Source organism: Podarcis gaigeae (assembly GCF_964106915.1).
Source record: "Podarcis gaigeae genome assembly, chromosome: 8".
Taxonomy (NCBI): domain Eukaryota; kingdom Metazoa; phylum Chordata; class Lepidosauria; order Squamata; family Lacertidae; genus Podarcis; species Podarcis gaigeae.
In genome coordinates, this window is record NC_139684.1 from 56,638,297 (window position 1) to 56,782,475 (window position 144,179).

The window sequence follows — 144,179 nt, forward strand, 5'->3', positions numbered from 1 at the left end:
CTTTTTCTTCTTTCCATCTCTGGGCTAGTAGCAATCGCACAGCCATGGTCGCGTACATAAATAGACTTTTCTGCACCCTTGCATGCCATTTTGAACCCGGATGGGTGGACTGAACCTTTCAAAACTGCACTGATTTGGGTGGGGGGTTTTTGGTGGGGTTTTCTAAGAACACCAGGTACAAGGCTGCCAGTGCAAAACTACTCATGCACAAGCACCCACAAGTGCATCTGGTTGGTCGGTGTGAGAACAGTTGCTGGACAAGATCCAGCAGGCTCTTCCGGCTTTCTTATGTCATGATCTTACGTGATTCTCTCCAGGGTGGCACTAAGAAGTGGGTGGAGAAGGAGCAAGGGGAAATAATGGGGTTAAGGCTTTCTGTTGGCACACGTGTGATTCAATAAACTGGCATGAATAATGCACCAGCTTCCTCTGGGAGTGCACGGGGTAAGCAGAAATTCTCTGCCTCCGAGACAGAGCAGAAAATGTGTTACACTGCCCATAATGGAGGCTAAAGACCTTGCACACTGATGATGTTGCTGCCGCTGTTGCCGCTATTTAGAGCTATGCGTTTTCTCAGCCGGCTCAATACTTTACACATGAGGCTTGCTATTCCCCTAACACTAATAGAGCTTTTAGGCGGAGGGAGGGAGGGAGGGGAGAGATGAATGAAGTAATTTGCATGCAGGAAGGAGCAAGTGCCATAGGGCTGTGGGGCGGCTCAGAGCCAACAACTTGAGTTTTTGCTGTGTTTTAGAGGCCTCTGGAGGCTCTTTGTTGGAGAAAGAGGAAAGATGATGCTGTCGTCAATTACCGGCTTGGGATCTCAAAGGCAGGGGTTCAATGCCTCTTTCTTTTACTGGGCAATTCTTTAGCTGGCTTGAAATAAGTCTGGTTTGCTCCCCCTTCCAAGACCATCTGGGATTTCCTGTACCACAAGCCTGTTCACCCCCCAACACACACACACGTTGGTGGTGGAGTAGAAAATTTAGTGCAGCATATTTTGTGAGGAACACAATTCCATCTCTTGGCAGGACGCCCAAGCTCTCAACCCAATTTCATAGAATCATAGAATTGAATAGTTCTAAGGGAACTCCAAGGGTCATCTACTCCAACCCGCTGCAATGCAGAAATAGCAGCTAAATCAGATGGCCATCTGACCTCTGTTTTAAAAAATCTCCAACAAACAAGAATCCACCATTTTCCGAGGAAGTCTCTTCCACTGTCGAACGGCTCTTACCATCAGAAGGTTCTTCCTAATGTTTAGTAGCAACCTCCTTTCTGGTAGTTTGAATCCATCAGTTCAGGCTTTAACCTTTGGAGCAGCAGAAAGCAAGCTTGCTCCAACTTCCATGGGACAATGCCATGCTCAAAGCCCACAAAGTGCTTCCACCATCACATTTAGCTTTTCCTAAGAGCCATGCCAGCTTCGGCTGGTGGCCCAGCTATGCTCCTATCTGGACAGGGATAGCCTAACTACTGTTGCCTATGCTCTGGTAACCTCATGTTTACTGTAGATTACTGCAATGTGTTATAAGTAGGGCTGCCTCTGAAGATGGTTCAGAAACTTTAGCTGGTGCAGAATTCAGTGACCAGGTTGCTCACCGGAGCAAGATGGTTTGAGCATATTACACTGATCTTCGTCCAACTGCACTGGCTACCAATTAGTTTCCAGGCCCAATTCAACGTGCTGGTTTTGACCTATAAAGCCTTTAATGGCTCAGGACTGCAATACCTCAAGGACCTCCTCTTTCCATATGAACCTCCCCAGACCCTGAGATCATCTTCTGAGGCCCTCCTTCGTGTGCCCCCTCCTTGAAAGGTTCACGAGAACGGGCCTCCTCTGCAGTGGCTCCCATCTGTAGAATGCTCTCCCCAAAGAAATTCACCTGGCACCTTCATTATACACCTTTAGGTGCCAGGCAAAAACGTACCTTTTTAACCAGGCCTTTGGTTGAACTGATTGACATTCTATGCTCATTTAAAATGTGTTTTTTTGTGGGGGAGGGGGTATTGGGGTTGCTGTTTTTATTTTTATTAGGTGTTTTGTGGTTTTATATCTTGATTTTATTCTATGAACCACCCTGAGGCCCCCGGGTATACGGCGGTATATAAATTCAATAAATAATAATAATAATGCATCAGACTGCCTGCTTTCAGGATGCTTTGTTTAGTTGAGCAGCTTGGAGGCAAAGTCAATGGTGCAAGAAGAATGATTGCTGTTCCTCTCAAATATAAGGTGAGAAAGTTTTCATTCCTTTCAGAATTAGGTATGTATGTGTTACATGTTTTATATTTATATCCCACCTTTCCTTCAAGGAGCCCAAGGTGGTGTTCATAATTCCCCTCCTCCCTGTTTAGGCTGAGAGATAGTGACTGGCTCAGGGTCACATCCAGTGAGCTTCATTTCTTGGTGGAGATTTGAACCCAGGCCTCCCAAGTCCTTAGTCTGGAACTCTAACCACTACACAAGACTGGCTATGTGAAAATATTACAACAACCAGGATATAAGCATAGACAAACATGATGTGGGGGTTCAACAATCAGGTATACAGACCACACAAGTAGAGAAAACATGAATTAATACACATCAATCTCAGTTTGAATTACAAAAATATTAAATTTCATTGCAACAAAGCTGGAGTTTGCTAATACATTCGGGAATTGCAAACCTACTCGATTCAATTTATGAACCAAGTAATTTTGCGTGTTGGCAGCAGCATTGCTTCACACAGGGAAACATTTCTGACAAAAAAAATGTGCTTTTGGAGACCTTTACTCTCACAAACCCCCATTTACTTATTTCACCCTGCTTGAAAGCTGTTCTTTTCCTACTTGGTAGTACTTTCACTACATTTTTTGAGGGGGGAAATCAGGGTCTCTTAATCCATAACAGTTATAGATATTGTAATATGGATAACATGATGTTTCCACAATGCCACAACGGAATCATCTTATCATGAACCTGGGGTTGGATTCCCCATCTTCAAGATATGAGGCCGGGAACTGAGAACAGGAGTTAACCTTGGAGCCAGCCCTAGATGTTTCTAGCAACCCAGGTACACTACCATGAGGGAACCCTGTTTGTCCAGCACCTCTCCAGTTGCATTGGACCTTGCAATTCCCTCCCCCAAGGACCCCAGCTCAGAAGCCCCCAAGGGAGCAGAGCCTCCCCTATTCAGTTGGTGATTGACATTTAAAGGAGGCTGTTCCCTGAAGTGAGGAGGGTCCTCCTGTCACTGAAGGCAGAGCCAGCTACTCACCTCTTATGTGTTGGTATCCTTGAGTCTGGATTACTGCAATGCGCTCTATGTGGGGCTGACCTTGGGCCTGGTTTAGAAGCTCCAGCTGGTGCAGAATAGGGCAGCCAGATTGCTGGTGAGGATATCTGGTCAATAACATAGGGCACTATCGGAGGAATAGTGGGAGGGGGAGCTACCAGGGCGATTGCCCCAGGCACAAATATTTTTAGGGGCGCGTCTCTGCTGCTGCTACTTTGATTGAAGGTGCACCTCATTCCACCCACCGACCTCACCTTAACAGCACACCAAGCAGGAGCTGGGAGAGGCTGGGTCCTTGCAACCATTGTGGCATCCCCTGCCAGCGAGGGAGGCGGGCAGAAAATGAGATTTGCAGTGGTGGCAGCACCCCAGTGGAGGCGCACATGCATGTCCCGTCGCTGCTCCCAAGCTCCACCCAGCAGCAGCACATGGTGCCAATTAGGAGGCACAATACTTTCCTTCCCCCGGGTGCTGGCAACTGTCGCTATGCCACTGGAGACCACTGTTAAAACAGCTGCATTAGAATGAATTATAAGAGCTGCTTGACAGCATAACAGACTACCTTAGAATGTGGTTGACTCTCCTTCACAGAGGTCTAATGGCCATCTGTCAGGGATCCTTTAGCTATGATTCCTGCCTGGACTCGGTGACCCTTGTGGTGGAGGGGAGAGTCCCTTCAAACCCTACAATTCTAGGATTCTATGAGGTAAGGACTTATTGTCCTCATTCTGAATGTTTTTACCCTTCTTCACTGTGCTCCCACAAAAAGACAAATTGCCCCAAAGCAGATGCTTTTTTGCAACTTGTGAAAAGCTTTTGAAGAAATCACACCTGAGCCATACATGTTACATAACAACTGTACTTGCTGCAGAAACATTGGTATTTGCTGTGATAATGACATACAGACACACAGAGTCCTCTGGTGTTTGAACGGTTCAGGGATAAGGAGGAGAAGGACCCACACTGGGCATCCACAATTGGCCACAGGTTCCTGGCACATCTGTCTTACACAATAATGATGTAGATAGAAGTTTATGAAATTGTGTGAGGCTTGGAGAAAGTGGACAGAGAAAAGTTTTTTTTCTTCTCCCAAAACACTAGGACTTGTGAACATCCAATGTGGGAAGACACAGGACAGAGGAAATAAAGCCCTCCTGCATGCAGCACATCGGTAAACTAGGAAACTCACTCCCACAGGAGGCAGTGAAGACTTTAAATGAAGATATTCACGGAGGAGAGGGCTAGCAATGGCTGCTAGCCATGATGGCTATACTCTGCCTCCACAGTTGGAGGCAGCAATGCTTTTGAATACCAGTTGCTGGAAACTACAGGAGGGGAGAGGACTCTTGGGCTAAAATCCTGCTTGTGGGTTTCCCATAAGCAGCACCTGCAATGCCTTTTCCCAAGAAAAATAGGTGCAGGAACTCACCATGAAGTCGTTAACAGTAAGTTGTTGGTCGACTCGGGACAGCCCTGAACAGATGCTGGTTTGACAGCCCTGAGTGCTCACTGGAAGGACAGATCCTGAAGCTGAGACTCCAATACTTTGGCCACCTCATGAGAAGAGAAGACTCCCTGGAAAAGACCCTGATGTTGGGAAAGATGGAGGGCACAAGGAGAAGGGGACGACAGAGGACGAGATGGTTGGACAGTGTTCTTGAAGCTACAAACATGAATCTGACCAAACTGTGGGAGGCAGTGGAAGACAGGAGTGCCTGGCGTGCTCTGGTCCATGGGGTCACGAAGAGTCGGATACGACTAAACAACAACAACTGTTCATCCCCCCGCAGAGATGTTAAAAACTATGGCAAGTTGTCTCCCTACCAGGTTTAGGGGTCACCCCTGGTTCTGGAGCAGTTCAAGTTAATGTGCCCCACCTCCCTCATTCTCATAGATTGAGGCGGATGGCTAGGGCTGCTCAGAAGGACCCTCGCATGTACATGTGTGCGCGCGTGCAACTGTAGAGACCTGGCTGGAAAGCTTAAAGCCCACGGCTGTTACACGGGACAGATTGAAGAAAAGGAAATATGGATTGTTCCCACCTCATAGCTTGACCAAATGCGTCTAGGAGCAGCTAGGAGATAGGTGGAGTCATAGATCTAAAAAAAAAAGGTGTAGACTCGCACTCGCTGGCCAGCTTCTGTTTTGACTTGAAATGTTCATTCTGGGCATGAGGGATTTCTGTGGCAATGAGTCAGAAACCCCTTTCCTCAGGAGTTCAGGAGGTGCCTTACACTACCTGCAAGGCCTTGCCAAAGATAATCCTGGCTGATGGGTGTGGGGATGAGGCAGCATTAAGAAAGGAAAGTCCCCATGTCATTAGCGCCACGCTTTCAACTCAACAAGCTGGTGGCTTTTCCTCAGCCACTCCGTCTGCATCTAAATAATTCTTTCAAGTCACAACACTTTTTTTCCCAAGACATCCCATTAATATTTAACAAGACAGCCCACAGCAAGTTAGATAGTGTAGCAATTAATTTTTAAATGGTGACATTTATTACAGCATGTAACTGCTACCTAGCTTGCTGTGGGCTATCGGGATAAAATGTCAGTTAAATATCTCATAATTCCCCTCAATTTAATGCAAACATAAAAACTGTAATCATCCCATTATTTGCAAAATATAATTGAGGTTTTTCATTTGGGGCGGGGGGCGCCGCTCATTTCTCCCTTGCCAATGTGGCCTCTGAGGCAAAGTGTAAGACGGGGAGGAGGATGTTTGAGGGTAATTAATGTATACATTAATTTAATTTAATTTCATCGAAACTTAAGATCTGGGCTTGCAATGCTCAAGATAACAGCAGAGAAAGCATTGATTAACAGCGAGGCAGCTTGCAGTTGCTGCCTCCAGCCACTGCAACAAACCTCTCCTAGGCGGCGAGAATTATATGTATGCAGAAATGCAACCAGGACTCAAGGTCACACAGATCCTGCGACCCTCAACCAGTTGAGATGCTTTGCGTTGCCCCCATGCCCTCTCTCATTAAATACAACACCCTTGCCCTTTCAAGTACAGGCAAACTGACCATTAGGTGGCCCCTGAGAGGTGGCAGGTGTGACTGCTGAGGCAGAGAGAGGGATAGCCAGGTCTCACCCATGGGGCACAATCCTACCAACCTAGATGGTTTTAAAAGATTAGACATGTTCATGGAGGAAAGGGCAGTCGGTGGCTAATAGCCACGATGGCTACGCTGTGCATCCACAGTTGGAGAATGCAATGCTTCTGAATACCAGAAACCACGGGAGAGGAGAGGGCTTTTGCCCTCAGATCCTGCTTGCTGGTTTCCCAGAGCCACTGTGAGAACAGGATACTGGACTTGATGCCCCATTGGCAAGCTCTTCTTAGGTTCTTATCCATCCCCACTGAAAGCCCTGCTGACATGATTTGGAGCTGCCCAGGGGTGTGTAGCCCCTTGAGAAATATACCCAACCTTGGGGAAACTCTTTTGGCTTCCCTCCACCCTCTCCCATGTTTGGGATAAATTGGAGGAAGGGGCTTGTTGGGGAGAAGGAAGCAACTCTCCTTTTGGGGGAGGGAACTCTAGATACTGTTGCTCCCTCCCCCCATTCTGCTGTGACTCAGAAGAATGTCCATCCTCAGAGATGGTTCAGGGCAGAGGGCAGGATGTTTGTTTGTTTTCCCCTTAAAATTTATACACTATTTAATCGTAAAAATGAAACGAAAGACAAGCCAACACTCGATGCAGTTTACCGAAAAGGTTACATAATACTATTATCCATATGAAAAATTATCAATACTTTCAAAAAGCTAAAATAGCAATAGACTTAAAAACAGATTAAAACTCACATCGGCTTTCTAAACATTTGAGGAGGCTTCTTTAAACAAACATGTTTTTAGCAGGCACTGAAAAAGAGTACAGTGAGGGTGCCTGCCTGGTATCGATAGGCAGGGAGTTCCAAAGTGTAGGCTGGCACACTAAAAGATCTAGTCCTTACAAATGCAAAACAGGTGTTATGTGGCATCTGTAGCAGTGTGTGTTCTGCTGATCGGAACATATATTGGATAAGACAATGTGGTGCAGGATCTTGCTCACTGGGGTCCCTCCACCCGCCATTTTCATTGCTTACATATTCCTCCAATGAGGAAATGCAGTGACTAATGGCTGTGATATGACTTGTGACCGAAAGGGCTTTCAATTACAGGAAGAATAAACATTGCGAACTCTTCCTCAAAATAAAAGAAAGAAAAAAGAAATTAACATAAGCCAGTGGCAGGTTGGGAAGTTTACGGATAATGCATCCATCTGATTTAGTTGTTTTTCAAACCCCACATTAAGCAAGTCTCTGTGGTTTTTTTACATTTTCCAACACCCTGCATTTTGCATCCTGAATGAGACCGCATTATGGCCAGAATACATTACCAGGTTGCTTCGTCCTCTGAGATAATGTACTTTTCCCTTTGCAATATTCAGGTTCAGAAATATATTAATGGAACAGAATGGCTTAACGTTGTTGAAAGAGGTAATTTTCTATGTCTTTCTTTTTCCGCTGCAATTTTCAAAATTATATCTATCTTTATGCCGACACACAAAACAAGAGTGAGTGTTGAGGCTCCCGGACGATGCTCCGAGTAAACCTTGATTCACGTGAGCTGGGTTGAAATCCCATCAGCAGAGAAAATTTAGAGCAAAATAAAAAAGAGGTTTTGTCAAAATGTTGCTCGATATGATTTCTGTTGTGGCAATTTCCACCTGACAGTTTTGCAACTGTTTTGGAACATTCTGAAAAGGGAGAAAGCTGCCAGCCTCAAATTTCCTGAAGAAGGGGACATGACATTTGTCAAGTTTTAGTTGCAAGGAGAAGTCTCGTAGAATTCAGGAGTGGTGATGAACTGGACTCCTCTTAAACAGGCTCAGTAAAATCATTCTTATTCTTCTCACTTTGAGAACTGCAGTTATGTGAAGGAAGAAGGCGAGCGTTGGGATCTTTAGTGAAGAATATTTGGCAGCCTCCTCAAAATTAAAACTCCCAGGAGCCATCATAGTTAAGCAGGCATAGAATCAATATAAAAGTTGTGGATATTTACAGAATGTCTTAAAAGGCTTACAAAGGTTAAGAAGAAAATAACAATGGAATCATCATCAACAACTCAGGAACCCAAGTCATTGATTCCATCGAGCCTAGTATTGTTGGCACTGAGTGGCACCAGCTCTCCAGGATTTTAAGCATAAATCCTTCACAACCCTACCAAGAAATGCTGGAAAATGAACCTGGGCCCTTCTGCTTTCAAAGTTAATGCTCTACCACTGAGCAACACTTCACAATAAAATGCAATAGTATGGAGCTAGATAGAGAGATCCTAGGTTCACACTACATTGAAGTTATGCTGCCACCACATCACCAGAAGGTATGTTGCATGCTATGCCTTCTCAGCCCAGAAAAGGAGATATACACATACACAGAGAGAGGCGGTAATTGACAGACACCCACCTACCTGGTGCAACTGACTAGATGCAACTGACCTCCCCTTACCTGGTGCACCAGAGCGAGCAGTCGGGAACAGAGATGGCAATGATACCGACATGTCACCTGGAAATGGAGGCAGCCAGTGATGTTAGACTCATAGAACTGCAGAGTTGGAAGGGAATCCAAAGGTCATCAAGTATGGCCCCCTGCAACACAGGAATCAAAGCTAAAAACTCCCTGACAGGTGGACCTCCAACCTCAGCTGAGAAACCTTCAAGGAAGAAGAGTCCACCACGTTCTGAAGTAGTCCATTCCACGACTCTTACCTCCTGAAAGTTCTTCCTACTGTTTGGTTGGAATCTCCTTTCTTGTCATTTGAATCCTTTGGTTCACATCCTCCCCTCTGTTGTGATGATCCGGGACCAGTCTCATATTTCAGTGGGGTTCCATGCAACACCAAAATCTGCCCCCACCTGGCCTCTCACCTTCTGTCGGATGTCAGTTGAGGTGCCTACTGTGACACCCCAGAAGCTTTGCATCTGGTGCGACTGAACCGGTTGTGCTCCCCTACATTTGCCTTTGCCAGGACATCACTCCACCACAACCTCCTCACTCCAACAGTCACAGTGGTGCCTTCCACAGGGCATGGTGCTAGGAAGCTGAATGTCACGGTGCGGTCTATGGGCGATCGAAGTCCCAGCTGAGGATGTCGGGACCGGGGACAAGATGGCAGGGTGGGAGCAGGAACGAGAGTCCAGAAGCCAGGGGTCCGAGAGTCAAGAAGCAGGGAGTCACGAAGTCAAGGGTCCGAGAGTCAAGAAGCAAGGAGTCAAGAAGCCGAGGTTTGAGGATCAGAAAGCAAGAAGCCAAACGCAGCAAGGCAAGAAGCGTGTTGCTGTGGCAAAGAACGAAAGGGAAATGCTGACCTTATATCCCTTCCCGGCTCTTGCCGCCAGGTGCAGTGAATTACCAAGTGGCCTCACCTGCGCCTTGCCTCTCCAGAACAAACTTAGGAAGGCCCCAGTCCTGTGAAGCCCTACTGGCCACAGGGCCTGCACACACTCCTGACACTGAAGACAGCAGTTGGAGCCACCCCTGCAGGAGGGGAAAACACCTCCAGTCCCCTTTTGCATGCTCAGACCAAAAAAGGAATGTCATGGGGGGGGGAGGGATGAGGAGTTTCTGAGATGCAAATCTGCACTGCAAATATTTCAGAATAGCCCCTGAACTCTCAGTGAGAACTGCATGCATCAGTCTGTGGGAATATGGTCATTTGGTTCTCGTCATCAGTCATACACGCCATGGGACATCCCATCCCAGGATTACAGGGGCTCTGGTGTGGTACAACAGCTCATATTTTTACCAGCTGAGGGTCCATGGTATGAATGGAGGGCAAAACGCCACACTATGATAGGAAGGAGTCCCTGCCAAACACACCTGAGCCAATCAGGAGAAGAACCGCATAGACCAATAGCATGCCCCCCTTTGTCATTAAATAATGCTATTTCATAATTACAACAAAGAGAGGAAAGCAGTAGTCCCCTGCCTCAGTGCCCCAGGAACAAGAATGGTTTAATTAAGGGCCAATTAAGAGTCTATGCATCCGTAATGGCTATGCTGAACAGGAAGCAATGGCAGGGGCAAAAACTGCAAGAAGGGAGCATCTAATTAAGGCTTCAGGACACCTCTGCTGACATAGACTTACCTCCAAGTAAGCTTTATAGACCTAGCAGTTCGAAAGCACGTCAAAGTGCAAGTAGCTAAATAGGTACCGCTCCGGCAGGAAGGTAAACGGTGTTTCCGTGTGCTGCTCTGGTTTACCAGAAGCGGCTTAGTCATGCTGGCCACATGACCCAGAAGCTGTACTGTACACCGGCTCCCTCGGCCAGTAAAGTGAGATGAGCGCCGCAACCCCAGAGTCATCCGCGACTGGACCTAACAGTCAGGGGTCCCTTTACCTTTAAGCTTTCTAGAAGAATCTTATCCATGGAGAAGGGAATTGCCATTAAACATAACTCTATAGGAAATGCTATTTTTATTCTTCTCCCAGCTGACTGAGGGAAAACATTGCTTCAAAAGCACTCAGTGATCTGAGGGCAGAAGGGGCACCAGCTTAGAAGAAGGGGGTTATGGGATACGTGGAAAGTATTCAAGTGGGTGAGCTGCACCACCACCCTGGAAAAGTGCCAGCGCTGGCCTTTACAAGAAGTCATCACATGGCTTGAGACTTTGATTTGGCGGCATGGATTTCATCACCTGCTTCTGCTCAGCTGAGTGCTAGGGCTTCAAAGGATTCTGTGGTTACTATAATGGATGCACGATTGAGCTTAAGGATGATGCACCAATATATTTGCATCTCTGAAAAGCAACAGGTAAATTTGACATTTTCTTATCCAGGTTTGAAGTGCCTCCCCTTCTCTGGCATCAGTTATAAAACAGGCTAATGGTATTTCTAAAATGCACGGCTTCAACTGCTGTTTCAGAGCATGGAGGTTTTTTAAAAATGGTTGCTGTTGCTGTTTTAAATGCACTGCATAATACGCCCAGTTGTAGAAGACGAAACTCTATTTTAGCAGATAAAAATCCCAGCTTTAAGATCTCCCCTCGCTACTGGTCTCGAGAGAGAAAATGTTCTTGGCGTTTTCAGATGATCCAGAGAAAGCTGTTCACTTCTCCATAGGCAACTGATAAATTACCGTACTGTGACACCTCCCCCGCTGTCCGAGCTAATGATCTCTCTCCAAACAGCCGATGTATTCTGGAGGGTTGGAGTCGAGCACTTCACGGCTGGTGCAGAGAAATAATCACAGTGAACTTCATCTCCAGAAAAGGGCCATGGGTCTATTTCATTTTTATTAGCGGCAAGATTAATAGGGCCTGGGGTGCTTTTGTTTTGCTTGGTTTTAGTGCTGAGAAATCTCCCAGCCCATCGTTTGTTTTCAAACCGTTCCTATAATCTGACATTAATAAACCTAATTTGGAAAGCTCCAAAAAGCAGTGCACTGGATTCCCCCCCACACACAAACAGGTTAAGAGCTTGTTAATAGCTTGCAAGATATTGCACTGGGAAGTCTGCTGCAGAATATCTGATGGGAAGACTGTGGTGGGCCCAGATGTTTGGGAATTGGAGAGGACTCATGAGAAGCACAGACAGATGAACTAGTCTCCTCTGCAGCTGAATTCTGGCTGCCCCCTTCCCCGATGCTTTTGTGGAACTGTGTAGTATATAATGGGGGCAGGAAACTGCCTGGTGTGGCATGTTCTTAAAGAATGCTTCCTCTGGTTCTACAAATCTCCCTGGCTTCTCTTATTCCCAAAGACCTGGCCTCTCTTTGCCTTTCACAATAAAAACCAGACAGTGTGTCATCATCGTCCTCCACACACCCCTGCCTTCTTTGCCCTCCTTGTTGCTCTGTTGTTAAAATGCTCCTTCATTCATTACTGTTAATAAAATCAGTGCTATTTTTTTAAGGAGAGGCACACTTGTGTTTTGAAAACCAGGCAGTATGTATCTCATGCATTTCCTTGCCATTTTATATTCCCTGGGTATTTTATTACGGAGGGATATTTGCATGAAAATAGCATTTTTCTTTCACAAGGATTCATCTGCTCCTGTTTTCTGCAGTCCCTCAGGATTTTACAGTGGATGAGCATTGTGTATTCCTGATGCTGTCACATACACACACAAAAACACCCAATTATTTAAATTATTGTAACTTGTGTGGGTTTATTTTTTCCTTCATGAATTTGCTGTTCCGTCAGAGCTGCACTGAGCTGAAATAGACAGTCCCAGGCAAGGCAGTCGGATTAAATTGACAGCAAAAAAAAAAAGATCCAAAAGATCTGGACGGGACATTTCTCTCTTGCAGGGCACCATATGGAAGAAAATGGGGTCAGGGAGTCAAGTCATGCACATTTCCACTCAAGAGAGCTGGTTCGTTTTGGTGGATCCATTCTAGGCTTAAGGCTGACAGCACAGAGTGACCTCAGACCTGCCATACTGGGCCACACCAAGGATCCTCTCTCCAGCCGATCTCTCCAGGTTGGCCACCAACCTAGATGACTTTAAAAGAGGATTAGACAAATTCATAGATGAGAGGGCTATTGATGGCTCTTAGTCATGATGGCTTGACTCTGCCTCCACAGTTGGATGCAGCAATGCTTTTGAATACCAGTTGCTGGAAATCACAGGAGGGGAGAGGGCTCTTGTTCTCAAATCCTGCTTGCAGGTTTCCTACAGGCATCAGGCTGGCCACTGTGTGAACACAATGTTGAACTAGATGGGTCACTGGCCTGATCCAACAGGCTCTTCTTATGTTGAGTCGAGGCAGAATCAAGATTGGAGTGTGCATGATTTTTTAAGAGAAGGTGCACAGAATTTTCTGTATGATTCTGCCTGAGGCTTTCATACATCCATACTCATATTTCCCAATCACCTCATGAACATAGCCCCCTCCTTTGCTTACTTGGCCCCCTCCTTGCTATTCCCCTTAGCGGTGTTGGTCTTGTTAAACTGCTCTGCTCTGTTCCTGTTTGTGTTATAGTGTATCAGTTTCTTGTCACAAGTGGTCTGTATCAATATCCATATAGAAAATGTGCTTAAAGTACATTATTGACCATGGACTTCCACCCTCCCTTGCTAACTTAATTGCAACAAGTGTACCCACTTAACACTACGTATTGTACACTTAAAAAAAGAGACTCCCGCCATTTATGCAAGTTTTTAAATCATTTGCAAAACAAGTTCCTTTCCTCATTCTGCTTTGCTCACTCCAAAAGCAATTTAGTTCTTGAACCATCTAGCTTTTGCCATGCCTGTTCATTAGCTATATTCACTTAGCTGCTTGAGCAGCTGTGCTGTTTAATGGAGTTGGGTATAAAAATAAAATACAATAAAATGAGATTAATGGAACTGGAAATGAAATATAATGAAATGAGATCTGCATGCAAACAGTTTTGGCACAGTATATTGTCCCCCTAGCAGAGACTGGTGCATGTCCATTGCTGTAGAAAAACATGGTGGACCCTGAGGCCTTGTCTTCTGAAGTTAGCAATCCCACACATGTGCTCTGCTACCCTCTAGTGGTGTGAGTTTCTCCATCTCTATGTGTTTCCGATTGAAACACATGAAGTTGTCAATCTAGGCTTGCATTATCTGCTTGGATAGGTGTTGGCTTTCTAAGGTGGAGCACTTGCCATTTGAGAGCTTTGAACTGGAGAAGTCAAGCAACAAACCTGGGCTCCTTCTGCAAGCTTCGCTTAGGCTCTGCCACTGAGCAGTGACAGCTCTCACACCTCTTCTGTTTCCTTGCTAGATGCAAATAGTTTCCTAGTGTCTTGTACAAATCAAATTGATAAGAATGAGCTCAGGGAAAGTGTTTTAAAAATTGCATTTATACCCCACCCTCTACCTCCAGGGAGTTCAGGGTGGTATGCATTTTATCCTCACAATAACCTTTGAGCAGGGCCAGATTTAGGTCTGATGGGGCCCTAAGCTTCTGAAGGTAATGGGGCCCTTTATATGCCCAGCTGTCCTTTGTCAACAACAAATTGCCACTGTTTTTTGTGTTGAATATATGCTATATGGTAATTTATGGACCTAAAAGGTATCTAAAGCCATCTGCACATAACAAAAGCCTAGCAGACAGGGCCCATTATTTGCATCATAGGAGCCTACACAACACAAAACACTGTTGCTGTATGTAGGTTTTATTTTATTTGTTTTTTATCTTATATTTTGGAAATGTACATCCAGGGTTCTTTCCATTAAATTGGGAGGGGGGCTCCAAGAGAGTGGGGCCCTAAGCTATAGCTTGTTTAGCTTATACGTAAATTTGGCACTGTGAGGTAAGTTAGTAGTAGAGGCTGTGACTGGTGCAGGGTCACTCGAGTGAGTTTCAGTGGGGATTTAAACCCTGGTCTCTCAGATCCCAGTATGACACTCTTAACAGTGCTTTTTTCCCCAGGGGGTACTCAGGGGTATGCAGTACAGGCATTTTTTGTGGTTAAAAAGTGTGGCAATTATTGTAACAACTTCATGGTGAGTACTGGCACCTATTTCTCTAGGGGGGAAAGCACTGCTCACCACTATTCCACACCTGTTTCTAAGCAAAGCTGTTCACAACCCTTTCTCAGAAGGAGAGAGGGGGGAAAGGGGAAGAAATAACCTCCTGAAGCATGCAGATTCCTCTCTTGCCTATGTCTTTCTCTGATGCCATTTGAGTAAGAGCAGAGCATGAGCTCTCTGACTTCCACACTAGCCTGCCTTCTCTCCATTTTCTCTGGGGGCTCTGTAGTAAAATCAGGAGGAGGCATGACCTTTGCGAAAGGGCAGTTCCTGCGTCAGCAGCGTCTTCCACTGTTTCATGTCATGAATCCCAGAAGGCAAGGGGTGTGGATTCCCAGGCCCTCGACCTTTTCTCAAACCTGCTGGCGCTGCTCAGCCTGCAAATTGCTGTGCTCACCTTGCAAACAGGAGGGGATTTCTAGGCAGATCTCCTTCAAAGAGGATTGCATGAGCTGGTGCCCCATAATTAGACCCGCTTGGATTGGAGGACTGCTGTTGGAATCTTTCTGTCCAAGAAGGCAGCTGTCACCCAGCCTTTGCTTTGGCAGGAACTCGGTCCTGCTGGTTTTGCATCCTTGTTTCCCCCTTGGCATCTCAAAAAATACCTAAAGACCCTGTTCCCTCCACCATAAGACACAAACCTGGTACTTTGACAGGTCTTAGTGCTGCAGTGAGGGGTGGAGGAGGAATTCAGTTTTGTTTGCCTTTTAATGAGATATGACCCAAGTCACACTTTTCCACCCAATACAGAAACCAAAATATGATTCTTCTAAGAAATGTGCAATTCTCTGAATTTTGCAATTCAGTACTTCAACCAACCAATGTATTTTTAAAATTGCATATATTTGGGGAAAGTGTGCATTGGAATGTATCCATTGGTCAAAATAACATACAAAAACGCATTCTGTTTGGGGAAAGTGCACACAAAAATGTGTATATTAGTCAAAACTGCATACAGTAGGTATATCAGGGGAAATTTGCATCAAAATGCTAATGAATTTTCATGAGGTTTTTTTTGAAAAAAATAGATAATTGATGTGGAAATGTGAAGAACTGGATTTAAGATGGTAAAAATGAGAAACTGAGAGAAACTCAGACTGGCACATTCATCCATCTCCCACTGTAACTCTACCTTTCAATTCCATTTCCCTCTGCATTGCAGAATCATAGGATTGTAGGGAAGGGACCCAAAGGGTCATTTATTCCAGTTCCCTGTAATGCAGCAGAGAACAAGCTTCATCTTCGATGGGACAGCCCTTCAGATACTTGAAGATGACTAACCATACCCAGCTCCCTCAACTGCTCCTCATAAGGCTTGTTTTCCAGACCCTTATCATCTTAGTCAATCTTTACTGCACACATTCCAGCCTGCCAATATTCTTATTAAACTGTGGTGCCCAGAACTGGACATGGGATTCCAGGTGGAGTCTGACCAAGGCAGAATAGAGTGACACTATTACTTCCCTTGATCTGGACACTATACTTCTGAGGATGTAACCTAGAATTGCATGAGCTCATGTGGTTGGGGTGTGGGGAGAAGTAGTGGCTGGTGGGGCAGTGCAGGGAGTGTGGTGTTGCTCACCTGGCCTCCCAACACTGCACGGTGGGGAGATCCGTATGGCATGGGCACAGTGATAGGAGCATCAGAGATTTCCACTGCCTACTGCCTCCCCCTCTCGGTAATGGGCAGAAATTCATGGTATTGGGAAGTCAGCTAAGCAACAACACCATTCCCATGCCATCCCACCAGCCACTTACTTGAAAGGAAGTCCCAGTGAGATTGACAGCTCTGGGTTGCTCCAGGTGGGCTGAACTGACCCAGGGCAATCCAGGGCTACTCCAGGGCTAATCTAATTCGGCCCAGGTCCTGAATTGGCCCAATTTGGTCTGGGAATGGCCCAAATCTGGGACACAGCCCTAGCATCAATAATGTGATGGCCTGGGATTCCGATTCAGAGGCTGAACCAGAGGAATCCCAGCCTGCACAGGAGTCCCCGCCTCCAGGGCCGGCTGAACTGGGGCAAGGCCTAGATTCTGAGGAGCCTGCACCTGTGTCAGATCCTCAGGAGCAGGAACCAGGTGAAACCATTCTGGCCCCAGAGGTGCTTGAGGACTCAGTGTCTACAGGTGAGCCTCTCCTGGGGCCCAGTAACCCTTTGGCCTCTCCTGAACTGCAGAGGCTTAGGGCAGAGAGGCGAAGGGAACTGGTTGCTCCCAGGAGGAGTGCTCGCCTTAAGGCCAGGAGAGGCGGGGCTCCTGGGGGCCGGGACCGCCCCTGGCCTTAGAGAAGATAAAGGTCAGTCAGCCCGGTCCCAGGTTGCGGGAGCAATGTCGTTGTGGAGTACCTGCTCTTACCCGGACCTAGACCTGAACTTCCAGTGTTCCTGTTCCTTGCCCGGCTTCCTGCTTCTGACCTTCCAGCGTTCCTGTTCCCACCCGGCTTCCTGCTTCGGACCTTCCAGCGTTCCTGTTCCCCGCCCGGCTTTCTGCTCCTGATCTTTGAGTGTTCCTGACCCCGCCCGGCTCCCTGTTTCGGACCTCGCCTCTCATCTTGTGAACTTCTACCAGGCTAGTGCCTCAGGACTGAACTTTGGCTACGGTAACAGTACCTTCCCCCCCGGGACCAGCACAAATAATAATAATAATAATAATTTATTATTTATACCCCGCCCATCTGGCTGGGTTTCCCCAGCCACTCTGGGCGGCTTCCAACAAAATATTAAAATACAATAGTCTGTTAAACATTAAAAGCTTCCCTAAACAGGGCTGCCTTCAGATGTCTTCTAAAAGTCTGGTAGTTGTTTTTCTCTTTGAGATCTGGTGGGAGGGTATTCCACAGGGCAGGTGCCACTACCAAGAGGGCCCTCTGCCTGGTTCCCTGTAACTTGACTTCTCACAGTGAGGGAACCACCAGAAGGCCCTCGGCACTGGACCTCAGTGTCCGGGCAGAACGATGGGGGTGGAGACGCTCCTTCATACCCTGGAAAAAACAAAACTCACATAAACACATAGGTTGTGTGGCTGCGTTTTTTTTATTTCCATGGTGTAAAGTAAGTGGAGTCTCTCTAAAGAGAGAGAAAGTTGAATCTGGCATTACAAAGTCCACATCAACGCATTGCTGGAACCAATTCTCTTTCCTTGGAGGCTGTGAATGGCCATCAATCACTCGGTCCCCCTTTCTGAAGGAAGAAGGAAATGGGTTCTGGGAACCTTCTTGAGGAGTGACAGAAAGACAGAGCGAGGCAGAGCCTTTGGGTGGATGCTCTGTTGCCTGCCCCATTGCTTGACAGAAACGGCTTCAGAGCCAAACAGCTGCAGTCCCAGGGAACCTGTCAGCATCAAGCCAGGTGCCAGCGGTAGGTTTATTAAAAAGCCATGAGAGAATAATTAGATTAAAATGCAACAAGTCAAAGATGACGAATGGAGCATGTGCAAAAGCTTCCCAGGGTGTTAACTGTTTTTGTGTGTGTGTGTTCTTGATGATGCTAGAAGCAAACACCACCTGCTTTGGACTCTGAGTAGACTTGCCTGGGAATTACTTGATTGACAAATACACTTAAAACATGGTCAGAATGTTGACTGCGAAATGCCCCTTGGCATCTGAATAAAAAGACAAAGTGTAAGACGTAGGAAAAATGTTGGGATGCACAACATCAGCCCAGGGTTTAATACAGCTTGTGACTGTATTTTGAAGCCTTTCTGCTTCCTGGGTGTTGCCTTCAAGCAACATTAGAAGGGTCTCCCTGAATGAAGAGTTACATCCAGCAGAATACATAAGTAAGCAAATCCTCAGAGACCTTGATAACATTAAAGCACCTTTAGGAGAGGGACCTGGGTGAGCTCAATGGTTATATTTGTTGGATTCAGATTTGGGATAAGCATCCTTTCTGATCATCCTTGGTGAAAGATGAAATGCACTCATATTAAGACATAGATGGTATTTATATCCCTCTCTGCTTAGGTAAAGTTATCAAAAGTGTCTTGTCACAATGATGGAGAAATTGTGGCAACTTGGGGTCTTTTGTTCATATGTGGCGGTCCTGCCCATGAGTACACCCCTTTAAGGTTAATGCTTGAACTGACCATGGCTCAGACAATTGATATAAACCATGAGATTGGTCTTTTTCCATCTACTCTATAAATATCCAATATATTTTGGCTCCTGGGCAAACCACATGTCTCCCTCCTCACCATGGAAGAAGGGGTAAGTGAAGATCTACATCAGAAACAAGGGGGCATGATAAAGATCTACATTGGGATCTGCTACCCCTGTGGATTCTGCCACCTGAGGCAGTCACCTACCCTTGCCTCATGGGTGGGCTGACCCTGCCAGGACCTCACCAATCTTCAGATATCTAAAGGACTGTCACATGAAAGAAGGAGCAAGCATATTTCTCTGCTGCTCCAGAAGATACGACCTGAACCAATGGATTCAACTGACAAGAAAAGAAATTCTGACTAAACATTTGGAAAAACTTACTGGTGGTAAGAGCTGCTCAGCTATAGAACTGAGTACCTTAGAAGGTGATGGACCAGGAGATCTCTTCACTGGAGAATTTTAAGCAGAGGTTGGATAGCCACCTGTCAGGGATTCTTTAGCTGTGATTCCTGCATTTCAGGGGGTTAAACTAAATTACCTTTTGGGGACCCTACCTAATGCTACAATTCCATGATTTTTTGAAGGACTTCATAACTTACCTGATGATGGCAGCAAGGCTTACAGTTGTTCAACACTGGAGAGGGTGCCCACTACATCCAGATTGCAATTCATAATTTTAATTCCTGTGCCTCATTACTGATCAAAGTAGCAGAGTTCATTCCATTGCTGTTTTTAACCATTGTGGTCTCTGTAATAACAATTTGTTTCTTGTTCATTTTCATCAGTTGGTTGGTTTCTCTGGCCTCTTTTGCACAATGCCTCCTGCTCCAATAATTCTGAACCTGCCTACCAAGCTAACCATGATTCTAGTTTAGAAATTGTTTCATAAGAGCTCTAAGTCTCCCACCAAGTGGCAGAGCAAATGCTTTGCACAGGGAAGGTTCTGGGTCTAGTCCAGTGTATCTCCAGGAAGCAGAACGAGAACAGAGAGCTTGAACTAGGTCACTTTTGGGGTCCCTTTCAACTCTACAATTCTATTATTCTATTTTAAAAAAGCTCTTCCTGCTTCCTGAAAGGCTGAAGAACCATGGCAAGCCACAGCTGGTCACTTCCTCTCCAATCACAGAAGCTTTTCCTTTGTGGCCTCATTCAAAAGATCATCACAGCCTCCTGAAAGACGTCTCCATGATTTTCCCCACACTTAGGTGGGAAGAAGCACATGGCAAAAAAAATAATGATTACATGGTTATAAGAAGAATATGCTTGATGTTTGGGTGTCAAATGAAATGTAATTTTGAATGATGTTTTTGCCCTTTGAATGATACATCATCCTTCAGAAATGCCACGATCTGCCCCGTTATTAATGCAGTTTAGAATGAGTGGAATTGAAATGATAATGAGTTTCTAAATTAATATTGCAACTTCCCATTTCAGTATTTGATGAGCTGTATCAAAACTTCATTAAATCACTCTCTGTTTTGCCAGCTCTGGTTTATAATCAGGGCTGAGAGCATTGAGTCTTGCTCCGGGAAACCAGTTTGGTCTGCAAGCTGAGTTCTGGTGGGCTTGTATGCATGATGGGCTGTGGTAATGGCACAAATAAGGGAGTTAATGATGTGTTTTTCAAAATGTGACAATAACACTTTTGATTGTTAAGTAAATATTGCATGCAAAATTACAAGGCTAACAAGATGCGACTTTTGCTTTCTGGCTTAGCATCGCATCACAGAAATTCTCCTTCTGAACACCTCAGCAGTTGGGAAAGGTATTGGGTTTTACACTAACCTTTGCCGCTGCTTTCACAGAGGCTGAATGGCATCTCAGATACAGATACAAAGCCTACTCTTCATTATTTTGCTTAGGGTTCCCAGCACTCCCGGGCTAACTGGTAGCAAGGGGCTTTCTTTGAACCACTTTCCCGACCCTCTTTCCAGGCCATTAGAGCTGCTTAGCCACACTTCTTGGACAACTTCTGCTGCTACCTTCTTATTGTGCCTCTTCCACTTCAGGCTGATAAGCCATCCTGGGACACAGGGGTGCAGAAAGGACAACACAGGCAAGTGAAAATGATGGAGTCTGAAGTAGATAAGCTTCCTCATCTTCTGGTCCTGCTGTCAGATGTCTCCAGGGATACCAAAGCTCTGGAAGTGCTCCAGATGGAACTTACAGCTGTGAGGATTGTGGCAGGGTGGATTTTGTCGAGGCACATATATCTGTAACAGACGACTGGAGAAATGCAAATGCAACAATCCTCTGTGAATGGTAGGCTGACATTAGGACCTTACCAGAACTAACCTATTTATTCCAAACCCTTCCAATATGGATCCCCCTGACCCAGTGCCAGAAGTGGCAGAAAAAACTACACTCATTTATTTTCTCACACAAAAAGCCAAAAATAAGCCCCAAATACCTGCACCTCCCCTCCTCAGAAGAAGAATGGGGAATCCCCAACATAGAATCATATCACATCACCAACCAGGTATGCCACATAGTCCTGTATATTCTGGAAGAAGAGATGAAACACTGGGTCTACTTGGAGAGACACCATTGAAAACATCCCCACAACAGCATACCCATTTCGCCAAAACAAACAAAAGAAAATTCCCACAACCCTGAACAGGTTCACACAGTCCATGCTTAAAGCATGAAAGGGGAAAGTAGGCAAACTATCCCCACCCCCACTAAGCCCCCAGCATGTCACCCACTATTCCTTTTTTTAAAAAGATATTTATTAAGGTTTTCAATATTAATACAGTAAAAATCAAAAAGAAAAAAGAAAAAATAACAAAAATACAAAAATAAAAATAATTAAAAACACACAAAGTTTTCATAACTTATTTTCCATTAACTTATTTCCCAGACCTCCTCATACCTCCCTTTTTTGTATTCCAATTCAGATTGTTAGTTCAGCAAATCCTTATCAATAAATTTTAACCTGCTTCTAAACCTTTTTTTTCCATATTCTCTTGAAACATTACAGCTGGAAACCGCTTAATTTCTATCCGACATCGTTCTAGCATTCATTAATTTACAATATTTCTGTAAATAGTCTTTGAATTTCTTCCAGTCTTCTTCCGCCAACTCTTCTCCCTGGTCTCGGATTCTGACGGTCATTTCTGCCAGTCCCATATAGTCCATCACCTTCATCTGCCATTCTTCCAGAGTGGGTAGATCCTGTGTCTTCCAGTACTTTGCAATGAGTATTCTTGCTGCTGTTGTTGCATACATAAAGAAAGTTCTATCCTTCTTTGACACCAATTGGCCGACCATGCCCAGGAGAAAGGCCTCTGCTTTCTTCAGGAAGGTATATTTAAATACCTTTTTCATTTCATTATATATCATTTCCCAGAAAGCCTTAATCCTTGGGCACGTCCACCAAAGGTGAAAGAATGTGCCTTCCTTTTCTTTACATTTCCAACATTTATTATTGGGCAAATGATAAATTTTTGCAAGCTTGACTGGGGTCATGTACCACCTGTAAATCATTTTCATAATATTCTCTCTTAAGGCATTACATGCCGTAAACTTCATACCTGTGGTCCATTACTGTTCCCAGTCAGCAAACATAATGTTATGTCCAACATCTTGTGCCCATTTAATCATAGCAGATTTCACCATTTCATCCTGAGTGTTCCACTTCAACAGCAAGTTATACATCTTTGACAAAATCTTAGTTTTAGGTTCTAACAGCTCTGTTTCTAATTTTGATTTTACCTGTCACTCACTATTCCAACACGCAGCACAAAACCTCCAGATAAAAATCTGGCAAGCCAAAGGCCTACACTCTCTAAAAGACTTCTACAACAACAACAAACCCATTCCAACACAAGGAATACATGTCAAACTAGGGGACACCCAAATACCTTCGCTAACACACCATCAACCACATGCCTTCTTAAACAATCCAGCAGTAAAATCAGCAGCCGCTAGGCCCTTGAACACCTTCAAAAACCTTCTCCTGACAGCAGAGGGACATGGCAAACAGATGGTATCCACAATATACAAAATACTGCTCCAAAATCCCACAAACCTCCTTGACACAATCAAAGAACAATGGGAGCATGACATAGACTATGAAATTAACCCCACCCAATGGACTAGAAAGTGGTCTAAACCTCACATTAAGTCCATATCAGCCCAAAGAAGGGAACTCACTCCAAAACTCACCTACAGGTGGTACTTGACACCACGGAAATTGGCACTGATACGCCCAGGAACCTCACCAAGATGTTGGAGATGCTGCACCTCCACAGGCACATACCTCCACATGTGGTGGGAATGCCCTAAAATCCAATCCTACTAGAAATATGCAAAATAACTAATCCAATATTAGAACTCACCCCAAAACTGGCCCTACTGAACAGCTTTCAAGATCATAATGAGCATTCACATTATACAGAGCTTATAACCCACCTACTCTCAGCAGCCAGAAGCCTTGTAGCCAAACACTGGAGAGACCTGTCAGGAGTAAACATGGACTAATGGTATCAAATAGTATGGGACAAATAGAAGAGACTGCCTTCACCCCAGTATGGCTCCTCTTTATCACATACACAGCCCAACAAGACAATAAAAATCTACCAACAGCATACAAATCAATCTGGCTTACCTAACCCAACAGCCCTCCTTGCCTCACAAATGCAAACAAACCCCAATGCAGCCAGCCAAGACAACCAACACCCTGCCCCCAATACCTCTCACTACCAAGAAAATGTAATAAATGAATAGAAAGAGAACCTACCCAGCTGACGGATACATAAAACCCCACACATACACTATACAAGAGAATATAAACCCCACTATCGCACCCCTCTTCTTCCCCAGCCTTATACTGTACTCAACACTAATGTCTCTCAACAAATGTAACTGATTTGTAAGAAAGCCTGTACAACCTGAAAATAAGAGACAACACATGTACTTTTGTAAACCAAGAAAATATTTAATAAAAATAATTTGGGGAAACAAACAGTTGGGATAATCCACACATTAAAATTGGAGGCATACATGCTCCCCCACACCCCTCCCAAGCTTGGCATCAATTTAGTAACATAGATGAAAAGTTATAAAAGAGATCTTAAATGCCATTTACATCTCCTGACACAGAAGCCAGGATTAATTATACTAAAAGATAGATTTACATCCAGGCTGGGGACGCCTGCACATCCCTTGTGGGAATCAGTTCTCCAACCCAATTAAGCATATGGCTTCCTACTGACATTTAAATTTACCTTTTTGAAGTACAGGCCAGTTCCCTCTTGTCCTTTTCCACATGCAGAAAAGCCAATCTGCATACCCTTTCTAATAATATTTCACACATTTGAACACTTTTGCCAGGGCGTTTTTATGGGAGCTTTGTTTTGCTAGGCCAGAATGTATCTTGTTCATTTCTGCTTCTTCAGATAACTTGATGTTGAGATGAGGGAACCATGGTGTACATCGCCATTTTAAGTTTGGGAAATACTAAACTTCCAGCAAATGAATTATTGTCCTCCCATTTTACAAGTGGCAAAATGAGGCTGGGAGAAAGGCTTGTCCAAGGACATCCAGTTGAGCCCATGGCCAATCCTGATAAATATCATAATTATGCATGCTGCATATCCTTTGTTCAAAGGAGCCATTTGCTCAGAGATTTGGGCAGCCCTTTCCTATCAGCTGATATTCACACTCCTTCAAGGCCTCCTCTCTCCTTTTACATTCATGGCTTGTTTGGAAGAAAAACATCCAGGACCCCAAATTTGGATGTCAGGACACACTAGGCGCAGCATCATTGTTGTTGCTGCTGCTGCTGTTGCTGCTGCTGTTATACCCTGCTTTCATAGACGCACAGAACTGCAGAGTTGGAAGAAATCCCCAAGTTTTCATAGAAGCACAGAACTGCACAGCTGGAAGAGATCCCCATGGGTCATCTAGTGCAACTTCCTGCAATGCAGAAATCACAGCTAAAGAAGCCCTGGCAGATGGGTATCCAAGACCTCCAGTGGAGGAGAGTCCACCATCTTCTGAGGCAGTTTGTTCTATAATTGAACAGCTCTTACCATCAGGACGTTCTTCCCAGTGTTTAGCTGGAATCTCATTTCTTGTCATTGAATCCATTAGATCAGGTCCTCCCCTCTGGAGCAGCAGAAAACAAGCTTACTCCATTTCCCACATAACAGTCCTTTAGATACTGAAGATGGTTATCACTAAAGTTACCAGATTTTTTTTTCAATGAATCTGGGAACACTTTTCAACTTTCTACTAAATAGATGGATTTTGTCAAGGGACTGATTTGTAAATCCGGGGGCTGTCCTCGGGAAACGGGGACGTCTGGTAACCTTAGTTGTCACATCACATCTTCTCTTCTCTATGCTAAACATACCCATCTCCCTCAACCATTCCTCATATGGCTTGGTTTCCAGGCCCTTGATCATCTTGGTTGCCCTACTCTGCACACCTTCTAGCTTGTCTATATCCTTCTTAAACTGTGGTGCCCAGAACTGGATACTGGACTCCGGTTGGGGTCTGATCAAGGCAGAATAGAGTGATACTTTTACTTCCCTTTCTGAACACTATACTTCCATTAATGCAGCATAGAATTGCATTAGCTTTATTTGCTCTTGTTTCTGAGCAGGACAGCAAGTGTCACTGAGTAGCATTAAAGAAACTTTTAAGCATGCTGCTTGTTCAAATGAAATCATAGTCTTGTTTTTAGCTGTGGTTTGGTATGGTGTTCAAACTTGGCCAAAGAGAGCTTTAAAACAATGTTTGTGTGCTTCTGTTTCTAAATGTATTTACTGCCTTTGAAGAAAAAGGCTAAATATTCAAATAATAATAATAATAAAGTTTACTCACCTTTCTAAAGTCATTGGCACCATTTCTTCTGTGCAAATGCTTTTGCTCCCCCTTATGGCTGAGAAGGCCAAAAGTTTTCCATCTGGCTCAGAGCTTGTTCATATCCAGCCGATGCGGCAGGAACTTGTCAACAGCGATAAATCCTAACGTAACCTTAATGGCTAAGCAGTTTAAACTTGAAATTGCATAATTCGATGAAAAGGATCAAGCCAACTAACCTCATTTCCTCAGACCTACAATCGGGTCGAACACAGAAAATTAATTAGGAAGCAATTCCAATACTTGTAAAATAATTAACGGAGCCACCAAGTCGAGCAGGCCAGAACCCACATGCCTGGCGCAGCCTTTTTTGTTTGTTGTCAAGCCTGCCTATAATTAAGTTGTACAATGCCAAACTGGGATTATACCTAGCTCCTCTCCCCCTCCCTCAAATTAAGCAGCTCTTTCAAAGCCCAGAGATAGATACAGCTAATTCATTTAAATTCTCATTTCAAGAGAGACATTTCATTTCAAGTTTGGTGCCTAATTACTTGGCCTAAACCCAACTCCTCTGCCATTTTCAAATAAAGAGATGCTTTCAAACCTCTACAACCCTTTAATTTTCTTTTTCTTTAAATGCTAATAAAGACACAAACCATCAAGAAAGTCCCAGGTTGACTTTAAAACAAAAAACCAGTACCACTTTTGACAGCCTATCTCTATAGTTCAGTGGAGATTTATTTGCATACCCGTATAACGAAGGATCTGGATTTGTTCTGCAACCCTTCGTAATTCCCAACATCATCTTTTGTTGGAACATCATTGAGAAAAGTAATGACTTGGGTATAAGATGAATACTTTCCCTGATTTTTGGCAGTCCTGGGCTTTATCCTCCATGAATGGAACCCAGAGGGCATACACATAACCAAGGAAGCCACCTGAAGCAGAAAACCAATTTCAGCTTCTATTTCATTTTTTCCCCCCAAAAGATTTTTATTAAGGTTTCAACAGATTTTATCATAACAAACAAAACAAGACAACACAATAACAAACAATAAACAATATAAAACACAAAAATCAAACACAAATATATAAGTTCAACTCTTAATTTCATGTAACTTACTTTCCCAACTTCCTCACACCTCCCTTTTCTGTATTCCAATTTCCAATTTAGTTTCAGCAAATTCTTCCTCTATTTTGACTGATTTTAATATTGCTTAATTTCTTTTAAATTAACCATTACCGCTGCTATCCACTTATCTTCTAATCCCCCATCATTGATTAATTTTGCTGTATTTCTTTACTTGTTACTTATAAAACATCTTTGCACATTCCTTTCAACTTTGTCACTAATGCCGCATTATCTCTATATCCTGCATCACTTTAGCATTCTAATAATTTACAGTGTTTTTGCAGATAATCTTTAAATTTCTTCCAATCTTCTTCTGTTTGTTCTTCTCCCATGTCTCGGATTCTGCCAGTCATTTTTGCCAGTTCCATGTAGTCTATCAGTTCAGCTTCTATTTCAGCACAGTTTAGCGATGGAGAGGTATCAATTGTGTTCAGTCCAGCTGCCCAGGTAGCCCACCATGATGCCTTTGTAATGAGCAGGAATACTAATGCCAATGATGTTCTCCTTGGCACCTTCTTGGCGACTAACGCTCAATACCCAGCACCACTAGTGTCCCTAAGCCACCCCAGTAGATCTGCAGCGTTTCCTTGATCAATCACAGTATTACTTTTAAAAACATTCGGATTAACTAAATCAGATTGCACATGGTGAATATTGTATTTAGTTGTAATGCAACCAATTGCAAGTTCAAGAGCAGGATATGCAACATTTATGTGTCATCCAGAAATGAAAAATTACCCTAGAGGTTTCATCGCTTGATTAATTGATTGATGTACTAAAACTGATGTGATTGACTAAGACGGCTTTCATCATGTGACAGCCATAAGAACAGCAGAAGAGCCTGCTGGTGGGTCAAGCCAGTGGGCCAACGAGTTCAGCATCCTGTTCTCTCAGTGCCCAACCAGGTTCCTGTGTGAAACCTGCAAGCAGGATTTGAGCACCAGAGCTTTGAAAATCTGGCATTATCAATGAAATAATAGTTGGTGGATTGTTCTGGAGTGCCATTTTAAAGGAACAAGGACAACATACGTTTAGAGAAGATTGGGAAATGTTTATTGAATATATGGGGGGAATTGTGTACACTTGAAAATGTTGCCAGCATTAAGATAAATTTAACAGTGTAAATAAGTTTTGATGGATGTAATAATGGAATACTGAATGGTTTAGTTAATGTAAAATATGCAAGGATTTATGATATGGAAAATGAACCATGGAAAGTAAAGAAGGGAAGTCATTGATATTTTAAGGATGTTTAAATGAGTATTCTAAACTGTAAAACAGAAAATTTAATAAAAATTATAAATAAAAATAAATAAAGGAATTTGTTTACAATTAGTAGAAATGATTGCTTTGTTGAAATCCATAGGGCACTTCATAATTTCAGTAGCTGTGGGGGTTGAGCTTATCTTGTAAGGGGGCTGGAGGCCTTTAAAGTGTGCTGCTTTCTTCCTATTGAACTTTTCTTCAGTCTCTTGCACTCTCCTCAGCTGCCTGGGCTTCCTGAGCTGAACAAGCCCTAGCAGAGGACTCAATTTGGAACTCCCTGCATAATGATACGAGGCAGGCACCTCCACTGGTTGTTGTTGTTGTTGTTGTTGTTGTGCCTCCTGAAGACATTCTTGTGGGAATGTTCAGGGTGGCAGGAGAGGATATATTGTTTATTAATATCTTTTCTAACTTGCGCTAGCAAGTTCCTTTACTTTAGTTCCTTTACTTAGCAGAGTGCATTCCCCTTTACACAGCAGAAAACTAGTTGCAAACTCGCGTGAGTTTCTTAAGACAATACGTAATTCAGTCTGGCTTGTCCAGATTGAAATGTGTTCTAATATTTTCCTGGTAAGACCCCTTGAATCCCTCCTAAAAGAATAAAGACACCATAGTCTTATTCATAAGCAATAAAAAGAAAGTTTACTCATGACCAGGCAGGGCACAGTGTAACCCCTGAAGGCAGGCTTTAGGCTTAAAGTTACAAACATGTACAGACAGGTTTACCCCATAAGGGAGATGACCTGGGGGACTGCTCAGCTGGCAGCCAGCCGTTCAGTCCAGGAAGTTCACAGGACAAAAGGAAGATGGAAAAGAGGGAGAGTGGCAGCTTGCCTTGGCCTTTTACCAGGTCAGGAAAGGTCACACCCACCCACTAGTCACATGCAAGGAAGGATGCTCCAGGCCAGGAGGAACAGGAAGTTTTGACTGGCTGGACCAAACATTCCCTTGCATGTCCACTCTAGCAAAACAAGGAATGTTGTATTTGACTTCTCCCAGTGGATTACATACCACAATTCTTGTTTAGATAAGCCTACTCCAATGTTTAGAAAGTTTGTAGGCGTTTTCATTTGTTTTAGTCTGTTTTATTGCAGTTTAAATCTCCTGCATGTTTAAATTACAGCTGTAATATATATATATATATATATGCAATAATGTTATTGTTTTATCTTGTAAACTGCTCCGAGGTGTGTGGTTTTTTTCCTGCAACCAAGCAGTATATTACTTTTATTAACCAAATAAATAAATCTCATTACATCTGCCCCTGATTGATGCTTTTTATGCTTTGAACTGCCCAGAGGTCTATGGATGAAGGGTGGTATAAAATTTAAAAAAAAAAAGTCAGGAAGGCTTAATAGTGAGCACCCAAGACCAGCCTGTTTGCTAAATTTGTTCCTTTTACCCCTATGTAAAACAATCATCATCACCACCACCACCACCATCATCATAACTTTAAAAACCACTAACAATAGACAGTTGCCATGTGGATGGTAGACAGCCTCTCCAGTTTCACATGAATATTGTGGGGTTTTTAGGAAACATTGGGGCACAATGGAAAGCTGCAGAGCATAGACTGCGTTACAGATAGGTAGCCGTGTTGGTCTGCCATAGTCAAAACAAACAAAAAAAATTTCCTTCCAGTAGCACCTTAAAGACCAACTAAGTTAGTTCTTGGTATGAGCTTTCGTGTGCATGCACACTTCTTCAGATACACTGAAACAGAAGTTTCCAGGCCCTTCTATATAGTGAGAAGGTGGGGAGGGGCATTACTCAGAAGGGTGGTGGGAATGGGTGATTGGCAGATAGCTGTGGTGAGCCTGTTGACGACTCTTAACGACTGCAATAGGTCTTACAGGAAAAAGCAAGGGGTGAGAAGGTGAAAGACAGACCCAAAAAAGAAAATAACAGAACACCTCTAGTCATCACATACAGCTCCCAAGTTAAAACAGTACAACGCATCATCAGAGATCTACAACCTCTCCTGGACAATGACAGTTCTCTTTCTCAAGCTCTGGGAGGAAGACCTTTCATTGCCTACAGACAGCCACCCAATCTTAAACAACTCCTAACCCACAATAATACTACAACCAGACCTAACACGGACACTGGCACCAGAGCCTGCAATAAACCCAGATGCCAACTTTGCTGCCACATACACCCGGACAACACCATTACTGGCCCCAACAACATCACACATACCATCTCGGGACTATTTAATTGCTCATCGTCTAACATTGTGTATGCCATCAAATGCCAACAGTGTCCTTCAGCTCTCTATATTGGACAAACAGGCCAGACCTTACGCCAAAGAATAAACGGACATAAATCGGACATCAGGAATCACAAGACAGAGAAACCAGTAGGAGAACACTTCAATCTCCCAGGACATTCTATACAAGATCTCAAAGTAGCTGTTTTACTACAAAGGAATTTCAGAAATAGACTGGAAAGAGAAGCTGCTGAATTGCAACTTATCACCAAACTTAAAACCATGGAGAAACCTGGTCTGAACAAAGACCTTGGATTCTTATCTCATTATACATGACAAAGCCATTTTTCACCTTTTCACCCCTTGCTTTTTCCTGTAAGACCTATTGCAGTCGTTAAGAGTCGTCAACAGGCTCATCACAGCTATCTGCCAATCACCCATTCCCACCACCCTTCTGAGTAATACCCCTCCCCACCTTCTCACTATATAGAAGGGTCTGGAAACTTCTGTTTCAGTGTATCTGAAGAAGTGTGCATGCACACGAAAGCTCATACCAAGAACTGACTTAGTTGGTCTTTAAGGTGCTACTGGAAGGAATTTTTGTTTGTTTGTTTTGAGCATAGACTGCTTAAGAGATGATTTGCAGAATTTCAGGAACACCCCTCGGCCACTTCAAAAGTAAAGTGAGCCCAGCAACAACAGCTGCACCACAGAGAAACCCCCCCAAAATGACTGAATTTTTCCAGTGACTTTTCTTTTCTCACTAATGGATAGAGGATGGTAAAATAAATAAAAATAATAATATGAAGGAGATATTTTTGGCATGGAACTAGCAGCCATTGATTTCTTTAAGGACCTCTTTGAATCTCAAGACCTCTTTGAATCTCAAATGTGACCCAGAATCTCATGCAGGGGAGGAGTTGTTTAAAGCCTTTGGTCCTACACAAGAAAACAAGAAATCAATTTATGGCAAAGATTACATTAAAAATATATAATTAAGCCATGTTGTAATGTTGGTTGTTGCAAAGTGCTGAGCTGCAGAGAGGAGAATAGATTGTTATTAATTTCCATTCATGAAGCTTAGCAGAATTTGCCAAAAGCCAATTAACAGTATTATATATGCACTCATCAGTAAGACCACAGGATGTATATCAGATTGATGCCAATATAAACTTTACCTTCCAACAAAGTGGCTTAAAGACAGTAAACATAATCTGATATTTAAAAATTACACTTTTTAAAAAACATGGGAATGGTGAAGAAAAAAACCACAGTGTAAAAAAAAGGGGGGGGGGGAGACAACTTATAGCCCTAATAGTTCAAGGATAGTTACAGATAGGTAGCCGTGTTGGTCTGCCATAGTCAAAACAAAATAAAAAAAATTCCTTCCAGTAGCACCTTAGAGACCAACTAAGTTTTTTATTGGTATGAGCTTTTGTGTGTATGCACACTTCTTCAGATACACTGAAACAGAAGTCACCAGACCCTTATATATAGTGAGAGGGTGGGGAGGGGTATTACTCAGAAGGGTGGTGGGAATGGGTGATTGGCAGATAGGTGTGGTAAACCTGTTGACAACTGTTAACGACTGCAATTGGTCTTACAGGAAAAAGCAAGGGGTGAGATGGCTAAAAATAGCTTTATTATGTATAATGAGATAAGAATCCAATGTCTCTATTCAGACCAGGTTCAAGGATAGTATTTATTTAGGTGAATTGCAGATGGCCCAATAAGTATGGAGCCAAGAAGGAGGTGAACTTTTACAGACATCTTCACTTAATGTATGATGGTATAGTTATTTTGTTTTATGATGTAATTTGTTGGCATCCATCACTGGTCTTACTCAGAGTAGACCCATTAAGGCTAAAAAACATGGCTAACTTAGGTTCATTAATTTCAGCCAGTCTACTCTCAATTAAGACTAGCATTGACTACAACCCATCGTCATCTATCTCGTTTATTGTCTAATTGAAATTATAATTGTTATTTTACTGTTTTATTTATTAATTTCAGTTATTAATTGCTTCCTCTAAGAGCATCATGAAATGATAATAGAACTATTATACCCTGCTCTGAGACCCACACGTGCAGAACAGGTAAGAAAGAGATGCACCTAATGAATAAACAAACAGAAAATCCAATGCTGCAATTTCTTAGCTATTGGAACACTGTTTTGCATGCACATATTTAACCCTGAAGGGTTGGTTTGCAAGAAACAGAACATGGGGCAGCTGTGTATTTCAGGCAGGCATCTTTGCCCCAGACTCCAGTAAATCCCCACCAGGGATATCAGCCCCACCAGAGGTCTTGATCTGTGTCAAATGCCTCCTGCTTCTCCGAGGTCCTGATTCTGCTCCTTTCCCTCACCTAGTCGGTCATGCTTCTTATGTCAGGCTTCCAAACTGATCTGGCTGCCTTCTGGAGTACACCTAGGTGGCTGCGAAACCATCTGGTGCTGTTTAAGAAACGGTCTGAATGGTTGGGCTTGAAATTCATCACAGTTAGGTTGGAGCAGGTAAAGGGCAGCCAGAGACAGCAGAAGCCGCAAGGAAGAACATGGCAAGGGCAGGCAGCTCTCCAGAAGGGTCAACTGTCAGGTGGGGAGGAGATGAGAAGCTGGTCCATGCAAGGCAGCACATGATGCATTGGACACTGGGCAGGGGGCAGTGTTCAGGGGCTCTCGGCAAAGCAGCATAGGAAGCTGCTTTATACATTGGTCCATCTAGCTCAGTATTGTCTACACTGACAGTGGCTCTCCAGCATTTCAGGCAAGGGTGTCTTCTAGTCCTCTCTGGAGATGCCAAGGATTTTATGTGGGACCTTCTGCATCCAAGGCAGATGCTCCACCACTGGGTTACATTCCTTCCCCTCTGGTCAGAGGAAATACTCCTGGGGGGTGAAGAGTTAGGAAGGTGGGTGTATAATTCATAGAATGGTAGAGTTGGAAGGGATAACCAAGGGTAATCTAGTCCAAACCCCTGCAATGCAGGAAACACAGCTAAGGAAACCCCAAACTCAGCTACACAGCTGCAAATAAAACGTTTTAAATGTGTTGTTAAGTGCAATATACAAATGTGACACTAGATGGCGAGAGTGAGCTATGCCAAATTAAATGTATTTTTTAAAAACGTTTTTTTAAAAAGCATTTTCACAGCGTTTTTTTTATATGTGTGTGGATTCCACTCCTGACAGGTGTTTTTAACCTCTGTTTAAAAACCTCCAATGAAGGAAAGCCCACCACCTTCTGATGTAATCCATTCCACTACCGAACAACCCTCATCGCCAGAAAATTCTTCTTAATGTATAGTCCAAATCCCTTTGTTGTAATTTGAATCCATTGGCTTGGGTCCCCATGGCATGTGCGAGTGACATCAGCATGTCACGGTGCGTGCCAACATGACACGTACGCGCACACACTGCTGTGATGTCTGCATGCCTTGGGCACCTACTGTCATGAGGGCAAGGTGGTACACCTGGCTTCTCGTCTCTCTCTTTCTTTTTGCTTCTGACATTTTGGTTGCCTTCACCCAGAATAAAGACATGAGCCACAGGTGTTGGCTTAAACTAGGGTTGCTTCTATACAGCCCTTCTTCTCAAGGCATAAAGCACCTGCTTCACATGTCAAAGCTCCCAGGTTCATCTCCGGGAGGGCTGTTGCCAGTCAGTGTGTAGACATTATTTAAGACTGACTCAGCAGAAGACAACTTCCTTTGTCCTTGCACCTTTTAACAGGAAGTCAATCCACATGGCAGCATTGTTAAGGTGCAGCACTCCAGTGTTTTCAATGCCACCCTTCCACAATTTTCTGGTGTTATCATGATTATCATACCTGCAATGAAACTCAGTTGTAGCAACAGCTTGTTCACGGTGTATCATTAGGGCTTTCAAGAGGAAATGCTTCCTTTTAAGTAGAAAGCTTACTGCACAAAGCTTCAGGCACTTTCACTCTTGGTCATTTGGGCTGTGGGATTAGTGCAGAATTGCCCCTCACTTATTCTGTTTTTGTCCCCTGCAGGGAAGAGGTACAAAATTACTCACTTATTTTGTTTTTTCCTCTCCTTCCTACCCATTCTATTATAGAGAAATAGCAATATTTTTGGCCCTGGGGAGGACAAAGGCTGACTAAATAAAGGGCAGTTAATGGGGAAATTAGTTCTGACTCCCACAGCCTCACCAAAAGCTAAGTTTCAATATATATTTATTGTTCTAGCCAAAGCCATGACAAAACTACAACTACAGTACAGTGGTACTTTGGTTCTCAAATGCCTTGGTTCCCAAACCCTGAAAACCCAGAAGTAAGTGTTCCGGTTTTCAAACATTTTCGGAAGCCGAACGTCTGATGCAGCTGTTAGCTATTGTTTCTGGGGTGCCTGCACCAATCAGAAGATGCTCCTTGGTTTTCTAGCATTTCGGAAGTCAAATGGACTTCCAGAACAGATTAACTTCAAGAACCAAGGTACCACTGTACTTGGCGCTTTTGGTTTTGCTATTTATTTTGCGTTTTTGTTTTAGAGGCTTTTTTGGTTAATTTGTTTTTGTGACTGTGTGGAACCCAGTTCAGCTGACTGACTGATTGTGTGACTGCAGAAATGGATAAAAGTACCCCCTCCAAAAATGACTATCATCAGAGCAAGTAATAATTTATTTATTTTTTATTTTCATCATCTACAATACTGTATTTATTTTATAGTACAGTACATTGATTATTGCTTTCATTTTATGGCTCAATGGTCTTGTTAGAGAGTAAAATTAATGTTAAATTGTTTTAGGAAAAGTAAACTGAGAAACTGGATACAGATGCAGGCTTGATTTGTGCTGGAATCTAAGGCTGTGATGAAGGGAGAAGCAAATTCTGCTGTGGTGCTAATGCTGAGAGCCCCTCCATCTTAGGTTCAGGCTTTATATATGTGTAAATAAACCACATATCCTAAAGTCACCACAGTCTCTGCTGACCTTCATTCCAAGGAAACCGATTCTGGGACCGCTAGAATCTCTCACATTTTGGAGATTGGGTGGTGTGTAAAATCTAACCACCCATTCACCCTCCTAGTTTATCCCTTTATTCCACCTTCCTTTCTGTTGTTCCTTTTGGTTTGTATTCTCCAGCTGCAATGTTATGCTTGTAAGTCCTATTGACCCCAATGGGTCTTGCTTCTGTATACACGGCAATAGGATTCCACCTCCCTTTTCTCTCCTCTTGTTCCTTCTCATTTCAAAGCAGGCAATTCTCTCCCCTTTATGTAAAATGCAACTTCCCCAGATGCAAGGCTCTGAGTAATTACCACCCCATCACTTTCCTTTTCGAAGCTCCTTGATTGCATATTGCTTATTCCAGTCTATTAATTTTCTTGTCTTGCTCCTTTTCATCCTGGCTTCTGTTCTTTCCATTCTCCTGACTGTGCCTGTCCCCACTAATGATCTCCTGGCTAAATCACATACAGCCTCTTGCCCATTCTTCTTCTTTTCAATCCATCTTCTACCTTTGATATGATTGATTTCTCTTCCTGATTTGCCTTTCAGTGCCTGAAGAGTCCAGCAAGTTTAGTCAGCCAGCCAGAAACCAGTTAAAGCACCTTCTCCAACCAGATCTACTCAAATGATTTCCCCTTCTCTAGCCAAATTCAAGATTGCACAACAACAACAACAAACCAACACACCTGCCCTGACACACCTGCAAGGGCACATTAGGTCTAAAGGACCTTGTGTTGGGACAATAGTGGAGGGAAAGGCAGACAAATGGAGGGAGGTGGTGACATTTTCCTGAAGGTTTTTTTTCCTGGTGGTGGCCTATCTAAGTGTCTGAGGACAGGATTAGATGAGGTGGCTGAGGGGCAGGGAGACAATTTTAACATTTTTAGTTTTAATGAAGCATTGTGGCAAGATCAATCCATGGCCATAAATGAGAACCATTTATTGCTGCCCATTGAGATCCAAACTAAACCAAAAGTTCAAGAGGAGAAGACCGCTTGGAACACCGAGGAAGAATATTTGCAGCATTATGTATCCAAATTGAATTATTCATTTATATTCTATATAGCAAGCCAGTGTGGCACAGCGGTGAGGGTGTCAGACTAGGACCCGGGAGACCAGGGTTGAAATCTCCATTCCACCATATGATGCTTACTGGGTGTGACCTTGGGCCAGTCACTGCCTCTCAGCCTAACCTGCCTTGCAGGATTGTTGTGGGGATTATAAATGAGGAGGGGGGAGAAGAACCATATGAGCCAGTGTCATGAATGAGACAGCTCCCAGTGAAGGTTTGCAGCCAACCGAAGAAAGCAGCCAGGAACAGAGAGAGTTAACTGTCATGCAGGATGAACATTGGCTATTGCCAACTCCCCCGCCCCTTGGGATGCTGATTGATAAAGGAATGGCTGAGAGTGGGAGGGAACCCAGCCCAAGCTCTCAGGAAGTTCCAACAGGCGGGGACAGAGAAGGAAGTAGTCTGTCCAAACGGGAAGAGTTTGGAGCGGATCCAATCCCTCCTAAGAGTCGGCTAAAGGGACAGCTGTTAGACAGGAAGCAAAACAAGAAATGTAAGCTACGCAAGTTCAATATATTCCGCAAAACCTGGAAGGGATCTTCAGCAGGGTCATCTTGAGTAATGATGGCGGTGGCTTTGTCAGAGCCGTCCAGAGCTATCTGTTTGTTTTTGCAATAAAATCTCCTTTTTTAATTAGCTACGCTTACTGTGTTATCAAGCTGGGAACCTGGACTCCTGACAGCCAGCTTGAGCTTCTTGGAGAAAAGGGTGGGTTATAAATACAATCAGTCAATCAATCAATCAATCAATCAATCAATAGCCAGCCCTTTACCCTAAGGTCCCAGGGTAAGTTACAACATTAAAGCACAATATTAAAAGCAGTTTAAAACAAATGACAATCACAACATGTATGTAATATGTCCTAAAAATATGCCATGTTAGCAGCAACAAATTGGAAAACAATTTTTTCATCATCATTTTTAATTTGTATACCGTCTTTCTATCTTACAATACTCAAGTTTACAAGCTGAAGAAACAAAAAATGTACATCTTATAACAATCTAATGCAATACAAAAATGTGATAATAAAACATAACTTTAAAATAGGCAACCTACATCAAAAAAGTAACATTCAACATTCATTAGAATAGTATTAAATAATAATAATAATAATAATAACATATAAAAGTTAAGCAGAAATCCACTCAACAGTTACAATAAATAATTTCTAAACTATAATCAATAAAACAATGGCAAGCCAAAGTACATAAAAGAATACAATACAAATTGAGAAGCAGAGACAAGACGGTGGGACAAGGCAGGCGGAAGAAGGCCTTGCCTGATGGAGTCTCTCCCCTCACAGTTCTTCCTCCAGGCACAGCTTCCTTATAAGGAGTCCCAGGGCCAGAGGGTGGGGCAAAACCAATTGCAATTTTAAACTTTTTGAACTAAAGAGAAAAGAAATTTGAACCCAGCCATGGCCGATGTGTGTGTGTGTGTGTGTGTGTGTGTGTGTGTGTGTGTTAAATGCAGCCTCAGCAGTCTTTATTCTGATTGCTACTTCTGTCACTGACGTACAGTAGCGGAAGCTGAAATTCAATTTGGGGGTTGTCAGGTTGGTAAATGGTATTCTTTAGGGGTGATCTCCTAGTAAATACACTTAAACTCTAAATTAGAGAGCAAGATTGCTCAGCCAGGGAGCTGTTTGTGGGAGCTCAAGGGGGGCTTCTCGACAGAAGAGGTGTCACATTAAGAACGCTAATGCCAAGGATGAAAAATGGCCGTTTTCCATCAAACGGCTTAGCGACGTCGCTTCTTATTGCGTGGCTTTGCAGACAGATGTTCTGAACCGCAAAGATGCCTTAGAGTCAGCAGTTGCAAGCATAATCGAGCATGGGGTGATTTCAACGAGCAAAATAACCTCGGTGGTGTCGAGGTTGGGTTTTAAAATGCCTTTGCTGCCTAGAGGCTACTTATAGGTTATTGTAGGGATCTGTCTGGAACAAAGGAGTGGTCTCAAAAGTATGCAAATCCCAGAGCTGCTCAGGGGCAGTATAGGTTGCAGTGGAAATGTACAACAAAAATGAACCAGAGCACTTGCCCATCCACCCCGAAATTGCATATGTCAGCCTTTCCTAATCTGGTGCCCTCCCAATGAAACCACAAGAGGGGGTGGAACTCTTGTGCTCAGGTCCTGCTTGTGGGTTTCCCACTGGGGCATCTGGCTGGCCAATGTGAGAACAGGATACTGAACTAGATGGACCATTGTTCTGAACCAGCAGACTTTTCTTATTTTCTTACCTTGGATTCTGCCTGAGTTAAGCTTCCGGGGGGGGGGGGCGTTACATCAAATGGGTTTGTGTGTTGCTTTATGTTGGGAGAAGTACATTGCCTTGCTTGTTTCTGTATTTGGCTGCCAGGAAATTAAGAGCCAGATTTGTGGCTCAACTCTTTTTTTCTTTCCTATGGCTTATAGCTTTTGTTGTTTGTTGGATTCCAACTCCCATCAGCCCCAGCCAGCATGGCCATCGAGGATGGTGAGAGATGTCATCCACCAAAGTTTGGAGGGCAGTAGGCTGGGGAAGTCTGGCATACTCTGATTAGAGGTGGCTCTCCGAAAGTCTTCTCCCATCTCTCACTCTAGCCCAGACAATGGTGGAGCAGGAGGCAAAGGAGGAACCGTAGACATGCTTGCTCACTGGTTCTCTGCTTAGCAAACAAGCAAATGGTGGTGGAGGAGGAGGAGGAGGAGGAGGAGCAAGAGCAGCTGTTGATAGTGACGAAGACGTGGTGGACTCACCAGGGGACTGTATCTTGCCTAAGAACATAACAGTTCAGTGGGTGCTTGAGGCTCACGAGAGCAAGAGCATTCAGGACCTTGGACAGCTCCAACAAGCCCATCTAAACTAGCCATAGAAGCGGTAATCTCTGGAGGTAGCTACTGTATAGCCAACTAAAGTCTTATGTAGTAGGCAGGACAGTCATGGAGTAGGGTGAGATCCACTTCTATGGAAGATATGGCTAACTAGATAAAGGGGCTTTGCCTTATTACATAGAATCATAGAACTGTAGAGTTGGAAGGGACCCAAAACTTCATCTAGTCCAACCCCTGCAAGGCAGTTTTTTACTTCTGCAAGGTTGGGGAGATAGGGACACTGCACCAGGGCCAGCTCTAAAGTGAACCAGGGTGAAGCAGGTGTCTCAATGGAAAAATTAGCAGGATGGCAGATTTGAATCAGGGTTCTGACTCACTGTGTGTGAAAACTCCTCTTGCCAACATAAAGCCTTTCATCTTCAAGATGCTACAGAATGGTAGAAAAGTTATCACAGAGTGACAACGTAATTCCTGCATTTAATGTTGGTTTCACCTACATGGAGGACACATGGGGGAGGTGGAACAGAGGGGGGGAGGGGGGAGGCTAAGAGGGCCTTTGAAGGCCCTGGAAGGAGGATTATGGAAATAGAGTGGTTTTAAGATGGGATTTGACATGACAAGGAGTGTCGGAAAAACTTTGGGGAGAGGAGAGCATGCCGGGACCAGAGGAGATGGGCCAGAATACTTAGAAGCATCAGCTGACAAACAAATTGCAGGGAAGAGTGACTGCCCCCCTCTCTTTCACACATGCGGGCACTCAGGAGGGGATTCTAAATGCAAGCCTCAGAACTTTGACATGCCGTCAGAAACCCCAGAAAGGCTTTGCTCTGTCTGTCTCAAGCTTTAAATAATTTGTTTCAAGTCACTTACTGCGCTCTGCCCTGGACCAAGGCAACCCTCACAAATCTCGCCTCTAATGGCGGGGCTTGCAACATTCATCAGCTGCTCTTCAGAGGGTTGACTCTGTGGCAGTTTTTCCAATTCCTGTCATCCTACATATGGCTGGACTTTTGGCTCCATTCCTCCCTCTAAGCCAGACATGTCAATTGTCCCTGATAAAAGGTGGCCCAAATTTTGCTTTTTCTGTGTGTGCATGCTTCTAAAGGGTCCTAGGATCCCCTCCACCTCACCCCCTCTAACCACTCCCTCTTCAAGAAATGAAGTTTGCAGAATGTGTCTGAGTAGCAGTTCTTCTGTAACTAATGCAACCATATCCATTGTGATGCTAAATCATTTTACATTTCAAAACATGAAATCCCCAAGAGGGCTAGAAAGCGAGCTATAGACTTAAAAGAAATGAAGGTGGTGAAGAAGATGGATTACCAGCCAGTATAGCATCCTGGCCTGTGGTAAGTGAAATTAACACTTTCTCCCCTGCATTACACTGATCACACTCGTCTCACCCAGCACTCATTAAACCTGGCCAGCTGTAGGTGGAATCAAACTCCCTGACATGTGAGGATCCAAGTTTGCAGCCATCAGTTGAGCTGATCCTGTGGGAATACTACAGTCCAAGGAACTGGTGTTGGGTCTGAGGTCATTTCCTTAGACGTGAACTTCACGTGGTAGGAAGTGGATAGAGAAAAGTTTATTCTCCCTCTCTCGTAACACTAGAACTCATGGACATCCAGTGAAGCCAAATGTTGAAAGATTCAGGGCAGACAAAAGGAAGTGCTTCTTCAGACAGCACTTATTCTGGAAGTCAGTCCCACAAGAGGCAGTGATGGCCACCAACCTAGATGGCTTAAAAAAGAGGATTAGACAAATTCAAGGAGGAGAAGGCTATCAGTGACTATCATCCGTGATGGAGGCTATGCTCGGCTGCTGCTTCTGGAGACAGCAGTGTTTCTTCATACCGGTTGTTAGAAAATGCAGGGCTCTTATGCTCAGGTCCTGCTTGTAGGCTTCCCAGAGACATCTGCTTGGCCAATGTGAGAAGAGGATCCTGGACTAGATGAGCCATGAGGAGTTGGCTCCTCATATTATATGATTGATGGCTGGAAGAGGTTGAGGTTGCCTTGATCTGTCCTGCTCACACAAACAGCCAAAGAAGACAAACAGCTGATAATTAATTCTTTTTTGCTCAAAGCACACGCTTACAGCAGCTCCGAAGGTGCGCCAGATACACATGCACACATGCTTCTGGCATCTGCTTTCCTGGCATTAACTTTTCCACATTTGTGCCCAGCAGAGCAGCTGAACCAACAGTGGGGTCACACATACCCCCTAGGACTATGCACCTTCATTTGATGGAGTGTGCACATGTAACCTGAGATTTCTCCTGCTCTGAAGATGTCACTGTGCTTCCTTCTTCAAGCCCCTCCTCATTCTAGGAGGTGGTGGGGCAGGGAATGATGGGGATCCAACTGGCCTGCCCTTCACCTGAACAATCTCTTCCTCTGCTTCTGATATGTCTTGCTCTCCCTCTTCCATCTTTGACTTCTCAGACCATTCCCTTTCCTCCCACCCTGGCTCCTCCCTCATGGGTGGCACCAAACTCCAAAAATCACTGGTCCCCTCTCCTGGGTGAGCCTACAGCTCCCCTGTATCCATCACACACTCATCAGTGCCCTGCCACTCCCTGACATCTCATCAAGGTGCTTAGCTAGTTAGTCACAACCATTGCCTGGACAATGGAGCTGGTTTGGCAAGTTTGTTTTCATACTTTCTACAGAAATTCATATCTTTCCAGAAATTGGAAGGGACTCAGGGCTTCATGCAGACTGAGCCCCCCCCCACCCCACAACAATATAACAAACAGCACAAAATCACTGTAGCTTATTCTCTTAAGTAACTCAACTTCTTGTTGTCTATTGCAACCTATTCATATAGCTTTAAGTCACTGCAAAACTCCTAAATCTATCAGTATCCAAATTATATCTTTCATGCATTTGATGAAAAAACAACAACCTGTTTTTGTTCTAAATGAGCCTGTGTGCTCCTTTTTCTCTCTCAGTTGAACATATTCTGTTACTTCTGGCAAATTGCTTTCAAATGTTAAGATGTAAGAACATAAAGGAAATGGATCAGCAATTCCAAGGGAATTTGTAAAATGCTGCCAGAATCTAGCAATTGTTCCGGGCCTCTGTTGATGGTTGCTTATGTTGTGTTAATACCCATGTTTTCTCTGTTATTCTGGGATGTAACATAAATAATAACAGAAAGAAAGAAAACATGTTATCCTTTCAGTGCTCCTGCAGAAGTTTTCCACCAAATGCTTCAGGCAGGAGACATTATTGTTAAACTTCCTCCTATATCTTAGTGTCATTGTGAATCTATCCTCTTTTTCTCCAGCACTGCTTTTTAAAATGTTTTTCTTCCCTTAGGAGAGACAAAACAGTGGCTTTCCCCTTGACCTACAAACCTTGACCATGTTTCTGGCCTTTCCCTCAAGCTCCATGCTGGTGACACGCCAGGGACTGTAATCCCAGAGAATTATTTTGCAGGGTTGTGGAAATGATGGTCTGATCAGCATCATTTCATTTGGCTGACAAGCTCTGACATGTCTGAAATTCCTAGATTTCTGAAAAGGACAGATTTATTATTAGGAGGAAGGGGAAGAGTTGTCCATGACATTGGTCACGTGCCTCCAGGTGCTGAACCCAGATTATTTTGGGGTCTTTTAGTGTAATAGGATGACTAAGTAAAGCCACAAAGGATGTCTAACAGGAGGAGCAAAATTTATAAAGTCTACATGATATTTTCAACTCCTTCTGCTTTGAGAAGAAGATTTTGCTAAAGAAGGATCCCCTACAAGGACTTTCTCCAGCTACAGGAGTGGTCACTTTAGTGTAGAGACAAAGGTTCTCCAGAGAAAACGTTTGGCAAAAATATGGGGTAGTTTCAGAGGCAAAAGGGTAGGCAAAGTGACTGCACCTTTCCCCCACACCATTGCAAAATTTGTGAGGGCTACCATTTTCCTGTGCTTCTCCGAAGGCTGTCACAAGGTGTACCAAGGGGGTTCCAAGATGCAAACGTGGTGACTGCCGGTCAGGTTCTGCGAGGAGCAATGCCAGTGAGTCTCTCTCTCTCTCTCTCTCTCTCTCTCTCTCTCTCACACACACACACACACACACACACACACACCTTTCTGTTCCACACTCTCTAAAACACCCATTGACCAACACCGCAAAATTGCCACCTGCAAATAGAGCATGTGTGAAAGTAGCGGGGGAGTGTCTATTCATTCCTAGATAATTATTCTGTTTCTCCAAACAGACAGTGGTTGGTTTGATGGCTGGCAAAGGCCACCAAAGTTTCCTTCTAAAGACACCTCAAGAACACATGAGTGATCAGGGGCCCTGAGTGGTCTTCAGGCTGAACTGAACTTTTGTTTACCACAGAATCCCTTGGGAGGGGTCACTCCAATGCATATTTGTCACAACCCCTCTATTGCTGGATCTAGTTGAATGATCTTTTAAAGAGATTTGAGGGCCTGGAAAGGATGGTCTTCAGTTTAGGAAGAGAAGGGGGAGTTTGGGGGTTGGGACAGCAGGATGTGGGGGGAGAACTTCGGATAATCAAGTGTCTGCATTTTGAATTTAGCCTATAGTGAAGTGAGACTAGAACCTCCATGCATTGCCTTTGATCATGACGAAGAGGAGCTTCTGATTCATTTTGGGTGAGCTTCTTTCAGACTTTTCCGTCCTGTTCCTCTTTATGTTTTTTGCTGCTTCAGAGGGTGGGACCTGAACCAATGGATCCAAATAACAAGAAAGGAGATTCATCTAAACAATAGGAAGAACTTTCTGGCAGTAAGAGTGGAACAGACTCCCTTGGAAGGTGGTAGAGTCTTCTTCACTTAAGGCAGGGGTCGGCAAGGGTTATCTCGTCTGGGCTGGTTCACTCCAGTGGAGATCCCACCATGAGCCGGATCACACGCATGCCTACGATTTCCAGCGCCTGCGCATCCGCAGCTGAGATTTCTGGCACCACGGAAGCAAGTCCCCGCGCTGCACTGTGCCAGTTTAGCGCAGTGCATGGGGACTCGCTGAGCTGGTGGCTTGGTTCGGGGGCAGCTCGTGGGCCGGTTAAACGATGCCCCGTGGGTTGCTTGTGGCCCATGGGCCTTAGGTTGCCTACCGCTGACTGAAGATTTTAAAGCAGAGGTTGGATGGCTATCTGTCAGGGATTCTTGAGCTGTGATTCCTTCATTGCAGGAGGTTGGAATAGATTGCCCTTGTGGTCTCTTCTCACCTTACAATTCTATGATTCTATGCTCTTGTACCTGAGTCAGAGCCAGCTGCAGGTTTCTGTGTGTCCTTGGGCACCATGTATCAGTGAGCCCATGGATTCTGCTTTTCTTCTTCAAGCCATCCCCTTCCTCTTAACCCCACCAATTAAAATACATTTTGATCTATATGGTAATGCCTTATTGTCAAAGAAAAACACAAACTTTACTATTTCACTAGTTGCCCTTTTATTTTCGGTCATCTGTAAAGGTAACATCTATACACTTATCTGGGAGAAACTCATTGGACCTTACTTCTAAATAGATGTGCATATATAATTGCACTATCAGATGTAGAACTTGAATCCCATAGAGGTGAACAGATAATGCACACTTCAAAAGTTAACCATCATAATATATTTTACCCCTTCACCTGAGATTAGAAATTTCTATGTTGCAACAAAGAAAACAAATTACGTATAGAACCAGATTGGATTAACATATAACTCCCTTACCCCATTCTTCCTTTCTATGTGTCCAGATTATATGTATGTCTCTTAAATTCTGAGTCTCACAGCCCACAAGCACACACTCAACAACCTCAGGCTTACTCCTGGAAGCCGTCTATGTTCTGCTGATCCAGATTGTGGATATCACAATATTGATTTTTTTCCCCTAACGCAATGATGCTTTTGTTATCTAATAACAAGAAGGAACACATGCATACCTGCCTGCAAGCAACATAACTAGGGTGGCATGAGCAGACTCCCAATACTATGGGCAAGATGAAGTGGAGCTTAAAATCATTATAACAGCATGAATTGCTGGTCTTGGGGGCCAAGGAGACCTGTCAGCCATTTTCCATCAGAGCTGCGCTGAGCTGCCCACATTTACCTCTTCCATTGGACAGAATTGCGCCAACAAGCACACCAGCATTATCATTCCTCTCCCACTTTCAGAAGGCTTTGTTTTGCTTTTAACAGATAGTTACTTAGCAACAAGTTACAAGCGCTGAATAGCCGAACAGTTAAACCTACAAGATAAGTTTAAAAGCAGCCGTGTTATCAGCACCTTGTTATATTGGGTAGATAAAGGCCCTATAAAGGCTTATAGCAGGCTCATGCAAAAGAGATTGTGCCGTATTTATTCCCTTTGTTGAATTCTTTGCAATAATTGATGGCCCCAAAATAGGAGAGACTGGATTCCACAGTAGGACCAGTGTTGCCCCAGCCCTGCACTAGAAGACAAAAGGCAGTGCTGGAGACCATGTGCATTATATATCTCAGAATTTTTCCACCACAAGTGGACCAGTTTCTTTATGCATAACATACTACTGGAATTTGGTGCACAACAATAAATAGGTGCAATTTTCATGACGTTCCAAGATACAGGGCTCCTGCTTCTCCTGTGGTTTCCAGCAACTGGTATTCAGAAGCACGGATGCCTCCAACCGTGGCTAGTAGCCATCAATAGTCCTTTCCTCCCTGAATTTGTCTAATCCACTTTAAAAGCCATTTAGGTTGGCGGCCCCCTAGCAGCCTCTTATACCATTATGGGCTGGGTCCAACCTGTAGGCCAGGCACACCCACCCACACCACACACACAAATGATGGGAACGACGTTAAATTTACCACAGGGCATAACTGTGCTCTTGGCACATTTCTGTTTGATCATTTCTGCTTTTAGTAACTGTAAATAATGTTCATAGATATGATGGTTTCTAATTTCCTGAAATTGTAAGATGTTGCTTTTGCGTTCCAGTAAAGCAGACGCATTTATTAGTAACTATGAACACTGATTCTCTAGGCAGGCAGGCATTTTTTCTTTTGCCTGTTTAGTGAACCATTATTCATGGCCCCTAACACAGCTTGTCGTCATTAAATACTACATACTAAACTTTGTAATGCATTTGCTGCCTCTGTAGTCTGTATTCTCAGCTATGTGACCTGCCGAGAGCATTTGGAGGCTATGAAGATTAGAGTTTGCCCCCTGGAACCATGTTCCCTCCCAATGTCGTATAGTGGATAGAGTGCTGGACTAGGACCTGGGAGGGTAGGGTTTAATTCTCCACTTGGCCACAAATCTCACTGGCTGACCTTGAGGGCCAATCATTGCCTCGCAGCCTAACCAACCTCACAGGATTTTTGTGGCGATTGAATCATGAGCGGGAGAACCACCTCAAGCTCCATGGAGAGGAAAGAGTGGGGTATAAATGCAATGAATGAATAAATTGATGAACTTGATCCAGGGATATTAGCTTTTCAAAGTCTGATAGTCATTTACACCTCCATTGCCCTCCTGCTGCCCCGTTGCCTCTTAACACACACACCATAATTCCACTGCCCCCCCAGGGGGGGTTTGAACCACCCAATTTGGGAACTACTGCTCTGCAAGTAAAGGATCAGGCATCAAGTGATGGAAAAGAGCTCCAGAACCCAAAGAGCCACCACCACCCATAGCAGTCAGCATTCTGACTTGGTATATTCCTACATCCTGCCTTTCAAACAATTCTTGGAAAATCAGTGACGGGGAGGGGACTGCAGAGGAAAAGCAAGGCCCACACCAGATGTTCAAGAAGTTGCTTGATAGCAACAATGAAGAAATGGTTTCAACAACATGTTGAAAAATCCTTTCTCCCCAGCAAGCAATTATCCCCACACACTTCAGTTAAAAGGCTACTTTAGGTTTGCATTCATTGAGGCTTTTGTTATTCAGAAGGGGAGATGTTGCTGAGTGTATCACTGTCCTTTACACTTAGGAGTTTGCATAGAAAAGTGGAGTGCCATTGTGCCTGCCCACACAGGCGGTTGTTGCCGCCTTCTTTTATGCTTATCCTCTTGGACATTTTCTAAAATAGGCCTCATCCTGAAATGCTGAGCTCACTCCCAAGCTGTGGTCCATGGACCACCAGCGGTTTGCGAATGTCATCCATTTCTGCATGAAATATTCCTATTGATTTTTAGTTGCTTCTTATTGCTTATTCTGTTTCTTATATCATCTTTTATTGTATTAAAATTAGAATTTTATGGATTACACATTGAAATAAAATACAATATAAGAAACGAAAGTAAGCAATAAAAACAACATTGAAAATTGTACAGCATCTAGTACTTACAGTTGTTACAATAGGCTGAAAAATCATTAAATGGTCCGCCAAGACCATCAGCATAGGATCATAGAATTGTAATTTATTAGAAGGGATCCCGGAAGCCATCTGGTCCAATCCCCATCATTGTAGGACTCATAGCTAAAGAATCCCTGGTAAATGGCTATCCAACTTCTGCTTAAAAACCAACAGTGAAGGAGAGTCCACCACCTTCCGAGGGAGTCCATTCTGCTTTCAAACAGCTCTTAGAAACAGGAAGTTCTTCCTGATGTTTAGTTAGAATCTCCTTCCTTATTATTTGAATCCATTGGTTTGGATCCTGTCCTCTGGAGCAGCAGAAAACAAGCTTGCTCCATCCTTCATGAGACAGCCCTTCAGATATTGCAAGGTAGCTATCATATCAGGCTAAATTTTCAATTTTCAAGCAGTCTGTGGTATTTGGGGGCGGGGCAGGTTTGGGAGCCACTGACCACATTTGCATCTTAACATTTTAAGAAGATGATTAGATAACAACAGTGGCATCAACCCCGTGACTAAATTGGCTTAATGTGTGATGCTTGCACTCTGCATTTAAACTGGATTTAGTTGGATTGATGAGTCCTGCTACCAGATCTGGGATCCTCTGACAGATCGGGCCATTCCAGAGGATTGCAGAGCAATTGGTTCATCCCACCTGCACACATTCGTCACATATTACATCCAATATGACCATTCCACCTTCTTTCAAATTACATCTCACTGCCTCTGTCAATGAGAGCCTGTTCATCGTTCTCATTCCCGGTGGTGAATGAGGCCGGCCATTCCATGCAATTGCACTGAAAAGGTAACACTGCTCCCCTTCATCTCCTCAATGGGGGAAGGGGAGAAGAGCTATTAAGTGCAAATTATCCTGACATACAGCCACTCAAAAGCTGGGAAATTGCTCATTGTGTGGCATAATGGGGGAGAAATAGTCAAATAGCATAATCCACCATGAAATTTTGCCTCCTCTCTCACTTCCAGCAGCTCAGACACACAGGTCAATGTCCCTCCACTACCTAATTATTATAATCAATAGCTTTCTGAATTCCTGCAGCCTTTCAGTGTCTAAGGTAGATCTGTCTTGTATCCCGAGAAGCCCTGTGAAGAGCAGCTCATGGAACAAGCTGCCAGTGTGGGTTACAAGGACTCTAAAGGGCTGTCACATGGAAGGTGAAGCTAGCTTGTTTTCTGATGCTCCAAATGGTAGGACCTAAACCAATGCATTCAAATTACAAGGAAGGAGACTCTGACTAAAGAATAGGAAGAACTTCATGATTGTAAGAGCTGTTTGACAGTGGAGCGGACTGCTTCAGAAGGCGGTGGACTCTCCTTCATTGGAGATTTTTCAACAGAGGTCTGATGACCATCTGTCAGGGATTCTTTCATTGGGATTGCTGCATTCTGAAGGGCTGGAATAGATGCCCCTTTTGGGATCCCTCCCAACTCTACAATTCTGTGATTCATTGGAGGTTTTTAAACAGAACTTGGATGGCCATCTGTCAGGGATTCCTTAGCTGTGGTTCTCGCATTGCAGTGGCTTGGACTAGATGACCCTTGGGTACCTTCCAGCTCTGGAATTCTGTGATTCTATCTCTTAGAGTAGGAGAGAGAATTTCTTTCTGCACAGGGCTTCCAAAGGGAGAGAGATTTATCCATGTGGCGTCAGCATCAGATCTGCCATGAAGGTGCAGACGTGCTTGGAGGAAAATTTGACCTGTGACAAGTGGTTAGCTCTGCTATTACTGCTGTTGTTTATTTATTTTAGTACTAGAACAGGGAGAAAAGCTATTTGGATTTTATCACACAGATGTTGGATCAGCTTTGCTCGTCATGATAAACTTTAGGTTCTTCACAGAAAACTTATGGATAAGATAAAAGAGCCTCTCTTCTGGTCTTTCCACTTCCAGTGTGAGTTGCATCTGAAGAAGTGTGCATGCACACGAAAGCTCATACCAAGAACTAACTTAGTTGGTCTTTAAGGTGCTACTGGAAGGAATTTTTTTTTGTTCTGAGATTCACTTCATCTATATTTCTCACCAGATTCCTTAATCCCAAATTGCCTTTGTTTGTGAAGTGGAAATAATGCTTTAGGAATCTGTCATGGTTCCATTTTCATATTTTTTAAGGTTAAGGCTGGTCAGAGCTGTATTTATGGGGGGGGGGGCTAGCTGGGTTCTTTTGCCCTGGGTAAAACCTTCATATAGTCAAATCACCCCCTTAGAACTGCCCCTACATGAGTAATTTCACATGTTGCAACTGTCACACTGAGCAGGGTTTTAACCCCCCCCCCAAAAAAAATCCCAAGCTTACCAGCCTTTGGAAGGCTCTCACAAGATGTCACAAGATCTCACAGGGCCATCCAAGGTCCTGTGAGAGCTTGCCAGAGCTTCCCAGAGCCCAGTAAGCAAGCCTGACAGCTGAAAAGTTATTTCCATAGCAGGAAAACCTTGCCCAAGAAGAGCTTTTAAGCTCCCCATCTTCCATGCATTTAGTTTGTGTGATTTCAGCCAGTCAGCCATCAACCACAAAGTTGAAATCATGCAAGTTAAGCACACATCAGTTGCAAATCCACTGTATTTCACTTTCTTGCGTTTGTTGCACAACTTGCGTGAACATTTATCCCTGCTGTAGAAGAGGCTAAATTTGCACACCCGGATTTAATCACAGTCATTCTCATGCGCTCTCATATTTATTATGGCACTGAAATTAGTATCCCTATGACTGAAGCACAAAAGCATGTGCCTTTACCATAATGCTGGCCAACCAGGCCAGGGCTGCCAGCTTGACAAGTGAAGATGGGCTGCTCCTACCGTTTTCCTTTGAGTGAACAATTGAGTAAAGAAGCAGCTCTGAAGCCCAGCGCCCAAGGCAGGTGCTTGGCTTTCCTGCCTGCTCTTCAATCATCCCTGCTAGCTGAGGCACCAACTTGTGCAGAAGATTGGGGGGCTGATGACATACACATGGCGTCAGGACATTGCATGCATGACGTCAGGATGCAACATCAGGATGTTGGGAGGAGCCAGGGTGGAGCCAAACATGGCAGCAGCATGGCTTCAATGGTTGGCAACTCCTCTTCTCTCTCGCTTGGCCTCCTCCTCCTGCCACCATGACCAGCCGAGGACTGCTTCCCCCGTCTTTCCCTTAAGTATCAGGAGAAGGAGGAGCCGCTGGCCACTTAAGCCACCCTGCACTGTCCTTGGCTCCATGATCAGTCTCCTCTTCCTTCTCCTGCCACCACTACCACAATACAATACGATACGATACAATAATCTTTATTGTCATTGTCCCATACAGAACAACGAAATTGAAAAATCTACATGAGACATTCAAAAACCAACAAGCCTGCTATCCCAGCTATCCCAACCTGGTTAGCCCCCTAAAAACTCTGATACCCCATTTTTAAATACAATATACTCCCATAGAGACTCCTTACACTGCGTTTAAAATCAAAATCGCATTTGAATAGAAACTGTTTCTCAGGCGGCTAGTCCTAGTCTTTATAACCCTGTACCTTCTTCCAGAAGGCAGAAGCTGAAAGAGATCTGTCCTGCATACTATCCTGCGCTATCTCTGCAGCTTTCTTGTGGCACCTGGAAGCATAGATTTGATCCAAGGTGGGAAGAGTGCACCCAGTTATTCTCTCCACAGTCTTTACAACCCTGGACAGCATTGTTTTTCCCCTGACTATGCAGCTCCCAAACCACACAGACAGACCATAAGTTAAAACACTCTCAACAGTACAATGGTAAAATGCCATCAACAGGTCCTTTGAGAGATTGTTTTTCCAGAGGATTCTCAGCCAAGGACTGCTCCTCCCCCCCCATCCTGCCCCATGGCAGGAGGAGGAGGAGCCAGCCGCTGAAGTTGTGCTGCTCTCAGCTCCATGCTCAGCCTTCTCTGCCCCCTGATTGTTTTGAACATTGGGTGACTGCTCCCTCAAAAATATTGGGGGGAGGCAAAAGAGCTGGGCCTGCAGGAGTTGGCACCTATCCCTGCCAGCCCCTGGGTCATTATTGGGCCAAATGACCTTCTTCAGATTGCATTTTCCATTCCTCTTCCAGCTGCCTTCCTTTAGTGCCTGGTAACAGCCACAAAAATAAAACCTCACTCAAGCCACCGCCTGCAGCGTTTGGTCTAAAACGACAGTACTTCACCCACCCCCCTCCACCCGACCCATTTTGCCAATAATGCAATGTACTTTTTTTTTTTTTTTTACAAGATCATTTTCAAAGGTAACTGCTTATAATAATACAATTTATTCTTTATGGCTTCGGGGCAAGGCGAGCTCTAAATGAGGCATGTCTTCCATTAGAACCCTACAGAAACAAACTAATAGGCTGCAGAGAAAGTCATTTGTAAATGTTCCTATAATTCACATGATTCATTAAACAGAGATGGAAAATGATAGCATTTTCCTCTGGAAAAAAAATCCTTATGGAATTACACGCTGCGAACACTTAGCTCAACTCTTTTATTGAGTAAGCATCTTGTCCTGCTGATGTGGAGATTATAAAGGCCTGGAGACATTTATAGTTTCATTTGCTAAATTTAGAAGTTTTCTTCTATCCACTTCATGGCCCCTCCTCAGAAGGCAGGCAGACCTTTGCTTATTCACAAGGCCTCAGGAAACGGCAGGAAATCTCATATTCAGGCTGAACAGCCACTGCCTGCCCTGCTGGGCCAATCAGTTTCTTTAAGGCACTGGTAGCATCATGCATGAGGGCCAGAAGGAGGAGTGATGGCCATGCCTACTGAGTCTGGAGGGAGTTGTAACATCTGGAGAGCACCAGGTTGGGGAAGGCTGTTGTAGGTGAACAGCAAAGACCTGCAGAAGGAATGTTGGATGAGACGTCCATTAAACAAATCATGTCTATGTATTGATGGAACATTCCACTTAAGCACACCTCATTTCGCAAGTCAACAGAGAAGACAAAAAAAAAAAAAAGAACCCAGCTCTATTTATTCATCAAACATACTGAAGTTTTGTCATCTCCACTGAGAGAGATGCTTGTAATCCATCTGTTAAGTGATCTATCATATTTGTCTAAATTGCTTGGAACAAAACAAGCTATCATTTGCAACCCATGCCTTCTCCCAAGTTTCCTACTCCGTACGTTGCTTAAGAATAATCGACAGTCCTGCAAGATACGCACAGAAACAGATTATGTGAAGATACTTTGCCATTGCTGGAAGAATAGCAGGAAGTCACAATAGTTGTTTTAAAGCGGGCCACCCACAACATGGAGGCAGTTCATTCACCTCTCACAAACGCTGGTACATTTTGGGCCACAAGGTGCTCAAAGACCCCCCAAAACATACCCTCTATTTGCTTGAAGCTTAAAGACAATAATGGGTATAATATCTATCTCTCTATATTGCACCATTATCCAGCCTAGTGATACTTCCAGGAGAATTATTATTATTATTATTATTATTATTATTATTATTATTATTATTTCTACCCCACTCATCTGGTTGGGTTTTCCTCAGCCACTCTGGGCGGCTTCCAACAGAATATTAAAAATGCAATAAAAGACAAAACATTAAAAACTTCCCTAAATAGGGTTGCCTTGAGATATCTTCTAAAAGTCAGATACAGTGGTACCTTGGGTTACATATGCTTCAGGTTACATACACTTCAGGTTACAGACTCCGCTAGCCCAGGAATATTACCTCGGGTTAAGAACTTTGCTTCAGGATGAGAACAGAAATTGTGCAGCGGTGGTGCAGCAGCAGCAGGAGGCCCCATTAGCTAAAGTGGTGCTTCAGGTTAAAAACAGTTTCAGGTTAAGAACAGATCTCCGGAATGAATTAAGTTCTTAACCCGAGGTACCACTGTAGTTGTTTATTTCCTTGACATCTGATGGGAGAGCATTCCACTGTGAGGGCAACACCAAGACGACCCTCTGCCTGGTTCCCTGTAACCTCACTTCTCACAGCAAGGGAACTGCCAGAAGGCCCAGGGTGCTGGACCTCAGTGTCTGGGCTGAATGATGGGGGTGGAGACGCTCCTTCGGGTATACAGGACCAAGGCTGTTTAGGCTTTAAAGGTCAGCACCAATGAATTTATAAATTAATTATGTTTCCATTCTTTGTAATATCATCAGATATTATAGATCCTTTCTAACAATAGGGTGGTCCTCTGCTCCATCACCAACCTAGTAGCCCTGTGGGATCTGTCCTAGTCTTGTTCCTTCCTGCCATCCCTTGTCTGCATGTCAGCTAGAGCAAGGGGTATGGGATTACCTGTCAGGAGTCCAGGTTCCCAGCAACACAGTAAGCATAGCTAATTCAAAAGGATGGTATATTGTCAAAACAAACAGCTCCGGACAGCTTTAACACAGCCTCTGACATCATCAATCAAGATGACCCTTCTGAAGACGCCTTCCGGTTTCTACAGAAGATAGAGAACTTTTGCGTCTTACATCTCTTGCTTTGTTTCTGGTCTAACAGCCCTCTCCTTAGTCTACTCTGAGGAAGGATTGGATCAGGTTGCCCCTCCTCCCTTTCTGACAAACTACTTATTTCTCCATTCACTCCTGTTTGAACTTCCCAAGAGCTTTGGCTGGGTTCCAGCCTGCTCTCAGCTGTTCCCTTATCCTCCAGCATTCCAAGCGGTGGGGGAGTTGGCACTACCTGTGTGGGAATGTTCAGGGAGGCAGGAGAGGATATATTGTTTAATTATATCCTTTCCAACTTGCATTAACAAGTTCTATAATTTAGCAGAGTAACATTCCCCTTTTAAATTTACACAGCAGATAGATTTGCCAGGCTTGCTTATGCCTCTAAAATAAGTTTCCTGGTAATTCCCCTTTATTCCCTCCTAAAAGGAATAGACACGACACAATCTTGTATAAAAGGTATGGAATAGTTTACTCACACGTTCTGCTCACAGATGGATCCCAGAAGGTAGACTTCAGTTACAAAATAAATACACTTGGAATCTATCCCATAAGGAGATAGTTCCTTTGTGCTCTCTTGGTTGGAAGCCAAGAGAGCATCTCAGGCTGATGCTTCTATGACGAAAGCAAAATGAAGAAGAGAGATATGTGGTGGCCAGCCCTGTGCTTTAGTTACCTGCACAGGTGAGGTCATGCCCACCTCTGGTCACATGCAGAGGAAGTTTGTCCCAGCCCAGGAGGAAACAGGAAGTTTATCTACTGGCTGGACAAACATCAATCTTCATGTGTAAACATGTCCAATCTAGGAATGTTGTATCTGACTGCTCTGTGTTTCACACCCCACAAGCTGCTGTTCATTCTGCATGAAAGTTAACTCTCTCTGTTCCTGGCTGCTCTCTTCTGTTGGCTGGAAACCTTCACTGGGAGCTGGCTCATGCCTGACATTACCAGTACCTTGTAGTGGCCTCTTTAAGAGCATAGGAAGAGCCAGTTGAATCCCAAGCTGCCGCCTCTCCCAGGTGCTTTAAAATAATGCATGTACTATCAATACCATGACTTTTAGACCTCCATCCAACTGCCCTGCAAATAAATCCAGCATAGCAATAGAGATCTTGGAGCAGGGAGGCCCAAGATGAAAGTCCTCAGAGCTATGAAGCTTGCTGGGTGAGGGATGCTCACTCAACCTCATGGAGATGTTATGTGAATGAAATAACCACAACTTAGGTAACATCTAGGTTGGACCACTGCAATGAGTTATATGTCGTGCTGCCTTTGAAGATGGTTTAGAAACTACAGATGATGCAGAATCTGGTGGCCAGATTTTATCATGGCAAGAGGGTCTGAACATATAACACCAATTCTGGCATGACTGCACTCCATACCAATTTGTTTCTAGGCTCAATCCAGAGGGCTTGTTTTGACCTATAAAGCCTTATGCAGCTCAGGACCCCAATACCTCAGAGACCGCCTCTCCTCACATGAACCAACCCAGATCCTGCAATCATCACCTGAGACCCTTCCTCATGTGTCCCCAGCTTGTGAGGTTCAGAGGGTGGCAACATGAGATCAGGTCTATTTCAGTGATGGCTCCCAATGTGTGGAATGCTCTCTCCAGGGAGGCATGCCTTTATCCATTTTTCAACAAAGCAAAGACTTTTCTCTTTACCCAGACTTTTGGCCCTTAATTTGAAGAGTTGCATGTGGCTTCTTTTGGTGAGATGGGGTCAGTAAATCCTGGTCTGTTTTAGCTCTTTTAACTGTGCTTTTAGATTTTTTTTAATTGGATGTTCTAGTTGGCTTTCATGTAAATTGCTTTGGGTCACTCTGTGAGAACTAAATAAAATAAATGAATAAGGGGGTTATTATTTAAAATACTCCAAACCAAGAGGTGCTTTTCCAAAATTAAAACTAGAACAGACAAGTTCCCAATCTAATTAAAGAAGTGAAGATGTGAATCAGAATACATGCAGGCGACACAGAACATGTAACATTTACATTTACATGTGCCCAGTGTTATTTTTCTAGAAAAAGAGGTGCCAGAGCTCACCATGAACTTCTCCCTTCTTCTCTTAGAATGGCAACGGTGCCCACCTAAGAGGTGCCGGAGCTGAACTCCGGTGAGCTCCAGCTGAATAAAAGCCTGCATGTACCTTTTATTTATGTATTTCAATTTGAGCCCTGCCCCGCACCTCCAAGGGGCTACAGCAGTTTACCACCCCACCTGCTTTCTCTACACAACAGTCCTGCAAAGTAAGCTGACAGATAATGACTGGCCCAAGGTCACCCAGTGAGCTTCGTGGCTCCATCGGGATTTGAACCTGGTTCTCTCTTATTCTCATGCAATGCATTCTAACCCCACACATATAGCTGGTAGGTCAAACAACATTTCACGACAGGAGAGGGCCACTTGACCTTCCTGGCATGATCCTACTCTGTGGTGGTCAGTCAGAAGTATTTTGCAGTGGCAGGGTAGGAAAATATGTTTCACAATTCTTGGGAGGTTGCCATGGGCAATGAGTGGACACAGTGGAAAACACATGGAAGCACTAAAAATTAATTCACTTGCCAACTTTACAGCTGGCTGAGTGCTGGCATGATGCCAACGGCAACCTGTCTCTCTGTTTTGTGAAGAGAAAAATAAAGCTACACAAGACTTTAAAAAACATGTATCGATAGAGGTAGATACATTTTCCTAGAAGAGGCCCTTTGATATGCTTCAATGAAGCCTCATAAAATCATAGTCAGGCAGTATAAAATGCTGTTTTTTAAAATAAATAAAAACCTTTTCTCCCTTTGTGTGTACGGTTTGGCTCTCAACAGCAACTGGAAATTACCATGCCAAATGTGTAGTCTGTATGAAAAGATTTTGAATTAGCCTGGTACGGCAACTGGAAAGACAAGAATTCACAGCGTGTGATTTAGCAGAGTGACTGGCAGGCTGGACCCTCCCCTCCCCCCCCCACTGCCATCACCAAGCTTTGCAAAACAAACACCCAAAAAGATAGCCAATCAGAGCTGGACGCAAGCAGAGTCAGGGCTGTGGTCCACCATTGCTGCTGCATTAAGCAAAGGAACTTATCTGACCAGGAGAACTGGGAATGAGAACAAACATTCAAACTGCAGAAAGAAAGAGAGCTTATTTGCTATTTCTGGTCAGTCAGAGGCTGCTATGAAGTAGTCAAGGCAGGGACCAACGATAAAGTTAAGAAAATGATAGCATAGTGCGAAATCAATATAAAATAGTGAAAAACAAATACAAAATAACATTCATGTAAAAATATATCCTCCTATATACATGAAAATGTAAGGGTATCATCACACAGCCCAACTGGAGCATTTGTAGTGCCACATAAAAATCCTTGACTTGCCTGAAGTCAGGGTGGGGGGCAAAGGCCACTTAGGAAAGGAGGGACACAGAGGGAGAGGGAAATGGTGGCTTAAGGAACAGCAGGGAAGGAGGGATGGAAGAAAACTGTGGCTAGTGAAAAGTTTTTCTCCCTCTTTCATAACAGTAGAACTTGTGGACACCCAATGAAGCTGAATTTTGGAAGATTCAACAGAGGTAAAAGAAAAGACTTCTTCACACACTCATAGCTAAACTATGGAAGTCGCTCCCACAGAAGGCAGTGATGATCCACCAGATGGATTTAAAAGAGGGTTGGTCAAATTCATGGAGGAGAGGGCTACTAATTGCTCCTAGCCGTCATGGCTGTGCTCTCTGCATGTGCTTGAATCCTATTTGTGGGTTTGTAATACCAGGCGTTTGATTGGCCACTGTGAGAAGAGGATGCTGTACTAGATGGGTCATAGGCCTGATCCAGCCTGCTTTTCTTATGTTCAATCAAGTTCTGCTGGAAAGCAAACTTCAAAACAATATCTCAGGGGTTTTTTTGTTAGCAGATGTGGAACTTTCTGTGCTGAGATGTCTTTGTGAGCAGGCAAAATTGTGGGTGAAGGGGGGGGGAGACACTCAGGATTTCAACAATCCACCCACTTCAACAAGATAAAAAGAGCTCAGTCGAGCGTTACAAAAATGAAAAAGAGTTTAGCAAAATCTCGGCCCCACCAATGCCGCTTTTCTATTACGCTCCCGTGTGTGAAAACAAGAACTCCTGCTCCTAAGCAGGTTGGCAGAAAGTAACAAGATTACAGGTCACTGCACACAAAATCTTCCCAGGGCTCTTACACTGAAGAAGAGGGGGGGAACCACTTGCATTAAATACCTGAGCAGCACTGATGCTTCCCTTCTAGTCCACAAACGCGGAATTGATTCCTCAGGGAGGGGCAGCCTCCTGGCAGCAGCTGGGATGGAGGTGCGGGCCCAGGGTGTGGCTTCTACACTTTGCTCACAGCCGTAACTAATGCTGGGTGTTTTTTTCCCAGTGACAGAACTTGACCTGAAGAAGTTGGATGCTAAATCCAGCATTCGGAGAGGGGCAGGAGGAAAGAGACAGCGTGGGTGGTTTTGCAGGGAGGAAGGATGCACAACTATGTCAGTCCACTTTGAGAGAACTGGGCCATTGCTGAGGATATTTGTAGGTAGCTTGCATTTTAGGAGTGCCCAGCTGCTGTTCGGGTGACTACTTCTCAGGCCGCTCCAGTTAGTGTCTGAACAGTGTTTGTTTTTCACACTTTCTAGCCAAAGACCTACACCTTCCAGAAGATTCTGCAAAGTTTCCTCAGGTATACACACCATGTTGGGCCTTACAGTTGGTTTATTAATGAAACCAACCTGAGCTGTGTGTAGAGCAGAAATTCCAATGGAAAAGCTTCATCTTCCCAAATTCTCTACCTTCATTTTTTTTTCCCTGCCACGTTACAAAATCTACAGGGTGGTCACTTATCCACACAACAAACTTAAACCAAAAGCACAGCCAAGAGATATTAGCTTCATCAGGGGGAAGGGTGTTCCTGTGCATTGGAAAAGGTGTTCACTGCTTTCTGTGGGTCCACCAGGCAGGGTCTGCGATCAAGGCCAGAAATTCCCATTTAGCCCCAGGCTGTGAGAAAAATGCCCTGGAATTCTTCTGGCAAACAGAGCCAGTCAGGCAAGGGTTACTGGAACACATCCCCTGCTCCTGTCCCCATGGCTAAATGAAGCAGAGAAAGCAGGCCTATCATTAAACAGCTCAGCTAGTCAGGAGGAAAAGAAGAGGCTGTTTCTAATCAACAATGCTAACCCAATAATGGAAGGAAGCCTGAGTTTAATGGCTTGAAACTCTCCGGCAAAGCTGGCTCTCGGCTGATGTCTCCAGATAAGAGCATCGTTAGATGCATCAGCACCAGCATCTTGCCACTTAATTCACAGCTTCAGGACATTTAATGCCGGGTTTGCCAAGCATGTGAAGAGGAGCTGGGACAGATCCCAGGAGGGGAGGGAGGGGAGAGGAAATGGGTTCTGGTTACCTGCTCTGGGAAGGCACTGTGGCCCATTTCAATCACAGTGTTCCCCAGGAGAAAGGGGGTGTGTGTGTGTGTGTGTGTGTGTGTGTGTGTGTGTGTGCGTGCGCAGGGACACTCTGATAGAACAGCTTCTCTCTGTCCTCTAAAAAGAAACTTTCCCTAGCAACAAAACAGAACTGGTGGAGAAATAAATGCTTACTGGGGCTGAGCCAAATCAACTCCAAATCGACTTCATGAACATTTTTAGTACTGTTGGTGATTTTTTTGCAGTGCCACTTGCCGAAATACTCATCAGTTTATTTATATTGGCCTTTCTGGAATTCATTCTCAACTGATTTTGTTTTCCTCAGTGACATTCATGTACATTATGTATTCATTTACATAGCAGAGCCAAATCTATGTAGCAATGTGGCATCACCCTGTTTGCTTTTTGATCCCTGATTGGCTAGGATCTGTTATGGGAGTACTTCCAAAAGGCAAAAAGAGCACAAGCCAGACAGGAATATGACATCAACAAGGGGATATTTGCACAGTTTCTTTTAAGAATAGCCCACCACAATCCTGAAGTATATGCAGCGTGGCCCTAGTGACATAAGTCAGACAAAAAGAGATTGTGATGAGCTCCAGAAGGACGTCTCCAAACTGAATGAATGGGTGGTAAAATAGCAATTGCAATTCATGGTAAAGAACTGTAAAGTGATGCTTGTCAGGGCAAAAACAAACCTTAATTGCACATATGTACATGTGGGATCTAAACTAAGCTCATGGGCTTTTCCTTGGCAGTGTGTAAGCCTGCCCCCTCCCTGCAATGATCCCTTGCCTGTTTTGAAAAGGTGAAGACTGGATTGGTGTTTTATTCCCCTTTGTTTCTCCTTTGGTGTTTCTAGCTGTCTGATTTGGAATTATAACCAGATAGGGCACAAATCCCATTTTGGTGCTGTTCCTTGTCCCTGGGATCTCATCATGTCAGTTCTCTTATGCATGCTGGGAACCAGAGGTCTGACTCGTTTCCTCCCAGATGTTCTGGAACCCATCAATGCTATAAGCAGCAGTTGCTCCACTCTGCTTGGCATCTCAATGGCCCTGATGATTATGACTCATCTTGTCCGTCCCTCCTGCTGCCAGTCAATTGCCAAACCCTGTTGCTTCTTCCTGTCTGCCTGTGCATAGGAAGTGCCAGCAGGGACCAAGGAGTTATTCTCTCCCACTCTCTCTATTCTAGAAGGTGGCCTGGGCCAGCAATATCCCATTTGAAATGTTGCTCATTCCAGCCTAATGCTGCTTCTAACTGGCTCCAGAAAATCTCTTTTCTGTGACCTGGTTTGCAAATCATGCTAGATGCACAAGTGGACAGGCTCTGAGAAAAGAAATGGTGGCTGCTCTGCCTCTTCCCAGCCATTCTGCTACCATGCTGAGTTAAGCCATTGCCAAACCTTGGCTTTAGTCCTCCTTAATGAACCATGAGCCTAAAACTTTGGTTCAAGCTCATGGGTAGTCAGGAGAGAGCCAAACCACAAGTCCAGGTTTCAGATGATGTGCTCAGTCAACTTGGTGCATGATCCAACAAGCTCTCCTTAGGTTCTTATGTTCATGCTAAGCCATGGCTTGGCTTAGTGTGACATGCAGACCAGGCCATGGATACAGAAAATAATGTTGCATAGTCAGCCTCAAGCATGGTCTTCAACAGAGAATTGGTACCTGTGGCAGTTCTTCAGATGTAGTGATACTCCAGCTCCCATCAGCCCATGCACCTAGCATGGCCAATGGTCAGGAATGATGAAAGCTGTAGTCCAAAAACACAGGTCTCCCCATCCCTGATCTGCAAGTTACCATAATCTCCCCCTGTCTTGAGAGTAGGCTTGCCGTTTGCCCCAAGGGACAGTTCCTGAGCCCTGTTCCTGGGTGCCATGCCCAGTTCATTCAGTCTTTGGGCACTGGCTTGGATTAATTCTCCTATCTGTATCTTTGTCTGCATGTGACTAACTGAATGAGCCCAAAGGCTGAATAAAGGGGAAAAACAAGGGTGTCCTGGCACTTTATCTCCAGGGCAGATGGGCCTAATCAATGCACCTTGGCCAACTGATTTTAAAAATTAAAGGACATGGGCAAAGCAGAAGCAAAGGGTTCTGCCTAAACTTTGAAAGAACTATTTATCAAAGGGCTGAAATAAACTGATGGATGCTCCAGGCTGGGCTTGTGTGAGTTCCACCAGATAAGGTTCTGTTATATAGCCAAGGGAGATGTGTATTGCTGGACTGCAGTGTCCTCCTTGCTTGGATACTAAGCTCGCAGTTCTGCCCATTGTTGGTTCCGTTTTAGAGATGACAAGTCATGCAGCTTTTTAAAATAATGGGTTTATAGAGTTGATTTTTTCCCCTTTGTTTCTAGAGATGTCTGTGAAAGCAATACTTATTGAGTTAAAATTATGCACTAATCCCAAACAGGGATCTCTCTGGAGGAAATTGTTTTCCATACCTTCACTTGGTGCAAAGTCTATCTGAATTTTCCAGGAAAGTAACAGGCCCAGAAACCAGCTGTGCTTTGCAATTGGAGAATAGGGTTTGCAGGAGAAGAGTAGTAAAATGCACAGGCCAAGATAGAGCTATCTGGAAGCAGAAGCAGAAATCCCTAACCCTTTCTCATACTGGTGTTGGGAGTAAAGCAGCAATGCTTGTAATACCTTACCTGAACTGTGGGGGCGATAGACAGAAAGGCAACCGATACTCCCTTGCCTATTCCTTCTTAAGCAACTGTTGGCATACGGGTTGTTTCTAAGGCTTTACCTCCTTCCTCTTTTTTTCTCCAGTGAGCTGGTGTTAGTGTTAACCTCATACCTCCATAATGGCCACAGGAAAGCCTGTACTCAGAATGACTTTGCTCCCCAGCAGTAGTATACCTTAAGTTTTCAACCAGCAGATTTCCCTGGTATTTCTCCACTCTGCTGCTAACTATATGTGGGATGTAATCCACTGGTCTCCTGCCAATCTAGCAGTTTGAAAGCACATCAAAGTGCAAGTAGATAAATAGGTACCGCTCCAGCGGGAAGGTAAATGGCGCATCCGTGCACTGCTCTGGTTCACCAGAAGTGGCTTAGTCATGCTGGCCACATGACCCGGAAGCTATACGCCGGCTCCCTCAGCCAATAAAGCGAGATGAGCACTGCAACCCCAGAGTTGTCCACGACTGGACCTAATGGCCAGGGGTCCCTTTACCTTTAATCCACTGGTAGAGTCAGTGCTGGATTTATGTATCGGCTAAGTAGGCTAAAGCCTAGGGCCTCTAAATCTAGGGGGCCTCACCAGCCCTCCCGCTCCCCAGGGGGCAGTCTCCCCTCTCCCGAAATTGGAGAAAGCTCATAAATTGTATCCCTTCTGGCATCCTGGCCAACTCATCCTGGTGTAAACCCTGGTGTACCAGAAGCACAGAATAGCAGCAAATAAAATCCGCTCATACGTCAGCAACTGATAAGACTTGTCAACTAGTTCTTCCAAAGTCTTCCTAAATTATAAAGCTCCAAAATACAGGCCAAAAGAGAACAGGTCTGGGAAGAGCGAGGCATACAATGGGCACCACCAGTGAAAAGCCCCTGCTCCGTGTAACTCCTGCCCTGTCATTTGATAGCGTGCCCACCTGCCCTCCTTCTTGACATGGAATACTCTCTATTGGAGTCTCCAGGTCCAGTACAAAGACCATAAGAAGGGAGAGCAGGGAAGTTCCCAACAGCTGTTAATCAAGCAAACACGCACACAGGTCACCTTTGTCACAGTCAGGACGCCTATGTCCTGGCCAGGCCTGCACTCAATCTTGTTTTTGTACCATCTTGTTTGTCCTCAGTAACCAAAATTATATTATCAACATATTCAAGCAGAAAAGTTGTTTTCCTTCATTTGCAAGGAATCGTACAAAACAAATTGGCACTATTGATGCTAATTCTTTCCCCCCAGAGTTAAATGATAACTAATCAGAGGCAGCTACAGGAGAGCGATGAGATTCAGGTGAGGGTCAGATGTCTTGTCAATTCCAGCAGGTATATAAGAGGACGACCCGGCCCGTCACCATGGTATTTAACAATAATACCTGTGTCCTTTAGAGGAGAAATTGTGAATTGTAGAGTTTTAAATACCCTTCATCATACTTGGCTTTGCTCAATTTTGTTTATAACACTCTTCCATTTTCTTCTAGTTGTGAGGATGAGGGATGAGGAGGGGCCTCGCAAGTGGAGTAGCCTAGGGCCTCTCTTCATCTAAATGCGGCACTGGGTACAGTCAAATGCAGCATTCCTTATTTCCCTAGAGTGAGCACAGGCGGGGGACATCCAGTCAGTGCAACCTACGGCCTGGGCAGGCCACATCGTCCTCTTACATACCTGCTGGGATTGACAAGGCATCTGACCCTCACCTGAATCCCATTAATCAGCCCTAGCAAACCCACATGGACTGGGGCTGATGGGAGTTGTAGTCCAAAAGCATTTGGAGGGCAGAAAGTTGGTGAAGGATGCTACACACGCACACATACACACCGATAACACAACTGCATGTAAGAAACAGAAACATTATTGGGGTGGAGGCTGAGAATTTTTAAACCCTTGGGATTCTGAGGAGGAAGGTGAAATGCAAGGGGATGTGTGTAAAATACAGATAAGAAAGCTGAACTCCAGCTGTTCCTCTTATCAACCCTCCCTATTTTCCACTGCAAGAACATGTAATTTTTGTGCCTTAATCATATAAGTTGGAGTGACAGCTGCCATGTGTCAGTGATTTGGTTCCTGGAATTCTCCTCCCGCCCCCCGCCTCCCGCTGCCGCCATGCATGCATCTAAAATGGAATCTTGCTTCCTAGCTCCTTTTTCTAATCTTCTTCTTAATGCATCCCATATCTTGATGATGCATAACGGAAGTTATTAGCAGTGATGCATTAAAATATTAGATGGCTTTGAGAGGTGCCTCTTGTTTGCCTCAGGCATTTTTTAAAAAAAAATTTAAAAAAATTCTTATTACATCCTGGGTCAGTTTCTGGGCTTAAGTAAATAACAGGCTACTTTGGTTTCTTTCTTCAAAAGCACAAGATCTGGACATGTTTGGTGTGTATAACAGTACACGTGCCTACTCAGGAATAAGTTCCAGTAAGTTCATTGGGACCTACTCCTAGGTAAGTGGATGTACTGTCGCAGCCCACAGGTCTGTAAATGCACCTTAGTTGTTTGCAAGAGCACAGCACCCATAAAGGACACACTTGGCAACCCTCTGTCAGTTGCAGTGGTGGGAGAAAACTCCCTTTGTGGGTTCAGTATGGATGCACAAACCAGATTCCTAACTGGTCAGACTTTTATTCAGTAATGCATTACTGGACAGAGTCCAAAAGAGTCTGTGAGAGCATATCCATTATGATATATGTAATATAGGCTGGTTTTTTAAAAAAAATGTTTTTATTGAAGATTTTTCTTGGGTAACAAAAGTACATACAGTGTCTCTGCTTTCAGTTCATAGAGACCTTTCTACTGATCTCCCCAACCACATTCTGCCACTCCTTTGACCCATCAGTGCTCATCCAATCACAGTCCTTGAAAATACTTACTCAACCCATTTTTATTTTGCTGGATGTGCAGCCAAGTTGCTTTTCCCTGGTTTCTTTCCTGTGAGGACCAATTTCCTGTGTATGTGCCACAGCATGTTTACCGTTGACTTAAGCAGGGCTTACTTCCAAGTAAAGGGTGCACTGGGCCATAACCTCCAGGTTAGTGCCTTTCTATTGGCACCTTGTTGGAAGTAACGAAAAGGCAAGTGTGATATTGCCAGACGTGATATTGCCTCTGGCTTGCCAGATTTAGGCTGCAGCACTGTGTACCCACTTTCTTAGGAGTAATCTCAGGCTTGTGGGTTCAAACTCCCATGTTGGGCAAAAAGATTCCTGCATTGCAGGGAGTTGGACTAGATGACTCTCAGGGTCTCTTCCAACTCCAAAATTCTATTATTCTATTATTGTGTTGTTAAACGCCCAGTTTAATAGTTGTTTGTGATGACGCAATTATATTGTTTTTTTTCTGGAGATGGGATGGCAGACACATCTCCTCGAGAAGAGCACAAGGGACAAGGGGAGGCACCAATACAGCTCCTTACCAATGGCACAGCGCTGATGATACAGCCTCTCTTGAGAGCCAGTGTGGTGTAGTGGTTAAGAGTGATAGACTCGTAATCTGGTGAACCAGGTTCGCGTCTCCGCTCCTCCACATGCAGCTGCTGGGTGACCTTGGGCTAGTCACACTTCTTTGAAGTCTCTCAGCCTCACTCACCTCACAGAGTGTTTGTTGTGGGGGAGGAAGGGAAAGGAGAATGTTATCTGCTTTGAGACTCCTTTGGGTAGTGATAAAGCGGCATATCAAATCCAAACTACTTCTCCTCCTCCTCCTCTTCTTCTTCTTCTTCTTCTTCTTCTTCTTCTTACCTGCTTGGAAGTGAGACTCACCACTCAAGGAGAAAAGCTGCCAGTGAAAAGGGGGAAGCAGTCTGCATGTACTCAGAAGCGCTCTTGTTCCTACACGCTCTGGAAGCCTTCACAATGCAAACAGAGTTCTGGAGGCTGAAACAGGTGGTGAAAGTGAACCTTGGCAACAATATATTAGGTTTGTTGAGAACTGGGAGAAGCAAATTGTGAAGAATGTATCCTGTCTACTCAGGTGAAGGGTGACATATCACTGACTGCTCAGCCTGCCACTATGTCTGAAGGTTGGGCATCTCAGGGAGAGAGAGAAAATGTTTTTAGAAAAACACATGCCAGTGCCTTCAGTTTCTGTGATTAGAGGAAGAAGAAACTCTCCGCTCTATATGTACATAAATAGATTGGCTTTTTCCACTGAAAAGGAAGCGGGTAATCAAACAGGAGCCACACTGTGGTGTCACTGTGTTTCTAAAGAAGCCTTTTAGAGAGGAGTCCTTCCTGCTAAGCCACTAGGAATAGTTCTGCCTCCCATCCCAGCCAACAGAGGCTATCAAAGCACTGCCTTCCAAGATGCAACACTTTTGACAGATAACAGGAAATTGAACTGCCCTGAGCACACCATAGAACATCTGATAAATATTATTTGGAAACTTGATTGAGGTTGAACTTGGGCATTTCTACCACTTTCTGAACCCAAACAGGAAGGATTTCTTCTGTGATTCATCTGAGTCAGTTTTTTCTGTGGCAAACAAGGAGGACAGTTAAAATAAAGATTGGCCTAAATGTTGCAGCCCCCAGCAATTTAAGTGTATGCAATTTTGCCCAATGTACACATTTTGCAATCAAATTTCCCCTATTTTTTATAGATTATCTTCCATAATATATTCATCTTTAGGCAAATTTTCCTAGTATATGCATTTTTGACACATTGCAAGGTGTCCAAATCCTCACTCTGCCATGAAGCTCACTGGGTGTGACCTTGGGGGCCAGTCCCTGAGCCATTGCAGCAGCCCTGGAGGGGTGGCTGCCCAGTCAGCCAGCAGTGCTTTTAGAGGAGAGGGAGTGCCCAGTAGGGCTTGGAGGGAAGAAAGATGGAGAGAGCAGGTGAGAGTTGCAAGAGGAGGAAAAAGGAAAGGAGGGAGGAGGTGGAAGGGGAAAGCAGTGAGCAGAGGGAAGGAGGAAGGCAGGCAGACAGACAACAGATGAAGAAGGAGAAGGAGAAGGAGAAGGAGAAGGAGAAGGAGAAGGAGAAGGAGAAGGAGAAGGAGAAGGAGAAGGAGAAGAACAGGCCCAATCCAACCCTGATGGCTGATGGAAGTCACTGATGGAGCACAAAAGGTGACAAAAAGCAAACATTTTGCGTTTCTGGTCCATGATCTTTCCCAGCTTTGGAGGTACCAATACATCCCCTTGCCAACAGTGTAAGGGGGCATAGATATGCCTCTGGTAGCAGATGAAATGGAAGCAACACCCAGATCTCCCATTCATATCTTGCTGTCCTGGTCATAAAGATGGAACTGCAGACAGAAAGTATTCCATGACTAAATGGAGGAATCCTGACTAACTAGAGAAAAGCCAGCTTTGCATTTTAATTTGAACCTTTATACGACATCGGAGGTTCTGAGCACTTGAGAAGCACTGCAGCTTCCCCTTAGGGAAATGGTGGAAGTCTTTCCCTTTCTGTCAAAGCCAACTGGCCAGGAGTTTCAGTATCTCTTCTCAGTGAGATCCACATTTTTCTGTGTTCTACCTACCTTTGCCACTTGATACGTCGGGAGGCTTGTTCCTCGCTATTACACAGTATCGCTAACAAGACAGCCCTGTTGCAACACCCCAGTGTGATGCTAAGGGGAAAATGTGTGTGTTTTAAAAAGACCCATGCAGCATGAGGCCAGATAATACCGCCAGCCTGAATGCTAACATCTCAGCCCCTCTTGCTTGGAAGTATCCATTAACAATGCTCCTCTTCAACAAAGAGCCTGTGGAAACTAGATAGCGGGAGCCGAGTTTTCAAGCCAATTCCACCCCACACAGCAATTGCTGAATTCATATGCAGGCTTTCCGTGCCTCATAAATTTTCATCCTGGCATCGCTTCTTGTTCTCTTTTACCGCATTTTCAAAATGTAGGTTACCCCTTTTGCATTTTAAACAGGCGCAATTGTATCTAATGCCTGGGTTTTTATGGCCACTAAAGCACTCCTCAGTTTGATGAACTGATCTCAAGCGAGGTAAATTATGTCACTCATCGGCTTTGTCAGTAAATCAAGGGGTGACACTTCCCTGATTTGTAAAGGCTGAAGGGAAGGATTCACATGGAAAACCTATAAGGCAAGGTTAGATTAATAAGCAGTTTAAAGAAAATGTTCCTGCTTTAATGGATATGGTACATCCAAAATCAATTCTGGTTCACTGACATTTCGGAGACTTCTTTCTGAGGATCACTAGAAAGACTGTATTAAACACTTTATGGAAAATTCAATCCTGGATTTCTTTGCTTTACAGTAATTGACAACATTTCCATATATTGCCATGTGGTTTTAGTGCTGTAAAGTTTCCGTGGCGCCTTTCCGTTCCTGCCCCCTCCCTTCTAATTATTTTGCTTCACTCTGCCTGCCACCAGGGAAAGAAAAGTTGCATTTCAAACTTGCCCTTTATGTCTTGCATTTTCATTTGCAAAATGTTGTCCTCCCGCACCTAACACCAACACAAATGGCTGGCGCCACAGATCCCAGGATCAATCAGTTGCTGAAGCAGCCCAACTCTAAGTGCCTAAGGCCAGCCATTCCTGCCTATGCAGATGCCTTGGCAAGAGCAAGTGTGTGCAAGGGATGCTGGGGGATTCCCTCTTGCCTCAGCACTTACTTGGAGAGGTGAGCAGATTCCCCTCAGCTTGCATTACATGGGCTTTGTCATTACTATTGCTTAGTAAATTTAAATACCTATGTGGCTTGAAAGATCAGCAGAGCTACATATTCTAAATCATTTTATCCTCACAACAAAATAGATTAGGCTGGGAGACTGTGACTGGCCCAAGGTCACCCAGTGAGCTTCATGACAGAGCAGGGAAGCAGGAGGCCAGCGGACATTTTGTATTTTTCTGTTGTGAACCATCCAGGGAACTTTGGATGAAAGGCAGAATACAAATTTAATAAATAACAACAGCAACAACAGCCTTACAGCTCCTTCTCCTGCCACCTCCTGGTGATTTTGCTGAGGTGAAAAATTGGCTTTAATGCCTCCACTACTAGTCCCTCATAGGAACATCCATCCCCCCCCGCCCCGACCCTCTTTGAGGCAGGATTAATGAACAGAACTATGTTTCTTAGGGGTTCTTACATTCAGAGAGACTCTGAATCGCTGCTCCCCAGCATCCTCCTCAAAATGCAAAATCGAAAATCATACAAGTAGTATGCATTGCATTTTATTGAATATAATTCAGTTTGTGAGAGGGTTGGAACTAGAAAGAGGAAAATCCCCTAAAACAGGATTACAACTCACATTTCCAAATTCCCCATAGAGTGTTCTGAACCACTGCACTGCTGCATTAATATCAGTTGAGAGCTTGTTCTCCATTCTCCTACAGGTGAGCTCGGCAATGACCAGAAGATAGATGGCCACAGCACACTTCCCCGTCAGCCCCTTGATGTGGGCCCAGGAAATCATGACCATCTAGATCAGGAATCAATATCAGCAGTTTCATGTTAAGGAGCAAAGCTTTGGAGCAGTTAATCCTATGAGAGATACATCTGGAGACGGGCCAATATTTACAAGCAATTTACAAGTAAATAAAACAATGAAACTGTAAGAGAGGGAAAGTTAAAACAGACTATTTAAAACATTCAGAAATCATTAAAATAAAGGATAAGATAAGGATAGGACATTTTTTATGTATGCAACTACAGCGGCAAGAATTCTTTTGGCAAAGTATTGGAAGACGCAAGAACTACCCACTCTGGAAGAATGGCAGATGAAGGTGACTGAATTTATGGGACTGGCAGAGATGACCGGCAGAATCCGTGACCAGAGGAAAGAGACAGTGGAGGAGGATTGGAAAAAATTTAAATTATATCTTAAAAATTGTTGTAAGATTGTGGACTGTTAAGATGTCAGGGGGTAAGAAACAGAGAATTACAGCTGTAAATAATAATGTTAAGAAATCTGAGAGAGATACAAATAGAAAAAAGGACTAAAGGGTTGCTGAAAAATTGCAAAACAAGGATGCAGTGTAAGGGAGGTATGGGGAAATCACGCTTTTTGTGTTTTGTATATGTCTAATTTTTTTTTCTCTTTTTGTGTGCGCTGTTGTTTTCTTTTTTCTGTTTTTTGTTGGTTGTGAAAATTAATAAAAATTATTTAAAAAATAAAAATAAAGGATAAGATAAAAACCAAATTAAAACACATTTTTATGGCCCCCTTTTTTCTTTTCTTTTTTTTAGAGAGAGGCCATCTTCTTCTCTCCAACGAACTCCACAAGTCCACAACCATGTCCCTGTGGGATGTAAACACAGGAGCAGTCAATGACAACATTCCTAGAGTGTACATGTTAGAACATGGGGAGGGATGTCTGTCTAGCAAACAGGTAAACTTCCTGGGGACGGACTTCCTCCGCATGTGACCAGAGGTGGGTGTGGCCTCACCTGTGCAGGTAAATGATAAGAGCACAGGGCAGGCAGCCATCTCTCTCTCTTGCCTCTTGCCTCTCTCTCTGCCATCTTCCTTCGATGAGGAAACATCTAAGGATGCCCTCTTGGCTCTCAGCCAAGAGAGGACAGTACTATCTTCCTATAAGATAGTTTCTAAGTGTATGTAACCTTTTTAAGCCTGCCTACCTTCTGGGATCACATTGTGAACAGAACGTGAGTAAACTCTTTTATACTTTTATAAAGACTGTGTCGTGTCTTGTATTTTAAGAGGGAACAAAAGGGGAAATTACCAGAGTAATTATTATAGAGGTTCTAGCGAACCTGTGCAGACGTTACCGTTGCGTACTTAAAGGGGAATGTCATAAACTCTGCTGATATTTTGGGAACTTGTTAGCACAAGTTGGATAAGGATATAATTAGCCAATATATCCTCTCCTGCACCCCAGAACATTCCCACAGTCCCAAGGGGGCAGGGAGGCATCAAGAGGGTCCAGTCCAAGAAACCCTGCAGCCAGTTGTGCCTAGATCAGTTCCTTCCTGTGATCTCGAGAGTAAATTGCAGTGGAGGTTCCCCCTTTCCCTTCCTATGCTTTCCCCAAAAGCAAATTATTGGCTTCCCCTTGGCTTCTTTAACTCCCTGACATTGTGCCTTTATCCTTTTGTCCCTCCCCTCTGTGTACCTCAGTCTCCTTACTTGCCAATAAATTCCATGAGGTCTACCCCATTTCAGGGAAGGAACAGAATGAAATCTTCATGTTCATGTGAGGCTTTTGGTGACTTGCCTCTTCCCCCTATGCTGCCTTCCATAGGAAGTAAGCATCTCCTAAGCAAAGAGGTGTCCAGGCTGCCCAAGCTTTGTCAGGACCATGGACAGCAGTGTGGGTTCAACCCAGAGCTCTGGCAAGACCAGCCAGAAGTCAGAACCAAACAGTAACCAAGAATGGAGGAACAAGTCAGAGCTTATTGCTCAAGCAAGACTCAACTGCCACAAGAAGCCTTTAATGCTCCTTCCTGCCCAGAAAAGAGCTGAGTCAGCCAAATGTTGGAAGGTGCCTTTGGGGCTCATGGGAGTTGTAATCCAAAAAATCTGGAGGGTGAAGGGTGCTATATGGCTGAAGTGCTGCTGCTGCTGCTGCTGCCCTCAGGGAAGAGAGCCAGCGTGGAGCAGCAGTTAGAGTGTCAGGCCAGGAACAAGGCGACCAGAGTTCGAATCCTCACCACTCGGGCAAGACCTTCACTGGGTCTCAGCCTAACCTTCCTCACAGGGCTGTTGTGTGGATTAAATGAGATGGGGGAGAACTATGTATGCCACCTTGAGCTCTTAGAGAAAAAGGTGGAATAGGAAGGAAGGAAGGAAGGAAGGAAGGAAGGAAGGAAGGAAGGAAGGAAGGAAGACTCCTGGAGCTGCCTCTTCACCCTCTGCTTACCATCTTTCTGAAAAAGGAGAAAATAACCCCCAGGCGATTAACAGAGGGTAATCATGATACTACCAAGTGGCCCATGTCATCCACTGACCCATGGCACCTAATTGTGATTTAGGGGAAATGTGTGGAACAGATTACAGCAACTTTTTAAAGAGGACAGTAAGGAAGCATTAGAGCCCATAAAGGGCTAAATCCCTTTTAAGCAAATGGAAGCCATTCATTGTTGAATGTGCCTGTCCTATATTTTCCACATTGTTAACTTTGCTGTAAAGCTGCTTTTGCGATGGCACTGGGAGGAGAGCAAAGAGCATACCAGAATTGCCTGTGTTAGTTTCAATTTTCCTCCCGAGGCTCAAAAAGTTAGAAAGCAGGCAAAAGGGAAACGAAGGCCATCCAGCCCATCCCTTGATGTGGGGGAATGGGCAGGATTTCCAGGTCTCCCCACATATGTCCATCTAACCAATCCAGGCTTTTCCTGAGATCAATATTAAATCATTATATTGGATGTAGTAATTTTTAATGCATTGGCTTATTAAGGCATGCTTACCCTGCCTTTCTGCTCTCAATAATGCCCAAGGCAGTGAAAAACAACATCAAAATGTCAAGACTAAAAACAATAAAAACCCACCTGAGAATTACACTTACCCTTTTGAGCAACAATGGCAAAGTTTCTAGACGGCAAGAGAAGGAGAGTGAAAATGGGGTGTTAAAAAGAATAACTCAGGATTTTTTCAAGGGCCGCCTCAAGGTCACTTCTAAGGGCAACAGTTTCTAAATAGCTGTTGCTCCACCATTTGGACCTCAAATAAGTCATTATACTGCCACTTACAGTTTACTGAGGCTCTTCCTGTAAATCGTTCTCTCATTGTAACATTTGTACCCATAACTGAAGTTATCAGGCCATGAGCTTGCAGGGAAGATTAGGAGGTGCTTGTGGAAGCAAGTTCTTTGCAACGCTGAGATTTGAACCAAGGATTCTCAGGATCTTAGAGTATTATACAAGAGCATTTTCTTAACATTTTGTGCACTCCACATACAACATCAACCATGCAATTCATCAGTCCTATAGTTTCTTCAGAAATGCCACTGTTGTGTTTCATTTCTCAAAGCGGCTTCAATCCAACTAGAAAATTTAAGCTGCATTCACTCGATATTTAAGTCAGGTGTGTTTATTTGAGACATGCACAGATTCAGGAATAAAAGTTATAGAGTGGAGAAAGTTACAGGAAGAAGAAGAGGAGGAGGAGGAGGAAGAGGAGGAGGAGGGGAAGGAGGAGGAGGAGTTGGAGTTTGGATTGATATCCTGCCTTTCACTCCCCTTAAGGAGTCTCAAAGCGGCTAACATTCTCCTTTCCCTTCCTCCCCCACAACAAACACTCTGTGAGGTGAGTGAGGCTGAGAGACTTCAGAGAAGTGTGATTAGCCCAAGATCACCCAGCAGTTGCATGTGGAGGAGCAGGGAAGCGAACCTGGTTCACCGGATTACGAGTCCACCGCTCTTAACCACTACACCATGCTGGCTCAATCAGGTCAGACTCTCTACGTTACACCACCTTTCCTAGTTCTCTTCTTATCCCTTATCTTATACACAGAAAAGTACGGTAATTTGTCACATTTCTACTGCATCTTCCCTTTCAGAATCACTCTGAACAAAGTTACATTCTAGAGGAGATCAGAAGTTGCTGAGCTCTGGGAATCGACCACCAGCTTGCACCAGCCCATGAAATGTTCTTTTCCATTCATTGGATTTTTAAATGCACCTATTTGCAAAATGTTCAAATAATGCCGAGCTGTACGCTAGACTGATGTGACTTAAACCTTCCTGGGGCACAGATAATGTCATGGATTCAAGTGCCACATTTGGCAAAGGACAATGCCATCTGGATCCTGGCTCTTCCAGTGTTGGGAGGCTCATGGAGCTGGAGTTTGCAGGTGATTGTAGAGCACCCTCATGAGTCCAACTAAGCCTTAGCCAACTAGGTGCCCTTCAGCTGTTTTGGACTACAACTCCTATCAGGTGACTGAGGCTGATGTAAATTGTCCTCCAAAACAGCTGAACGGCACCGGGTTGGTAAGGCTAGTCTAACTTATAATTTCTCAGGAAGTGGAAGAAAGTTCACTTTAGAACTCTCTGTCTTTCAGGGGGGGGTAGAACAGAAACCATGCAATTCAGTTTATTTTGCACTAGCAGAAATGCACGCAGAACTTAATTTACTTTTTTATTCAGTTTGCAGTCCACCATCACCTGATTATCAGAACCGTAGAAGATAAGAAGAGCCTGCTGGATCAGGCTAATGGTCATCTAGTCCAGCATCTTCTTTTCAGAGAGGGCAACCAGATGCCCCAAAGGAACACCCACAAACAGGACCTGAGCACAAGATTCCTCTCCCCCCCCCCCCCCGTGGCTTCTAGCAGCTGGTATTCAGAAGCATTACTGCCTCCAACCATGGAGGCAGAGTCTTGTGGCTAGCGGCCATTGATAGCCCTCCCCTCCATGAATTTGCCCAATCCTTCCTTAAAGCCACCTAGGTTGGTTGTCATCACTGCCTCCTATAGAAGTGATTTCCAGAGTTTAACTATGCACCTCATGAAGGAGGACCTCATTTTCTCTGTCCTGACTCTTCCAACATGTAGCTTCATTGGATGCCCATGTTGACATGCAGAGGGCTGGGAGGCCAGCTGGCAAGCCCCAGCTGTGCTGTCTCCGTCCATCGGCCCGTGCTCCGACGTAAATCAGCGACCCGGACTTCAAGAGCCAGGGCACACTATTAGCAGAGTGTACTGCGCACACAGAATAGGTGTGAGGCTTGTGAAGTCATCCTATAACTACAGATTTATTAAACATAAACCAGGACAAAGAAACAGGACAAAGTCTAGCCTCTGCCTCTTCCCTCCGCCCTCCAGCCGCTGCCCACCTCCTCCATCCCCACAAAGCTGGGTGTGTTGCTGGCAGCACTGTCCTGTCTCAACAGGCTTCCACCACCACTACGACAACTCTGGGAAACGGGGGGAGGGAGGCACTGGAGGGATCTTTGCACCACAGCGCCGGATATTCTTAAGACGGCCCTGCCTATGGGCAATGGTGACACCTCCTTCCTGGCCCTCTGGGCTGGTGCTGCATCAAGGTCTTAGTGATGTTCTCCAGATCTGTCCCTTCACCCCCAGTTTCAAGATTGTGTTCATCCTGGATCATTTGCCCCTGTTTTGACTTTGTCACAGTGCAGAGACCATTTTCCTTGCTCCTCACTGAAAGGAAGGAGCAGCAGTCACAGCAGGAAGAGTCCATGACTGGCCCTTTGGACTGGCTTGGAGACCCATTGGCTGAGTGCTTAATTAGCTCCCCATAAATAAACATCATTTACAAGACCCAAACATTTAAAACACCCTGTTAAGCATCTGAAACATAAATGATTTAATTATAGACCAGCTCCGGTTTATACCGACACTGAGATGAAACGCGATAGAGCAGCTGTCTATGAATATTTTACAATGAAATTGCTCTCCATCTTCTGTGTCCACAGAGGGTTGCGTTGCAGGTTGGGAAGGCAGCAATCTGCCTGTGGTAAGAGCAGCCTTCATTTGTGCAGCGTGCAGATAACCCTCTTCGGGGGCGGCTTGCAGTGAGAATGGCACAGAATTGCAACACACACACCCAAACTTTATCTTGAGCTGTGAAGCTTCTTTTTTGCATGGACCGTTGCCCCTTTGCTCAACCGGGTTTCCTACAAAACCAGAGCTCTTTAACACGGCTGAGGCATTGCTTCCCCACAATTACTTGGAATTGTGACATTATAATGGAAGTTCCAAACAGTGCTTAATATTGCAAAGCATTATGTGGCCATCCCTACTCTCAGAGCCTAGAAACTTCAATAATGTATACCCACAACAAGCTCCATTTAGCAAAGGTATTTTCAGTTTCATATCTAAATATGGCCATTAAATATTAAAAGAAAAGAAAATTCAGAAGAGGAAACGAGTAATTAATGCCTCTCACCCCTGCTTCTCAGGAATAGAAACTAGCATTGGGGCTGTTGATTGCTTATATCCCAGGCTGCTAAAAACCTACTCTTTCTTAAATTAAAACAAATGAAGGCTTTGAATCTGGGGGTTGTGGTTCATCCTGGGGACACCAAAGAAGGTGCTACAGGTTCTGGGTTGATGACAATTCCTGATTTATTCAGTTATACTCTACAATGACACTATTATTCTATACCTTTCCTGGGAATAATATACCCCCATAATAGTGGTGGTTGTTTGTTGTTATATTTATTTATATCCCACCTTTTCCCTAGACTGGGACTCAAGGCGGCTTACACAAATTAAAAACAAAAGAGACAAAATACAAAAAGCTAAAAACCTTTTGGGCAGGATGTTTTTAATCTATTTTTCTTTTTTTAAAAAAAAAAAAATTATTAGGGATTTTTTGTTACAATAGAAAGAAAGAAAAAGAAGATAAAAAAAGAAAAAAATAACATAACAGAGTACAAACAGTATTCCTTCTGTTCATTATTGGACTCCCTCGCGTCTCACACTCCTACTTTCCAAATTTATAAAACCTTAACCAGCAAATTATCACCTTGTTTCCATTCTTATTATACACTTTTCCAATATTTTGTCCCTAACTTTGAATAGTTTTATCTAAATCTTAAATCTCTAATCTTACCACAATATTTATTCAAAATCTATTTTTCTCATAAAATTCACTCATTCTCACAATCTTTTCACCAAATTTTATGGTGCCCAGTTGTTTTCAAATCTCTCATCCTTCTCAACTCTCGTACAGTTTACAGTGCTTTTGTAAATAGTCCTTGAATTTCTTCCAGTCCTCTTCCACTGCTTCCTCTCCCAGGTCTCGAATTCTGCCAGTCATTTCTGCTAACTCCAGTTTTTAATCTATTTTTCTTTCCCCTTGGTTTTAATGTGAGGTTTATTGTCTGTTTATTTGGTTGTAAGTTGCTTTGGGTTGCCCTGGGAAGAGAAAGTGACTGACAAATTCAAAAAATAATTATAGTATATTATGACATATTTATTATATTATATTATATTATATTATATTATATTATATTATATTATATTATATTATATTATATTATATTATTTATAATAATTGTTAAAAAGTAATTAAACACTAATAGAATTAAAAACAATATAAAAACAAATAATATTATTAATCTATTATATTTTTTGTTCACACATCAGTCCCATTCAGCAAAGGTTCCAGTAGCATTGCTCAAAGCTTTCCTCTCCGTAGTCCTATTTTCTGATGAGCATTGGTGAATGGTTACTGATTTTTAAAAGCCTCTCTTAATTGCCCTGATGTCAGCATCTGCTTCAGCTGAGTGAAGCTTTAATTACAGGTTACATGCCTATTTTTCCTCTTCATTTTTTATGGTGAAAAATAAAAAAATAAGAAATGGAAATCAATTATTAAAGCCTTCCCCTCCCACAGCAGCAGAAACTGACATAGGTCACACATTGCTTATTCCTCAAATCATCAGGAAGCAATAAACTGGACTGCACCTGCAAATCTCACATCTAGAGAAATTTAGCAAGCCTCCTCTCTCTATACATTCACATATGCTTTGAAAATGCTTTTATTAGTAAACACTTTTATCATTTGGATTGGCTGGTATGATATGTTTTATGTTATTTTACAATATTGTGAGCTTATGGTGTGTTGTTGATTATGTGATGTGTCCTTGTTTTAAAAAATTTGCAAGCCACTTTATAAGGGGTTATCCAAGGTGGAGCACAGATGTATCAAAACAAGCAAACAGGAAGTATTTAATTAAAGGCACAGGAGTTCATAGAAATCTCAAAAATCTTTAACACGTATCAGGGTATTTAAAAACACAGAAAACACTGGGGTGCATCAATTCTTTTGACAGCAGCAGCTGGAGTTTGAAGAATGAACGAACAAAAATTAGAAATTCCAGGGGTGAGAGGGTTAGCATGGAAACAGCCTTTGCTATACTAGCCATTAAAGTTTCATGCTTAAATCAAACTCTCAAACATAAGCAAGAAATGATAGAAATGGAGGGGGGGCAGGCCTTCCCTTGGGTGGCAGAAGAAAAAGAGGATAGGGCTCCTGTACCTTTAATAGTCAGCAGATTCCAGCAGATTGCATGTCAAACTACACCTTCATCTGACGATGCCTCCCTTATATAGGCTACACACACACACCATATATTTAAAGCATATTCCTTTCCGCCCCGCCCCCCAAAAAACGGGAAGCTTATGCCTCAGAGAGTTACAATTCACATCACCCTTAGCAAATTACAGTTCCCAGGGTTCTCTGATAGATGGGAAATGTGCTTTAGGAATATGGTGTATCTGCAGCCTAAACTAGCAACACAGCCTGAACTCTGCAACCATCCAAGCCCTGAAGTTCTCTTCTTTCTTGGACCTTGCCCAGATGCAGGTTGCCAGAATTCTCTAGCTTCCTTTCTGGGGGTCTGATTCTGCCTTCTTTGGTGCATCAGTTGTGTCTTAATCTGGCAACCTGTGTTCTTTCTATCCTTTTTTCAGGTTCGTGGTTTTAATTGGGGGCAAGGCTGGCACAACCATTGGGCAGAGGGAGGCAACTGCCTCAGGTGGCAGTTGCTGATGGGTGGCAGCAAAACTACCTCCTTGACTGTTCCCCTCTGTCGAGGGCAGAAGCAGGTGTTTTGGTGGCCTTCCCTGCACACCCCTCAAACTACCCAGCAGCCCCCAAGTGTGCTGGGAATTGCTGCTATCCTGTTGCCAGCATTGAAGTTTGTTTGTTTTTTAAATAATATCTATTGAAATTTCAAAAAATTACAAAGATAAAGAAAAAGAAAACAGAAAATAGAAAATACAGAAAAATAAAAACAATTAAAAACAAGTCAATCTTTCCATATCTTATCTTTCATTTGCTTGTTTCCTTGACCTCCTCACACCTCCCTTTTTTGTGTTCTAGTTCAATTAGTTATTTCAGCAAATCCTTTCCATCTTTGTTTTTATCTTAATAATTTATCTTAATATATTGTAACTTTACATTCTCACCTATTAACAATCCATTTTTACTTAATCCTTTGTAACATTACTGCTAAAACCACATAACTTCATTCCAGCATCCTTCTAACATTCCTTAATTTTACAATGTTTCTGTAGATAGTCTTTAAATTTCTTCCAACCTTCTTCTACCGACTCTTCTCCCTGGTCTCGGATTCTGCCAGTCATTTCCACCAGTTCCATGTATTCCATCACCTTCATCTGCTATTCTTCCCGGGTGGGTAGATCTTGTGTCTCCCAATACTTTGCAATAAGTATTCTTGCTGCTGTTGTAGCATACATAAAAAAAATTCTATCCTTCTTTAACACCGATTGGCTGACCATGCCCAGGAGAAAGGCCTCTGGTTTCTTCAAAAAGGTATATTTAAATACCTTTTTCATTTCATTATAGATCATCTCCCAGAAAGCCTTAATCCTTGGGCACGTCCACCAAAGGTGAAAGAATGTACCTTCAGTCTCTTTACATTTCCAGCATTTGTTATCAGGCAAATGATATATTTTTGCAAGCTTGACTAGTGTCATGTACCACCTGTATATCATTTTCATAATATTCTCTCTTAAGGCATTACATGCCGTAAACTTCATACCTGTGGTCCATAACTGTTCCCAGTCAGCCAACATAATGTTGTGTCCTACATCTTGTGCCCATTTAATCATAGCAGATTTCACCGCCAGCATTGAAGTTTGAGTCAGCTCTCAGTCTAGTCACCTTCTGGACATGGAAGCAGGGAACCATATTGTTCTTTGCCTCAGGCAGCAAAATGTATTGAGGTGGCTCTGATTGCAGGGGAGGGATTGGACCAGATCCTGGTAGCTCTGCTTTGTGCAGACATTGTGCTTGCAATCTCAGTATGACAATTCATTAGCCCCTCTCAGGCTCTGTTTTCCAAAGCCAGACAGTCATCCTTTAATTCACTGATGGGATTTGGCTCACCTAGAATTCCCTTTTTTCTGCTCCTTTGTGCTTAAATGCCTGGGTTATCCAACCAGCTTAGAGCTCCCATATTCCAAAGGGCATGCAATTACAGTGCTTTTTAAATGGTAATGGGCCAGGATTGCCTCTGCTGTCCCCCCCCACATACCCCCAATGCTCAGTGTGTACATTTTCCTCAACACTTGCAGATTTATTAATTAAAAGCATCTTAACGCAAGCCCGCCTCGCTTTCCTTCCGGGAGACTTCAAGGCTTAGTTGTTTTATTAACAACCTCAGATCAAAGTGGTTAATTTATATGCATGTAAATAACAAAATGCATGAAGTCTCTCAATGAGAGACCAAAGAGTCCGTTGATGCTTTTGTATAATGCATCATCTGTGGCTGGTGGGGAGCGCTTTCGAAGCGCACAGCCATGTTCAGGATCAATTAGTTAAATACATTGCCTTATCCAGGAAAAACACTTAGAGGAACATGAAGGCAATTTCGAAAGAATCAAATTTACATTTTTATTCTCTTCCTGCGCTGACATCGGCTGGTCCCCGTAGCTCGGATTTCTAGGGAAAGGCAGGTTCGTCAGCTGCTGGCGGGCAAACTCTGGTAGTTCAAAGGTTCATTTCAAACGGAGGCAGGTTCAGATGTTTGTCTGAAATTTACCCAAAGCTTCCAGGTACTGCTTTCCCCTGGAGACACCTGGCTTTGGGCAGAGAGAACAGAATGCATGAGGAACCTTTTAATTAGAGCTGTGGTGTCACCACTTTCCCTTTTTTGCAGGGATCCAATGCAAATGTGAGATTGGCTTTGATCTCCAGCCCCAACAGCTGCAGCTTCCGGTTCGGGTGGGGGCTGCCTGTGTCTGTGTGCAGACTCTGTCACAAAGCAGCACTTCAGACAGGCTGCCTCCACTTGGTGGGAACACCAGGGCACAATATCCTCTCTTCCCCTGGTAGCCTTTTGTTCTGAACTGGCTTCAGCCAGTGTTTCTGCTTCACCTTCGCAAGAAGAAGCTTCCCCTGTATTTTAGGGATGGGCTGAGCAACTGATTCATTCCGGTTTCAGTCTTGTTGGCATTCAATCAGACGTCCAGTTCGGCTGAATTGAATGTTTTTTTGCGCTCACCTATTGCATCAAATGCTTTTTTATGTAAAATATGAAATTTCCAATGAACTCACCATTAAAATAATATCCCTTTTATGTTGAGGTAGTCACACTTGTCTTTCTCCTCTGGCCTCACAAGAAGTGGCTTCAGCCCATCTTTCTGAGAAGTCCTCAACAGAAATAGCTTTTGTCTTTTTTCTCTCCTTCCCACTCACTTGAAGTAGCATCACCTCTATTTCTACTTCACTCTTAACTGAAGAAAAAGGGGACTAAACTTCCTGAGTGGGAAAGGAGACCTATGAGCTGAACTTAGTAATGGGAAAATGGTTGGCCTTAGCAAAGGAGGTTCAAGCAGAACAAGAGCAGAACTTGCTTTGGGAGGAAGCAAAGGAACTGAGGCAAGAGTGGTGGCAAGAGACAAAGTTCCAGGCCTTACTGACAAATAAAAAACTGGCAAATCAACAAGCCCATTTTTTATAGCATTCAAATGTGAAACTGCTGTATCAGCCATTATGCTGCACCCAAGGACTGGAAAGTGGCCAATGCATCACCATTTAAAAAAACAATCAGAAGGGATCTAGGAGGGATCCTGGAAATTACAGGCTGGTTATCTTAAGGTCTGTCCCAAGAAATCTGGTGGAAAGTATTGTTAAAGATAAAATAACAAAGCATATAGAAAAACAAGCCTTGCTAAAAAAAGAACCAGCATGGCTTCTACAAATGTAAGTCCTATGTCACAAACCTATTGGAGTTATTGGAGAGTGGCAACACATATATAAACTGGGGTGATCTGGTTGACATAGTGTACTTGGGCTTTCAAAATGCTTTCCACAGGGTCCCTCTGTTGGGATTCACAGGATGCTGTGTAAGTAAGTCTGCAGGCTTCAGTTTGCAACAGGCTGATGCAATACTCTCTGTGGAATGACTCAGCAGTAATGTGATTGGCTGTCACCGGTTTAAAGGTAGAGCCTGTTCTACAGTAATGGTGGTGGTGTGGTGGAGTGGTGTAGATGAGTGTGGAGTCTTCTTTTGCCTCAAGGTGCAGGTACTCTGTCTGAATTGCTTCTGTAAATATTTGTATATATATTTAGCTCACATTAAACAATACTGCACTAAAGAACCTGGGACTCTGAGCGTTCTGCTAAAAGCGCCGCGAGGAATTCGTGACACCCTCTCCAAAGACTCCTGAGTAAGCTTAACAGTCACAGAATAAGTTGGTTAGGATCAGGAATTGGTTAAGTAGCAGGAAACAGAGAGTAGGAATAAATGGACAGTTTTCCAAATGGAGAAATGGAGAAAGTTGAGTCCCCCAAAGGAGGGAACTCCGCTGCCATGCACCACTCTCCAAAACCAAATCTGCTGCCACCTTTTTCTCCAAGCGTGGGGCTCTTCTCGCATGTGCAAATAGGAAGGAGCCACAGAGCTTGTGCAGAGCGCATGCTGATAAAAGGAAAGCATAATCAAAGCACTTTTCCTTTCTGAAGGATTACTCTGTGCTCACCATAAACTGTGATGTCAGTGGTTGATCCTAGATACCCCCAAACCCTGAAGAGCAGAGTAGGGACCAACGCTTGCATGGTGGGCTCCCCAGACTTTATCCTGTCTGTGACGCAGGATTGCTTCTCTCCACAGGTTAGGGGGCACAATACTTGCCTTACCCTGAGCACTGGCAACTCACACTTTGCCACTGTCCTATATAAACAAAATACAATAGAGGTTAGCCACTGTGAGAACAGGATGCTGGACTAGATGGGCCATTGGCCTGGTCCAACAGGACTCTTCTTATCTTCTTTTTTTATAGAATATTTATTAAGGTTTTTAATAATAATACAATAAAGGTAAAAAGAAAATAAAAAATAAAAAATAGTAAAAAAAATACAAAAGTAAAAATAATTAAAAAAAAACATGCAGATTTTCCATTTCTCATTTTCCTTTAACATATTTCCCGGACCTCCTCATACCTCCCTTTTTTGTATTCCGATTCAAATTATTAGTTCAGCAAATCCTTGCCATTAAGTTTTAACCTGTTTCTAAGCCTGTTTCTCATATTCCCTTAAAGCATTACAGCTGGAAACCAATTTCTATCCAACATCATTCTAACATTCATTAATTTTACAATATTTCTGTAGGTAGTCTTTAAATTTCTTCTATTCTTCTTCCGCCGACTCTTCTCCCTGGTCTCGGATTCTGCCGGTCATTTCTGCCAATCCCATATAAGGACTCTTCTTATCTTCTTAACAAGACTGGACATTTATTAGTGAGGAAGGAGAAGGAAAGGGCTTGACGTCATGTTGGGAAAGGGCTGATCTCGCTTAGTGAGGAAGGCTGTACAAGTGTCCACCCCCTGCACGCAAGTTGCTTTTTCCAGCTTTCTCTTTTCTCTTTTTTTCTTGGCTGTATGTGATCTCTTCTCCTGCAGAGTGTTTATCTTTCTGATAAGGTATCTCATGAAGTGCCAAGTGCTCCTTCAACAAATACTGTCCAAATACACCTGACTCAACATGCTCTGCTCAACGATCAGGAAAGAAAATCTCCTTTTGATCCCATCCATATAGGAAGCACAACCTCTTCGCATCTCGCCAAGCCTCCTCTTTTAAAATAATGTTGCTGTCTGAACATCCTGCAGGGTTTGCGCAACTGTTGTTTAATCTGACATTTAAATGGATTTATGCATTCAGTGGGGTGGCATTAAAAATAAAATAGATTAAAATGGATTCTCCATAAAAGAAAAGAATTATGCCTATAAAACCGACAGAATGCTGGTGCCTGGTTGGGGGGGGCAGGGCTTGAGGGGGGACACACAGCAGGCCATTGAGTGAGATCTTCCAGCTAAAGGTATATTTTAAGCATAAATCCTACTATGAAATAATATCCAATTAATATTCCCATTGACCTTTTTTGCTCCTGCCTGCGGTTAGATTTTCTCTTCCACGAAGGGGGCTTGTATGTTTCAAGTGAGATTTGTGCCAGCAAGATGGGCTGCAGCTCCAAGTCTGCTACGCTCTTCTCGCCCACCACAGCTTTAGCTCATTGGGTGCTGCTCTCATGTGACAGCCAGTCTAAAAGCAGTCTCCTCCAGGAGCATTGGGCGAGTGCCTTTCACTCCCCTGAAGACTACATTATAGGATGCCACAGGGGACTAGCTTATCTCCAATGCTATCTACATCTACATGAAGTCATTGGGAGTGGTCATTAGGAGTATCGGGACAAGGTGCCATCAATATGCTGATGACACTCAGCTCTGTTTTTCCTTAGCATCTGAATCAGAAGAGGACACACAGTCCTGGGCCATTGCCTGGATGCAGTGGTGAAAAGGATGGGGGGGGGGGGAGCTGAGCTTGAATACTGGCAAGATGAAGGCACTGGGGGATGAATAGTTCCCACGTCTGAGAAATTGGTCAGTTGTTTACCATGGATAGGGTTGCACCAAAGGAGCAGGTTCACAATGTGCAGATGCTTCTGGATTCAGCTCCGTCACTGGAGACTCCATGGCTAGAATTGCCTTTTACCAACTGGGACTGATTCGACAGCTATGCCCATTCCTGGAACAGGAGAGCCTTGCAACAGTAATTCATGTGTTACTTACTTCAAGACTGGATTACAGTGGTACCTCGGGTTAAGAACTTAATTCGTTATGGGGGTCCGTTCTTAACCTGAAACTGTTCTTAACCTGAGGTACCACTTTACCTAATGGGGCCTCCCGCTGCCGCCATACTGCCAGAGCACGATTTCTGTGCTCATCTTAAAGCAAAGTTCTTAACCCCAGGTACTATTTCTGGGTTAGCGGAGTCTGTAACCTGAAGCGTATGTAACCTGAAGTGTCTGTAACCCGAGGTACCATTGTACTGCAATGCGCTCTAACTGGGCGTCTCTCGTACTTGATCCAAAAGCTGTAGTTAAAGCACAATGCCACAGCATGATTACTGCTGAGAAGAAGGACTTGTCAGCATATAACACCTCGGCTCAGAGATCTGCACTGGTTGCTGTTCTGCTACCAAGACAGGATCAGGTTAGCCAGATTTTGGATCAGGTTAGCCAGATTGATTTGAATACTGTTGGCGGGTTCTTGTTGTTGTCTTGTTGGTCTGTGTATGTGATAAAGGGTAACCATATTGGGGTCAAGGCATCTTCTTCTATTTGTCCCTGTGTCGGTTTCAGTTTGTTGGTTAGTTTTTCTAATAAGGCTGTTTCCCATACTATTTGATACCATTGGTCTGTGCTTAACTCCCGACAGGTCTCTCCAGTGTCTGGCTATGATGCTTCTGCACTCTTTTATCTTTTGTAAACCACTTTTTACAATCAAGTGCCATATAAATTCTATGAAATAAATAAATATCCTATGTAAAGATTTTTAGCCGGTCCGCCCTTGCTGGGGGCCCTGATCCAGCACTCAGTGGCCTTGATCTCAGTATCAATTATCACCAGGACTTCTTGATGCAGATGCAGCTATGCTTGTGGCTCTTGGAGCTCAGCAGAAGAACATATGTGGCTCACTCAGGTGAAATGAAGGGCAAGAGATCAGGGCTTTTCTCCACAAAGTACATGTTACTTTGTACACACTCTGGGATATACAATCATACCTTGGTTTCCGAACAGCTTAGTTCCAGAACGTTTTGGCTCCCGAAAGCCGCAAACCCAGAAGTGACTGTTACAGTTTGAGAACTATTTTTGAAATGTTTCCGAACGTTTTGGAAGTCGAACGGATTCTGTTCGGCATCCAAGGTACGACTATACTGTCTTCCTTATTATTTTTAGCTAATCGTTAGTGCTGGAAATAGGTACCAGGGAAAGCCCTGAGTCAAATTAAGCCATGGCTTCCTTGCTTGTTTCAGCTGCCAGATGACCAGATACCCAATTTCTATGCAGAAATGTGTTTGCTAATATCCCCCATCCCAAGACCCCGAAGCTACAATAAGAAAATTAGTTCTCATTTTAGTTCATCATCTTTTTTTCTCTCTTTTCTTGTTTGCAGACCCAGGGGACTTCCAACCTTAATGCAAATTCCCCTTTGTCAATTGTAGCGCTGGTCTATTTTCTCTGCCCTTTCATTTTAAATCAGCTCTTGCAAAGTGTGCTGAAAGAATTTAAATTAGACAGGACCATGAGCGGAATAATGTGGGCCTCTGTTGTCGTACATTGTAAATCATTTTATTATTTAAATTTTTAAGTTTAACAGGAAAATTAAATACAGAAGACAAAAGAGAAATTCAATTGTTCGAAAGACGTTTTTGTTTGAGGAAAAACCCATAAATCATACGTAAACGGACACATACAGTCACACATATACCAGGGCTTCATTATCTTCAGGCAAATAGATTTAATTCTGGTGCCATTTTAATTTCAAAACTGGTACAAAATTGTGAAGGGTTGAGAGATCACGAGGGACAAAACAGAGAGCAGGAGGTAACTTTCAGCAATTAATACATTAGATTTCTGGAAATAAGTCTAATGTCAAGTCAAGGTGAGGGGTTTATTTTGAGCTGGGGATCTTCAAGACCTTTTTTTAAATGGCAGGCCTTGTCTGTTGCATATTTGAAATAACTTTGAAACATTTATGTTATTATATTATTGGTGCAAACATCACACGAGGGCTCATTCCATGTTCCAGCCAGCTTGGAATAGGGGTCCTGTAAGACTGTTTGGAGCTTGCAGAGGACACTCATCCTGAAGCCTCAAACCTCTATATTATTTAGTGCTAAAGGGCATAGCTATCAGCCCTAAATCAGAGTTTTTTACTGTAGCAATAGGAACATAAGAAGCTGCCTTATACTGAGTCAGACCATTGTTCAGCACTGTCTACTCTGACTAGCAATAGCTATTTAGGATTTCAGAGAGGGGGTCTCCCCGAGCCCTGCCTGGAGATTGAGCCTGGGTCCTTCTGCACACAGTGCCGATGTTGTACTACTGAGAGATCCTGCCTTTCCTCAATAGGAGGGGAATATAGCAGGAAATACTATAAATACCCAGGGGTTTCAGCTAGCCGCATTCATCCATTATTTGTATGCCACTTTTCCACACACACAAAAATCATTCTCAAAGTAGCTTACAACAAAGGAAACAGGAAAGTATTTCAAAGTCAACACTACAAAACAATTTCATAATAACATGGTAAAGCAATAACTCCGTTCCCTCTGCATTTCCATTTCCCGTTTAATCTCAGTGGATATTCTGTGTTTCAGCTGTAGGCTTACCTCACAAAATCTGTCCAGCTTGCATTTTTTCTCTCCCCCAGAATAGAAGTGATGCCTGCCCATAGAAAACAAGGGGGAAAGCCAGGGTTTACACAAGGCTGTTACTAGGGAGCAGCATGTTCCACTGCCCCCACCCAAAGCTGGGTTTTTCGTTTTTAAATTAAGTTTTACAAATCAATAAGAAAACAAACCACAAACAGCAAAAAAAAAACCCACACGCAGTATGGATGGCAACACAAAGACAGAGCAATCTTATGAATCTAAAAAGAAGAGTAGACAAATTCATGGAAGATACAGAAACTCAGTGGTTACTAACCCTGATGGATACTTTGCACCCAAGACCTTTCCCTGGTCTTTCCCTGAGATAAACGTGTTTCTGCTCCACCATCAGAGCTCGGCCATTGGGAAAATCAGGGCTGCTGTGGGGACAGGGAGGGGAAATCTGATATCAACTATCATTCTCTGAGATTAGGGCCCTGGGATTCTCTTCCAGAGCCCATGTGAAGATGTGGGCAACCAAGAGGATTAAGGATCCAGAAGCAAAGCCTTATGATGAATGCTTGGTGGAGCTGGATATGTTCAGCCTGGAAAAGAGAAGAGTGAGAGATTATATGAGAGTCATATTCAACTATCTAAAGGGTTGTCACATGGAAGAGGGAGCAGGCTTGTTTTCTTCTGCTCCAGAGGCTGAAACCTGAACCAATGGATTCAAGTTACAAGAAAGGAGATTCCAACTGAACATCAGGAAGAACTTTCAGATGGCAGGAGCTTTTTGAAGTGGAACACACAGCATTGGAAAGTGGTGGACTCTCCTTCACTGGAAGTTTTCTAACAGAGGTTGTGTGGCCACCTGTCCAGGACTCTTTAGGTGTGATTCCTGCATTGCAGGAGGTTGCACTAGATGACCCTTCTAACACTACAATTCTGTGATTCTGTTTCATATTCAAGTCCTTCAAACGATGGATCACCATTTTTACATGTTGTCCTTCTACAGCTGCTGGGCTTAGGACAAGGTTGGCAGCTCTTTGGGGGAAATAGTTCAGTAAAGCACTCTTGTACCATCTGGGTTGGGGTGGAGTCCTCTTTTCCAGGGCTGGAGCCAGGAGTGGTTCCCAGAAGGAGTTTTGTGGATTTGAGTGGGTGAAGTCTAGCCCAAAAGCTGTCTATTCACCAGAGGTGCACAGATTTGTTTATTTTGCAATTGAACAGCCTCACCACTCACACTGCTGGCAAGGGCATGCAAAGCAGGCTGGGATATAGATGGATAGATGTGGATATTTCTGGTTGGTTGGTCGGCAACCATAGCATCATATGGGTTAAAATCCACATTTAAAAATACAACTCTGGAATACATTCATCAAGTCTCTGTGGCTACCTGCCCAGTTTCTCTGGATAGGTAAGTCAATGCAACCCATCAACCATCTGTTCTAATTGGACATTCTGCCTACAGAGGCATTATAAATATGCAAAGAATGTGGAGGGGGAAGCAGCCCCCTGATGGATTATCTGGATAACAATAGTTTTAATTTTTCATTTGTTTGTGTGATTTGTAGCAGTGAATAAAGTATTGGGGTGACATCTGGAAGAACTGAATTGAGACAGATGAAACTCTTCAAACAAAACCAGCCCGTCTGAGGCATCACATTGGCTTTGTATGCATCTTCTCTGTGGCTCTGACTGAAGCATTTCCATTATTTCCTGCTGCCTTTGGCAGGATTCAGGGTGGGCAGAAAGAGATGCTAGGATCTTCGTCTTCCTCAGGTTGCACAACACTGGCGGCAATCTACATTTCCAGCTACTGCATTCGATAGATGACCACTGAAGGACACAGTATCCTGATAGATTCCCTTACACAAGCGCTATTGAAATAAGCAAGAGGTGGGCAGGGTTACTGCAAATTGCCACTCGTTTTACTGGGGGGGGGGGGGGGAGAGAATCCAAATAAGGATGTGCTTTTAAGTTTTAGCAGAGGAAACAGAAGGAGAAGTAATTCCTAATATGCCTATAATCACACTTCAAAAAAAGAATCCCAGGTGGACAGCCCTGTTCTAGTCTGCTGCAGTGAAATCAATGAAGCATTTTGCAGGGTGCCTGAAAAACTAACAGATTTTATTATGGCATAAACTTCATCAAACAGAAGCAAAAGTGAAGTTACATGATGCCACCCCAATCTTTGAGCGATGAGAGACTCCAGGGGTTCCAGGAACTAATTATTATTATTATTATTTATTTATTTATACCCCACCAACATCATCATCATCAAGCAATAAAACATCAAACATTAAAAACTTATCCAGGATCCAACTCCCTGGAACGAAGGTCAGTGGAGACAGTGGTATCTTTAGGATATATGGTTTTAATTACACATCTCTACAACCTGAGCATTGTGGGGATGTTTAGAATAATAGCAAGGAAATATTTGTTAAGTATTATCCTTCCTTCACTCACACAAGTGAGTGATGTAGCAGAGCAAATCCCCTCTATATTCACGGAACCTAGTTGACAGATTCGTTTGACTCTCTACAAAGTGACTAATCCAATCTGGTTTGCCCAGATGGATTATCTCTGGTGTCCCCTTTTCTCCCTCTTAAAATACAATAAAGACTCACGAGTCTGTCTTTAAAAGCATAACAATAAGTTTACTCACAAGTTGTTCACAGTACGCATCCTAGAAGGCAGGCTTTAAGCTTCTGGTTACAAAGATATAACGTGGCTTACATCCTTTGTGAGGATGGGCCCAAGAGCTGCTGGCTGAGAGCCAGCAGACAACAAAATGGGTGAGACTTAACTGAGAGTTGAATCGAACAGAACCAAAATGGCTGCGTGACTCTGCTTTTATAGTGTCACACTCATGTGCTGAGTCACAGCAGGAACAGGAAGTTACATCCACTCTAGGAAGTAAAGCATGTTGTAATTGACTGTACTGATGTAACACATCCCACAAGCATATGATGGAAGAGCTCACAGCCCTAACACCCTAACTGATCTTGCTTCTCCATTAGTCACAGCTTTGGATTCAGCGCAGAGCAAGCATGTCTCAGAGTGTCCAGCTCCCAGCCTGCTTCTAGCTGAGCTCTCACACACCACTCTGGCTATTGTTCTCTTACCTAGCAGCTAGGGGAGGGGAGGAGGCCCACCTATTTATTCTATGGCACAGAGCAACTTCTTTGGTTACGCAAAGCAGGATGCTTAAACTAGTCAGTCACAACCATTGCCTAGCCCTAGACAAGGGACTGGTTTGGCATGCTTGCTCTCACAAACTCTACCCCAACAGACACAGGATCCCAAGAATTGGAAGGAACTCAAGGCAACATTACACACACACACACACAACCAACCCAAAAACTCACAACTGTAATATTAAGCTCCATTTCTTGGATTGAACTGTTTATAGCTCACTGTAACCATAGCAACACTATCAACACCAGCCTGCTTCTTGCAGGCCAGCCCTGCAGTGTTTGCCCGCTGTGACTTGGCACCCTTCTAGAAGAGGGGTGTCTCAGTTGCTCTGCAACTCCTCTTGCCAATGAAGTGAAGCCTCTGGACATTTTGCCCTCCAGTTGTTAATTGGAGCCACAGCAACTGGCAGTCAGTGTCAGCTAGAAGCAACAGCAGTGTTTAAGCAAATGCAGTAAAATGTATTTGTTATGACTAATTAGATATATAATATATTTCTACACACACTCCAACCTCCAAACAGCAAGAGACTTTAGGGGTTCCAATGCTCCTCCATGGTTCAGTTTCCTTGAAATGAAGGTCAGTGGAAGATGTCTTTAGTTTAGGGTATGTGGTTTTATTTACACATCCATGCAACCTAAGCATAGGATTTAAAGGCTCACCCCATTAAGACTTTCTGGGAGATGATCTATAATGAAATGAAAAAGGTATTTAAATATACCTTTCTGAAGAAACCAGAGGCCTTTCTCCTGGGCATGGTCAGCCAATTGGTGCCAAAGAAGGATAGAACTTTCTTTATGTATGCAACAACAGCAGCAAGAATACTTATTGCAAAGTACTGGAAGACACAAGATTTACCCACCAGGGAAGAATGGTAGATGAAGGTGATGGACTACATGGAACTGGCGGAAATGACTGGCAGAATCCGAGACCAGGGAGAAGAGTCGGTGGAAGAAGATTGGAAGAAATTTAAAGTTTATTTACAGAAACATTGTAAAATTAAGGAATGTTAGAAGGATGTTGGAATGAAGTTATGTGGTTTTAGCAGAAATGTTATAAAGGATTAAGAAAAAATAGACTGTTAATTGGTGAAAGGAGGGAAAGTAAAGTTACATTATATTAAGATAAATTATAGGACAAAAACTGGGAAAGATGGAAAGGATTTGCTGAAAAAGCTAACCGAACTAGAATACAAAAAAGGGAGGTATGAGGAGGTCAAGGAAACAAGCAAATGAAAGATAAGTTATGGGAAGGTTCGTTGTGTTTTTTAAATTGTTTTTACTTTTCTGGTGTTTTCCCTCTTTTTCTTTTTTTTCTCTCTTTTTCCGTATTGTGATATGTTGTCTTCTTTTTGTTTAATTTGGTGTTTTCTTATTTTTTCTTTTTGTAACCTTTAAAACTTTAATAAATATTATTTTTTAAAAAAATAAAGGCTCACCCCATTAACACTCCAGCTGCCCTTGCTTCTCAATTAGGTTTCCCAATAAGATTCCCAATTTACAGCTTTGGGCTCAGTGAAGAGCAGACATCAGGGCCATCTTTAGCATATGCGGCACCAGGGTGCAAAGATCCACCCAGCGCCCCCCAAATTTTTAGGGAGGCCAGGTCAAGGTTGTTGAGCTTTTTCTACGGGGGCAGCTCAAAGTTGTTGAACTTTTAAGGAGAGGAGCAGCAGAAACCGCTAACATGAAAAAATTAAAAGCGGCAGTGATAACTCCGTCTTTCCATTTTTGCGATCATGTGAAAATGAAAGACACTAGTAGGGGGCGCTGCCAGATACATTGATTCTGCAGCTCTTCTGCAAAAGAGAACAGAAATGACCCATCAACTGCAGTCACCCAGGGGTCAAGGTTAAGAGCTTAGGCAGCTTTAGCGGCGGGCACCCCCCAGAAGTCGGCGCCCGGGTGCACCACACCCCTTGTACCCCAGGTAAAGACGGCCCTGGCAGACATGACTCTGTGTCTCTAACTTCCAGACCAGCTAAAATCTTTCTCTCAACCACACAATCCTTTCATATACAGACTCCCTTTGCCTATTGCTCTCTGTGGATGTGGAATCCAGCCAGGGAAAGTAGGAAAAGACTCTATGGCAACCTCTTGGGACTTGTATATGGCAGTGCTTGGTTGGCCAGCTAGGGGCAGAAAGGAGCTGGTTTGACTGGCTAACCAGGTTCCCTCTTATGCATTCTACCTTCACACCTATAACAATATAATACTTTGGATTCAAACTATGGAGCTATATCCAAAGAACTGTGAGCAGAAAGGAAACAGCCAATGATGCCGACCAGAGTACTAATAATGATAGGGGACTTATATAACAATTCTCCTGTATCTGCTTATCCACATGCTGCACACACAGATGTAGGGGAGGGTTAGTGCTTGTGACCCCATGGTCATCCCCCCCAATATTTTTTGAATGCATTGGGGAGACCCATCTGTTGAAAGAAACAGATCCACACTGCACCAAACATAGTGATCCATTTATATTTTGGCAACAGGCTTATAGTGCTTTCATGGTGATGGTGGAGATATTCCCCTGCCCAGCTCCCCTGCTCTATTCTTACCCCACTTTCTGGCTGCTCATTCCCCAGCTGGACTTTGCTGTGGTGCCACTGGATCTTCTTCTGCCAGGATAATAACCCCAGCCAATTAGAGATCAGATGGTGCATTGTCATCATGACACTACACAGATTTGGCTTGGCAATATCGGACAGACAACACAGAGTGAGAGCATTGCTTTGGGAGTCATTTCCCTCACTTGGAACAGGTAGAAACTTTTACCTTCCTTCACAGTGCCCTGCACCAAAAATCACCAGGGGAAGGATACTTTGCCACTAATAAAATATTCTGCTGAAATTTCCCCATTATTTCTCAGTTTTAAAAGGAACATATTTGTATCTCATATTTTGACAACAGTATCTGCACATAAATGGGAGAGCTATTTTGCTTTTAGGAAAAAGATAGAGGGACTTCATCATTTGAGTAAGAATGCTGGCAAACTGAAGGAACATGATCAATTCTTAAAACAATTTCAGGTTGACAAAAATGCTATTTTTAAATCAATAGGCCAGACATTTTCTACTCTTTACCTGCCTCATTCTTCTTGTGTTTCATTCTCTCTCCCTGGCTGTTCTCTTTTTTCTGCCTTCTCTTCTTTGCAATCATTTCAAACTGTCCACAAAATGACAGTGTTTCATGTCTGTTACTCGTTGCAAGAAATAGCTCATTTAACATTCACAGCTGGTAATGGGCCTGACTCCATTGTTCCACCTGTTCAATGTGTCATGTTGTTTAGCCGGGTACCACTGCTCCCAAACAAACCCTGGCAGCTGGACAGAACAATTTGGAACTGGAGATATTTCATGGATTAACTTTGGAGTGGATCCTTCATTATTTTGCTCTCAGGAATGGAAACATCATTTCAAATACAGTCATACCTTGGTTCTCAAACAGAATCCATTCCGAACATCCGTTAGACTTACAAAAACATTCAAAAACCAAGGCACGGCTTCCGATTGGCTGCAGAAGCTTCCTGCACTCAGTCGGAAGCCTCAGAAGCCGCACTGGATGTTCGGCTTCCAAAAAAAGTTTGCAAACCAGAACACTCACTTCCGGATTTGAAGCGTTCGGGAGCGAAAATGTTCGAGTCACAAGACATTCGAGAACCAAGGTTCTGTGGTAAACATGCATGGAGAAGGAATTTTTTAAAAATGGACATTCCCTGCAAGATACTGCAACCAGCTTTTTTCCATGATGAAAGTGAGAGGAAAGATCTTGGTTGAATGTATGAAGTGGTTTGAGCTCCATCTACTGTAGGAGTGTCTGCTGTGGCTGGTGGTGGATCTAAACCCTTTCTGAGTTATGATGCCAGGGCTTGATCTTCAGCATGCAGAGTAAGTGTTCTGCCACTGAGATCTCCTTAATCCCTGGGATTCTGCAGCATATATTAGACTGGTCCATAGTCAGAAATTGTGGTAGAGGGGAGAAATGGGACTTTGAGGGGGGCATGGGTGACCATTCAATTGGTAGAGTACTTAAGACCACCCCTTCCAACTCTACGATGCTATGATTCTGTGATTAGAAAAGCCAAATTTCACATTGTACTGCAGAGAGGCAGTCCTGAGTGCCTGTATTTGTTGTTTACAAGATAAAATCCCACCCAACAGCATAGTGTTTTCCATTCAGAGGCAACTGAGGTTCTGACAGCCACCGACATCTATCTCAAGAGCTCCTGAGAGCTGAAAATTTTCAGCTGATCATCCCATATATTTAGTAAACAAAGCTGTGTTGAAGCTGGGATGGAATGTTTTAGGATTTCTGTCATTTATTGACAAACCATTGTCCAGATCATGAATATCTTTGGGCAGTCCCACCATAGATGGGAAAAGTGCCTCTTTTTTTTATAGCCCCACCAACAGTTCTGAGACCCTGTTTATTACAATGTGGGTTTTTTTCATTCTTCATAGCATTTGCATTGTAGAGCTGGCTCACCAAGAAAAACTACCTGCACACTCGCACCTGAGGATGAGTGTGGGGCACCTCCCTGGATAAAGCCAAGCCTGTTTTTGCTTAGAGCTCTTAACTGCCTCCATTCTGCATTCTTTTATTCTGAATGAAACATTCTTTTATTCTGAATGAATGAGACCGCTTTGCAATAAATCACTGTGACCTCTCTCAAAGACTGTTCTTTTTAATGCTGTTTTCCTCTCTTAACAAAAAGCACAGTTAATCAGCACCTGGGTACCTGTTGTTTGTTTCCATGCTTTTTAAATTGGATTTTTAACATTAGGCTTTTGATATCTGCATCACTGAAGCAAGGGCAAAAATAAATAAATGGCGCAGATGAGGAGGAATGACAATTAACCATTTTAAGGGTTCCCACTTTCTCTTTTAAAAAGTGAAAGGCACAGTGATATTGCACCATTTGAAATGTAGTCCCGACATAGAGCTGACTCTAGCATTTTGATTGTGATGAGTTCAGCAACTTGAGGAGCAATTGAAGGAAATTAAAGAAAAGTTGAAAAATACGATCTACAGTAAAAAGTAGTAGATTTATTTGGCTGGGTTGAGAAGAAGACTGTGGGTGCCCTCAGATATAAGGTGGGTGGTAAGCCATAATAAAAACAATCATTTGGAGGGGGGAAAGAAACACAGCAGAGAGAACAGGAAGTAGGGTTTGAGGGCCCCCTCCTCTCTTGGTTCTCAAAACAGCAGTGAAGGAAAGTATGTCCCAGATTAGTGCTCAGGAATCTTATCCCCAGGCAGCCCACAGGGAAGAGTGGGAGTGGTTTCTTGTCTAGCCAGTAAGCCTGGATGGCCCAATCATCACCCTCTTTCCAGTCCTTATCACTTTCACATCTCACTTTCACCCATAGGTCATCTCTCTCATATTTCCACATTCAATTGTGAATTGTAAAGTGTTAATTGGTTATCAAGAAAAACTGCATTTAAATACACAATAGTGAGTCCAAAAATTCAACCTTCATAGGTTGACTCTATAAGGTTCATAATTCCCAAATATAAAACAAGCCCTGGCTACATTCCACCGAAAGCTAATATTTTTTGTTATTCAAAACAAAAATGATTAGGAGTTAATTTATATTTTCTGCACTTGTGTGGTCTTCAGGAACGATGATCCAAACTCTGCAGTTTTAACAGTGTTCATTGCTGCAAGCCTTCACTTCCCAAAGAAAATGAAAACTTCCCACTTGAGTGCAGAACGATTTCACTTTAATCCTTTAGTTAAACATAACGAAACAAAAAAACCCCAGTAGGCTTTAAAGTTGCTGCTTCTGTCTCCGTGTCACTTGACTAAAATAAGCAAAGCTCACATGGAATCAATCAATCAGGAGAAAGTGTGTTGTAATGTATGATGCTGTGATGTGTAGATTTGGGAAAAATCACCATATTACGCACACTTCAAGAATGCAATTTGGTGACCTGCATGTCCCAAAATCCATAGATATGTCAAAACCGGTTTGGACTTTCCTGCAACACAGAAAGAGCCTTCCAGGATATGCCTGTGGTATCTCAGTCCCTAACTTAGCTCAGCAAGAACCTGACTTGGCAGGAAGTCACCAACTTCAAAGTAAAAAACAAAAGAGCATCAAAAGCAGCATTGTGGCTTTTGGTCTGTTTGTTTGTTTGTTTGTTTGTTTGTTTGTTTGTTTGTTTAGGAAAAATTAGGAACCACCTTATTTTAAAAAATTTAAGTAAATATCAAAACAATAGAAAATCATTTACCACTAATATGCAGATAAAATCAACAGAATCATGGAATTATATAGATGTTTTTAGGAGGTATCTAAAAGGGTTTAGTGATGTTAATAAGCAAAGAAATGGAACTTAATATTATTGGATTGGGGATACATCCAAAGAATAATATACAGCCCTGATAAATAGGACATCAGTAGAATGTCTGAAATTACTCTTTGGTATTGTATTTATACTTGTTCTGCCCTGATTACATCTTGCATCCTCTTGGAAACAGACAAAGCCAGGTCGTTAAACTAATTTTATCTTTGCAACGAGTCATGATTAGCCATTTCATAGGTACCATATTCATGTACATATATCCAGCTATTCGAGGTATGGTTTCATTGGGCTATTGGAAAACTCTGGTGCCTTAATTCTGCCCCATCTTGCACCTCCATAGTTCCCTCCCCATTACAATGATGCTGATGTATGTCCAAGGTAATCTACAGTCTCAGACTGCTGATTTATTTCCAGATTCACTATAATTTTAATTCTGCCACCAGTCACTAAGTTTGCCAAAGCAATAGGAGTTTCATCTTTCTCTCTCTGCCCTCAAATAAAAGAAAAAAGATGGTTGCTGTGAGCTGTGTGCCCGGGACACAGAAAATTAGTAATCAAAATTTGTTCTCTTGGGTGTTCTGTTAAGCAAGTTTTCTCAACCAGAGAAAACACATTAAGCCATCTTCTCTGAAGGACTTTGAGGTTTTCTGCATCTTTCTTGTTAATGAGCTTGCCCAGGTGATTGATGGGACAGTCCACATCCCAAAAGCATATTCATCATCGCCCTTTTCTGTAGCTCAGCAGCTCTACAGATGAATGGAATGGAAGACTTTGTGCTTCCAAAAGAGAGGCAAAGATCTGCAGGGAGGAAGAACAGAATCCATGGGATTACTCCTTCCAGTGGGGTATTAGCTTAATTTGAGAACAGGCAATCAAGGTCTGTTCTTAGGTTACACCGAATGTGCATTCATGCTGTATGTACACACAGAGGATAAAAGAGAGCCAGTGTGGTGTAAGGGTTAGAATGTTGATCTAATACCTGGGAGGACAGGGTTCAAATCCCCACTCAGCCATAAAGTGTTGGGCTAGTCACTGTCTCTCTGCGTAACCTCCCTCACAAGGTTGCTATGAGGATGAAATGGGATGGAGAACGACCTTGAGCTCATTGGAAGAAAAAGTATGTAAATGCAACAACAACCACAACACAACAGGTAAGGTTGGAGTAAAAAAGTGGCTGGGGCAGCAAAAGTGAGTATTACTAACACATCACTTTCAAGTCACTTTTCCTGCATTGCAGGGATGGTTCCCAGATCTTTTTCAATGAATCTGGGGACATTTTTCAACTTCAATGGATTTTGTATGGAGACTGATTTGTAAATCCGGGGACTGTCTCCGGGAAACGGGGATGTCTGGTAACCTTAGACTAGACACCCCTTTGGGTTCCTTCCAACTTTACAGTTCTATGATTCTAAGTCAGGATGTCCAGGATGTTTTGAGTGTGGTTTCTGTATCATCTGCTTTGGTTTTGAAATATTGTTTAACTGAGTTTTTAACATCTAAGCATTTCCTGCCCTGGGATCATCTGGTGACAGGCAGGTTTTCAAATACTTGAAATAAACAAACAAGCAAACAAACAATTTGCCCTTCTGCCTCTGTCATGGAAGCACAGAAAGAGAAACGTAAAAGATGGAGAAAGAAACAAATGAGGGCTGTTTCCTTCATGGAGATGATTAAAAAAATAATTGCAGTTAGTTAAACCTGTGTGCAAACACCAAACCTGGCTTTGGACACAATGCAAGCTTGAAACCTCTCAAAAAAAGGGCAGGGGAAGGGAAGGGGAGGGAGGGAAGGGGAGGAGAGAGAGAGAGGGAGGGAGGGAGAGAGAAAGGAACAGCAGCCACTAATCCCATTTGCCATGAAAAGGTCACGTATTCTGATACGAGTAATTAATTTCCTTTGCACAACGCTGAAAAGGTTAACACGATTTGAGGAAAGCAGTTGCATTGAAAATGCCTTGTGTACCTTGTTAAAAGGGTCCAATTATAGCCTCCACTTCCTTGGACCAAGAGAAGCATGACGGTATGCTAATGGGCCAGCATGAATGGGAAGAGAGGTGGTTGTTTTATCAAAAATGATTGGGGAGGGCGGGAGGGGAGGGTCAGAAAGCAGATGAGCCCGTCTGGTTTGGGTTATATCAGGTGATCCACCCTCCTTCACGGATGCTCAGATCTTTATGCTACCTTAGGGTAGCCAAACGCAAAAGAGGATGGGCTCTGTAAGAATTGAGCAGAAGCAGGATTTCAGCAGGTGGAGCTTGCATGACGGAGCTGGCCAGTCCTGCACAAGATGCTGCTGCTGGAAGGAGTCCACAATCTTCTGCATCTTTCTCCAAGCACCTTTAGGCACTTTCTAAGCTACAAAGAATGACTTAGTCTTTGCATGACCAATCTTGTGTCCAATTTCCTCCTATTGTTAGTTTTTGAAGCTGCATATACATGACATATCAACCCTGTCAACTCTTGACCAAGCATTGTGTTTTTTCTCAAGACTAGAAAACTGAAGCCAATTCTCTTTCTTTCTTTCTTTCTTTCTTTCTTTCTTTCTTTCGTGTTTATATCCCCCTTTTTTTCTCCAAGGAGCTCAAGGAGCTCTTCCAGGTCCTAGTCTGACACTTTAACTGCTATACCCCCCAGCTCGCAACAAGAATAGGGAGTATAATAAAACCATATATCCTATAGATACCCCAATCTCTGAGCAGCGAAAAATTCCAGGGGTCCTAGCACTTACCCAGGTATGGTTTCCTTGGAATTAAGGTCAGCAAAGATGCTGGTGTCTTTAGGATATATGGTTTTATTGATACATATAGACAACCTGGGTGTAACACCCCAACAGATCTTGCTTCTCCATTAGTCCCAGCTTTGTATCCACACAGAACAAGCATGTTTCTGTGTCCAGCTTCCAGCCTGCTTTCCAGTTTACTCACACACAACTCTCTAGCTGTTGTTCCTCCACCCATTTGTTCTATGGCACAGAGCAGCTTCTTTGGTTATGCTGATTGCGGTGCTTAACTAGTCAGCCAAAACCATTGCCTAGACCAGAGTCCATGGCTCCTTGACCAACTACATTCTTTTTGCGGCACCCTGTGGGGCTCAGGAGCCCAGTTATGTCACCCCTTGCCTGCCAAGCTGAAAGCCTCTCACCCTTTTTCAAACACACTCCCTTGTGGAGTGTTTCCTCAGCCTGCTCTCTTCTCTCCTTGGGAGTCCTCTGGGCAGTCGCTGCCACTGCCCCTGGTCTCTGAGCTGCCTCCCTGCCCCAAAGAGAAGTGCCTCCTCCCACTGCCCCACAGGGGCCTGGGAAGCACGCCCAGGCTCGACGCAGAGGCCCTATTTGCCTGGTGAGCTTGTAGCCAGGTCTGCTGCAACAAACAGCTGTGCACACCTTTGGGACGCAGAGACACAAGAGGGCATCAGAGAAGGGAGGGAGGGAAAGAGGGACAGAGGCCAGTGTTGCCCACGGCACCCCTGACTATCATTCAAGGTACCTCAAGGTGCCACAGCACACTGGTTGAAAACCACTGACCTAGACACTGAGACTGGTTTGTCAGGCTTGCTCTCATACCTTCTACCCCAACAGATACAGGAATCCAAGAATTGCAAGGGACTCAGGGCGTCATGCAGACCCCCACCCCCACCTCACAACTATCCTGTAAAGATATAGTGTGAATGTAGCCATAGACAACCCTGAGACTCAAGCCTACCTTCTTCCACCTCACTCTTTGGCCCCCCAGTTTGTCATTTTGGTCTCCGTTTCCTTCTTGCAGTGGAAGTGTCAGGCTCAAATACAAGGGAACTAGCCTCATCAAGCACCAGAAATGCAGATTCATATTAGCAGAATATTAAAAGGGCAATTGTCAGTTGTGAGCTGTGATGAGCACTTAAGCAAATTATCTATATTAAAAAGGAATGAAGTTCGAGGAGCTGCCACGCTGGAGGTTTGCGTGTCAAGAAAACACTCCAACATCGGGATGCAAGGCGCCGATTTGTCATTGCAGTTTTAATATTTACTTCTGTTGATGAGAATTCGTCACGCTCTATTACAATTCATAGAGTTGTATTTCCAAATTTTATGCATCAAAATGCATTGATTTATCGCGTCTAAGAGGGTTCTGTTCTTTGCTCCTAGTCTCCCCCCATCTTTCTTTTTTTATATTGTCATAAATGTGACCAGTGAGGCTTATCTCATGCTATTAATGTGCCTCATTTAATTATATTGTCTTGCAGAAGAAGTTTGGAGGAAACTATGAATTGTTAACTTTTTACAGGAAAATAGGAGATTTGAGAGGGAGAAATCCTACTCTGCCATCAGTCAAGAGATCTCTATTAGCAAAGATTTGGATGGGAGTGAAGACTTGCTCAAGCAGAGCAAAATATTTTTTTAAAAAAAGATAAGGGAGATTGATAAAGTGAAGAGAGTACAGATAGGGGGAGAAATTTGGTTTCTTCTGCAATTCAAATTTCCCCAAATCATTTGGAAAGCAAAATGCACTTGTCCTTCAGGATTTGCACTTCTCTGACGTGTGATGCATTTCTTCAACCAAATAACATGTATAAAAATGCATTATGCTCAGGAAAATGTTTTCAAAAGTATATTATGAAAAACTGCATTTAAAAAGTGCATATTACGACAAATTTGCACCCAAATTCTGTAAAAATAATAATGGGGGGGTTGTTTTTTAAAAAAATTGCCAACTGATGTGGAAATGTGGAGAACTGAATTTAAGATGTGGAAACTGAGAGAGACCAAAATTGACAGATAAATTGATTCACAAGAGGAAGAAATGATGGGGAAACAACTGACTTAGGGAAGGCGACAACATTTGAGTGACTCTGTCTTGCTCAAAGGGATGCCATCACAATTTAAGAATATTTCCTCAAGGTAGCAATTGTTGTACTGCTAATGAGTGCAAATGAGGAGAAGCAGGTTCATCTCTTTAAGAAGAACGTATTCCTTATTGCACGCTTTGCTTATGAGCTATTTCACTCCCAAAAGGGTTTTCACCCCACTTATGGATCTGCCCACAACCTTTTCCTTTGGGGCACCCAGTGTGTGTGTGTGTGTAGTGGAAACCCCTGAGCTGGCTTCTGCTAGCCCTTTGGGTTATTTGTATCTGGCTCCAAATAATTCAGCCTGAAAGGTAAATCTGGTACCTTCCAAATGTTGTTGGACTCCAGATCCAATAAGCCCCAGGTCAAACAGCCCAATGATCAGGAATGGTGGAAGTTGTAGTCGAAAACATCTTGAGGGCACCAGGTTGGGGAAGGCTGTCATAATCCAGTGCTTAGGTACAAACTGCACCAGCTACGTGCACATACCGTGAAAATTGTTGGCACAAACCTTTCCTAGGACCTTGCCTCAGATCAAAGGAGGCTGAATTGGCTGCATGCCTTTGCCTTTATCTCCCCTGTGTCATCCTGAATTCCTCTTGAATGACTGACATCTTCAACCCATCTCAGCTCCCATTCCGCCCTCCACCTGCTTGCAAGGATGCAAAGGCTCTTCCCCATTTTTTCCTTTCTTTCGCTCCCTTTTTCACTTTGCATTTATAGGGCCTGTGCATTATAACTCTTTATCGATTACCTGATCTATGTAATTACAATCAGAACAGCCGGGATTTCAAGCCTGATTGGCTTCAAATTAGAAATCCATTCCCTTTGTTGGACTCTCACTTCAAGCGATTATGGGGGAACATTGTTGTGTCTGGTTTTCTTGTTTACTTTCCTTTGGGTGCAATTATTTTTTTCAGAAACTACAAGGATCAGTCAGACCAAGGGCTTTGCCTCCCATGAGCCCATAGGATGTGGTACCTTGGGTACATGTGCTTCGCGCATGACACATGTGAGATGTCATGTGAGCCACAGAGCACATGCCTAGATCCATGTCCTTCTTCTTGCTGCTGTTGTCAGTTCCAGGAGTGAATACCATAGATTAAAGCAGGAAACTGCAAACCAAGCAATCGTTTTTCTACGCACCCAGATGTTGGGTGTGGTGGTTTAGTTTGATACATCATTGGTTTTCCCAAAGGTTATGGGAACTTTAGAGGGCCAAATCCTGGAACTTTCTAGAACTCTGTGCTGGGCTAGGAAGTCATTGCATCAGCAACTGAAGGTTTATGAAGTCAGTCTGACTGCCCCATCTTTCCTGGCTAATGGGGGAGGTGGGGGAGCTGGTCCTTCAGGATTCCTCTTTCTTAGTAGAGCTCTGAAAAGGGTTGCCTCAACATGCCAGACAAGTGTTGCACCATCTTGCATGGATGGCAGTGCCAGATTTATGTATAAGCTAAACAAGCTATAGCTTAGGTCCCCACTCTCTTGGGGGCCCCAAAAAAATTTAAAGGGAAAAAACCTAGATGTACAGTTTCAAAATATAAGATAAAAAGCAAATAAAATAAAACCTACATACAGCGGCAGTGTTTTGTGTTGTGTAGGCTCCTGTTTGTTATGTGCAAATGGCTTTAGATACCTATTAGGTCCATAAATTCAAAGTGCAAGTAGATAAATAGGAACCGCTCCAGCGGGAAGGTAAACGGCGTTTCCGTGCGCTGCTCTGGTTCACCAGAAGCGGCTTAGTCATGCTGGCCACATGACCCGGAAGCTGTCTGCAGACAAACGCCAGCTCCCTCGGCCCATAGAGCGAGATGAGCGCCACAACCCCAGAATCGGTCACGACTGGACCTAATGGGCAGGGGTACCTTTACCTTTAGGTCCATAAATTACCATATAGCATATATTCAAGACAAAAAACAGTGACAATTTGTTGTTGACAAAGGACAGCTGGACATATAAAGGGCCCCATTACCTTCAGTAGCTTAGGGCCTCATCAAACCTAAATCCAGCCCTGATGGATGGCCATCTGACAGTGGTGGCTGGTGTCCACTTCCTTCCAATGACAGAGACAGAGAAGGTCATGATTGGGAGGATGAATTAGTTCCATAGAAGTGTGAGTGAATGTAGGTGTCAGGGGGTCAGGACCGGATCCTGAGCACTGCTATTTCCCTTGCTGAGTCATGTGGATGTCCATCCCACATGCTCACATGCCTCTTCCCCATCATCATCAGTCACATGGGCATTTCAACTGAAGTCATCCAGGATTTCCAAGGCCTTACAAGCTCTATGAAGAGAACATGACTTTGGGGGAGCCTGGGAAAGACATGAAGGTGAATCCTTACAAAGTCCATCCATGTGGCCCTCATGCTAGGAATACAGGGGAACACAACGCCTTCAAGAAGTCCAAGTAGCTTATACACAACAATGGTGAGCAGAAATGCCATTTCCATCCCTGCTGACCTGGTTAGGTATTAAGATTTGCAGAGATGGGAAACTCTGGCTAGTTCTGCCGCCCACCCTCAGAAGTGCAAGGAAGGGCAGCCCACGAGGGGGCGGCCCCTCAGTTGTGGAATCCTCTCTTCACAGAGGTACATCTAGCATTTTCATTGTACAGCTCCTACCCTGAAGATGCACCTTTTTTCCTTGTCCTTTGACAGCTAAGGTGTGTTTTGTTTCATTTTGTTTTATTTTGTATTTGTTTTATGGAACCTGCCTCTTTCTCAGACTAGATCTTGTTCTGCTCCAGTCGGAACTGTTTTCCGTATGCTATTATTGTAATGCTTTTATCTGTTTTCATAATTGCATTTTCTCTTTCTGCAATCTGCCCTGGGACCTTGTGGTGAAGGGCAGGCAACTAATTCCGCACTTAAAAAAATAAATAATTTTGTTTTTTGTCCCCATCCCCTTCCCTGCTGAGTCCTACAAGGGCAAGATGGAGGCTAAGGAGAAGGAAGCTGACTGGCAGGCTGGTTGTAATCAGGCAAGCAGGGCAAAGGGTGACTAAGGGCAGACTGAGGTTCATGGGCCAGTCTCCACTGCTGCTCTCTGGGAGCCATTGGATCACCTTTGGGGCTAATCCATCTTGCCTCCTCAGAGTTGTAGGGCATATGAAGGAAGCAACTCAGGAACCGGACCTCTGAGAGGAATTTTATCAGGGGATACGAAGTTTCTTTCCCTTCTCCATTAATCATTCTGTTTTTATCCACAACAGTTTTATGCCATGAGCTGTAGCCTGTAAGGTCTAAAAGGGTATGGAAGACAAGAGAGGGGTGCAGTGCAGCACTCTGTTCATTCTCTGCATTTAAGACCTCGTGTGCTCTTATACTCCCTCCACAATAAATATAAAGAAATAAAAGAGGATTGCACATTTGATTTGAACATTTTTGCTTTTGCTACAATACAGAAAATGAGAAAGAATTCATATCAAAACATACTTTTCTGCTGCAGTACAGATCAGATCACCATTAGTATTAGTAGAACAATAAAGGTACGGGCCAGTCTTGACAGACTCTAGGGTTGTGCGCTCATCTCACTCTAGAGGCCGGGAGCCAGCGCTGTCCGCAGACACTTCCGGGTCACGTGGCCCGCATGACGAAGCTGATCCGGCGAACCAGCACCAGAGCAGCACACGGAACGCCGTTTACCTTCCCGCTATAAAGCGGTCCCTATTTATCTACTTGCACCCGGGGGTGCTTTCGAACTGCTAGGTTGGCAGGCGCTGGGACTGAGCAATGGGAGTGCACCCCACCGTGGGGATTTGAACCGCTGACCATGCGATCGGCAAGTCCTAGGCGCTGAGGTTTTACCCACAGCGCCACCCGTGTCCCATGAAAACAATAAAACAATAGTAAAAAAATAGTCATTCGTTAAAAATAAGGTAGATAAACACTATTTGCTTTCCAAGAAGAGCTTTTCTAATGTTTTTCATGAAAAACTTCAATTCACAGCATGAAAATTAATTGTTCTGACAATGTTTGATTCAGTACTTAGCCTGGCCAAAGCCACAAGACGCTCCTGAGACGTTGTAGACCTTAAATAATTCTTAATTAGCTGAAGTTTGCTAAATGACCTCTCCCCAGCAGCTACTGTTGATGGAATTATTAATAGTATTCTTAAGCTAACACAAACATTTGAAAACAGGTCACCAAGTCAGTATCGTGTTAACAAATTCAACTGATCCCATGGCTTTAACCGTGCATTTACAAAATTTGCTTTATGTACTGAGGGTAAATGTTGCATTTCTTTTCCAAAATCATCACTATTAAGGTCAAAAGGAATGCTGCTCTGATTAAGATAAAGCTTTTCTCTCCACATCACTTTCGTACATGGTGAGATATTTCCACAAGAAATCAATTTTTTTTCTGCCTACTGCTTAGTAGCATTGAAGTGGACAGTTAATCCTGCTGCAACATTGTCTGCAGAAACATAAAACACACAATTTCTGAAGTAGGCCTCTTCTGGAGTATCATCTGTATCATTCACTTCTTCCAAGTTAGCCAAATCAGGTATCTTGTGGCCTTACCCTCTTGCACCTAACTCCATCACATCTATGGGAGAGTTTTATTTCTATATCTAGGTTTGACGTAACCAATTTGGCTTTATTCCACATGCATTTCCAGTTGTTTCAACGTTTTGTCAGCTGCATGAGAAGTTTCTATGTTTGCTACTTCAAGATCCATTGTGGCATCTCTAGTCTGGATGACTGTGTTGCAAATATCTAAGCCAGCTAGTATTTTGTACCACAAGGCTGACATTAACACAGAGACAAAATATGTCACATTTAATGAAATTCCATGGACTTCATTTGTCGTTTTGACCATCACATTTAGTTCTAGAAGGTCTTCCAGCCCTAATTTAATGCCAGGCAAGGGAGCTGCAAAAGGCTGTACACATTCAACACAATCTGACCATCCTGTTTCAGACATACCTTGAAGAGAACAACGAATATGGTTTTGTAGTAATTCCCACTGCTTAGGACTGGAACTGAACAGGTGGTACACAGTTTGAATTTTTCTGAAAAAGGTTCTTGCAGCAGGAATGGATTAAGCGTCACCGTTTCCACATAAGTTAAGTGTGTGACAACTGCAAGGTGAAAAAATTGCTGTTCGGTATTGTTCTTGCATTTTTGCTTATGGATCATTGCATTTTCCCGGTCATATTTGCCTCATTATCATAGGGTTGAGCTCTACAATCACTGAGAGGAATAGCATGTTCTTTCAATCTATCATTTATCAAATGAGCAATTTCTTCCCCGCTTTCGTCACCACGATCTGCAAACTTGAGAAATCTGTCTTGACTCTCATGCAGCGTTTCTTTCAAAAGTATGTATCTCCAAAGAAATGTTGCTTGTTCAATATGGGAAGAATCTGGTGTGGAATCTACTATTACTGCAAAGTACTTTGCAGATTGCCTCTCAAGCAAAATGTGTTGTTTCACAAGATTCAAGCTTTCAAGATTCAAAAAAGGTGTGATCTTGCACATGGGCATCACTGCACCCCAGAAGTGTCCAGAAAAGGGGATGGAGTGGGTGTGCAATGGGGTACAGTGGGTTTACATGTGTTCCACCGATGCCCGCGGGGGTCAGGAACACAACCCTGTGTGAAATGGTCATTGCCTGTACAAGTGCACCACTGAGGTTGTACTCTTCTTGGGAGAACATGGTCTAGCATTTATGGGTTCATCCTATTAAACTGGTGGAAACTTTTTAGGACTCTTTGAAATCCATCCTTCAGGAACATGTGCTAAGTGGAGAGGAGTCACAGAAAAGGATCCCAGCGCAAGAGCCCTCTCCCCTCCTGCGGTTTCTAACAACTGGTATTCAGAAGCATTGCTGCCTCCAACTGTGGAGGCAGAGCAGAGCGATCCTGGCTAGTAGTCATCAATAGCCCTCTTCTCTATATCTGACTTCTTTGCTGTCAGGCTTCCCATTGGGGCATCTGGTTGGCCACTGTAAGAATAGGATGCTGGCCTAGATGGTCTGCCTTTGGCCTGATCCAGCAGCCAAGCTCTTCTTAAGTTCTTGTGGAACTTCTAGGTCCAGAAGCAGAGCCAGTGTGGTGTAGTGGTTAAGAGCGGTGGACTCGTAATCTGGTGAACCGAGTTCACGTCTCCACTCCTCCACATGCAGCTGCTGGGTGACCTTGGGCTAGTCACACGTCTCTGAAATCTCTCAGCCCCACTCACCTCACAGAGTGTTTGTTGTGGGGAAGGGAGGGAAAGGAGAATGTTATCTGCTTTGAGACTCCTTCGGGGAGTGATAAAGCGGGATATCAAATCCAAACTCTTCTTCTCTTCTTCCATTTGGATGCCTGGGTTATTAGGGTTATATTAGGGTTATTAGGAAGAACAGGACTCCATTGCCCTGATCCATCTGCAGGGCTCGTCTGATGTTCTCTGTTCTCGTCTTCCTTCACCTGTACTCCAGGTTTCTGGGCAGGCTGTTCAGCAACTGAGACACATCCTTTCTCCTCCACCCACAAATCCAAACTTTTGCCTCCCCCCACACCTTCCCTGTCTGAGCAAATCCAAAGATATCAGCTAATTGATCACAGGAGGCCGAGAGAGGGCAAATCTAAGCAATTTTTTTGTCTCCGCTGCTCCAAGCCCTGAACAATACTTTGTGTTAACATTTGAAAAGAAACTCTCTTGCATGGGGCAGGGAGGGGAGCCGTATTCTTTCCTGCAAAGGAAAAGCAGGAGATTGGTTTTGGGAGGGAGGTGGGGAGTGGGGATAATGCTTCCCCCTTCTCTCTCTTTCAAATAGATTTCTCCTTTAAAAATGCCACAGACTGCAGATTAGTGTCTGCCTCTATAGGTTTCCTAAAGATAAGGCCCTGGAATTGATTTCAATTACCAAAGTAGATAAATGGAGCTGCTCCACAGTCCCCCCAACCCACCCCTCTTTCGTGGGGGAGATTATTAACCCTTTGTGGGCCAACACAGATGAACAAAGCAAGGATTCTCTTCAATAACAGCAACAATAACAAAAACCTTCTCCAGACCTTCCATCCTGGAGGCAGAAGTGGCAATCTCAGCCACAGGCTTCAGAGGGGAGTTAAATCCCCACCAGTGCGGGAGGGGGAGGGGGCTACATCAGACGGATGTGGGAGGCTTACAAGGAGAGGGACAGGAATCCAGAGGCAGGATGAAAGGGAGCAGCAAAGGCTCTCTGATACTACTGTGGAGCTCAGGGAGAAAGCAATGTGGCTAAAGAGATTAGAGCCAAAAGGATCTTTAAACATGAATCACACAACTTTATGGATTACATTCCTTCCAGCTAGAGCCAAAAGAGGGGGCAGGTAGCTCACCTGCTTCTGGCTGCAGCACCAGTGCCATTGACAGCTTCACTGGAATTGCACTTCCTCACAGAATGGGAGCCCCAAGAGAGAGATTGGCCCCTTTTGTCTATCCCCTGGTCACATTGATCATTCTGGAAGTTCAGCGTGACCAACAGACCAAAGTGACCAACAGACCAACAGATGTAGATTAGTTTCATTATATACTTATTTATTTCATGTGCTTATGTGAATACCCTCCAACATTAGTCCGAAGAAAATAGGGACGTACCATTCCATAATGATAATTTTACTATTTATACTCCACACATCTTACTGGGTCGCGCCAGCCACTCTGGTTAGCTTCCAACATATAAAAATAATACTATTTTTTTAAAAAAAGCTTTTCTAGACAGGATTGCCTTCAGACGGCTGGGGGGGGGGGTGGAATAACTCCATACCCTTCAACATTTCTCCAATAAAATAGAGACAGGCTAAGGAAAAGTGGGGCTTTCTGGGATCAAATCAGAAACCAGGACAGCTTCTCCAAATCAGGAACATCCCTGGAAAATAGGGACACTTGGAGGGTCTGTTATATGCCACACAATAAGTGAAGTATCTAGGTAGTGAAACTACAATCTCAAAATCTGTGCCCCAATGGGAACACTTTTTAAAGAAAGTTCTGTGTCCACATTCCTGCTGACTGGGCACCCACAGTGGTTTTTTCCAGGGCTGGGTTTTCAATCTGTGTTCACATTTTATCCAAAATGCAGGTGTATCCTATAGTTTCTATTGTACTTGCTATTGTTTCTCAAACCAGATGGAGTCCTTTAAGCTATTCCTCATTCATCTCTAGCCAAGGTGCAAACACCATTGCACAGGGTAAGGACATCCCTGCTCCATCAATGCACCTGGGTATGCATACAAACAGAACTGAATCCGACACTAATGAAGCCATGCTGTTGTGAGCAGCCAGTGGGGAAGAGCTATGAAACGCAACTTCACTCTGCCCTAGGGCAGTGATGTGTACACACCCTTAGATGTGGGTGAACTCCAAGTGGAAGAGAGTTCCAAAGGAGCAATATATATTCCCCTCCCCCCTTCCTTTCCCTCCAATAGGGAATAAACTTGGTTCACTGGTGGCATGTTTATTGGTCACTCCCAGCTGTCTAAAGAAATAAGGCATCGTTTTTTACAAGTATAACTCAGTATGCTGAGATTAAGATGAGATTAAGCCCCAGAGAAGATTTCCCCCAAATGAGCTGCCTCAAAGGGGCAAGCTGGTTCCTCTTGTCTGCAGAGTCCCTCCAGGCTCCCTCCTTCTTGCCTGCCAACTTTCCCTCTGGGAAAATTTGCAATTTCCTCTATTTCAGAAAGTTTGCTTCGGTGGGACATCTGGCTTGCCTCTATTTCCTCTGAAATCCAATTCTCTCTCTCTCTCTCTTCTCCTGGCGTATCATAATGGCCTCCCTTGATAACAGATTTTACCTCCCATTCACATCCCAGGTCTCTTTCCTCCTTGACAATCATCGCATGAGGGGGAAACTGCCCTTGAACATTTCTCAATGCTCCTCCCAGCTGGAATTTTCCACGAACTGTTATTGTTCACAACAGCTCATGCTGATCTCTGATACACTACAGCCCTGTATTTTCTTACGGCAGGAGGATTGTGAAAGCTTGGCAGTCTTCGCCGCTGGTTGATAAACCGCCTGGAATACATATTTTTCTGCAGGAGAATGAAGTGGGCAGCTAGTAAGAGGAGCGATTGTAAAGAGAAAAGCCTAGGCTGCTCAGGAGATTGGCTGGGAAATTAATTTCCCAGAGGCAGGAATCACGGCGTTTGGTGGTGGTGACAGGCATGTCAAATGCCAAGGACAATTTGCTGATCAAATCACACTTGAGATCCAAACAAAATGAACTCATTGAAAACATGAACAGCCTTTTGTTCGAGGGATCAGGCAGGCAGCCTCCGCTCCTACCTCGCTTTAGAAACACATGGATGCATTCAAGTAATATATTTAAACGTAGCAACTTGAAATGAGCTTCTGCAAATTAATAATAATCAGAGCATTTATGTAGAGCATTTCAAACCTTCAAAATGCTTCACGCACATTATGCCACTTTCCTCCTTTAGCAAAGAAGAGGAAGGCTTATTACTGCTTATTTTAAACTTGCAATTATTTCGTCTCTGGTTTGCTTGTTAAATTTCAGGACAGCCCATCTCGTTCCAGGGACTTGAATGAGGTGGTGGTATTGCTCTTCAGAAACTGGAAAAAATGAGGTGAAAATCACAAAGTGTGTACAAATCCTGGGCATTTGAATTTTAGCCCCTAAAAGTCACACCTGAAAAGGATCTTAAAGTCCAGGTCTGGGTGAATTCAGGAAAAGGGGATTGCCACTGTTGGCTGGACATCTACTCACACAACAGCAGAGGTGTTTGCATTGGTTATTTATTTAGTTCATTTTTGTTATTAAGCAGCACATCATTTCATTAGTCATCTTCACAAATTAGATTTGTTTTATGACATCCATGCTCATGTTCTATTTTTTTTTTAACCCAATTGTTTACAGGGGACTGTGTTTGGCAGTTATAGCAAAATGTGCCCCATGGGGAGAGACAGCATCCTTTTATTTATTCTGAAATATTTCCTTGCTCTGAGAAATGGTGGCTACCACACGGCAAAAGATGAATACCAACGGGGTTGCCTTTCAATGTATGCAACTGAGAGGCCGGGGATTTTTCGCCTTGTAGACCCTGGAACAACGCACCACATCCGGCACATTGTGGGTAGATAAAATGGCAAGCAGGAGGAACAGCGAGAGAAATTAGCCCTGCTGCTGCTGCTGCTGCCACCACCACCTCTAGAGACATGAATGGGAACAGATGGGAGCCTCATTCCTATCCATGCACATTAATTTAGGATCAAATGAAAATTGACCCTATTGGCTTTTCTTGTTCCAAAATGCATGCACGCCCCTGTGGAGTACAGTGACATCATGGAAGTGAGGTGGACTGTACAGTTTCAGACTGCTGGTGAAAGATCACAACTTTGTAATGGTGCCCTACATTTAAGACAAATAAACATCTGCCTGCAAGAGGAAAACATGAATAATTGGGGCCCCTTCTATACTACTACTACTACTACTACTACTACTACTATTATTATTATTATACCCCGCCCATCTGGCTGGGTTTCCCCAGCCACTCTGGACAGCTCCCAACAGAGGATTAAAAACAGAATAAAACTTCAAACATAAAAAGCTTCCCTAAACAGGGCTGCCTTCAGATGTTTTCTAAAAGTCAGATACAGTAGTTGTTTATTTCCTTGACATCTGGTGGGAGGGCATTCCACAGGGTGGGCGCCACTACCCAGAAGGCCCTCTGCCTGGTTTCCTGTAATCTCACTTCTCACAGGGAGGGAACTGCCAGAAGGCCCTCGGAGGTTTACCTCAGTGTCTGAGTTGAACGATGGGGGTGGAGACGCTCCTTCAGGTCTACAGGGCCAAGGCTGTTTAGGGCTTTAAAGGTCAGCACCAACACTTTGAATTGTGCTCGGAAACGTACTGGTAGCCAATGTAGGTAATATGTTTTGCTATCTCAGAGTGCTGCTGTCCTTGGGTTCAGCTGCACATGCATCCCAGGCTATAGATATGAGAGATCAAGAGACAGCTCTCTCACACACCCTTCCACCCACATTTTACACCTCATGCAATTATTTATCAGGATCATTGATAGTGATGTTCTAGCCATCTCACAATTGCATACACTGTCGCTGTTTTTTGCAAACATACAATTTCTTGCTGCCCATTGCAAATTTGCCCACTGCAATACATGTCAGTACAGGTTGAAGTGCATCGAAGTCACCCGCTGTGGGTCCCTGCCAATGGGCAGAGACCAGGAGGTGATGGAATTGCCTGGTTGCTTCCCCCACCCTGTCCCCGACCCCCAGAAACCCAGGCAGAATGGAAGGCTTTGCAAATGTACGGTATACACCTGGGATTTGATGCAACTTAATTAAAGAAACTGTGCTCAAGTTACATTGAAGCTGGCTTGGTCAGACCCTGCCTTGAGTCCCGTGTCTAGTTCTGGGCACTACTGTTTAAAAAGGATATTGACCAGCTGGAAGATGTGCAGAGGAGAGAGTAAAGAGAAATGTGTGCAGGCCAAGTCACAGGAGAGAAAGGAGCAAGGCTGAAGGACCAGCAGACTCACTTGGAGGAGTAAAGCAGCTTCCCATGTATTGCCTGAAGGCAGGCATGAAACATTCGTGTGTTCAGACACAGAGACCTCCCCCCTAAATAAAGACACATTTGACTCAAATTTTAGTTTTGGGTTTTGGCAGAATTTAGGCCACAACTTTATTGATTACAGAAAAGTGAGTAGTTACATAGGCTCTGGTTCGACTAGCTCCCTACACCCTTGCAGGTAGCTCTGACCCAGAGCTCTATCATAGGTCAGCCAAGGGTGAATACCTGAGGCAGGTGAAAAGCCTGGGAACAGACTCTGTTCACTCCCCAGATGCTCCCCTGGACTCAGGCACGGGTACAACTCCCTTTCGGGGGCTGACCAAACTAAGTTGAGTCCCTGGATTCCTTTAACAGAATACCCTTCACATAGGGATGGCGAGACCGTTCTCCCATCCCTATCCCATGAACTAGTGCCTATCCGCAACCTTACAAGTTGTGACGAATTGCTACGCAGCAGGTGAAACCCAAATGGCTACAGCCAATCAGCCAAGTGGGGAAAATTCCTGCCGTGCCCCTGTCCCAACGACAGACAACACACGACGGCAGACAACACACGAATGTTCCAATGCACGAGCTGAAAGAGGAAGCTCTGGGACACATGCATGGGTTTATATAGGTCCCTCGATCCATTTAAACTTCACCCCCCTGGCCAGATTAAACCCAGCAACAAGGGACCTACCAATCGGGTGTTGTGGCTATCCAATAGACCCACCCACAACCAGGAGGTCAGTCTCCAGGTCTCACCACAACACATGCCCTCTTTTAGGGAGGACACGATTTATGGGGAAATAGCGCTCATTTATTTTGGCCTGTTTTATTGCGATTTGCAGCGAGGCTTCCCTGCCTTTCCTCAGCCCAAAGAGAAGCACCTGTTTGTTGGTGCACTGATAAATGTGAGTTCATAAATTATGGCAAAAGCAAAGCTCTTTAGCTTGCCTGACAATTAAGCAATGTTCTGATAAACCCCGCTTTTGTTTCCCTTAAATGAAAACGCCTTTATTTTCCCTGCAAAGGCACATTTCTCAACAATAAGACTCTACTGTTCCCAAAGCTCAGTTAATTAAATGTGGTCCTTGCAATCTTCCCGAAACAAGCTGTTTTATGCAAGCTGATAAGATAGTTTCTATTTCATAATGCGGACAACTGAGCTGGACCAATGCCAGGTTTTTAAGCCTCTCTGATCCATTTCCACAGCTTTAGTATCTTTTTCTTCCCGCAAAACTCCAAGTATAAACATCCCAATTAATGCAGCTAAATGGCATTAACCACCAGCCAAAGGAGCCTCTTATCAGTTAAAAATGCCCACAATTTAATTAAAAATATGACTTTGCAGCAGCAGCAGCAGCAGCAGCAGCCCCCACTCTGTTTGTACTCCCTCTTCTTACACAGTTTCCCAAAAGGCATTTGCCAATTATTGTGATTTAGAAGTATATTGCAAAACATATCCCTCTCAGGGCTATTTAGAGATATGAAATCTGTGGACATTTTGAAGGATCAGGGGTAGGGTGGAGAGAAATGTATATAAAAACAGGGAGGGGGATCTTCCCAGGATTTCATACGTGTCCCAAGGAAGGCTTGTGCAATGCTCTCCTCAGAGAGGCTCACCTGGTGCCTTTGTTATATATCTTTAGGCGCCAGGCAAAAACATTCCTCTTTTCACAGTCCTTTGGCCAACAATCCTTGGGCTTTTAATTGGGTGTGTTTGTGTGTTACTATGTTCTGTATTTTTGTGTTTTTATATTGCAAACCACCCTGTGATCCTCAGATGAAGGGAGGTATAGAAATTTAAAAAGCAAACAAATAAAATATCATTTGTCACCTCTCAGCTGAAACTTAACATCTGCACATGTATTTGTCCTGAAAAACAGCACTTTATGCTTGGTAATTGTTTTCCTTTTTTCAATAAAGTTTGTAACTGAATAGAGGAACACTATGGTGTTTCTTCTTTCTGCACTCCTCCCAGAAGTCATTCCTCCTCCTCTGGCCACTGCTGTGGATACACTACCTGAATGATCTTCTCCAAGGGATTCCCACATGGAGGAGTTAAAAGTTGCCAGCCTTTGTTTTTGTTCAACTTAAAACCCGCTACCTTACCAAATTCTTGAATCAGTTCCAGTACTCTTTTAGTACTAGGCTCCTGTAATGTCAATACCAAATCATCAGCAAATACTTTCAATTTGTACTGTTTAGCTCCGACTTGTATACCTTTAACCAATTGGTCCCTTCTAATCATGTTTAAGAGAACCTCCAGGACCGATATAAAAAGCAATGGAGAGATTGGGCAACCTTGTCGTGTTCCTTTCTCTATCTTAAATTCTTCCATCACTACATTATTCACAATTAGTTTAGCCTTTTGTTCTGAGTAAATTGCACCTATACCATTTCCAAAACCTTGACCAACCCCCATCCCCTGTAAATTCTTCTTCATAAAACTCCAATAAATATTGTCAGAGGCTTTCTCCACGTCCACAAATATTAAAACTGCTTTGGTATTGATATTCACTTGTAGTTTTTCTAAAATGTTAATTATATTCCTCGTATTGTCAGACAAGTGTCAGCCCGGGAGAAAGCCCGCTTGATCTTTGTGAATTTCTTCTACTAGTACCTTTTTTAATCTTTTAGCCAAAATGTCTGCAAAAAAATTATAATCCACATTAAGCAAAGATATGGGGTGGTAGTTCTTGAGCTGTGTCTTCTCAGACTCTGTTTTCGGTATAAGTGTAATATAGGCTTCCTTCCACGACTCTGGTGCCTTTTTCCCTTCCAATATTTCATTACAGACTTCCTTTAATGGCTGTACTAACCATTCTTTCAAAGATCTGTAGTATCTTGAAGTCAGACCATCCGGTCCTGGAGATTTACCCAGTTGCATGTTCTGTATGGCCCCTTCCACTTCCTGATCTGTTATTTTGTAATTCAACATTAGCTTACCGTATTTTTCGCTCTATAACACGCACCTGACCATAACACGCACATCGTTTTTAGAGGAGGAAAACAAGGGGGGAAATATTCTGAATGAAACAGTGAATGTATCATTTTTGTGCTTCATGCTGTGGCCACAGACATGTGATCTGATGGTGAATTTGGGGTGATCCAATGCAAAGATCCTGAGAATCCCTGTGGACCCATGCTTTGTAACCACATTTTTGAACCATTGCAGCCCCAGGCAACAGTGGGTGCGTGATTTTTTTGGTGCAGGCTGTAGCCATGGACATGCTATGTGATCTGATGGTGAATTTGGGGTGACCCAATGCAAAGATCCTGAGAATCCCTGTTGATCCATGCTTTGTAACCACGTTTTTGCACCATTGCAGCCCCAGGCAAGAGTGGGTGCGTGATTTTTTTGGTGCAGGCTGTACCCATGGACATGCTATGTGATCTGATGGTGAATTTGGGGTGACCCAATGCAAAGATCCTGAGGATCCATGTGGATCTATGCTTTGTAACCACATTTTAAGTGGGGAGCGAAGGAAAAACAAAGAAGGGACATGAGAGGGGTGTGCAGAGAAGCAGCTGGCTAAGAATGCAGGAGAGGGATTTAACGGGAGGGAGGAAAGAAAGGCAAAAGTTTTCCCCCACCCAAGCCAGCCATCTCTCTCTCTCTCTCTCTCTCTCTCTCTCTCTCTTTCTCTCTCTCCCCCTCCCTCCCTCCCTCCCTCCCCCCCTCTCTCTCCCTCCCCCCCTCTCTCTCTCTCCCTCCCCCCTCTCTCTCCCTCTCCCCCAGCAGCACTGGAGCACAGAGAGGAATTAGAAGGAACGACACTCTGCTTTCCCCTCTGCTTGCCTGGAGGGGAGGGGCTTTCCCTGCTCTTTGTTCCGTTTCAGCAAACACAGCAACGAAACAGAGGAGGGTGGGCAGTAAGACCCTGAGGCAGGATGCAGAAAAGCAGCCGCTTCCTCTTTTCAGGTTTCCCTTCTCCGTGAAGCGCGATTTGATTTTTGCCTGATTTTTCGGCTCCAGGGACCACACATTCACTCTATAACACGCACAGACATTTCCCCTTCCTTTTTAGGAGAAAAAAATCTGTGTGTTATAGAGGGAAAAATACGGTATTTTCTTGAGAGATTTTTTGTAATCCATTTGTTTTCAAAAATCGATCAATGTCCATTTCTTTCTGCGTCTCCTGTGTATATAATTGTTTAAAATACCTCTGGAAGCACTTTCTGATCTCCACTGGATTCTGTATATTTTTTCCTTCCACTTCCAGATTTGTAATAGTATTAAGTTTTTGTCTTTTTTTCATTTGCCAAGCCAGCAATTTTCCACATTTGTTTGCCGATTCAAATGTCTTTTGTCTCATCTGTTTAATTTTCTATTCTATTTCCTGGTTCATCATTTTCATATATTGTACTTGATATAACTTTATCTCTTTCAGGATCTCCTGAGACTTTGGTTTCGCTCTCAATTTCTTTTCTCCTTCCTTTATTTTCTCCAAAATCTTGTCTTTTTTCTCATTTTGAACTCTCTTCTTAACCGCATTCTGTTGTATCAGAAATCCTCTCATAACCGCTTTGCTTGCGTCCCAAATTACTCTTTTTTCAACAGTGGTATTCATATTTATCTCAAAATAATCTCTCAAAGTTTTTTAGGCCTTCTTTGTCACTTCTTCATTCCTGAACAAAGTGTCATTCATCCTCCATCTGAAGGAACCAGTTGGTGTTAGTTTCATTTCCATCTTCACAGCATTGTGGTCGGAGCAAGTTTAGGGCAGATTTCCACCTTTCTAGTCTTCAGGGCCAGCCCTCTAGTTACCCAAATTTGGTCAATTCTTGTCCATGTCATTTTGGCCTCAGAGAAGAAAGTTCCCTCTCTTCCCAAGGGGTTCTTCATTCTCCAGATGTCAACTAAATCCATATTGTCAGTCATATCAAAAAAGGTTTTTGGTAGTCTACCATCCTTAGTAACTACCTGTCTCTGTGCCTTGTCCATATTTGTAGATGCTACTCCATTCATGTCCCACATCAGGATCATATTATAATCCATATAGTCTATCAGAATCTCATGTAGCTTTTAAAAAAATTCCAATTTTCCCTCGTTTGGTGCATAGATACCTACTATCAGAAATTTCTCTCCTTGTGATTGAATTTCAATTGCAACAAATCTTCCTTGGTCATCTTTAAATAAAAATTTCGGTGATAGGCTCTCCTTTGCATAAAGTACTACTCCTCTTTTTTTAACTTTGTCTGATGAAATAAATTCAAGTCCCAATCTTTTATTACTCAATACCTTCCTGTGTAGCCTTATCACATGTGTTTCTTGTAGACAAATCAAGTCCAATTGTTCTTTTTTCAATAAATGAAAAACTTTTCTCCTTTTTTCCAGGGAGTTTAGTCCATTAATATTCCAGCTTAATACTTGCAGTGCCATGATGTAGTTACTTTGATTTTCCTCCAACTGCACCCGATTCTTGCTCTTGTTCTGTTGGTGGTGTCTGTATCACTTTCCCTGGGCTGTCCAGTCCAAAGGGTAGTGTTGCTATGTCCAGTATTGGTGATCTTCCGTCCAGTACTTTTTGCTCTAGTCCTCTATCTGGTGATCTTCTGTCCACTCCTGGCTCTTTTCCAAGTTCCTTCTGCAGGTCTTCTTCGTAGTTACTCAGAAACTTTTCTTTATCCTCAACTGATCTTATTTTTATTTTCCTTCCTTTAAAACTAAAGGATAAACCTTGGGGAAATTCCCACCTGAAGATGATTCTGTTCTTTCTCAGCAGGACAACCAAGTCTCCATAATTGGACCTAAGGTCCAAAAGATGTTTCGGGATATCTTTAAATATTTCCACTCTTGACTGCTGTATTACCAAGGTCTTCTGATAGTGTCTACCCAAAATTTTATCTCTCTCTTCTTTAGATCGGAGGGTGATCAAACAGTCTCTTACTCTATTCTTCTTCCCTCCTCTTCCAAGTCTGAAGGCACTCACAATTTTAAATTCTTCTTGTTCCAAATCCAAATCCCAAAACTCTGCAAATTCCTGCGTGAGAAAGTCTATCAAACTATCCTTCTCCAATTCAGGTACAGCTCTGATCCTCAAATTCGTCTGTTTTTCCTTAAGCTCAATCATAGAAAGCATCGACTTGTGGTCCTCAACTTGTCTCTCTATATCTGGGACTCTCTTTGTTTCCAATTGTATTACCTTGACTTCCACAGCAGCAACTTTTTCCTTGGCTTCCTCTGCGATCTGTCGGGTCGACGTAGATTCCTGTATCAATTTCTCAATGGCTTCTATGTTAGTATTCACTTTTTGTCCCAAACTATTTATACTTTCTGTATTTATATCAATTTTAGTATTTGCAGCATCCACCTTTGCATTTGACGCATCCACTTTTGCATTTGTCGCATCTACCTTCCTGCTAAGTTGCTCCAAAGATTCATTTATCTTACCTAATGCTAAAGCTTCTTCTGATGACATTCCTCTTGGTTTGGGTTGTGTTGGTACAGCTGCAGGTGAGGCAGAAGGACCAGACGCTGACGCTCTTCGCTGCCGAGATTTCCCAGATCTTGTTGTTTTTTCTGGGAGTGATGAGTCTACTTTTTCTTTCCCATCTGCCATAACACTTAGAAAGTCCAAGGTCAATCCCACAGTCAGGCAGTTTTATCTTTCAAGTGGAAAATTCCCCTGATCCAACTAAAACAGTTTCAGTAACTTCCTCTAGGGGGAAACAGTTACAATCCGTGCTTGTATTGTTCCAAAATAACCCCTTTTAAAACATAACTCAGGCAGGAAATTTAGTTTCAATTTTCAGTTACTTTTTTTCTCCTTTTTGAAGTCAGAGAAGAACAGCTGAAAACAGTGTATCTCTCTTTGACAGCTAGCAGTCAGTGCGCGTTTCAGGATACAGCAGTTTTATTATCCTGGTGGCAGCCCGTTCCCAGGTTCTGAGCAGTGGAATTTTAACTTCCTTCCCTCTCTCTCGCAGGTATATATAGTCCAAAACTCCCCCCCTTCTCCTGCTTCCCGGGGGGGCTTTACTATTTTTTTGAGGTCGAAATTAGTCCTTTCCAATCGGCTTTCCAAGACTTTAGCTTGCAGCCTCTTTGCTTTGTTCTATGTACAAAAGCGGAAGGCGGACTTCCTGTTTATGCCTCCCCGCTACAATTCCGAATTGAGTCTTTTTTTCCTTTTAAAAGTTTCCAATTTGTTCTACTCACAGGTAGTATCTTTTAGAGTCCAATTGTCCACAGGAAAAAGTCAGCGCTCTCCGGCAACGGCTATGCGGCTTCACTCCGTGGAAAAAGCAGTCGATTCACAGCACCGCGCTGCTCACCCCACTTCGCTCCGGAGCCCCGAAAACAGGTTTCTCCGCAAGTAGGGGAGGCGCGAAAGGTGCCCGCTGAATCCCACGTTCACAGGCTTCACCCCCCTGTGATTTCTGAAGGGTCTCCGTCTTCGCCGTGACGGCCAGACCCGGATCCCACGGAGTAGATTCCTCTTAGTCAGAAGAATTCCACCATTACCGATGGCGCTAACCCACCCACACCCCAGCTTCCCTCAGTTCCAGTCTTTGGTTTCTCTAAAAATGCTGTTTTCTGCATGTTACACAGTTTTATAGCTCATCAAACTATTTAGCTGATTATTATCAATAAAAATTTGTGAATGTTTATTCAAAGCCAGTCAAGGAGTCCAGTTCGCTTTGTTGCGTCTTCAAATACTTTGTAAAGGCTTCCCATTCATCTTTAAAGTCACAGTTATCCTTGCCCCATAGCTTATATATCAGTTTTGCCAGTTCTGCATAGTCCATCAATTTTTCTTGCCATGAGTCTTTAGTTGGGGTTTCGTCGGTCTTCCATCCTTGTGCTATTAAAACTCTCGTGGCCATTGTCGCATACATGAAGATGTTTTTCAGCTTTTTTGGCAGATCTTTCCCTACAATCCCTAACAAAAATGCTTCAGGTTTTTTAGCAAATTTTAAATGGAACATTTTCTTCAATTTGTTGTATATCATTTCCCAATTTTTTTAATTACCTTACAATCCCACCACATATGATAAAATGTCCCCTCTTTTTCCTTATACTTCCAACATATATTTGAACTAGTTTTGTACATTTCCCCTAACTGCACTGGTGTTGTGTACCATCTGTACATCATCCTCATGTAATTCTTCTTCAATAGGGAACAATCTGTAAATTTTAAATCAGTTTTCCATAATTTTCCCCAATCTTCCATCATAATGTTGTGACCTACATCTTGTGCCCATTTAATCATAACTGATTTTATCTCTTCATCTTTCGTCTCCCATTCTAATAGTATGCTTTATGTTGCCTTCAGTAATTTCACTTTCCCTTTGATCACTTCTGTTTGAAACCTAGATCTTGTACAACTGAATCCTTTCTTGCTGTCTTCTTTATATGTTTCATATAGTTGTCAACAATGCAGCCAACTCTGAAAGTGGTCTTTGATCGCATCGTAATCTCTTAATTTCCATTTTCAATCATGGTCCTCTAATAAATCAACATATGTGAGCCATTTTCCTTTCTTTCCAAGTGGTTTAAGCAGTAATGCTTCATGTGGTGGTCTTTTGTTCCAATAAGTCTTTGTATCTCTCCCATACTCTCATTAGTGATTTCCTGATTATATGGTTATAAAAACTTCTATGTACCTTCCCTTTCCCGTGCCATAAGTATGTGTGCCAGCCAAATCTGTTGTCATGTCCTTCTAGTTCTAATGCCTCTTGCTTATCCCATCTCATCCAGTCCCTGATCCATACCAAAGAAGCAGATTCATAATACAATTTAAGGTCTGGGAGGGCAAACCTGCCTCTGTCTTTTACGTCTGTAAGTATTTTATGTTTTATCCTTGGCCTTTTGCCCCACCCCCATGATAAATTTTGAAATCTCTTTCTGCCATTTTTTAAAACATTCATATTTCAGGATGACTGGTATTGATTGAAAAAGAAATAGTATTTTTGACAACACATTCATTTTAATTGCCAATATTTTTCCTAATGAAAAGAAAAAGTTGCCAGCCTTTGTGTCACATTTGCAGACTTGTTTGCAGTGGTGTTCGGTCAGTGAACTAGGGGGGCTAGGCTAGTCCCCTAAAGGGTCCAAGAGCCCACCCTCCACCTTCCCAAAACCTGCCTGGCTTTGAATGAGATGTCAGGACATCACGACATCACAAATGTAACGTTTTCCCCAATTTCCCTTGCAAGCTGGCACCCCTGGCCCCCTACAAAAAATTGCTGCACACCACTGCTAGTTTGTACTGCAGAGCTGGTCTGCCAATGGGCCTTGTGCCTGAAGCCTTCTCTCCAGAGTTTCTTTGGGGGAAACCATGACTGTTAAAGCGGTATAAAAGTACAGTGTGGGGGTGGCCTTAGTTTACTTAATACGGTGCCTCACCCATCTCCCTTTCTGTTTCTTCTTCTGTGACAGCCAAACACCAGCAAAGCTAATCACAGTTTCCCAACAAAGTTTCGGCAGCATCTCTCAGAAGAGATGAGATAAGGAACTGCAGACTGGATGCCTCACACCAAACTGATGTACATCACTGGCGTCTGTGTCCTGCATTTATTTCCCCAATGGCTGTTCTTGCAAGATAACCAAGCTACAACACTCACCTCCACTGGAGAGAAAACGAGGGGGAAGAGGCCAGAGGACAAAGAATGGGGATTGAAAATGTCTCAGTCAGCACCAAAGAAGAAATGGGGTGGTGGTGGAGAGGCTGCCTTTTAATAGCCTCCCTTGGTATGGGGGCTGATCAGAAGCTCTCCATGAAATTGGTGGACACCTCTCAAATCCTGCCCTTTCCCTGGCAGATGTGACTGAGCACCGTGGCTTTGTACAGCTTCCAAAGCACAGTCATTTCACTTTCCATCAGCCATATTCGCAGCAACTGTCAGTCACCGCAACAACAATATTAACGCTCCTGAGATCTTTGTGAGCGAGAGAACAAAATGTTCTGGAAGGGAAGGGTGGAGGGAGCCAAGAGCTGGGTGAGGTTCAAAAGGGATTTCAAATACATGAAAAGAGACTCAACTTTCTCAATTTGGAGAAAGGAATGCACTTATGCATTAAGTTCCAGTATGTCAAAGGAGGAAAGAACAACGTATGAATTTGGCAGGGAAGTTTGGCTCTGTGAAGGGCGGAAGCCCAGGAGACAGAGAACACATTCCCCTGGCACAGGCTCCATCCCAGGACTTTCTCCTACACGGCAACAACCATAGCAGCACAATTTCCATTCATTTCTATGAGGCAGCACTAGGAGATCTGAAGGATGGATTGTGCTCCAGATGAATTAGTGGGAGGGGACGTCATTAGATTGTTCTGCCCCATTTCTCCCACATTTTCTGCCTTTTCTGCCCCATATAAACTATGCCCCTCCACCCCCACAATACCGTATATACCACCCCCTTTCCAAGTAGGATGAGATTCTAAAAGTACAAGACATTCTTACCAGGGTCTGCGTTTCTTTTTGGAACAATGAGGCACAATGGAGTCTGTGGAGTCATCATGATATATGGTTTATTTACATCTATATGCGAGCTGCGTCTAGGTGGAGAGAGTACAGAGCAGTCACATCCCAAGAGGGTCCTGCTCCTGCTATTGCTACAAATTCTGATTCCAAGAGGCTCCAATCATCACATCTGACTCTCTCTGCAGTATAAAACAAACTGTCCGCATTGTGCTCTGTCCCCCCCATTTGCAAGAGAGACACTTTTTTCCTGTTTGCTTACCTCATCACCCACTGCAGTTCTGCCCCTCCCTCCTGAAACTCTGGCCTTTTGTCTCTGCTATCTCTCACCTCTGGGAGGGGCTTTCCCCATTTTCCATCCCACCCAGAGAGTCTCTGTTAATGGCCTTTCTAATGGGATAATGGCTCAGCCATTCCACTGATTACTTCTTGATGGTTCTTTCCAGGTGTATTCATAAACCAGCCCACACTAGACACAGAAACTCAGGGGTTTGCTTAAATTCTAACTCTTTACTGAATCCAGATATTTTAGAGGAGTTTCCCCTGCCCAACTTATAACAATACAATCTCGGGGGGGGGGGACTCTCCATCCTGTGAAATGTTTCCAATTTCTCTCTACAGAACTAAGATAAGGTATTGATTGCCCATTTGGGGAGGACGAAACTTTTTTAATTAGTTTGTTATTTCTTTTTGCACAAAAAGACAGATGATTTATTAGGCTACAAATAATTGCAGGGTTTATCACTTGGGAGTTTAAAAAAAGCAAATACTTTCCCTAACTTCATATTGCCACAAGCTGGGAAGGGTTGATTCACTCCTTTCTGCCATCTGGTTGGCCACTGTGAGAACACTGGGCTGGGTGGGCCACCAGCCTGATCCTGCAACCAGGCTCTTGCTGTGCTTTCATTCCAGTCTAAGTGTGCACCACACTAATTTTGCTATAAGAATTGTTGGGGACTTGTACTTCTATTAAAAAAAATCCCCTTTGGGCAGTTGAGCCACACAGAGCATTTTTGTTTTATTGCTTTAACATGCTAGCTGCTGTTTTCAGTTTTGAGCTCTGGAAGCCCTTTTAGGGTTGAAGAGTTTGTACATTTTATTGTAAGCCACTTTCAGCCTTTTTCTGGGAAGGAAGTGGGATACAGATTTTTAAAATATGCAGATAAATAAAATTGAATACTTGCTCACTGAAGTAAACGTAAAATATCAAGGGTTTGGTGGTGTCTCTCTTCATCACTTTCTTCCAGAGGATGAACAAACCATTCCTTTGACATCAGAGGGTTAGAAAGGATGTTGATGATGTCCTAAATCCTTGTCTAGGAACAAATGTCCTGATCTTGACAGCAAAGACATGCTGTATGATTTGTGCAACAGATTCTGCAGTCCGCATGTAGACCCTCTCAGATACAAAAAAAAATCTTTCTAGTTTTGATAAACCCGGGAGAACCATCACCAATCAGATCAGACTATGCTGAGATAGCTGAGCCAGTGACCAGATTCAACTGCAATGGGGTTGTATCAAATGCTGGTCCCCAGAGCCAGTGTGGTGTAGTGGTTAAGAGTGGTGGACTCGTAATCTGGTGAACTGGGTTCGCGTCTCCGCTCCTCCACATGCAGCTGCTGGGTGACCTTGGGCTGTCACACTTCTCTGACGTCTCTCAGCCCCACTCACCTCACAGAGTTTTTGTTGTGGAGGAGGAAGGGAAAGGAGAATGTTAGCCGCTTTGAGACTCCTTTGGGTAGTGATAAAGCGGAATATCAAATCCAAATTCTTCTTCTACTCAGAACATGCCCATTGAAAAGAATGAACATGACTAAGAACACAAGAGCCTCCTGGATCAGGCCAAAGTGGGCTCATGTACTCCAACATCCTCTTCACAAAGTAGCCAACCATATGCCCCAAGGGAAACCTGCAAGCAGGAGTCGAGCGCAAGAAAATTCTTCACTCCTGTGGCTTCCAGAAACTGGTCTGCAGAAGCATTTCCTCCTAATAGCACAATCCTGGCCTTGTCTACTCAGAAGTAGACTGAGTTTAGTGATGCCTATTTCCAGGAAAGTAGGGATTAGCATTGCAGCCTTAGTTCATTTCCATGGATCTATTCTGAGTAAAACTGAGTTGACTGCAACCTACTGTAATGTGTTTTATTCTTCCTTATCCTGAAGGTTTTGTGCTGCTCTTATACACATACTCACGGACTTCCATAATGAACCTGCCATCACAGAGTCATGAACTCCCAGATTACCCGGCCCAAGGCTGCCAAGCCAGCCACCTGCCTCCAGCCTCATCAAGGAGAGCCACGTGCAAGACGGCTGCTGCGTCTCCTTCTAAATTCCCCGCTGTCAAAATCGACAGGGAAAGATTAGAGTCAGAACCATAAAGTCTTGGTAAATCCGGATGCTGAAGTGCTCCAATACCTTGCAGATGTGAGAAAAATCCTAATTGCTGCTGAGCATTTGACAGAACTTCAAAGTCTATTGAGATGTGCGGACGATCCCGTCTCAAGGGCAGCGTGTGGGTGTGACCGCTATATTGCACTCCTCTAGCTCCCACATTTATTTATTTCATGGAATTGTAGAACGGGATGAGACACCAAGGGTCACCTAGTCCAACTGCATGGGACAGAGGGGGACAGCCAGAACAGGCTGCAGCTCTGCCTGCCATGAGGAAACAGGACCAAAGGCAATGCCCTCAATTATCATGGTCAGACCATTATCTGGTGGAGTTTTGGTTTTATAGAAGCATAAAATCGTAGAGTTGGAAGGGATCCATGGTCATCTAGTCCAATGCCCTGCAATGCAAGAATGCTGGAATTTGTAGCTGCAATTCTCCCCTGTAAGGGTGGTGGGCCTGTTTGGATGGCCTGCCCTCAGAGTCTGATGGAACCTAGACTGTTTCTGAAAGTCTGGGAGATTTTCCAGCAGAGAAAGCTGATAATCTTGTCATTATCTTGATCTAGCAAGATGAAATAAGTGGCTGACATGATCATTTCAGGAGTCCTCTCCTGCGTCATGGTGCCTGAGTTGCTGCTTGACATTCTGGGAAGCTATGAACTATGAAGCAAGCTGGATGAAGACTAGAGTGCAAGTGAGGATGATAATAATAATTTATTTATTTATACCCCGCCCATTCTGGCTGGGTTTCCCCAGCCACTCTGTGCGGCTCACAACAGAATATTAAAAACACGATAGAACGTCAAACATTAAAAACTTCCCTAAGCAGGACTGTCTTCTAAAAGTCAGATAGTTGTTGATTTCCTTGACATCTGATGGGAGGGTGTTCCACAGGGCGGGTGCCACTACCGAGAAGGCCCTCTGCCTGGTTCCCTGTAACCTCGCTTCTTGCAGTGAGGGAACCACCAGAAGGCCCTTGGTGCTGGACCTCAGTGACCAGGCTGAATGATGGGGGTGGAGATGCCCCTTCAGGTATTCAAGTCTTGCTCCGAAGCCAACTTAACACTGACTAGTGCACCTAATTGTGCCTACTCTGGGGCAGTGCAGGCTGCAAAGAAGGCTCGTCATTTCACACTTTGCATTGCCTCCTCTAGTAGCCAGCCAGCATATGGTGCAGACATTATTAACTCACACCATGGAGTAGGGACTGTTGGAGTTTTCAAGGATGCACTGTGACCAACTCCCCGATCCCTCTACAACAGTGTGCAACCCTCTCTGTCCCAATTTAGAAATTTGCTTCCAACATCTGGCATTATTCCCTCCTCCATGAAGTTCAAAAAGTATTGAGTTTGCAAGTAAACACCCTTAGAGGGGGGGGGGGGAGAATTTTTGTATTAAAGGATTTCATCTTTTCAAAGGAGGTGTTCTACATTGTCCCCCTTTCCATCTTCTAAGCCGGCTTTGCAGTGAGAATTGAAATGGAAAATGAGACAGAGGGGGGAGAAAGAGAAAGAAAGCAAGATATCAGTCTATTTACATTTAATTTAAGGCTGAAGTTCTTAGCTCAAGAGGCTGGAAAGCTGAGTTCTGGCGCACAGGACTGAAATGCAAAGTACACAAACAGTGGTAATTATAAATCAAAGGATTTGGGTAATATCAGAGTGCCGTGCTCTCTTTCTTCAGTAATTAAAGCACAGCAAACAACTCAGAGTTCAGTTGATTTATATAAAAATGTTGGTGGAAAGGTGATTTACCGAGGACACATTTTGCAAATCATATGCCAACTGTAACCACAAACCCAGAGAATTATTTCATTGTCTTCAAACTAAATAGAATCGGAGCCACTGAACCAGATTCCTTCTCTTTCTGCACTTGTGTAATGGGAGGCGGGGTGCTTAAACATAAAGTGATCTCTGCAATCCAGTATTTAATTCCTCAGACAAATTCAAGATGGAGACATCTCTGCTGAAAGGGAAAGAAGGCAGCTTCGGCACACAGAGACCTGTAAAGTGCACAGAGATTAGCATTCCAGTCGAGGCTATTGTGGGTATATTCTGCAACACACCACTGATGCAGCAATTGTTGCCTTGGCGGTGGGTTTATACTGGACCACTCACACTTTGTTCTACTTTATTAGTTGTTCTGTGATGGTTCCCCAGAGTTGCTGCATTATTGCCAGCTGGAGGGAACTGATGTGCTAGAGCTCAACAAAAGTGGGACGAAAAATAAACCAGAACATTTATGGTATAAGAAGGCACAGGGTTTCAGCAAGAAGTTATGGGATGTGCACTATTTTGAAACAAAGCAGAGTGTCAGCCATCAAACTTTTGCAAGCACAGTGTTGAAAGCAGGCTCACACATAACTGCCCCTGTACCATCACAAGCACAAATCATGAATATGCAGTGAAAAAGTGAAGCCACCACCCTTGGATAATAAAGACAGACCTCCTTGGTTAGGTTAAAGGAGAATAAAATTCAGATGAGTTGACAAGAGGGTTGAGTTTGTCCCTGGTCCATGCTACTTGTGTTTTTCCATTAGTCTGTTGCACAATCTGCCTGTTTTCTAAAAACAAAACCCAAAACCCTGCTACAGATTTAAAATGTTTCAAAACATATTTTCTGACAAAATATGTATTTCCAAGCACATTTTGGTACACACTTATTTGACTATTAAATTTCTACCTGACACTTTCTCCCAAAGGTGCCCAGGGAAGCAAATACCAAAGTAGCAAAACAATAAAATTGAAAAAATGAATATATTAAAAAGGTTTAAACATAACAGCTTTGAGTGGCGCATTGGAACAAAAGCTGGTGAATAACAAAATTTCCATTGAAAATCACCACAAAAGTTCTTCCCTGCCAATGCCGTAATCTCAAGGCCCTTGGGGATGTGAGGATATTAAAATATCTGCAATATGGACTTGGAAAAATAGGAGCCTTTCGAAATTAGGAAGATAACTCCCTCTAGGGTTTTCCAAAAGTGAGCGGGCCCACCAATCCCTCTTTACGGATGCGCAAAGTGTCTGGAAAGCCAAATCTTTGTTTTGTTCACCAGATGCCAGCTGTTAACAAGGGGCTCAGATTCAGCGCAGAGACCCATTGAGGCGATTATGAGGCCAGCCGCTGATTTACTGGCTTCTCTTGGTGCACACTACGCTGGCTGGGTTGAATGTAATCTGCTGGAAATACCCCAGCCGGAGTCGTAAACTTTATGCAAGGAGCTTTAACTCAAAGGAAAAGAGGCTCAGAGGACCCCGAGAAGAATGGTGGAAACATGGCAGAGTCTGGATGTTGGCTCTTTCTCTTTCTCTCTCTCCAGTTTATTTTGTAAATCAAAAGGGGGGCCCTCCTCACCCTCAAATACACCCTATGGGCTTACTTGACACATACAAGAATCACAGGCTTTATACTGGATCTAGGAAGGAAGGAAGGAAGGAAGGAAGGAAGGAAGGAAGGAAGGAAGGAAGGAAGGAAGGAAGGAAGGAAGGAAGGGCTACCCACTGCTGGCACAAGTATGGTGAGGATGTTCATTTCAAGGCTTCGAAATTGGTAAAATGTTGTTGGCAGAGAGCAGCAGCCAATCCTATCCATCAGCGAGTGCACCTGCATGATATATGTCTACAGCTTTCACACGTCATGGGGTTTTTAGGTGTGTGCCATGATGCAGAATGTGTATCTAAGAATATTATGGGTCATTCACCCATCAGTTAAAGGAAAATATCTTTGATACCTGCCTCATAAATAAAGAAAAACTTCAACAGGTTTTCCAGGGTGATTGCTAAAACAGAAATAAATGATTGTAATGAGACAGGTGAATTTTATTTTTTGAATGCCCAGAAATATGGCATTCCTATTTACAAATTGTTCCTGGTGCTTCATTTCCCACAGAATGCTTAAAACTTTTCTTCACCCTTTCAAAAAGCAAACTTCAAAGGCAACCCACCCAGGGCTTTCTGGATTTCATGATCTTCCCTCCCGAAGCATTTCCTTTTTCTTCTCCTGCCCTGGAAAAACACGATAAGGTATTGATCGGGCTTGGTGAGAGGTGATGAAGTCCCTTTAATTACTTCATTAGTTCTCTGCACGTTGAGAGTTGGATTAATGCACAATTAAGTCCTGGCTAATCACAAGAGTTTATTCATGGCTAAAAGTTTGCAAGACATCAATTGAAACAAGACCCAAAGTTAATCACTATCAACCTGGCTTTCTGAGCTCCAGATGAGAAGGGTTTGGTTGTAACTACTATGACGACAGCTTGGAGGAGAAGAGACTGGATTGTTTTCTTCAAGATTATCAGTTTGCTTACATGCAGATTGTTCTATCTAGTCCAGTGGTGTCCAAACCTTTTTCAAAGAGGGCCAGATTTGATGAAATGAAGGGCCGTGAGGGCCAACCAAAGGGCCAACCACAGTTGTTGACCTTTTTAGGATTTGTTGAGCTTTTATTAGGGTTGAAGTTGGTGAGGGTTTTTTAGGATTTTACCCCAGGAAATAAACTGCCACAGGGGCCAGATTAAACCAACCGATGGGCCAGATTAGGTCCCTAAAACAGACTTTGGACATGCCTGATTCAAGTCCAAGCATGGTCTTCTCAGTTTCCAAGTTCTGGTACAGCCTTGCCCAGACTAGTGGTCCACCAGGCTAATCTTTAAAGGTAAAGGTAAAGGTACCGCTGCCCCTATGGGCCTGTCGTGACCAACTCTGGGGTTGCGCGCCCATCTCGCTTAAGAGGCCGGGGGCCAGCACTGTCCGAAGACACTTTCGGGTCACGTGGCCAGTGTGACGAAGCTGCTCTGGCGAATCTGCACCAGCGCAGCACATGGAAATGCCGTTTACCTTCCCGCTATAAAGCAGTACCTATTTATCTACTTGCACTTAAGGGTGCTTTCAAACTGCTAGGTGGGCAGGAGCTGGGACCGAACGACGGGAGCTCACCCCGCCGCGGGGATTCGAACCGCCGACCATACGATCGGCAAGTCCTAGGCACTGAGGTTTTACCCACAGCGCCACCCGCGTCCACAGCGCCACCCGCATAGGCTAATCTTTACCTAGTAACAAACCATCATGGAAAATGCTTGGAGCTACATCTGCCTACAGCTTGGGTGCTGAAAGGAACACACAAATAGCTGCCTTATACCAAGCCAGACTACCGGTAGCTCAGTATCTAGGCTGATTGGCAGCACTCACCTGGAGATGGCAGAGATTGAACCTATGACCTTCTACATGCAACAGAAGTTGTAGCCCCACCCTCTGCAATGTTTGGCAAGAAAGGGAGACAGAAATTGGGGCTAAAGGTAGGGTCCTATGTGACAGTTTAGGTAGGATGCTGGACAGATGTTTGTTTGGGACCATTGGGACAGTTTGTTTGTTTGTTTGTTTGGGACCATTATTGCCTGCTTATGGATCTACTTTAAACCTCCAAAGAAGGAGAGTCCACCACCTTCTGAGGGAGTCTCTTCCACTGTCAGCTCTTGCCATAGCAAAGTTCTTCCTAATATTGAGTTGGAATCTCCTTCCTTGTCATTTGAATCAATCCAATGGTTCAGGTTCTACCCCCTGGAGCAGCAGAACGCAATCTTGTTCCATCTTCCATGTGGCAGCCCTTTAGATATTTGAAGGTGGCTATCATAGCAAATGTTTAGAGAAACCCTAAATGGCAAGATTTGTTCATTCCTAAACTAAATGTGATGTTATTTGCAATGTTTACCCCTTCCTTGGTTAATTATTTTTAAAGAACTAGGTGGCACTGGGGAATGAGTTGTATGGGGATCCAGTGTGTGTATGTGGGGCAGCTTTAACCATTTGCTACTGCTGTGGTCCCTACACCCCACATGCTTGCAGTTTGGTAGCTTTCCTCCCATTGTAAAGGGATCCAGGGGCCAACAATTCTGGTGTGGAGCCTGCTGCTGTCCATCTTCTGAAATGCTATTTATTTCTTCAAAGAGCCTGTCAGGGCCCTGTTTTATCCGTCCTCCCGTGCCTGTCGAACACATTCCACCTGCTTCTCTCGCGCTCACTCAAACCCTGAAACTGCCTCTGGAACTCCATTATTTTCTACCCAGCAGCTGCTATCTGCAAGCTTTATCTTCCTTTAGAATCCTCGGCTCTAATACTTTCTTAAAACTAATTTGGCATCCTGCAAGTCCTGTCTCTTCTCTCCCTTTTTCTTCCTCTTATGGGGCAAGGTAATCCAACCGGGGGGGGGGGCAGTAAATCTCAGGTGCCATTAGATGGGTAAAAGTTTAATGATGTCTGTTAGCACTTTTGTTGCTTCAACCCAGTGTGTAAATTATAGAGTAATAAGTGGGAGGGGGCTCTAATCAAAATCCTGACAGAAAGAGCATGTATTAAAGTCAGTTACCATGAAGTGGGGACAAGATTTGTTCTCTCCTCCCCCCCCCTTTTTTTTAGCTGTCCACTATCAGCCCCCTTATAGCTACACTGACAAACTGTTTCATCTACATGAGCCTTTGCCAAGCTGGTGCCCTACAGATAGAATGATAGAATTGTAGAGTTGGAACGGTCCCCAAGGGTCATCTAGTCCAACCCCCCGCAATACAGGAATCACAGTTAAAGAATCCCTGGCAGATGGTCATTCAAACTCTCCAGACCTCCAGCAAAGGAGAGTCCACCACCTTCAAGGTAGTCCATTCCACTGTTGAACAGCTCTTATCATCAGAAAGCTCTTTGTAATGTTTAGTTGGAATCTCCTTCCTTGTAATTTGAATCCATTCATTTGGTCCTAGCCTCTGGAGCAGCAGGGAACAAGCTTGCTCCATCTTCCATGTGACAGCCCTTCAGATATTTGAAGGTGGCTCTCATATCACCTCTCAGTCTTCTCTTCTCCAGGCTAAACATACCCAGTTCCCCCAACCGTTTCTCATAAGACTTCTTTTCCATATCCATTATCATCTTGGTTGCCATCCTCTGCACACATTCCAACTTGTCAATATCCTTCTTAAACTATAGTTTAAGAACTAGACACTGGACTCCAGGTGGAGTCTGACCAAAACAGAATAGAGTGGTGCCATTATTTCCCTTGATCTGGACACTAGACTTCTGTATAGTCTTAACACTACAAGGACAGACCTTTTCATCCACATCAGCCTTTGCCAATCTGGTGTCCTCCAGCTGTTGGACTGCTACTCCCATCAGACGACAGGGAATGATGGGAGTTGTAGTCAACAACATCTGGAGGGCACTGGGTTGGGAAAGGCTGACCTCGTGAGACTTTCAGCCTTTGCTTTTTGAAAAAGTAGCCAGTGTAGCCACCTAGTGGAGAGGATTGAAGGCACAAAGCACATTGCTTGGACTTGGGCAAGCCCTCACCATCTTCTCTCAGCCTAGCCTGCCTCACAGGGTTGATTACAGGTTAAAAGAGTGGGATAACTACCCTTCTGGGAGGAAGGGAGTATAAACGTAATAAATAATGATAATTTAAGTAAGATGCCCATGTGGGAAGAAACTCCCCAGAAATGCAGCTCAAGTGTAGATGGTGAATTAGAGGTGGGGGAATTTTGAGGGGCAGAAGCAGAGGAAGAACCCAGCTGAGGTGCAGAGCAAACTCATTGCCATAGGAGAATTTGCATAGGGGGGACTTCCTGCAGTGGTGGATCTCAAATTTCAGCGGCACCCTGTGTGACACCAAAATTCAGTACCCCCACCCCGCCTCTCGCCTTCCATTCTACATAATACTTATAGCACCCCTCAAGGCTCTGTGTCTAGTTTGACTGACCTGGTTGCGCTCCCCATAATCCACCTCTGCTTCCTGGTGAGTTTAGGTTTTTTATCTCAGACACCAAAATGTTTAGGGCAGACCCTGAAGAAACTTACTGCCTCCTGGAGATTTATTAGACCAAGAAACCCCATACTTTGGCTACCTCATGAGAAGAGAAGACTCCCTGGAAAAGACCCTGATGTTGGGAAAGATGGAAGGTACAACGAGAAGAGGACGACAGAGGATGAGATGGTTGGATAGTGTTCACGAAGCTACCAGCATGAGTATGACCAAACTGCAGGAGGCAGTGGAAAACAGGAGTGCCTGGCGTGCTCTGATCCATGGGGTCACGAAGAGTCGGACACAACTAAACGACTAAACAACAACAACACCCCTTCCACAAAATCCACAGTCCTGCAAAACTTTGACAAGGGCCTCTCAGTGTCAGAGCACCTGCTGTGCATGCAGAATGTCCCGGGTTCAACCCCCCAAGGCATCTCTAAGTTGGGCTGGGAGAAATCCTGGCCTGAAACCCTGCGGAGATGCTGCTGCCAGTACTGAGATAGATGGATCAAGGGGTCTGACTCAGTGTAAGGCAGCTCCCCATCTTCCTGCTGTTCCTGTTCAGCAGAACAAAGGGAGACGAGCAGAGAGCGATAGTTTCTGGCTTGGCGGGAGGTGGGCGGTTGCCTTGAGTGCAAACTATGCAGCGTTCCACCCTGCTTCCTCCCAGCCTCAGCCAGCCCCCTCCATATCATGGCATTTCATCTTCATTTCTCCCCATTGTCCCGAGCAGAACAAGCAACCTATTAAAAGCGTATAATCTGAGTTGTCCGCCAAGCGCCAAGATGTAGTGAAAATACATTATCTTCCCAGGGCCTGGTTAAAACCGAGATTCAGCTCTTTGGTGACAGTTCAAGATAATTGTTTCAAAGGAGCTGGAGGTAGAAAATACTTTAAAACAACTTTAGAATCAATAGCCATTTTAATTTGTAACGTGCAGCCCGTATGCTGACAAATAACCTCGAAGGATGGCTGAATAATACGGCTTCAATTATATTTCTGTACAATATCTGTCTTATTTTGTGTCATGGTGCTGCCAAGCTAATTCAATTTTCTGCTGCCAAAGCTGTGGCTTGTTCCCCTTTCAATTGCAATACAGAACATTATGAAGAGCAGCAAAAATCTCTTGCATGAGAATGACACCTCTGCCTCCGAGCTGAATGCCATCAAAGGAGACAAGGGCTGGGAGGGAAGGCTTTCTTCCCAGAAAAAATGCCTAGAAAGCTGGTTGTGGGTTTCTTCTGAATGGGAATGTGGTAGTTGAGGGAGGAGAGAGAATGTGGCTGTCCATGGGGGACAGCAGCACCTCTGAGGGTGTGAAGTGATGTCCTGGCTCCCTCCGTCAGGCATGGAGCTCTTGCTCTCAGCTTGAGAAAACCAGAAAGCTTTAGTCAAGAAATCAGCACATGACTTCAGCATGAGCACTAGTTCAAAGTACAGGGTACATGATTCATAAGTTCTCAGATTCATGGCTAGGTGGGAGCTAAGACATTCCCAGCACTTGACATTCCCCTCCTGTTTGACTTTTGAAGAGCAGGGTGGGCTCAGTCCTTCACACAATTCTCACCCCTAGCAAGAAGACTGTGCTTGCTAGCATGCCCTGCTTCAGGAGGGCGGGCAGGTCTGTTCACAGCATGGGATAAAATTTCCTTTAAGGGTCACACCAAATTCCCAATTACTCAGACTTTATTCACTAATGCATTCCAAGAAAGGGTTCAAAGAGCCTGCAAGAGCATTTCCATTACCACACACCCTATATGGGAAAAATATGTCATCTTGGCTGTTTATTCTGTAGCCAACCACCTAGCAGCTCACTATTTATCATCCAACTAAAGTCCTTGAAAACACTTACTCAACTTTTTTTTTTTTTTTTTTACTATACATGCAGAGCCCTCCTTGCACCTTATCTAGAGTTGTTTTTCACTCTAACAGTCAGCACTAGGCTCCTCCAAAAGGGGTTTTGTGGTCAGGCTGAAACTGGCCTCACTGATAATGAGTTTGCAGAATTTCTACCTCAACACTGACAATCAGTGGTGCATCCTTGGAGACAGGACCTGAGTCATTCCTTCGAACTCTCCATCAACCTCTGACTCAGCCAGCCCTGCTGATTGGCCAGCTTCCTCCTTGGCTACCGTGGAAACATCACTCTCAAGGGACAGAACAGAGGCTGACTCAGAGAGGCCCCTCTCTCCTTCTCTGCTGTCTGGCAACAAAGCAGTGGACATCTGTCTGCTTGGGCTTTCCTTGCCCCCAGCTTTGGGTTCTACTTCTCTGCCATATTTCGTCTGCCCTGCCTCATCCCAGTTGGTGCCATGGGACCCATGACAGGCAGTGGCATAAGAAGGGGGGTGCGGTGGGTGCAGGCCGCCCCAGGTGTCATCACTGAGGAGGGTGACAAAATGGCAAAAATATGTGTCACGAGCCTATTTTCTCTGGGATTCCCCTCCCTCCTTCCAAACCTACGGGGCAAAGAGACAAGGCGGCGGTTCTGGTGCGTCTGGTTTCGAGCAGTGTCCCCCTTGGGCTCAGCTGCAAGTCACCAATGGGGCTTCCTCCAAGGAAGTTCCCTCAGGAGTGCAGCGCAAGGTGGCTCCCACCTGCCTTCATTCGTCCTCCCATCCTCCAACCCTTTCCACCTCTTCTCCACTCACTGCCACGGAGCCCAAGAAGGAAGCGACAAACACTCAGAGCACCATCTTGCCTGCCTGCCTGCCTATATGCGCCTCACAGCTGCGGCGGCTCCTGCCTGGGCAAAGGCACGCCAGCAGACCCCTCTCTCGCCCTGGTGGCTTAGTGAGGCGGGCTTGGCGAGCAAGGCACCTGCCCAGCACGGGCTTCAGCCACAGCCACACCCCTGCCCACACAGCCCTGCTCAAGAACAGAGGACAAAGTTAGGAGGGGGAAATGTTTTAAGTGCTTATGCTCAGAATGTTAAGTAAATAAACCAGAAAATAACACTTGCAACTGTATCTTATTTTCCCTTCTTTTAATAAGTGACAATAAATTTTTTGCACCGGGTACCACCTGACCTTGCTACACCACTGATAACAGGCAGCTTATGGCAGAAGAGGGTCCTTGGTGATGATGCCCAGCCAGCTGTTCCCCTGACCATCATCTGATACAGAAATCTTCTACTGCTGGCAATCCAGCAGGCGTGTGATGGGGACAAGAGTTAGGGCGTGGTTCACACAGAGCCACTGTGGTGTGGTGGTCTGAGTGTCGGACTAGGAGCTGGGAGAGATCAGGGTTCAAATCCCCACTTGGCCATGAAGCTCACCTTGGGCCAATCACTGTCTCTCAACCTAACCTACCTCACAGGGGTGGTTGTGGGGTTTAAATGGGAGGGGGGACCATGTATATCACCTTGAGTTCCTTGGAGAAAAATGAGGGAGATAAATGCAATAAATAAATAAATGATGCATGTCCAATCCTTGACATCTCTTCCCTTGATTGCTGTGTACTTGCTAACATTATGAGCAGCTGCTGAGCATGGAAAGTAACTTATTGAACAGCGTCAGGTTTGAAGTGATATGAAAGTACTCCCTTGTGGCACCTCATACAAGCAAGCCATCATGTTGCAGCGGTCAAGCAGTGAGTGTGTGTATGGGAGACAACCAGCCTTCAGAAAATGAGCATTCATGAGTGAGCAGCATTGTGGTGAAAAGAGAGGAGAATATGCTTAATCTGCATTTCACAAATTCATGTTTTCTGACATTGTTGCTCTCAAACAGAGTCTTTTGACTCTTTTGAGCCTGGCTTTTCCTCTTGACAGGCAATCTCATAAAGAAGACATAAGAGGCTCCTGGTCCAGAGCAAAACCTGCATAGTCCTTTTCTCACAGATGCAAGCCAGGTGCTCCTGCAAAGCCCACAAACAGGACATGAGCACAATAGTTCCCCTCACCCATTTGTGTTCCCTAGAAGCTGGTGTTCAGAGCAATGGTACCTCTGATAATGGAGGGAATATATAATCATGATGATTATAGTCATTGTCAGGGAACTGCCATCTGAGCAAGAAACAGAGGCAGAGCTACCCAGCGATGCCGGAGAGGGGACGAGAAGGGGGGAAGGATTTCAGCGTAACACCCATAGAGCAGAGAGGGAGATGGAGGAGTTGGTGACAGGGCTCCAAGACCCTTCCCCCGAAACTAGTGGAGAGAGCGCTGGGACGCCCCTGCCTTCCCCTTACTTGCGCAGACGCGTTCCGCGCAGAGAACATAGGCGGAGACTCGGGGTCAAACAGCTTCTATGCTGGAAGAGATTCAAGAGACGCCCACTCTCGGATTCTGCAAGTGACTAACAGGTCACGGAGGGCGAGCTCCGACCCTAAGCATGGTTGGGGCAAGCAAAATAACTGAACTGAAGTAAGGTTACACACAAGTAACCCCTCACACCCATTACAGTCATGATAGTAGCCATTGATAGCCTTCTCCTCCATAATTTTGTTCAAAGTCTTTTAAAGGCATCTGACTCGGTCGCCATCACTGCCTGTGGAAATGAGTTCCGTAGTTTAACTATGGACTGCATGAAAAAGTATTTCCTGAATCTTCCAACCTTCACCTTCACTGGATGTCCATGAATTTTACTGTATAAAATCAATAAAAATGCATAGTACAGATGTGGTCTTAGGAGAAATGTGAATAAAAATGCTGATGAAATTTCACCATGACTTTCCCCAATAATAATAATAATAATAATAATAATAATAATAATAATAATAATAATTTGAAAACTAGTGTGGAAATCAGAAATAAAACTTGAGAAAATGAGAATCTCAGAGGAAGCAAAATCAACAGATTATGCACACTCCTTTCTGAACAGAGTTAATTTTCATGGGATGTTCCACTGTGATTTTACAGTCAGGTCCTCCCATCCCTGGAACACTCTGGTGGTGTGTGGAAATGTAATCATTTTAGGTATGTTTACCCAGAACAAGATGAATGTTGTTGGTAGTTTTCCTTGCTGTAAGGTGTAAATAGGTATTTCTGTGATTCACATTATAGGTAACAGTTTCTGTAATTCTACTTCTTCAACCCTGTGTAAGTCTTAATAGGAAGAAGTAACTTTTAACAGACTGAGGTGGAGGAGGAATCCAGCCATTTGGTTGAATGAGGGTGTCAGAGGAGGTAATTTTTATGGGAGAGTGGCTCTTTTCCTTGCCTGCCTGTAACAGCCTTCTCCCTATCCCCCTCTCTATTTGCAATTAAGGCACCATATTTGTCGCTGTTGTCGTCGCAGTGACACTCAGCCCAGGCACCGCTGTCTGACACTAACAGGAACAACGCCACCATTTGGACTGCCAAGGACGGAAAGGAATGAGAGGTTGCTGCAGCCCGACAAGCTACAAACTGACAGTTCTTTAAGCCTGGTGGATGAATTCCCAACTGGACCCAGCTAACAGCTTAAGAAGAAACTGCAAAAAGCCCAAGAAGTAAATTGATTTCAAGACTGTGTGTTTTCTTGGGAAATCCTTCCTTTGAGAGGCTCGACCAGAGTTGACATTTCCACAGGCCCGGACAAGGAGCCTGCCTTGCTGGTGGTAAATGAAGGCCTCGGTTCTTGGCGAGAGGCAGCCCAGAGAGGGGAGTGACACCTCTAAGAGCTTTTTCTTGCTGTCACAATCAGGCACGTTGTCACAATTGTCTGAACACCAATTAAGTGGCTGCTGTGGGCTGTTTGAGACAGGCAGCTTCAGACCAACACTACCAGGGCCTATGAGCTGGCTCTGTGCGTTGGAAGGTATGGGGGGTGCTAAAAAGAGCCTTCACTTCCCTCTACCCCACTCCAAAGGTCACTGGTGCCATCAGTGTCCATTATGATTTCTTAAAAACATCACATTCAAGCTAGAGAGCAAGGAGAGCCATCAGCCGAAATAAATAATTAACACACTTCACCTGCAGGTGACAATCATCACCACTAAAAAGCAGAAACCTCCCAGATATGCCATTTCCCCACAGTTTTCTCAACCTCATGCTGCTCACCAGAGTGTTCCAATTTATCATAATTTAGAAAGTGGTGTTGATAGGGCCATCTATGCTGCTGCAGCAAATGGAAACAGGCTTTGATGTCCATTATGCCTTGCCTTTTTCCTTTTTACTGTACAGTGGTATAAAAATGATCTCCCAGATGTGCTGGTTCCGGAGTGACTGGTATGGTAATCCCAGTTTTTCATCCAGTGACAAAATAGAATAGTGATGATGATGATGATGATGATGATGATAATTAAAAAAAAAACACACTTTATTAACTATTATGGAAGGTCTTTTCAAATGCCTTTGTTGGGCTTGATTCAGAAATGCAGGGAAGGGAGAGGGTATTCCAAGCAGCAAAAAGAAAAAGTGGTGGTGGCCTTTGGGGGACTCATATGAGGAACTCAAAGGGCACCTCTTTCCAGCAATTTTTGTGGGGCATGATCTCCTGGGTGGCTCTCTTGCTGAGGCTTCAGTGCAAAGGCTCTGGAACTTTGCAAATGCTCTGTGTGATCAACCATGGGCAATGCACAAGGCCACAGAGCTCCCATGCACAGGCCAGAATTGTAGAATTAGAAGAGACCCTAAGCTATTACCATCAGAAAGTTCTTCCTGATGTTTAGTTGGAATCCATAATTTGAATCCATTGGTGTAGGTCCTACCCTCTGTAGCAGCAGAAAACAAGATTGCTCCATCTTTCCATGTGATGGCCCTTCAGTTATTTGAAGGTGGTTCTTAAAGTCTTCTTTTCTCCAAGCTAAACATACCCAACTCTGTCAACTGTTCCTCCTAAGTCTTGGTTTCCAGACCATTGATCATCTTGGTCGCCCTCCTCTGCACATTTTCTAGCTTATCAATATCCTTCCTATTGTGGTGCTTCTCGCTCTTCACTCTCAATAGAGCATCTGGAATGAAATGCTGCTGGTTTAGTGTTTTCATTTCCATAGCAAACATTTTCCTTTTACAAACTCATTTGTAAACCATTTATCTAGTTAAAAATGCAGACCTGCTTTAAAAAAAGAAAGAAAAAGCAATCCACAACAAGAGCAGGTAACCTCCAGCCCTCAGGCCAAATTTGGCCCACCCGCCCTCTCACATTTGACCCATGAGGCTGTTTTCCCCAAACCACATCCAGCTGCCCTGCCCCTGACAACAGATATTGCATCAGCTTCCAGGAAGGTAGATTCTCGGCTGGAAAGAAGGACCAAGTCTAAATCACCCAAAGTAAGTGATCTGACAAAGGACAGGTTAGAAGTGTTAGGTTGCAACTCAACTTGTACTGTAGGCTGATGGGCTGACTGCATAGAGAGGAACCACCAAGCTTCCTAGACTGTACTTCCTGTGCTGACTGACTGAACTTCCTCCAGTGTTAGACTTTCTTAGGGTTGCTGACCTCACTTCCTGTCCTTGCCTCCGTCCCTGTTTTTGGATCTCTCTTCACCTGCAATTCCAGAGCAAGAAAGGCTCGTTGTAGCTAGAACTAGGATCATTTCTATCATTTCCTGTAATAAACATAGCTTTCTTATTTTTATAAACTCAGATTATATCCAGGGTAAAGTGTGCTCCTCCAACAGGGATTCAGCATTCAGTTCATCTTCTGTCAGCATTCTAACTCCAAATGCTAACACATACTCCAAAGGCTGCACATACTGACCCTCCATGCTCAGATCACTACCATCATACCAGAACAAAACAAAAAAGGGGGGAGGTTGTTTTCAGCTATGTTTTACTCAGAGTAGACCCACTGAAATTAATGGTGCTGGTCTATTAATATCAGTGGGTGAGTAAAAGCCAGTAGATGACAACCCCATCTCCAGAGTGTGTCCTGCTATGACCCTTTGAGGAGTTCTAAGACAAATGCTATTAAGCATAAACCAGTGAGGTGTAGTGATTAGTGTTAGACTAGGTCCTGGGAGACCAGGGTTCAAATCCCCATTTGACCATGAAGCTCACTGGGTGACCTTGGGGCCAGGCACTGCTCCTCAGCCAAATCTACCTCACACGGTTTGGGGGATTAAATGAGGGATGTACACCAATGTACACCATCCTGATCTCCTTGGAGAAGAAGGTGGAATAAAAATGCAATAAACAAAGAAACCTTCTTTCTGCTTGTGACACATCATGATTTAGGCTGCTGAAATATAGCATGGAGGTGGGCCTGGTGATGGAGGAGGAGGTAGACACTCAGCACTGGGGTTAGACCAAGCTGCCTTTTGATGCATTTTAAGATCTCTCCTGACACACAAGCAAATCCAAAATAAATTCATGAAATCCCTGTAGAGAGAGAATAAGGGGAGCGAGTGGCCTCTCTTTCATTAAACACAGGCAATCTTTCTTCAGAAAACAGCTATCCAATTACTAGCATTACTTATTGACCCAGTAGTGTTTTCTATTGAGTTGGACATAGCGCCAATCAAATCAGACAATTCAGCAGTCAGATCAATGGCACCACATTTAACTCAGTCCATTGCAGTGCTTAGTAAATTATACCCATAAGAATTAAGGAGATGAATGTACTTGCGGCTCTTGCCGTCTCTGGGCTCTACCATTTTGGCACGTCTAGCCTAAAAGTAAGGGAAGATCGATAGGCAAGAGAAAATGTATTTGACATCAATCACAACTTTTAATACATTAATTTCTCCACCAGATTAATCAGCTATTGATCAAGTTTCAGCTTTCTGACAGAAACGTCATGTCATTGCAATGAGTTTTCTCTCCCCTTTGCAAGCCAGCAGGGTCCTCTGGAGCAGCCACCATCAATGTAATTACACCAAGGGTCAGGATGTGCCCCTCCTGGGTTGTGTGCCAGAGGCCACATGACAAGCCCTATGGTTTGGGGGAGTGGTGGGAGAGGGAGGGAGAGGAATAGGATGTCAGCTGGCTCACTCCCAGCCATGACTCAGCATTCTGGAGCTGACCCAATATGCTTTGCAGACTAAGGCAAAGGACACAGTGATGCACCACTCTTCCATTCCAAACAGACTGTCAGCTGAGTCTTCCTCTGATGCTGAGCCCTGGTCAGCATCTTCCACTGCACAGGTTAGCTGAAACAGGGCAGGGAAGGGCCCATGGCCCACCCAGTTCTGTCCTCCCAACATCTTGCCTCCGCACCCTCAGCATCTGCCACCTGAAGCGGCTGCTTCACCCTCCCTAATGGTAGGGCCACCACCGTGGTAAGAACATAAGAAGTGCCCTGCTGGATGAGGCCAATAGCCCATCCAGTCCAGCATCCTGTTCTCACAGTGGCCAGTTGGACAGGAGCCACATTGTGCCCAAGATGCCTTTGCATTGATATCATGGTCCCAAGCCTAGCTTTCCAGATTTCCCAACTGGTGTTGGCTTCCTTTCTTCCACTTCTCATGTGCATCTTCTGTCTCCTACCTTCCTGCTCAAACATAGGGACCCTCCTCTCCCTTTCCTCCAAAGCCTCCTTCACTCCTCATATCTGGGATACAATGGCCTTCCTTCATATATTGGGGTGATGGGTCTATGCATTAGTCACCTAAACTATTAGTCATCGAAACGCAACCTCCATCTTCAGCAGCTTTCCCTACTTCTGGTCCCCAGGTGCTACGGGCAAGTGACAATGAAGGGCTATCTCCTTGTTGGTTTACTTGCAAGTTTCTCAGTGTCTTCGAGTTAAAAGAAAGGAGATTACAACTAAACAGGAATAACTTTTTGACAGTAAGAGCTATTTAACAGTGGAAAAGACTCCCTCAGAAGTTTGTGGACTTTCCTTCAATGGAGGTTTTTAAGGTGAGGTTGGATGGTCATCTGTCATGGATGCTTTAGTTGAGATCCTGTATGGCAGGGAATTAGACTAGATGACCCTTGTGACCCTTCCAACTCTACGATTCTATGATCTGGACCCACCTCCATCTGATCCATCATAGGCAGCATTAGTCTCCTTTATAAGAACATAAAGGTAAAGGACCCCTGAGAGTTAAGTCCTCTAAAAACATAAGAATGCGTGAATGTAAGAACACGCATCTTCTAACAATGGTCAGCCAGATGCCTGTTGGAAACCAGCAAGCAGGATCTCCTGTGGTTTTAAGCAACTGGCATTGATAAGCATTCCAGTGGTACTTCTTTTATGTGCCCTGAATCTTCAAACATTCAGCTTTGTTGCAGTGTCCATAAGTTCTAGTGATAGAAGAGAGAGAGAGGGAGAAACTTTCCTCCATTCATTCTCTCTTTGTCATTTACTCTGCTCCTTCAAGTACTTTCCTGGACCACCTTCCAGTCTCATCTGAACCTCTTCCACCTCTTCCAACTATCCTCAAGCCACCAATTCTACTTGTCCCTCTGTCTCATCTAGGTCTCATGCACCTGCGGCCGACTTTTAATACATCTTTGCTTCTTAGGACCAGTGATACATTTAGCAACTGTAACCATAGCAATTTTGTGGTCTTACCCACCACCACCACCCCCCGCTCTTTATTGTGGAGTAGACAATTGCACAGCAAAAGTGCCTGCTTCACCAGCTGGATGAGGAATCTGATTCTGCTGCGGTATGAGGTGCTCCTCCTGGATCCTGCCTCCAGCTGCTTTGTAAAAGGCAGCAAGCACCATTTTGCGACAGCAACATGCGCAGGAGGCTGACACAGGACTGAATGGAAGCAGATGTTTTGTGCAATGCAAAAGCAAAGAAAGAACAAGTAGGAGGGGGGAGTGAAACCCTGGAAGCCATAAATCTTCCAAGTGGACAGTTTCTTAAAAAAAAAAAAACAAATAGGAAAAGCTGGCAAAAACTTTCCTGGGATCAGAAATCAGAAAGAAAGGGGGGGG

General features: G+C 43.9%; 2 long non-coding RNA genes across 3 annotated transcripts; one reads left to right on the plus strand and one right to left on the minus strand.

Annotated features, from left to right (window-relative positions):
• Window positions 1-6,937: 6,937 nt before the first annotated feature.
• On the minus strand, window positions 6,938-9,357 carry LOC310850116. The gene is made up of 3 exons (XR_014567226.1): window positions 9,032-9,357; window positions 8,772-8,911; window positions 6,938-8,187 (listed from the first exon to the last, which is right to left on the minus strand). It is a non-coding gene; the product is annotated as an uncharacterized lncRNA (long non-coding RNA).
• A 1,443-nt stretch (window positions 9,358-10,800) lies between these two features.
• On the plus strand, window positions 10,801-69,546 carry LOC310850293. Of its 2 annotated transcripts, none has more exons than XR_014567281.1 (4): window positions 10,801-10,888; window positions 10,932-11,077; window positions 32,302-32,384; window positions 69,266-69,546. It is a non-coding gene; the product is annotated as an uncharacterized lncRNA (long non-coding RNA). The 2 variants fall into 2 exon arrangements; XR_014567282.1 differs by lacking the exon at window positions 32,302-32,384 and adding an exon at window positions 64,306-64,394.
• Window positions 69,547-144,179: the final 74,633 nt, after the last annotated feature.